At 28.8% G+C, this 144,179-nt stretch overlaps 4 protein-coding genes and 2 long non-coding RNA genes across 22 annotated transcripts; 1 reads left to right on the top strand and 5 right to left on the bottom strand.

Annotated features, from left to right (window-relative positions):
* Positions 1–1,582: 1,582 nt before the first annotated feature.
* LOC122850406 lies at positions 1,583–4,985 on the bottom strand. The gene is made up of 2 exons (XM_044149558.1): positions 4,061–4,985; positions 1,583–1,608 (listed from the first exon to the last, which is right to left on the bottom strand). The coding sequence occupies exons 1-2, from the start codon at positions 4,983–4,985 to the stop codon at positions 1,583–1,585; spliced, it is 951 nt and encodes a 316-aa protein (XP_044005493.1).
* Positions 4,986–14,710: 9,725 nt separating this feature from the next.
* Positions 14,711–29,401, bottom strand: LOC122849121 (translin). 2 transcript variants are annotated; one of them, XM_044147714.1, is made up of 6 exons: positions 29,154–29,401; positions 29,007–29,039; positions 16,052–16,151; positions 15,767–15,982; positions 15,594–15,673; positions 14,711–15,231 (listed from the first exon to the last, which is right to left on the bottom strand). In XM_044147714.1, the coding sequence occupies exons 1-6, from the start codon at positions 29,304–29,306 to the stop codon at positions 15,016–15,018; spliced, it is 798 nt and encodes a 265-aa protein (XP_044003649.1). In that variant the 5' UTR covers positions 29,307–29,401; the 3' UTR covers positions 14,711–15,015. The 2 variants fall into 2 exon arrangements, with proteins under 2 accessions (XP_044003649.1, XP_044003650.1); XM_044147715.1 differs by having other exon boundaries at positions 14,724–15,231; positions 29,007–29,262.
* Positions 29,402–39,112: 9,711 nt separating this feature from the next.
* Positions 39,113–42,867, bottom strand: LOC122849143. 7 transcript variants are annotated; one of them, XM_044147751.1, is made up of 4 exons: positions 40,787–42,289; positions 39,850–40,703; positions 39,614–39,776; positions 39,113–39,523 (listed from the first exon to the last, which is right to left on the bottom strand). In XM_044147751.1, exons 2-4 carry the CDS (start codon positions 40,036–40,038, stop codon positions 39,375–39,377), a joined length of 501 nt encoding a protein of 166 aa, XP_044003686.1. In that variant the 5' UTR covers positions 40,039–40,703; positions 40,787–42,289; the 3' UTR covers positions 39,113–39,374. The 7 variants fall into 7 exon arrangements, 4 of the variants coding, with proteins under 4 accessions (XP_044003686.1, XP_044003688.1, XP_044003690.1 ...); XM_044147753.1 differs by having other exon boundaries at positions 39,850–40,907; positions 41,121–42,289; XM_044147755.1 differs by having other exon boundaries at positions 39,191–39,523; positions 39,850–40,028; positions 40,283–42,289.
* A 22,972-nt stretch (positions 42,868–65,839) lies between these two features.
* On the top strand, positions 65,840–143,615 carry LOC122849085. 9 transcript variants are annotated; one of them, XM_044147659.1, is made up of 10 exons: positions 65,840–66,138; positions 67,352–67,492; positions 85,148–85,276; positions 85,423–85,743; positions 99,788–100,105; positions 100,196–102,087; positions 102,234–102,516; positions 102,654–102,977; positions 111,874–112,839; positions 141,849–143,613. In XM_044147659.1, the coding sequence occupies exons 3-10, from the start codon at positions 85,253–85,255 to the stop codon at positions 143,088–143,090; spliced, it is 5,370 nt and encodes a 1,789-aa protein (XP_044003594.1). In that variant the 5' UTR covers positions 65,840–66,138; positions 67,352–67,492; positions 85,148–85,252; the 3' UTR covers positions 143,091–143,613. The 9 variants fall into 9 exon arrangements, 8 of the variants coding, with proteins under 8 accessions (XP_044003594.1, XP_044003592.1, XP_044003597.1 ...); XR_006373501.1 differs by lacking the exons at positions 65,840–66,138; positions 67,352–67,492 and adding exons at positions 83,578–83,766; positions 128,502–128,684 and having other exon boundaries at positions 141,849–141,950; XM_044147657.1 differs by lacking the exons at positions 65,840–66,138; positions 67,352–67,492 and adding an exon at positions 83,525–83,607.
* On the bottom strand, positions 66,899–69,139 carry LOC122849164. 2 transcript variants are annotated; one of them, XR_006373515.1, is made up of 3 exons: positions 68,985–69,139; positions 67,157–67,207; positions 66,899–67,054 (listed from the first exon to the last, which is right to left on the bottom strand). It is a non-coding gene; the product is annotated as an uncharacterized LOC122849164 (long non-coding RNA). The 2 variants fall into 2 exon arrangements; XR_006373516.1 differs by lacking the exon at positions 68,985–69,139 and adding an exon at positions 67,307–67,345.
* LOC122849160 lies at positions 80,100–83,515 on the bottom strand. Its single transcript, XR_006373511.1, has 4 exons — positions 83,399–83,515; positions 81,713–83,325; positions 81,458–81,647; positions 80,100–81,381 (listed from the first exon to the last, which is right to left on the bottom strand). It is a non-coding gene; the product is annotated as an uncharacterized LOC122849160 (long non-coding RNA).
* Positions 143,616–144,179: the final 564 nt, after the last annotated feature.

The following is a 144,179-nucleotide window of genomic DNA, read 5'->3' as shown; positions in this document are numbered from 1 at the left end:
TATATTTATTATAAATAATAGTTATAATATATATATTATATATATATATATATATAAAAGTGCTGACGTTTTATTTTTTAAATTATTTTATAAACAAAAATGGAAATTTGATACTAAGTTGCGAGTTATATTGTTTATATTTCATAGAATTTGAAGTAGAAAGTGCTGACGTTTTATTTTTTTTTAAACTATTTTATAAACAAAATTAGAAATTTGATACTAAGTTGAGAGTTATATTGTTTATATTTCATAGAATTTGAAGTAGAAAGTGCTGACGTTTTATTTTTTTTTTAAACTATTGTTGGATATATTGCCCGTTAAGGGATTTATATCGAGTAAGGAGTTGAGGGTAGTTAATTTAAATAATTAACACAATGATATTTTTTGTTTTTTACTGTTTAATTTTAATTTTTATCATGTAAATTATTATTTAAATTTTATGTTATTATTTAATTTATGAATGAAATTAATTTAATTTTATTTTATTAAACTTGAAATTATTTAAGTTGATTTTTATAATAGCAAGTGACAAGAGAGAGCTCCGTAGTCTACGGGTTTGCAAATGCAACTGATTCTAGAAAAAAGGTCCAGGACGCTAACCAGCTTCTGGGCCTTAGTAATGAAAAATCTAGAAAATTCTAGAAGGCCAAACGACGCTTGTATAACCAAGCGTCGCTTGGACCCGACAAAACTTCCAACATGTTTTTACACATATTTGATGGTATTCCTCGAAAGACTGGGTGGTCTTCGAGGTCAGCGGCCTAATCCTCATTGTCCTCAAACTGCAACATTTTTCTAATGGCAAACGTTGTCAGTTTGAGGGATTAGTCGGCATCGACTCGTGCCGTCAGAGGATTAGACACGCTAGCTCAATGTGTTGTACGTTTTACCTTTTATTTTATTTTACATTTTCAAACTTATTTTTTCTAAAATAAATTTTATTTTTTTCCTTCTCTCTCTCTTCTCACTTACCTCTCTTTCCGACGGAACATACTCCCCCCGTTGAGAGAGTACACGATCAACTCAAATATTGCATTTAAAATTACTTATTCAATAGTTGATACATGATGATAAAAAATATTTTTATATTTGATAATTTGATATAATAATTATCAGTGTAAGTGCGATGTGCTTGTGCACCCATGGCATCGTCTTTTTGAGTGTACCCGATTCCGTAAAAGGCTCAGGGAAACCATGGTAAAACCTGGCCAGTACACTATCTTATATTCCTGATATATTAATTACAAACATATTATAATAAATTGAATTATGACAATCGATAGTTTAAAAAAATTGGAAATATAATCAAATTAAAATTTAGAAAATTGGTCATTTAGAAAAATTGAAAACATAATTATTCTAATTATTAATTAAACTTCAGCAAAATCGAAAATCTAATTGATTAAATTATTGACCTATGACGTTAGTTTAAATATCATGATTCTAGATTGAAATAATTACATAGTAATGATCAATTAAATTTAGCATATTATACAAAATATCCTAATTATTATTATTATTATTATCATTATATATATATATATATATATATATATTTTTTTTTTTTTTTTTTATTTTTAATTTAATATGTACTGGTTCCAATTCTTCCTGTAACAGATTACATAATAAAAAGACACAAATATTGATAATTATTGGTTCCGAACTGGTGTGACGTCATTGAATGGCAGCGGGCACAGCAATGTGACTGATCTGGTGTAGGTCCCATTGGCCGTCTTCACGACTGCGGTTCTGACTACTTGGTCAGCTCCGGGATATACCTCGATCACTCGTCCAAGTGGCCAACTAGTACACGGAGCATTTTTCTCCACCAGGAGGACCATTTCGCCAACCTTAATGTTAGCGGTGTCCTAAGCCCATTTATGACGTTTCTGTAACTCGTGTAAATATTCAATATGCCAACGAGCCCAGAAATGTTGTTTCATCTTGGTAATATGTTCCCAAAATGATAATCTATTAGTGGGTGTATCAGTGTAATCTTGTTCCGGCAAGTTTCGAATAGGTTCGCCGATTAGAATATGTGCAGGTGTAAGGACATTAAGGTCATTTGGATCAGAGGACATCTGTGTAAGAGGTCTTGAATTTAAAATACCTCCAACCTCAGTGGTGAAGGTGGTGAATACTTCATATGTGAAAAGTGATTCACCTACTACCCGTTTGAGATGATGTTTAAATAATTTTACTGTGGATTCCCACAGTCCCCCTTGATGAGGTGATAATGGTGGAATAAAATTCCATGATATTCTTGGTATATGTGACGCTGCAAAGTTATTTACCAGATGTTGATGCTCATCAGAATTTAGTAAATTATATAATTCTTTTAATTGATTTTTCGCACCGATAAAATTGGTACCGTTATCTGAATAAATTTTAACAGGGGTACCGCGTCTTGCAATGAATCGCCGCAACGCTCCTAAAAAACCTTCAGTTGTTAGGTCACTAACTACTTCTAAGTGTACTGCCTTTACGGACATACACACAAAGACGCATACATATATTTTTATTTTAGTTGTATTACGGAATTTTTTCTCTTTTATGAAAAATGGACCGCAATAGTCAATACCGACATTTTTAAATACATTTCGGGCATTGACTCGATCCTCAGGCAGGTCAGCCATTTTGAATTTTTCCGCTTCAGTTATAAAACGGAAGCAAGTCATGCACTTACGTATGACTTGGCGTACTTGATTTCTTCCATCAAGTACCCAAAATCGTTGACGCATGGCATTTAAGGTAGTTTGTATACCTGAGTGTAATTGTCTAAAATGAATGTCTTTTATAATTAAGTCAGTGAAATAATTTTTAGACGGTAATAAAATAGGATGTTTTTGATTATAGGAAATTTTAGCTCGTTTTAAACGCCCACCTACGCGTAGTAGGCCTTTCTCGTCGAGAAATGGACATAGATTATTAAATCGTGTATTTTTACTTTGAATTTGCGAGCTAAAAATTTTAATTTCCGTCTCAAAATATATACCTTGAATCCAGATTAAAAGCTCATGCTCAGCTTGAGCAATCTCTTGACTTGATAAAAATTTATTTCGAAGTATTTCAGATGATTTGTCATCTGTTTTAGAACAGCGTATTTTTAAGGCGAGGATAAACCTTCGTACATACGCATATGTTCTTAATAATTTTTGATAAGTCGAGCAATTTTTTATTAAGGTATTGATTATGGAAAAATGTTGCTCAGAAATAATTAAGCAAACATTTTTCTTGTATTCTAAATTAGTTTTATCGAGAATTTCAATGGGCTCAGGCCATTGGGCTTCAACTTCTTGAAGCCAAGAAGGACCAAAACTCCATTGTTTGTTGGCAACTAATGCTTGAGGCAGCTGACCTCGTGATAGAGCGTCAGCTGGATTGTCCTCAGATTTTACGTGTCGCCAACAAGCCCTTTCAGACAATTCTTGAATATTAGCTACTCGATTGGCAACGTAAACATTTAATAGGTTAGGCGGAGTTTTCAACCAGTGTAAAACAACAGTAGAGTCACACCAAAAAATTATTTTTGACGGTATAAAATTGAAAGAGCTTGAAGCTTCTTTATATAGTTGAGTCAATACTTGAGCTCCACAAAGCTCAAGGCGAGGTATGGTTATTTGTTTTATAGGAGCGACTCTAGATTTGGCGCATAACAATCTACAATGTATAGACTGGTCTGCTAAAGTCGTTCTTATAAAAAGGCATGCACCATAACCTATGTTACTGGCATCGCAAAAACCATGTACTTGAACGTCACAACCAATGTCGGTTAAAATATGACGATCAAAGGAAATGTTATTTAGATATTTTAATTCGTCAACAAAAATCTGCCAAGACGTATGTATATGAATGGGGACGGATTCATCCCAATCAACCTTAGCCTGCCATATTTCTTGCATAATCTTTTTTGCGTGCAAGACGACTGGCCCGACTAGTCCCAAGGGATCATATATTCTTGCAATTTCGGACAGAATATTTCTTTTAGTAATTTTTTCTGGCATTACAATAGATTTTACTGAGTATTTAATTACATCAAATTTTGCTTCCCATGAAATACCAAGAGTTTTTAAGGTACAATTTTTATCGAGTAAAAAATTAGAATTAACATTGACATTAGATAAATCTGCTATCAATTTTGGTTCATTAGAAGCCCATTGGCGAATATTGAATTGACCACGTTTTAATAATTTAACAATTTCATCACGAAGCTGACGCGTTTCTGATATATTACTTGCACCTGTTAAAAGATCATCAACATACAAGTCGTTTTTTAGAATATGCGCAGCACGTGGGAAATGATTTGCTTCATCATCAGCTAATTGATGAATAGTGCGGATAGCCAAAAATGGAGAAGAGGTTATGCCAAAAGTTACTGTATTTAATTCAAAAGTTCTAATTTGATCGCCCACACGCCAAAGTATTCTTTGGTATGCTCGATCGTCTTTATGTAATAGAATTTGACGATACATTTTTTCAATGTCAGCTGTGAGGACATATTTATGTGAACGAAATTTAAGTAATTGAGTGAAAATGGTATTTTGAATAGTAGGACCTGTCATTAAAATATCATTAAGTGATTTATTATTATTTGATTTAGCAGATGCATCAAAGACTACTCGAACCTTAGTAGTCGAGCTGGATTTTTTAATCACAGCATGATGCGGTAAATAATATCTATGATCAGAATCATCTGATACAAGTGACATATGACCGAGATCAAGATATTCTTGCATTACCTTATGATATTCTAATTTTAATTCTGAATTAGATATAAATTTATTTTCTAATGCGTGAAAGCGCCGATAGGCTGCTGCTCTAGAGTCACCCAGCGTACGATCGCCTTTAATAAATGGTAACCTAGCAATATATCGACCACTAGGGTCACGTTTAATATTATTAATAAAATGATTTTCGCATAGAATATCATGTTTTGCTTTTGGTTTTTCAAAACTGATTTCTTCTAACTTCCAAAAGTCGGTCATTTGTTTTTCGAGACGGGTTAAGTTACAAGATAAAGGAAAGGGTTGATCAGGCGTCATGGTGTTACCTGCCACGATCCAGCCAAGAAGAGTTTTTTGTATACAGACTTGAAAATGTTCGTCCGCTAATTTTACTTGCCCAACTGACATCAATGATAAAGTAGGCTTCGCTCCTATCAAAATATCAATCGGTTGTGGCATGTAAAACTTAAGGTCAGCGAGTTTGATGTTTTTCAGAATTTCTAAATTCTCGGCATAAAATAATTCCGGCGGTGTTAACCCAGTTATTTCCGGTATCGTATAAAATGTCAAAGTTTGAGAATAATTATTAGAATGAGCAAAAAATGTTAATTGTAAACTATTTTTTGTGAGAGTAGTGGTAGCATTGATACCATTAATAGGAATAGAACAATTTTTCATTATCAAATTAAGCTGTGACGCAAGTTTTTGAGTGATAAAATTAGCTGTTGAGCAAGTGTCTAAAAGAGTTCGACATTTTATAAAATTTCCTGACCTGTCTTTGACTCTCACTAAAGCGCTAGTCAGCAGAGGAACAGCTGGCCTTAGTGATCGACTCAACAGACAGGTGTCCTGCTCAACGGGAATTTCTAAATTTAGTCACTCCTTATTTTTATCTTTATTGTGAGGTCTAGTCTCTGTTCTTGATGAGACAGGCTCACGTTCATGCAGATAGATGCTGTGTTTTTTATTACAGACTCCGCAATTTTTAAAAAAACACTCTCCTCTATGGTATCGGAGACAAACTTCGCATAGATTGGCCTTTTTTACGATCTCGCGTCTTTCAGGGATGGACATCTTTTTAAATTTATCGCATTTATAAAAAAGATGCTGCTGGTCATTACAAACAACGCATATATATTTTTTTTTTTCCTATTTGACACTTTTAATGTGTAGTCGAATTGTAATCGTTTCTCCACGGAAATTCACAATTTCACCATCCTGATCGACAATGTTCAATTGCAATTGATGTATTGCTTGCACTGTGACTGGCAGATAAATGACATGAGATGGTACTTCAACAATCTGATATCCAGGAGGCACAACAGGGAAAAACTCATGTATTGTGTGAACTTTGTGCTGATTCATATATGCACCAGTTGTTATGTTACACTGAATTTGGAGTGTATTGACCTTTAATATGGCAACAGGCAAGTCAGATTTATGTAAAATATCAGCTTCGAGGATTCGTTTTGTAAAGCCCAATAATCTTCCAATCGAGTCTTCTAGTTCAAAATGAATACGTTTGTTACATTTAACCTCACTATGTAGTTCATTGTTATTTGGTTTAATACTAATAGTAACGTCATTCTGACATATTGCTTTTTGGATATAACTTTCAATATCCTCAATTTCATAACTTCCTGTTGGAATTGTAATCAGTTTACAACCTTCAATGTAGACTTTATTGTTACCAACGTCAATATTCGGTATAGAATTAAATGTTGTAAACTCGACAAGCCCAGCAACGTAATTTTTATTTGCTGACAACTCAATCGGTGGGAAGTATTGTGTTTCAAGAGTCGATGACCTGCCCGACAATATCAACGTAAATGAATCATCCATGACTAATGATTATTTTAGCATGTGTCATGATTATTTATAGTCTCTTGCCAGCCAGAAATTTGAGACATAAATGACCGCAAACAATTGTATTATAATTTTGATATTTTTCATAATTATATTTAATGCTACCGACACCGAGATAATTAATCAGTTCTTGTGGAGGCTTTAAATCACCAAAGCTATCGAAATAAATGACATCATTGAGCCGTTTTTTGTATGCAACCCAATGTGTATCAGCACCATCTTTATCATCAAGATTTACAATTGCTAATTCATTTTTACGAAGACCAGTTATTGGTAAACCATTTCTCATGAAAACTCCTCGGAAATAAGGAATTTTAAAAGCTTTGGCGTATTTGATGATATCAATATTTGTGAGAGCTCGATGTGGTAGCATTACAAGTTTTTTTTCTTATTTACATTTTTTGCTGGGTTTAAAAAGAGACCTAGTCCTTTTTTGTAAGGAGATAAAAATAATCCTTTGCCCAATACAATTGATTCCATTTTCTTATTATGACGTTGATTTTCTCGTAGTAATTTTTTTGCTGCATGTACAACATTTATTGTCTTTGAAATTGTTGCTGCACCACCCGTCATAGCACCAGATGCACTTAATCCAGCAAATAGTGGTATTAAAAATGGTAGTATACTACCATCACTGTTATTTTCTTTATTCAATGGAAGAGGTAAAATTCGTGGTAAACGAATTTTTTTTTTTTCCACCAACTTTTTTGACAGCAACACGTGCACTTTTCAGAACCGTCTTTATTGGATCAGTGATTCCAGGCTTTATAGATCGTTTTGATATATCTATAATCCTGTTGAGACTTGTTAAATACTTTTTATATTTTTGTTTTGGGATGATTTTATCTTTTTTATCATTCTTTTCAGTTGTTTTTTTTTCTTGATTTTATGATGAATTTTTTTATTCTTTTTGCTTCTATTTAAACCCATACCAAGTTTCGTTTTCAAATTCATTGCAGTTGTCACACCCCAAGCTACGGCTCTTTCACCAAGTGACGAATCTTTGGCAAATACACGTTGCCAAGCTTTATCGGCAAGTATTTTATCAGCTTTATGTCGTTCTTCGAGATTGTCAGGATTTTTTGAGTAGCTTATATCATGCTCACGACAATGTTCATCCAACGGATTAACACCGCGATCACCACGAGCTAATCTTTTATTGAGCTTTGTATCATCATATTTATGTGAAAGATAAAATTTATCCGGCTACTCAAGGTCTCTTGGAGTTATTATTTCAACAATCACCTAATGCATCTATTATTCGGAAAGTTGATCGAGAAATTTTTATTGAAATTATAAAATTAACAAATGCACATCATAAAAATTTCAAACCTGATGGTGCATTTCTGACAAACAGGACACAAAAATATAAAAATTATGTATCACTGTTTGTCAAGTCTTTGAGAAAACAAAAAGTAGAGAGCAAAGAAGGTTCAGCACTTGTATTACCAAAATACAAAACACTACAAAAAAATAAGAAAATAAATAATACATATTATATATATTGGGATGATCCTAATGAGCTTGTCAATCGTCTTCGATTACTTGTAGCTTTAGAAAAAGCTGGCAATAATAGTCACGCTAATGAAATTCTTTCAATTATTGAAGAATTAAAAAGCTGGTATTATTTGTTAATATATATGTTCATTAAGTCTTTAATGTACAGTCATTAAAAAGACATTGGAGTGGAATAATGTCTAGTGTTGATATATTCGGACGTCAATTATCAAATAAACGAAAATATTCTATCGGAGGAAAAAATGATGGCGATGCAATAAGAAGTTAAACCACGAATTTCCTGTTTTTATGATTTTAACTTCAAATATTTTTGTAGAAATGAATATCCCACATCATCCTGACATCATCCTAAACCATTCTGTAATAATATCAATACGTCGGTTTTTCATTTTACGAAAATATTCAAAGTTAAAGTCGAAAAAACGGGAAATTCGCGGTTTAACCCCCCTAGGACGTTGAATTATTTAGTAGATGATTTCTTGTATTTTTTCAATTCGGAATTAATCTTTATTATATTTTCATTTTTTTCATCGTCTTCGAATTTTATATTAGCCTCTGTTTATTATCTTTTGTTGATTAACTTTTCTCACTAATCCTTCAGTGATCATATATTTTTCGTTCAAGTTGAATATTTAATAATTTATCATATGTTAATAATTTTCCTTTTCGTTTTATACATTTTATTGATAACGGTACCTCAATAAATGCATGATCTTCATTCGCAGCTTCATCAAAAAAAAAAATTACATCTTATTTTGTCACTCTCATCACATATATCTATCGTAAATTTTTTACCAGTTCCTCGTTCGTTTTCTCATTCCTTTATTTCACTTTTATTTATAATTCGTGCTCGAATTGTATCACTGTATTGAATTTTTAATTTAATTTTTTATGTAAATTATATTCATATCTAATTTTTGACTTACCATATTGTGTTTAATTTTCAATCTGTTATTTTTTCAATTTTCTTATTCATCAATGTATTTTTTGTTGTGTTTTTATCACCCAGTTTTATTTTTTTTTCTTCATTTTTGGAATGTTCCCTTCTTGTTTTCTTTTACCTCTTTCGATTTCATTGGCTTATGATTTCAAAAATTTCGTTGTATCTGTTCTCAAATCGGTTAAAAATGATAGATATTTTTTTTTTTTTCTATTGATGATGTGATGTTGTTGCATTAATTTTGTTTTTTTTTTAAGTAATTAATTTTTGGTTATTATATGTTGTTTTTAATTTAACTGAAATGGATTCTGATTATTCTCCACATTATTATATCTTAAGTCAAATATATTGTATTATTTTCTTCTGTTGTCATTTCATTTTTATTTATTTTTTTTGTGATTTATTTTATAATATCTCTTAGATTTCCATTCGCATATTAAGAGGGGGTAACATAATTGAAATCATATTTTTTTTTATATATTTAGTGCTTTTTCTTTTATATTTTTTCATATTTATCATATTTTTCGTTATATTCAGTGATTTTTTCATGATATTTTGCTATATTTTTCGATATTTTCCTTTATGGTTACTGATGTTTCCCCGATATTTTCCCATTTCATCGTGTTTAGATTAATTAAGGGACTTTCGAGGGATCTGCTATGGTTAGAGGGGGGGGGGGAGAACTTAATTGATATGTTCCTATATTTATCGTAATTTTTCTTATATTAACTGATTTTTCTTTGATATTGTCATATTGTTTTCTACATTTTCCTTTATATTTACTGATATTTTTCCATATATATCGTATTTTTCTTTATATTCAGTGATTTTTCTTTTATATTTACTAATAATTTCCATATTTATCGTATTTTTCTTTATTTTCAGTGAGTTTTCCTTGATATTTACTGATATTTCCCTGATATTTTCTCATAATTATCGGACTTTTCTTTATATTTAGCGATTTTTTCTCCAAATTTAGTAATTTTTCCTTTATGTTTACTAATATTTTCCCATATTTATCGTTTTTTCTTTATATTCCCTGATTTTTCTTTGATATTTTCCTATTTTTGTCTATATTTTCCTTCATATTTACTGATATTTTCCCATATGTATCGTATTTTTCTTCATATTCCCTGATTTTTCCTACATATTTACTGGTATTTCCCATATTTATCCTATTTTTCTTTGTATTCAGTAAGTTTTCATTGATATTTACTAATATTTCCCTGATATTTTCTCATAATTATCGGATTTTTCTTTATATTCAACGCTTTTTCCTTTATATTTACTGATATTTTTCTATATTTATCAGTTTTTCTTTATATTCGGCGACTTTTTCTTCATATTCACTGATATTTTTCCATATGTATCGTATTTTTCTTTATATTCAGTAATTTTTCCTCCATATTCACTGAAATTTTCCCATAATTACCGGATTTTTCTTTATATTCAGCGATTTTTCTTTATATTCAGTAATTTTTCTTTTATATTTGCTGATACTTAACCTTTTTTTCCTTTATATTCACTTCATATTTTTCGTTGATATTTTTCTATTTTTTTTCTACATTTTCCTTTACATTTACTGATATTTTCCCATATGTATCGTATTTTTCTTCATATTCAGTGATTTTTCCTTCATATTTACTGATATTTTCCATATTTATCGTATTTTTCTTTATACTCAGTAAGTTTTTCTTGATATTTACTGATGTTTCCCTAATATTTTCCCATAATTATGAGAGTCTTCTTTATATTCACCCCTTTTTTTTATATTTACTGAAATTTTTTGTATTCATCGGTTTTTTCTTTATATTCAGCAATTTTTTCTGTATATTCAGTAATTTTTCCTCTATATTTGCTGATATTTTCCCAAATTTAACGTTTTTTTCTTCATATTTACTGATTTTTCTTCGATATGTCTCTATTTTTTTCTACATTTTTCTTTACATTTACTGATATTTTCTCATATGTATCGTATTTTTCTTTATATTCAGTGATTTTTTCTTCATATTTACTGATATTTCCCTAATATTTTTCGATAATTATGAGAGTTTTCTTTATATTTACATTTATTATTATTATTATTTATTATTATTATTCATTTTTCCATATTTATCGGTTCTTTCTTTATATTCAGTAATTTTTCCTTCATATTCACTGATATTTTCCCATTTTTATCGTTTTTTTCTTTATATTCAGTGATTTTTCTATATTTTCCTTCATATTAAATGATGTTCCCCATATTTATCGTATTTAGATTAAGGGACTTAGAAAATTTTCGGGGGGGGGGGGTCTACCATGGTTGGGAGGGGGGTCCAGATGAAAAGCGAAAACAATAGGAAATTAAAATTCCCTAAAAAGATAAAATATACAGAGCATTGTGTTTTTATATGAGAGCGTAATATGCGTTATCAGTATGTCAATAAAGAAAAAAAATTCAATTGACAATAATAAAAAAAATGATCATACAGTTGCTGAAGCAACTGTGCCTTCCTTGCGGGGGGAATTTTGATTTCTTCTTTAATATATATCGAAATTCGTGACTACAAATTTATTTCATTCCCTATCGTTACAATGATTATTGTTACAACTAAAATTTATTTAATTTTCATTCATTTTGCTTGTTCCTTCTAATGGGTCATCTCCATGTCCAGAATCGCTTTCTTCTAACCTTTCAAACTCTCCGTTTTTATTCATTTTGTTGTACTATGATTTTAGCCTGTCAATGTTAAATATTTATTACGAAATTGTCGAGTTCGATTGTATTTACTTTATTTACTTTTTTCTCTCGGTTGAATCAGGATTTAACGTTTTAGTTGTTGCTGAAGTCGTCGTTATATTTTTAATTTTTTTATATTCATTTATTTTCAACTCCTTTGATGCTATCACATCACCCTTTTTTCCCTAGAAATTTTCTGCCTCTTCATTCCATAAAGTTAGTCCAATCTAAAATATATTTTCTTTGGTAAAATTATTATCTTTGTTTAGTTTAATCAAACTTTTTTTCATTTAAATTTTATTTTACTTCATAATCACTGTCGTCTTCTAATGTTATTGTTCTTTATTTTAATAACCGTACTGACATTGCATATATAGCCGGCTTGTTTGGTGTAGTGGATAGCGCTCTTAACTCTCCACCCAAACGTCTCGAGTTCGATCCCGGACTACGGCAAACAAAAATTATTGTTAGATAGTACAGAGTCTATACAGTAATTTTCCATCGAAAAAGTTGTCATTTAAGGCAACTTAGGGCGATGTAAAATAAAGGCATGTTTTCGAGAATCTGTACAATCTTCTCGAAACTCCAATAATGATCATCTGGTTGTGGATTGACGTGGAAGTCTATGTGTCACTCCGCTACAGCCGTGAATCGTCATTTACATATGGCACTCTGTCACAATCGTAGATCGTCACGTGGTCATCAGCGACTGTCTACTACCACATGTTCATCTCATCAATATATACTCATCTCTTTACATATATAATAATACATATTATTAAGAAAAAACAAAAACTTGTAATTGTAAAACTTATATAATGTAGCCCATAAGTACGAAATGACAAGGGCGTAATACTTAACAAATAAATAAATAAATAAATAAATATAAATTCCACTTTATTTATTGCTATTATGATTGCGATGATATCTAAATAATGTCATTATTATTATTGAATAGTTTTCTTTTTTTTTTTTTTTCGCTAAAATTATTTTGCCTGCAAATGATTTAATTGGTAGATGTACAATTTCTTGTATTTTTTTAATCTCGAAATTAATTTTTGGTATATTTTCATTTTCCTCATCGTCATCGAATTTTATATTAGCTTCTACTGGTATCATTATTTCTTTATTATTCATTGATGGGTATTGTTCATTAATTTTTCTCACTAATCCTCCAATGATCGTATATATTTTGTTTAACTTGAATATTTAAGGTTGCTTACAAGGGACATAGTCGTACTAATATTTAGGCTTGGAGGACTCGTATACCACTACGTTTATTTTGTGGCCCCTCTTTAAAAATTTTGTTACGCTTTTGCCTTTAAAATCGTAGTGTGTGTGTAAACAGATAGGCACCAACACTATTCCAGCAAGCAAAATGGAAATCGTGAGACACTGTATTTTTTTATATACTACCACTTCTATAGTGCATCATTGTGTATGTCACGTTGGTGTATAACATCCCGCTCGGCAAGTGAAAAGTAAACAAGGAGAAGAGAGCAGTGTTGCCGGATCGCAATTCTCTCATGTCCTTTCGTTTGCAAGAAGCAAAAATTTCAAAATTTAACATTAAATATCTTTAAAAATCAACGTCAGAAAAAATTCAAATTTTTTTATCGTATTCGTTTTGTCGAGCACTACAATTTGATAGTAATTTAAAAATTTTTTAGTGAAAAAAACGAACTCGTTAAAAATAAAAATGTACGGTATATCAACTTATAGTCCTATCCTGGCGTATAAAAGTTGTCAACTTTGGCATTAATTATCTCAAAAAAACGACGTCAGAAAAAATTGAAAAAAATTGAGAGTATAGATATTTATTTCATTTGAAAAATGAGCAAAAAAAAAAAAAAAATTGAGTGACGATTTAATTATTTATAAGCAACCTTAATAATTTATCATGTTAATAATTTTTTTTTAAATCTTTTTGTTGAAAAATCTTGTTGTTAAATATGATTTTTCCATGATATTCTGCTATACTTTTCTTTTTTGTTTACTCATATTTCCCTAATATTTTCCTATAATTATCGTATTTTTCTTTATATTCAGTGATTTTTCTATATTTTCATTTATTCGTTTATATATTCTTTATTTTTCTATATTTTTCTTCATTTTCCATATTCATCTTGTTTAGATTAATTAAGGGACTTAGAAAATGTTCGGGGGGGGGGGGCATAATTGATATGTTCCCTTATTTATCGTTTTTTTCTTTATATTCAGTCACTTTTCTATATTTTCCTTTATATTTACCGATTTTTCTTTGATATTTTCCTATATTCTTCTTTATATTTACTGATATTTTCCCATATTTATCTTTTTTTTCTCTATATTCAGTCACTTTCCTATATTCTCTTTTATATTTACTGATATTTTCCCATATTTATCGTTTTTTTCTTCATATTCAGTCAGCTATTGAATCTGCAAAACAGATGATAAAAAAATTTCATGACGAAGAACTTTCTTATTATTGAATAATCGTTATTCTTGATCGAAATTTTTATGAAATATGATTTTTTTTTTTAATTTCCAGAATTTTTCCAGCAGTGTTTATTATCTACAAACATTACTCACATCAAATTATCAAATCAATAATGAGTAATGTAACCAAATAGGAGATAAGAATCCAAATATTGAGAATTTTATCGATGAATTAAAACATAAATGGTCTTCGCAAGTGAAATATGTATTGGCTTATTCAAAGAATGGGTGTCAAAATACTATTTGTATCGCACCACGTATCCAAATATACCACGATAATTTCACAAGGGTTGTAAGGCCTTGAGTTTGATACAGGGCTCCCAAAGGATGTGGAGGATAGGTTGTAAGTTGAAATAATAGGAATAACACGTTAAATAAATCCAAACACTGTGGCTTAAATTCTAATAATATATTCACTTTATTATTTCACTAAAAATATAATTAATTGTATTGTATATTGTTTATTGGGTTGACTCTAAAAAATTCTCTGAAAAGTAAAGATAGGAAGGTAGGGGGATATGACGTAATTTAGGGAGGTAAAATCGAATATATTAATCGAATATAATATTATTATTATTATTATTATTTTTATTTTTATTATGCAGTGCAAAGCAATTTCATTTATTTTGATGAATTTTTCATTCTGTTTTTATTCAAAGCTTGAAGAGTACAACGTTTAGTAATTGAATGAATCAACAATGATACAAAAAAAACACAAGTAAACAAATTCGAGCCAAACATTCATTTGACAACTGTTATTCTTGATGAAACTACTTCACAGGATTCACTAAGCCTCGAATACTCAAATCATAAACGACTTCTTCAATTTTTTTTACATCATACTTCAGTGCGTCAAATCGTTTTCTCAAATTGTCATTTTTCAAGTTTAACAGCCGGAATCCTGCATTCAGCTCATTCACAAAATGAGCAATTTCAATAGGTCTGGTGTAGTCTCCAGATGTAACGCTGTTAACTGCAAAGCGACTCTGTCATTTGAAACAGCAAAAGTGAAATCATAATTAAATTAAAGAAAACGAGATAAACGACAATCTATATGAATGAGGATTCAAACGGGTAAAGAATTTCTCAGAGTTAAAGTAAGACTGGATATAATAATAATCTCTAATCAAGCACGAATTTTCAAGTACGCCGCGTCACCGTTCTATGCTACCCTTGCTTGTGATTTAACAAAAATGTCTCGAAAATTTATCATTTTGAAGAAAAAATGGTTATTTATAACTACATAATAAGAATAACTATAAAGGTAGTTGCACTGAGCGCAGTCAGTATGTATGTATATCGTACATTGATCTTAGCCGTTATTAGAAGTCTTTATTTTACTACTTACTAATTCCGAAGATAATTGAAGCAACCCCATCAAAAAATCTTCCAAGTCTAAGTGGAATCCTTCTCCCCGTTGATTGTTTACTATAAGAAAAAAAAAAAGATTTACGTACTTATCTTATTATAAAACAATGAAATAATCGCATTCGATATTAGCAATCGAAAATTTTGAATTACTTCCTAAAATTTCAGCAACTGTTTCTTTTGTAACCAGAACGCCAATCTCCAAATAGACAGTCAGTGATGCCAAGAAGCATAATCGTTGCGTCACAAAACGCCAAATGTCGTTAAACCGGTAGTATTGCTCGTTTGGGACAAGTGATGATAGCTTAGCATAGTATTGTCTGATATCTCCAAAATATTCTCGGGCTTTCGAACAATAATCACTAACGACTGAGGTAATGAGTCAAAAAAACAGACTTTTCAAAAATTATATCAAAATGTTATATAAAAAATTCATACTTATATTTTGTTCGTTAGAATTTTCGTTGTGTATCTTTTGAAGAACTATGAGTATATCCCTCGCACTTTTTTCAATTTCTTTGACGATTTCCCGAATTCCCTGCAGAAAAAAAAAGGATTAATCATTTTTTATAATAATGAATTAATTGGAGAAAAGCTTATTGGGCAAAAGTATATATATACCATATCAGTCGGTAATACATATTATGAACGAATATAAACAAATAGCTCCAACAACAGCAGGGTCTTATGGGTCCTCGGGTTTTGCAATTATACCTGATTCGTACAGCTTCTACTACAACTAATTGCGAAACTTTACTTGTGGAATATGGTTCAAATATTTTCTTAACCGATTAAGAGGAGCATTGCATTCATTGCCAAATTAATAGGGGGCTGTGAGTGATAACCAAGCATGTACCATATATGAAAAATATATAGAAATCGACTGGTTAATATTTGTGGTGCTATCGTTGGCAATCATGTACACTGAGAGAAAAAGTTGCTAAAATATAGCAAAATTTTGCTTGAAAGTTTTAGGCTTTGATTTAAAAAAAAAATGTATTAATTTGAACAAAATATTTTTTAATTAAAGCAATTTATTTGCTTTAATTTGAGACAGTTTTCTTTTTATTTAAGAGAAAAGAGAATTAATTTAAGAGAAACTTTGCTAAAAAGGAAGCAAAAATATCCTTTAAATCAAGCGAATAAGCGGTCTAGTTAAAACAAAAGTTGCTAAAATTAAATGACATTTGATTTTATTTAATGGGTAAATCGTTTAATTTAAGGATAATATTGATTGAATTAATAGAAAATTGTTTTTATACAAATGATAAATGAATTAATTTAAAAAAATTATGAATCAATTCAAGACAAAAAGCGATCTAGTTAAGACACAAGTTGCTAAAATTGAGCGACATTTCATTTAATTTAATGGGTAAGTCGTTTAACTTGAGGAAATTATCAATTAATTTGGAAAAATTATGAATCAATTTAAAGCAGAAAAGCGTTCTAATCAAGACGAAAGTTGCTAAAATTGAGCGACATTTCTTTTAATTTAATGGTTAAGTCGTTTAATTTGAGGATAATATTGATTAAGTTAATAGAAAATTGTTTTTATACAAAAGAAAAATGGATTAATTCAAAAAAATTATGAATCAATTTAAAACAAAAAGCGATCTAGTTAAGACACAAGTTGCTAAAATTAAGCAACAATTGATTCAATTCAATGGGTAAGTCGTTTAACTTGAGGAAATTATCGATTAATTTAAAAAAATTCTGAATCAATTTAAAGCAGAAAAGCGATCTAATCAAGACGAAAGTTGCTAAAATTGAGCGACATTTCTTTTAATTTAATGGTTAAGCCGTTTAATTTGAGGATAATATTGATTAAGTTAATAGAAAATTGTTTTTATTTTTGATTAAAAGAAATGAAAATAAAAAAAAAAATTATTTTTTTATTTTTCCTTTTTTTTCAGGACTTATTTTATTTTACACTTGAAGATTTAATTGTTTTTTTTTTTTTTTTTTGTCCTAACCGAGCCTCGAACCTCTGCCTAATCTAAACCTATCTAAACCTATACTTTTAAAAGCCAGTGCGTTACCCCCTGAACCATCGCGCGTTAACGTATCAGAGACAAAATTATGAAGCCCTTGAATCAAAAGTTTCATCACATCCCGATAGGCTGGTTGGTTTTATTTTTTTTACATGTAAATTTTGTTTACATGTAAATTTTATGTTTAAATTTTTATTAATACATCTTTCTGTCACTTTATTTAACTAGCTTAAAGGAAAACAAAAAAAATACCTATCTCACTATAGGCACTTAGTTATTTTATTTTAGATGTCTTCTCGAAATAATTAGAAATAAATATTCAACTGATTTTGAGAAAGAAAAAATTTTTACAATATATGTATAAAATATTTTAAGAAGACATCTAAAATAAAATAACTAAGTGCCTATAGTGAGATAGGTATTTTTTTCGTTTTTCTTTAAGCTAGTTAAATAAGTAATAAATTTAAACAATTACATGAACAAAAAAAATAAAACCAACCAGCCTGATAATGAAACTTTCAGAAATTTCATGATCGTTCTGTTATATTCGAAAAGTAACTGGGTAAGGATTGAGCAGCCGGTTAACAAAAAAAAAAATATTTCAAGTAAATAACTCCTGAAAAAGGAAAAATAAAATATTTTTATTTTACTTTAAAACCAATTTAATCTATAACTTCCTTAAATAAATGACAACTTAAATTGTGATAATGAAAGCCAATTTCGCTTCTATTCGAATCGCTTTCTGATTCGAATTTTTCGAAATTAATCGATAATTTCCTCAAAATCCCGCAGGCTCAGGCTTAATCGCCCTTGGTTTTGGCAACATGATTTAGATAAACATTTTCAATTATTCATTGCCTCATTTGTAATACGACATTAAAAGCAATGCCAGCTTTCCAATATTTATCCTCAAATTAAACGACCGATTAATTAAAATGTTCATCAGTAACATTCAAATGATTCATATTTTCAATTTAACGGTAGTTAAACGACACCGTTCAAGCAATTTGTCATAACAGCAATTTTATTAAACCATTGTATAACCATTATCCGATTTACCTTAAAATCAGCAACTTTCACAACGGCCGCAACGCGCATTTAGGATATTTGCTTTGGCAAAGTTTCTCTTATTCTCTTTAAATAAAAAGAAAACTGTCTCAAATTAAAGCAAATAAATTGCTTTAATTAAAAAATATTATGCTCAATTTAATACATTTTTTTTTTAAATCAAAGCCTAAAACTTTCAAGCAAAATTTTTCTATATTTAAGCAACTTTTCTCTTAAATGCAGACATTTTTTTTCTCAGTGTATCATTGCCAATTATGTATCGGCCAACGTTTGGCCATTAAAAAGCTTGCGTCTCTAGCATCATGATTAATAGCCAAGCATCAGGAATTGATTGATAGGCCATAATAATATTTATAGGTTAAAATAATCAGACACTATAGATGTAATTTACCTATGTTTCTTTTAATGACAAAGCTACGTATAAACGACCATGCAAAATGCTCGTTATTGCTCAATACTTTTACGACATCTCAAATATTCCAGGAAAACGATCAGGGCTACACGTGTACTAGTTCATATTACAATCACACCATAGGCACATACAATCTCATCCCGAAATTCAACATGAATAAAATATAAAATAATCTTTTATTTCGTTTCACTATTACTCTTTTGAATAAACTAAAATTATTAAATAAATAATATCACACTTCTGACTACATATGAGGAAATCGATAGAGGTTCATAATCATTTAAACTAGTTTGTGCCACCAACATTAGAATTTTTACTTAAAAAATAACGTGGAACAAATATATTTACTCCGGAACGTTCGTATACAGGTGCATCGCATAATAAATGAATAGTTTTCATCAACTATTCTTGAGCTAGAAAATCCAATGGTGGTTATACAAATTCGGGCAAATAATTCTGAACCTTGAGCAATTAAAAATTCACCCGATTTGAAAAAAACCAGAAACTTAAAAAAAATACCAAGTAAATTCTGATATCTGTGTAATGCTCCATTTAGTGTTTGCCAGTTGTAAAATAAAAGTGAAACGGGTCGCACACGTAACCGGAATACTGCAATGCCCCTCAATTATGCGGCGATCATATAGCAATACGGTTTTCATATACAGGCGAGATAAGAAGTCCGTCTTTTTGTATTTCTAGTCTTCTTGGTGCCAGCTCTAGACAATAAGTGAGATATGGGGTCCGTTCGTAAAATTAGTTGTTCGTCCGGAACGACAACATAGCAGACTTCAGAAAACTTTAGATATTTTTTTGTGTTAGACATGATTATTTTTATTAAAAAAAAATTGAAACTAAAAAAATGACAAGCAGTGAAAAGCCGTGACAAATATTTGTTGAAATACAACTAAGTCATGTTAAGTGATGTACTTAAACATGTATTAAAAACTATTAATTATTATTATTTCTATATTCTTTGGTTGTTATCTAGACCTTCCGAGCAAACGAATAATTTTACAAATAGATCTCTGTTCTCGAAAGACAATTCGTGGAAGTAAATCAAGTCTCATGATTAGAAAATAGCCCGCCGTTCTGAACCCCTGAAGCCCCACTTTATTATTTATTGTGACGCATCGTAATTTTTTTTTAAAACGATCCTATTGGCACGCTACGCGCGCCTGTATCAATGATTTCTAAAATGTTTATTGTTTATTATTGTTATAAACAAATTCATCAGTAGAAATCCATAAAAAAATATATTTTACTTCTTTATAATGTCCTTTATTGAATCGATTTTTTAGAAATAAGTTGCAACAAATATTTATTGTAAAAAAAAATTTTGTGAGCCATCTAGACTCGCGGGTTTATCATGTGTAAACATCTTCGGCGTGTTTCTACGAAAAATTCCTACGAATGCGCAAAGTGGTTAAAAATGGAGTTGAAATATGAAAAAAACGGCTATCTATCGGTTATATGTCGTATAGTTATTGAATTAACGAATTATTCTCAAATTTAATAATGGCAATCAATAGAAATCGTCGGGGAGAAGAAAATGTTTTTAAAAAAATTGCGATATCTCGAATAGTTTTCGAGTTATAAGATTTTTTAAAATTTCGATATATCGATTTTTTTTTTTATTAATTTAATAATGGAAGTCGATTAAACTCATCAAGGAGAAAAAAAAATCGAATACAATTTTTTGATCGCGCGAATAGTTTTCGAATTATCGATATCTTTCTAATGTTAATGATAATTTTTTTCATAATTGATAATATAATGGAGCTAAGTAAAGAAATAAAGCTAAGTAAAAAATATAGCTGAGTAAAAAATATAGCTAAGTGAAAAAAATAGGTAAGTAAAAAATATAGCTAAGTTAAAAATATAGCTGGTAAAATTATGTAGATATTGTGTGTTTGGCTATAAATATATAGCTAAGTAAAAAAAATAGCTAAGTAAAAGATATAGCTGATAAAATTATGTAGGTATTGTGTGTTTGGCTATAAATATAGCTAAGTAAAAAAAATAGCTAAGTAAAACATATAGCTAAGTGAAAAATATAGCTAAGTAAAAATATTGCTAAGTTAAAAATATAGCTAAGTAAAAAATATATAGCTAAGTAAAAAATATAGCTAATTAAAAAATATAGCTAAGTAAAATTATGTAGATATTGTGTGTTTGGCTATAAATATAGCTAAGTAAAAAATATAGCTAAGTAAAAAACCTAGCGACCAAGTAAAAAAAAACTTGGATATATTCATTCTTTTCGAAAAAAAAATATATATTCGTGCTTAACAATACGCGACAATCAATAATTAGCAGTTTTTTTGAAAAAAAAACAAAAATTTCGACTTTTTTTTGTTTAGAAAAAAAAATTGTATACATTTTAAAAAAAATATCGATAATTTGATAACTATTCGATATAAAAATTTTTATTGGGCTTTTTTTTTAGCTTATTAAATTAGCTATTGATATTAAAAAAAAAAACTTAATATATCGAAAAATATAAGTTATTATAACTCGAAAACTATTCGCGATATCGAATTTTTTTATGTTGACTTTTTTTTTTACTTGACGAGATTCATTGATGGCCATTATTAAATTTGAGAATTAATCGTTATTTCAATAACTATACGATATATAACCGATAAATAGCCGTTTTTTCCATATTTCAACTCCATTTTTAACCACTGCGCATTCGTATGAATTTTTTCCGTATTTTTCCCGTAATCGTGAGAAAATTTTCTATAAAAACCGAATAAAAAAACATGTTGTCTCGGTTATGATAATATCTTCTGAAATTCTTCTGTACAATTACAATAATAATTTTCTCTTTTAAACTAACACATCAGTCATCAATGTCTATTTCTCTTTTTTTAAAACATAAAATTAGTCAATATTATAAATAAATTATTATTGTATAATAATTCAATATTATGTTTTGAATTTAGGAAATATTATTTTATATAAACAATAATAATAGGTATATTAATCTTGTAAATGAAAAATACTTGCATATGCATGTATATATATTAGGGTGGTCCTTAAAAAGGCTATGGTGGAATTTGATCACTCTTACCCCCTCATTTAGTTAGAAATATATAAAAAAAAATTCTCTCAAATTTTCAGAATTTTTAGTCAACATTAACCCGTGCCGCAAAAGCTTTTTCTATTTTCGATTTCGGGATTTTTAGCAAGATAACGATATTCATAGAGACAAGATTTTATGAGTAATATTAGAACGTCATTGCAAGCAAAAAATATTGGTCGCAGCAGAACTTCGATATCTCAAATACTTTTCGAGGTATCGAAGAAACATGATATTGAATTTTTCTTTTCGTCATTTTTTTAGTAGATAAATAGATTAGTAAAAAAAAAAAATTTTGAAATCGATTTTATTAGTATTTTTTACGAGGAATATTGTGGTTCAAACAGAAATATCGTACCTTCAACAGATTTCGAGATACTGAGCTTTAAAGGTAAAATATATCGAAATATATTACTAACTTTTCATTGATTTGATATTTTTAAATAATTATAAATTCAAAAAAAATCAATATTAATAATGATTCTAGTAAGATTTTTTACGGAGAAAAACAATAGTGATGATAAAAAATCAATATCTCTATCCATTTTCGAGACATCGATTATTGAAAATTAAAAATATCGATATATTTATAAGATGACGAGTTGTAACTAGAAAAAACTAGATTCCATAGTTATATTCCAACTTGAATAAAAGGATATAACTTTCGGTTTTAATGAAATAATGTAAAAGCCAACTGGCAAGAGTTTATGATGGTGAAGCTGCCCCTTCCACATTTCTTTTCATAAGAGCCCACCAGAGTGAGTGAGTGAGAGCTATGCTTCCCCACCATAAATTCTTGCCAGTCGGCTTTTAGCTGATGAAAAGATGCAGCTAAAGAAGCAATTATGCCGGTAAAATAACGTAGATATTGTCCCTGGTAGAAATAATCTCTCCAGATTTTCCCCGGATTTCTCATGATTTCTCCGGACTTACTTCGGATTTTCTACGTAATTGAGACTTTCGGAGATATTTATCGAGTAATCTCCAGACTATTTCTATAATATCTCCGCATTTTTTCCGGAATTTTCGCTTTGAAAACAAACACAAAAAATCGGAAGAATCAATAAAGAAACTAGAAATAAGAGTTTACCTACGAAAAAGGAAAAAGAAATTTTGTCTGAAAAATTCCGGAGAAAATCAGGAAAAACTCTGGAATAATATCTCCGGAAGTCTCAATTGCGTAGAAAATCCGGAAAGAGTATTTTTACCAGGGGTGTGTTTGGCTATAATTAGGACTAAGTAAAAGATCTAGCGGCTAAGTGAAAAATCTAGGTGAGGAAAAGATGTAGCTAAAGAAAAGAACGTAGCGGGTAAAATAATGTAGATATTGTATGTTTAGCTATAATTAAGGCTAAATAAAAGATATAGCAAAGGTCAAGATATAGCTGAGAAAAGATCTAGCGGCTATAGGCAAAACATTTTTCTTTATCCAAGTTGGAATATGACTATGGAATCTAGTTTTTTCTAGTTACAACTCGTCATCTTATGAATATATCGATATTTTTTTAATTTTCAATAATCGATGTCTCGAAAATGGATAGAGATATTGAATTTTTATCATCACTATTGTTTTTCTCCGTAAAAAATCTTACTAGAATCATTATTAATATTGATTTTTTTTGAATTTATAATTATTTAAAAATATCAAATCAATGAAAAGTTAGTAATATATTTCGATATATTTTACCTTTAAAGCTCAGTATCTCGAAATCTGTTGAAGGTACGATATTTCTGTTTGAACCACAATATTCCTCGTAAAAAATACTAATAAAATCGATTTCAAATTTTTTTTTTTTTTACTAAACTATTTATCTACTAAAAAAATGACGAAAAGAAAAATTCAATATCATGTTTCTTCGATACCTCGAAAAGTATTCGAGATATCGAAGTTCTGTTGCGACCAATATTTTTTGCTTGCAACGACGTTCTAATATTACTCATAAAATCTTGTCTCTATGAATATCGTAATCTTGCTAAAAATCCCGAAATCGAAAATAGAAAAAGCTTTTGCGGCACGGGTTAATGTTGACTAAAAATTCTGAAAATTTGAGAGAATTTTTTTTTATATATTTCTAACCAAATGAGGGGGTGAGAGTGATCAAATTCCACCATAGCCTTTTTAAGGACCACCCTAATATATATGTACAATATGAACTTTACTTCGCCTAACAAATGCAAGTATAACTAATAAATACAAATAAAATATTTGTATATTAATATATACAACGGCGCATATATATTTATAATATAATAATAAATAAATTAAATATATAAATACGCGCATTTAAATTCATCTATACTACAGACCGCCTGATGGTAATGGTTACCGACCGATTACCATGGCGCTGCAAGGCGCAATGTAGACTGACAGAAAATGGATTCCTGCCCAGATCCGTTACCGGATCTGACGTCTAAACTCTATGTTTTTCCCTTTTAGTCCAACCCAACCCGCGCCTAAAGATGTTTACACATCAAAAATTGTTTAAACTTTTAAGAAATTTTAACTTTATAATTTTCCACTGGTCTTTTTATTGTCAATATTTTTTTTACAATAAATATATGTTACACAGTATTTTATTTATAAAAAATCCGATGAATAACGGACATTACGAAGAAACAAAATACATTTTCTTTTTGAAATTCTACTGATGCATTTTTTTATAACAATAATAAACAATCGGTAACATATACGGACTTGTGATCGACCATTTCGTTAGCAACAAAAAAACAAACTATGTTTCGCTCACTCTTTTCTTTTTTTTTTTTTTTGTTGCTAACGAAATAAATAAAAAAATAATAGAAAAAGACAATGACCAATCAAATGTTCAGAAGATCGATGACAATTGTCTTTTTTATATAAGGATCGTAATTGTTTGTATGTGGTCATATTTTCACGGGAAAGACGGCTGTATGAATCAGTGATGGGTTTATAAGCTACCCTTTAAGTTACAGTAATTTACACAGCTTGGTTTCTTACATGAAGTATCTTACATAAAGTTCACTGCATCATCTTACAGCAACTATGAAACTTTGATTTTACAGTTAGTAATTTGACATTTTTTTATTTATATTGGCGAATGACTGAGGAATTATTGTAGGAATTATTACACAATTTTTCTAGTTTCATTAATTTCTTGGACACGCGCCAAAATAATTTAACATACTTTTGGCAAATATAGTCAAGGAATTAATGAAGAATAATTATTAAATTATTTGGTTTTATCCTTCGCCATTCGCCAATAATTTTTTAATTTATTATGGCAGATGTAGCTAAAAAAAGGATAAAATTGAATAAATTAAAGTAAGTAATCTTAATTAGTTTTTCAGCTATATTTTCCATAATAAATTAGAGAGCTATTGTCAAATTGCTAAGGAAAGGATGTAGTCATGTAAATTGATGTGCAGTCTAAATTAACTCCTCAACCATTTGCCACAATTATTTTAATTTTATATGGCAAATATTGCTAAGGAATTGATGAAAATGACTAATTTATTTGGCTACATCCTTTCTTTAGATACATTCACTAATAGCTTCTTAATTTATTATGACCAATGTAGCTGAAGGAAGAATGCAGCCGAATAAATTGATTTGTAGTCTTAATTCATTCCCAGCTATTTGCCACACTTATTTAAATTTATTATGGCAAATATAGCTAAGGATCAATGAATTTAGATTACTTTTCAATTTATTTGACTACATCTTTTCTTTAGCTATTTGCCAATATTATTTGAATTTATTTCAGCAAATAACTAAGGAAAAATTGAAGATAACCACACGATTCATTTAGTTCTATCCATTTCTCAATTATATTATCTGAAATAAATTCAAATACCATGTCAACACAGCTCACTTTTCATTGACGGTCGGTAAAAGGAAGACTCTCAAAATGGCGTCGTATGTAAATTACAAAAACTACAGTAACTTACAAGTAATGTATTAAACTCAAAAATCGACCAAAGACCCATCACACTGTGAACATGACATATCGTAGTTTTAATTTTTGTTGATAAATAAAAAAGTTATGAAATAATTAGAGACTTTTCTTATTGCGCTATTCTTAAGTCAAATCGTTCTGAAAAATTTTATAGTTATTCAAAAGAAATAATAAAACGTACATAATAAAAAATGTTCCAAATGTTTTGACCATATTAGATTTAGGTATTTCATGTCAATCCTAGTAAAAATGGTTTTTCCGATTTTGAAAAATTGGAGTAATTCAGTGATATTATTAATATCACTGATATTATTATAAATCGATAATATTATTGTTATTATTACTAATATTATATTGATATTATTATCATCGATGATATTTTTGAAATTATTATTTTATTTATACTATGGTTATATATGAATAATATTATGATTAACAATAATATCAATATAATATTAGTAATAATATCGATGGCATCAATTATATTGTCGCATCAAAGAATGAAGTGCCAAAAACGTCAATTTTAAAGGAAAAAGGGCGTAAGTGCAAATTTATAAATTTTCGGGTTTTTCATCTAATTTTAATACTTAAAAAAAAGGGAAAATGGGCGTACCTTTGATAAAAGATAAAGGGCGTATGTCCAAGGATTTACGCCTTTTTTCCCGTTATCAAAATAATTTTTGATAAAAGATGAAAGGCATATTTTCAATTTTATTTGAAATTTATTTAATGGCAGGATTTTTTAAATTATTGATTGTTTACTGATAATTATACATAATTTATTATCAATACGAAAAACATAAAAATAATTACAAATCTTCATCTTTTATTAAAAATGATTTTGAGAATGGAAAAAAGGCGTAAGTCCCTGAACATACGCACTTTTTTTTTTTCTTTAAGCCTTAAAATTAGATGCAAAGCCCGAAAATTTATAAATTCGCACTCACGCCCTTTTCCTTTTAGAAAAAAAAAATTCCTAAAAATGGCACTTACGCCCTTCTTCCATTAATGTGACGATATAAATAATAAAATTTATAATAATAATATTCGAAATATAAATACTAATAATTATTATTAACTAATAATATTTATATTCGAATATTATTGTCAGGATTAATATTATTATTATTATTAGTATTATTATTATTATTATTAATATTCAGCGTGTCATGAAACTACTCTGAAAGAAGTTTCACTTCCCCCGCGCGTACTCGCAACACGCTAATTTTTTTCTCACCACGACTTTGCGCCCTGAATGCGGTTTAAAGCTACGGTCTCCAAGGAGCGTCCGCGTCGGCTGTCCGACTGTCGCGTTCAGGGACGCTCGTCCCGAGAATACAAGGTTCATGTTATTGGTCTCCAAGGTGCGTTCGCACTCGGAGCGCCGCAGTCGACAGTCGTGTCTGAACGCTCGACTGACCAAAGTCGGGTCAGGCTTCTGTAGACGCCGAGCAGTCACGCACATACATATATAAGTTCTTTAACTGTATGTGTCTAGCTAGTGAAGTGTTAGTGCAGTACAGTATTTCTGTCTTCTACCATGAGTATACGAATGTTTTTATGTTTTCCATAGTTTTTTTTTCAATTTAATTTACAAAATAGTCTAACTAGTGTATATAAGGACAGAAAAATCGATGAAATTTTTTATCATCAACAGGTTTTCTTTTCTTTTTGATTTTTCTGTCATTTTCTTTTACAATATTCTCAAGTAACTTTATCAGCTATAATCGAAATTAATTTTCCTCTATTATCTATGATATTTATATTTTTATGTAAAAAAAAAGTATAATCATTAGACAGCTACTCGACTGTTGAGAAGTTTTGAACGCGCCTGAGAGACCACTCGGGTATGAGCGTTGCTAAGTGAGCTGCGTGAACCTAGCACCCCACATTATCGTCGAAACTTCTAGTAAAGTTTATTTTGAAGGTCTTAATTTGTAGTAATTTGTAGTGTAAATGGTTTAATTTGTAGTTCAAAAATTAAAGGTGGAGAAAGGGTTAAAAGGTACTTTCTTCAAAAATTGTCTTAGAGCGATGAAATTAGGGCCAATACGTTCGTTGGAATTTGTAGTAATTTGTAGTGAAAAAGGTTTAATTTGTAGTTCAAAAATGAAGGGTGGAAAAAGAGTTAAAATGTACTTTCGTAGAAAATTAAAGAAAAATAGAAATAAATAGGTCTAATAGCTTTCTTAGAATTTGTAGTAATTTGTAGTAAACAAATTTTAATTTGAAGATGGAAAATGACAAAAAAAAAAAAATTTTTTTTTTGGAGCAATAATCATATTAAAATTGCATAACTTTTTTGTTTATAATAAAAAAAAAAAAAATTACAAGTATAATAAGAAAAAAGCAACTCGTAAAGAATATAAAAAAATTTTTACTAAACCAGTTTCCCAAAAAAAAAGCGTCAAAAAAGTGAAAAAAATTTATTTTTTTTTACTCCAAAATATTAAAATCTTAATAACTTTTTTATTTATAGACGAAAATTATAACTAAAATATCTGATAGATACAGAAAAATCCTAGCTAATTTGAGTGAAGAAATTAGAATTTGTAGTTGAACCGTTTTGCCGGGAAAATTAATTCTCACATATAATACCTTAATAAAATATTGCGTAACTTTTTTGTTTATAGACCAAAATGATAACTAAAATAACAGATAGATACAGAAAAATCCTAGCTAATTTGTAGTGACTTTTTGTCTACGATGTTATCCTGTTTGCGGAAGTCGAACTTGATTCAATGCTCTTCATCACACTCTGACAGGACTGTTCTTAAATACTAATATAGTAATGGTTTTTTCGCTCTTGAAAACAGAACAAGTCATGCTTTGCATGTGCTACGAATGATGTCTCCGTATTTCTATCATAATAACTATATGAAAATAAATACACATAATAACTTACATCACGCAATTCCTGTTCACGGTTTAAGTGATCCTGAAAGGAAATAAATATATCTGATATGACAGCCATTGCTTCTGTTTATTCAAGTTCCAACCACTAAAATAAAATGACAAGTGGGTAATTAGGTATAAACTTACATATACCCACTTTATATAATAAAACTAGAAGGTAAACTCTTGCGTCAGAAGTGTTTCTGAGAAAAAGACGCAACTGGTAAATTCTTGTTCTTGTCAGTACAGTCACGTCTAGAAAGAGTGACCACTCAAATATAATATAACTGCACCCGTATTCACAGGGCATTACAATTTAGGGCTTTTTTCATCCACCGGTGGCGCTTGTGGAGCTTTTATATTAAGGCCATGGAGTTTATACACCTCCATGATTAAGGCATGTGGCCACTAGCATAGTTTTTCGACCAAGTTCTATGCCATAGTGATAGCACTTGTGTCACTATATCTCACTAAAAATTTACTAGAAAATGGCCACCGAGGACTATGTTGAAAAAATGCTGCACGCAGCATTTTCAGCATAGAACCGCTAACTTCACACTAGTTTTTTTTGATCCAGCCAACATTAAAAAAATATAACAACAATGGTTAGAGTTGTTAATAAATTTGTTTGTTTATATTTACACATGTATAGTACATATATATAATGATTGACTGTCAAAATATCAAATTGTCAACAAATAAGAAAGGTTATATTTTTATTTGTTTTTTATGTGTTTGTAAGCAAGTTGGCACAGCTGAAACAATTTCAAGAAACGATTAAAACGCCGCCTTATAGCCGTTATATGTGAACTTTTCCTTCCATAGTGCTATGGCATAGAACTTGGTCGAAAAACTATGCTAATGGCCACAAGCCTTTAGAGTGAGTATGAGCAGAGTGACGCCAGTGATGGGTAATTCGACGATTTTCGGGGTATCATACAATCATACGTATGATACGTATCATACGTATCATACTACATAAAAAGTATGATAATTGAAAGTGCCCTCTTTTTTTATAAAATGAACTAAATGATTTATTAAACTCTCACTCACACCACTGTACAAAGGTGTCAAACTTTTTTTTTTATTACACGATAAATAATAAATAAATTCATCAACGTGTATAAAAAATTTTATTAGAATTAAAACATTATACGAGAAAATAATTTAACACTTAATATTATGACTTCTTCGAAGAATTGGCTCATGAGTTCGCCTGCACCCGTATTCAGAGGATGTTCTCATTAGGGCGTTTTTTTTCCGATGGTGGCGCTTGTGAAGCTTTTCCATGTAAAATCTATATAAAAAGTTCACAAGCGCCGCCATCGGAAAAAAAAAGCCCTAATGAGAACATCCTCTGAATACGGCACCCGTATTCACAGGGCATTACAATTTAGGGCTTTTTTCATCCACCGGTGACGCTCGTGGAGCTTTTATATGTAAAATCTACATAAAAAAAAATTTATAAGCGCCATCAGTGGCAAAAAAAAGCTCTAAATTGTATAAAATTTGCCCTGTGAATACGGGTGCGGGTGCTGGAATATATTCAAGTATGCTAATATGGTGAAAGAGGTCAACTTGGCAAATAGGTCTCCCAGATTCATATAATACGTTTCTCATGAAGAACAACAGGGAAAATATATTTGTGATATTGAGTGATGGTAAATTATGTGTGTGATTATAATCTCATAATTACTGTATTTATTATTTTTTTTTTGCAAGCTAATGAAACTGTCTTTTTTTCATGACCCTGGTAAAAATAATTTGGCGGATTATGTCATAATATGGCATAATATGACATAATCTGACATAATATGACAAAATATGCCATATTCCGACAAAATTCATTTGCCAGAAAATGGCATATTATGGCATCCAAAAATCATGTGAGAATATGGCATATTCTGACATATTCCGACAAAATTAATTTGCCAGAAAATGGCATATTATGGCATCCAAAAATCATGTGAGAATATGTCAGAATATGTCATAATATGGCATATTCTGACATATTCCGACAAAATTAATTTGCCAGAAAATGGCATATTCTGGCATCCAAAAATCATGTAAGAATATGCCATATTCTGACATATTCCGACAAAATTCATTTGCCAGAAAATGGCATATTATGGCATCCAAAAATCATGTGAGAATATGGCATATTCTGACATATTCCGACAAAATTAATTTGCCAGAAAATGGCATATTATGGCATCCAAAAATCATGTGAGAATATGTCAGAATATGTCATAATATGGCATATTCTGACATATTCCGACAAAATTAATTTGCCAGAAAATGGCATATTCTGGCATCCAAAAATCATGTAAGAATATGCCATATTCTGACATATTCCGACAAAATTCATTTGCCAGAAAATGGCATATTATGGCATCCAAAAATCATGTGAGAATATGTCAGAGTATGTCATAATATGGCATATTCTAACATATTCCGACAAAATTCATATGCCAGAAAATGTCATATTCTGGCATCCAAAAATCATATAAGAATATGTCAGAATATGTCAGAATATGGCATATTCTGACATCTAAAAAGTTTGTAATGGCAAAATCATTTTGATAATAGTTTTTTTAGTAAATAATATTTTATTCTCGGTCACGTCGTTGTTTTAATTATGTGACTTTGTTATTAAATTATTACGCAAGAAATTTTTTGAGTGATACCGGCTTTTTACATTTCTTCTTGTACATTGCTTTTTGAAGTTTCTCGCATGTGGTCATCTCACAACTAGTTCTTATATATACGCTAACGATATGGATCCATCATATTCATATCCAAAAAATATGACGATATAATAATACAAAAATTTAAATAATCAATGTTTCCCGTAATTGTTTGAAAGAAGTAAAAATGAATAATACGTAAATAGTTATGTTTAATGAATATCAGAAATTCGCCAGGTGCCATAAAATGCCATAAAAAGTTGCGGCGGATTATGCCATATTATGACATAATGTGCCATAAATTGCTATAAAAAGTTGGCGGATTATGTCATAATATGCCATAGAATGCCATAAAAAGATGGTAAATTATGTCATATTATGACATAAAATGCCATAAATTGACGTTAAAAAATGGCGCATTATGTCATAATATGACATAATATGGCATAATCCTCAAAAAAAAATCTTGTAAGAGTTTGTCGGAATTTGTCGGAAGTCCAAATAACCTTAGAAATTCCGGCATTTTCCGACAAATTCTGAAAAGTAATAATGACAGAAGATGTCAGATTATGCCATAATTTTCCTGTCATTTTATGGCATATTATGACATAATCCGCCATATTATTTTCACCAGGGGATGTTCTTTAGAAGTTGTCAAAACCCTCCTTGCCCACATATCATGTCTATTATCTCATTTTTTTATTGTAATTTTTGAGATTATTCAAATAAAAGACACACATTCATTTTTCGTTAGTTGATTTATTAATGAATATTAATAAATTCTTGAAATTACATACTATGTTGGATGTTGACATATTGTTTTTGGGCGTCAAATATGTGTATAATGGCGGATAGGCAAAAAATGGCGTCAGTAAAATAGTTTTAAAAGTAAAATGTAGAGGCGCTCTTAACGTATGATACATAGAGTGGGTATAAGCAGAGTGAAGCCACCGAGGTCCCATTAGTCCGACATTTTGTGCTCGCCGTATGGAGCGAGTATAAGAGGTTTTCGTCACTTCCGAGCTCACCGTATGGAGTGGGTAGAAGAGGGTTCCGTCACTTCCGAGATAAAAATCATCTATGGCTTCACTCTGCTTATACCCACTCTAATGATACATGGCGTATGATAATGGAGATGTATCATACTGTATGATACAGTGAATTATACAGCACCCGTATTCAGCAGTCCAATTCACAGAGCATTACAATTTAGGGCTTTTTTCCTGCACTGACGGCGCTTGTGAGCTTTTGTATGTGAAATCTATATAAAAAAAATTTAACAAGCGCCATCGGTGGCAAAAAGAAGCCCTAAATTGTATAAAATTTGCCCTGAGAATACGGGTGCAGAGGATGTTCTCATTAGGGCGTTTTTTTTCCGATGGTGGCGTTTGTGAAGCTTTTCTATGTGAAATCTATATAAAAAAAATTTTGTCAAGCGCCATCAGCGGAAAAAAAAAGCCCTAATGAGAACAATTTTGCCCCGTGAATACGGGTGCTGCTGTGATACACCGGTATCATACCTACCCAACATTGAGTGACGGGCTCCATATACTAGATTGGCAAGATTATGAAAAATAAAAAACTGAAATATAGAATCGTTCGGGAACGATTTGGGAACGTTTGGGAAATGATCCTCATAATTTGGGAATGCATAGTTTGACTAATAATTAATAATTAAAGAATGGGTTAAAATTCACTAGATGTATGCGCACAAGCTTATTGCCTATAAAGCATGATTTACTATAAAATTAGATTTACTGTAAAATCTATATAAAAAAAATTTTATAAGTGCCATCAGTGGCAAAAAAAAGCCCTAAATTGTATAAAATTTGCCCTGTGAATACGGGTGCAGTATCAAATAATAAAAGAGAGTTCCCTCAAAGCAATTTTATCACCAAAAACACCAATTCATTGTTTCGTACGCAATCTTTGCATAGCAAATTGACATTTTGGCAAACTTGCATTGTGGATACTCTCATTAAAGACTAAAGAAATGTCATGACACCATAAGGCCAAAAAAACTATGATATTTTTTTATGTAGTATTATTTTCGTTTAATTAAATTTTAATTAGTAAATGACTTAAAATTGAAAACTCGACAAGCAGGATATGCTACAACTCATACGATAATGCGTTGTATGATACATGAATTGATCTTAATTGAAAACAAATTAAGGATTAAAACTGATGTGCTAATTGTAATTTTTATTCAGTATTTTTTCCGTCTCATTTATCCCAGATATTTCTAGAAAATTAATTATCATCAATTCAGTTATTTAAAATCTTACACTTCTTATCAATAACTTCGAATTTTCTGTTGTATTATTGTTAACTAGCCAATCATTCTAATGATTTCTTTTAAAACAATGTGTCGTCTTTAATAGAGTAATAAATAAAATATGAATGTTAATTTATATTTTAGATAAATTTATTTCATTAATTTTCATTGTTACACATGTCAACTATCGAATAACTAGCCAACTGTATTTCAAACTCTTTTATTTTACGTTTAGCATTTACTCCAAAGAAAAATTATTGCTTCTCCATTTTTATCTGGTTGATCCGTGAAGATTGAAGACAAGAGTGGATTATAGAGTAACGACAAAGAAAGATGGCAGTGCGTGATGCCAGTCTAAATCATGCTTTATGCGCAATAGGCTCTTCCGCATACCTATTGTGAATTTTAACCCATTCTTAAATTATTAGTTAAACTATGCATTCCAAAATTATAAGAATCATTTCCCAAACGTTTTCAAACGATTCTATATCTCAGTTTTTTATTTTTTATAATCCTGCTAACCAAAATTTACTATAGGTATGCGCAAGAGCCTATTGCGCATGAAGCATGATTTAGACTGGCATCACGCACCGCCATCTTTCTTTGCCGTTACTCTATAATCCACTCTTGTCTTTAATCTTCACGAATCAACCAGATAAAAATGGAGAAGCAATAATTTTTCTTTGGAGTAAATGCTAAACGTCAAATAAAAGAGTTTGAAATACAGTTGGCTAGTTATTTGATATTCGACATGTGTAACAATCAACATGCATATTTTATTTATTACTCTATTAAAAACGACACATTGTTTTTAAAAAAATCATTAGAATAATTGGCTAGTTAACAATAATACAACAGAAAATTCGAAGCTATTGATAAGAAGTGTAAGATTATAAATTACTGAATTGATAATAATTAATTTTCTACAAATATGTGGGATAAATGAGACGGAAAGAATACTAAATAAAAATTACAATTAGCACATCAGTTTAAATCCTTAATTTGTTTTCAATTGAGATCAATTTATGTATCATACAACGCATTGTTGTATGAGTTGTAGCATATACTGCTTGTCGAGTTTTCAATTTCAAGTCATTTACTATTAATTTTTAATTAAACAAAAATAATACTACATACATAAAAAAATATCATAGTTTTTTTGGCCTTAGGGTATCATGACATTTCTTTAGTCTTTAATGTATCAACATATCTATCTTATCATATAGAGCATCATGACGAAAGCAGCGCGTGATCGCACGCTGACATGCACGCTTGCATGCCTGCTCGCCGCGCCAGCAAGCAGAGAAAGCAAGCAGGAAGTAATAGAACTGATATTCTTGCGTACAATAAAGTCGTATACATGAAGACTAGTCTTCATGGTCGTATATCATATATTTTTTATCATACATAAGGTGCTTTCTTTTGTGTATTTATATTTTTTCACTTCAATGCGCATGATCATGCACATGCGCGTATTATACAAACATGAGAAAAGAACAGTGGCGTCGAACAAATAATTCTTGAAAAATAAAAATTGAAACATGGCTGATCCAGCCCCTCATGTCCTACGCTGTTGCAAACTGACTTTTTGCTAACTGCGCATTCAACTGCGCCTGCGTAAAAATAAACAGGAAAAAAAATAAACACCATGGAGGTATTCACCTCCATGATAAACACCCAAAAGAAAGCGCCTATACGCCCTTATTATAATAAATTAAGTTTATCTGCCGGCACCCGTATTCAGAGGATGTTCTCATTAGGGCGTTTTTTTTCTGATGGTGGCGCTTGTGAAGCTTTTCTATGTAAAATCTATATAAAAAGTTCACAAGCGCCGCCATCGGAAAAAAAAGCCCTAATGAGAACATCCTCTGAATACGGGTGCGGGAAGGGACATGCACGTCTCTGCTTGCTTGCTTGCATAGAAATGAGCAGGAATGAACCGAGCCGAAAAATAATTATAATATTTTTAGAAAAGAACTCCGTCAGCTGTCAGTCTGTCACATTTACATACTAAATATTAATTCTTACAAAATATGAATGATACACACCTACGTCTTATGCATAATCTGCATATACATAATTTGCAGTAAGAGGAATAAATAATGCATTTATTAGCATACTCGGTAGATATTACACTTATTTTTTATTAAAGCAAACACACAACCTTTTGTTTTAGATTTTCTTTTCAGAACTGTCCTTATTGATTGTACTAACATTAATATTAAAACGCTGTTATTTATTTATTGTTACAAATGTAGCTCGTTAAAATCACAGTGCACCATGATGGTGAAGTACTTCAAGTGCCAAAATAACACGCATGATTTTTTTAAAGTCTTTTATTTCTGATGCGATCACCATAGTCTGTATTATCAATCAAGACACTTCTAAAGCTAATATGAATGAAAAATACACATTAGGTCACGCTGGTACCGTTGTAGTTAGAGTTGTGCCAATGATGTACAAAAAACTGATTCAACGAATATACTTGACAAAAATTTTAATATTTTATGAATATCAAGATTATGATAAACAACAAATCTTTGAAAAATTGAAAATTTATTTATGACAATTTAAGCCTATCCTTAATGATTTTACAATTGAGTCAGTAAAAATGAAATTTCAAAGAGTTTCGAGTTTTAAAAATATACCTATTTAGATTTTAAAAATCAATAGAAACGTCACCATCTGAAATAGTTTTTTATTTTAACAACTAAGTAATTTACAATTAGTATTTCAACAAAACTTGGAACTTTTTTCAGTGTCAACAAATGAAAAAATAAAACTTTAATTACTAATGAACATATGTTGAACATGATTCTGTGTCAGTGAGGTCTTTAAAAAAAAAAAAAAACAAAACAATAAAAACATAACTGTCATGAAAAAAGAATGTTACAAGAGTTTTAATTGTTGTCATAGAATTGAAATAAAAAAAATTTTGTTAAATAATAATTGAAGCACTCTATTTATCCGCATGGTCATACATTGTTGTTTGTTTACTTAAATCATATGTTTATTGTCTTGCTCAGAATTTTACGTTAATCAGACATTTGATTTACTTCATTATTTATTATAAATAATCATTGCAGTAATTTTAATGACAATGTTATAGATTTATTGTGTTGAATACTGTCGAATATTTGTGTTTGTTGGTTATATGTATGACAGCTGACGGAGTTCTTCTCTAGAAATATTTGAGGAATATTATAATTATTTTTCTGCTCGGTTCATTCCTGCTCGTTCCTATGCAAGCAGGCAAGCAGGAACCAGTGTTGGGTAGGTATGATACCGGTGTATCATACAGCAGTATCATACACTGTATCATACAGTATCATACATCTTCATTATCATACGCCATGTATCATACATTAAAAGCGCCTCTACATTTCACTTTTTAAACTATTTTACTGACGCCATTTTGCCTAATCCGCCATTGTACACATATTTTGCGCCCAAAAGCAATATGTCAACATAATATAGGTGTGTTCGTTCACTATTCACATCGAGCGTACGCACGGAGCGTATGCAAGGAAGCGCTAGAGTCGTGCGGTCATTTAAAGAAACTTTAGTAACTAAAATTTACTATTTATTTATTGTTATTTGTTTTTTCTAGCTCTTTCGTTCTCGTTATTCATCAATAATTGGTAATTTGTTCTTGCGTCTTAGAAAAAATTATTAAATTAACAAAATAAACACAATGACTGAAAATAACGAATGCGTCGGTAAATTTTAGTTGCTAAAGATTCATTAAATGACCGCACGACTCTAGCGCTTCCTTGCTTAACGCTCCGTGCGTACGCTCGGTGTGAAAAGTGAACGAACACAGCAGTCCAATTCACAGGGCAAATTTTTTACAATTTAGGGCTTTTTTTGCCGGTGATGGCGCTTGTAAAATTTTTTTTATATAGATTTCACATACAAAAGCTCTACAAGCGCCGCCAGTGGAGGAAAAAAGCCCTAAATTGTAATGCCCTGTGAATTGGACTGCAGCTTATGTAATTTTATGAATTTATTAATATTTATTGGACACAATCAACGACTAATGATTGTGTATATTTTATTTAAATAATCTCAAAAATTATTATGAGAAAAATGAGATAATAGGCCATCACATGATATGTGGGGCAGGAGGGTTTTGACAGGTTCTAAGGAACATCATGGAATGCCAGGAAAAAGTTTCATTAGCTTGCAAAAAAAAAAAATAAATACCTACAGTAATTACGAGATTATAATCACACAGATAATTTAACATTACTCAATATCACAAATATATTTTCCCTGTCGTTTTTTATGAGGAACGTATTATATTGATCTAGGAAACCTATTTGCCAAGTTGACATCTTTTTCCATATTGGCATACTTTAATATATTCAAGACGAACTCATTAGCCGATTTTTTAAAGTAGTCATAATATTAACTGTTGAATTATTTTCTCATAAAATTTTTTATACACGTTGATGAATTTAATTATTATTTAGCGTTGTCGAATAAAAAAAAACAGTTTGACAGCTGTGTACAGTGGTGTGTACATAGTGGTGTGAGTGATTTTAATCATTTACTTCATTTTATAAAAAAAAGAGGGCACTTTCAACTATCATACACTTCATGTAGTATCATACGTATGATTGTATGATACCCCGAAAATCGTCGAATTACCCAACACTGGCAGGAACACTGCGTCGTCTAAAAGTACGACAAAAAGATGACGCAAAAGCGCCATCGACGTCTTTTTGGCCCGTCAAAAAGATGACTTATTGGTGTCATGGAGGTGAATAAAAAGCTTGACTAATGTCGCACTTTTTTGGACGTTTTGAAGTTCTCTTTTTGTCCACACAAAAAGTACGCCTTTTTGTACATAACAAAAATCTTTTAAACGTCATCTAAATGACATCTTTTTGTAGTAAAAAAAGACAACTATCAACTGAATTTAAGGTGTATAAAAAGATATCTTTCAGTCATCTTTAAGTACTGCTTTTTTTGGTCCGAAATGGGTCTGCTTTTTGAAATCAATGAAAATAGAAAATAAACTATTAAACAAAAATAGGAATAAATTCAGTATATTTATTGTTTCGACTTCATGATCCATTTTTTTACACATTGTTCACAGTTAATATACTGAATTTATGCCTATTTTTGTTTAAATACTTAATTTTATAATTGAACAATTTTATTCGAGAAAACTAGATTTTTATCTTTTAACAAGTCAAATTTTTTTTTTAAAGTTGCTTACATTAAATAATATTCTTAATAATATGGCTTTGCTTTTTTTCCTTATGTATTAACCTTTTAATTTAGTAATAAATTTATTTTTTAAGAAGTACTTTTTTCTCTTATCGCTCATTTTTAATTTTTCACTTTGGATTATTCACAACCAAAAAATTGACTTAGAATCCTTGACTTAGTAGTTTGACTTGTTTTAATCACGAACTAAATTGGTGGGATTGTTCTTGTTTTCAAGTCGTTTTTTTGCTGCGGAAACACGTTGACTTGACCGACGTATCCAATCCTTCATATGCTCTTGAACGTTATTTTCGCTTGCTTGTGGTTTATTCAACATAATACCACCTGTTAAAACAAAAATCCGATAAATATTAATTAATTGACTCATTTATTTATTTATTTATTTATTTATTTATAAAATGTGCTATAGATTACTTATTATAAGCTCTCCAATTTTAAGCTTTGAAATAGCCACTGTATCTTTTTTGAGACCTGCCCATGTTACCTCTGCACCAACATTATCAGTCATAACAGTGATCATAGCATGTGCAACGGATTTCTGAAGACTTTTACCTCCTAAATTAGCAATTTTAGTATCCTGAAACAATAAAAATGGACAGCATTGAAAATTTTTCAAATAGATAACTCAATAGTAAAAAAAAATAGCTTACAAATTGTTTTTGACGATCATTCGAGTCAAGTAAACTTTCGTTTAGTATTTGTAAATCTCGAACTGTTTGACACTGCTGGAACTCAAACTTGGCATGACTTTCTACATCAAGATTATTTCGATTATCTCTCAGTATTAATAATATTTCATTGAGTTTGATCCTAATCATTCGACGACAACCTTTGAACATAAAAATACCCAGTTATTAGTTTTACTAAAATATAAAGAGAAAAACCGAAAAAATTATGTTAAATTTTAAAGTATTACGAGTGCAGCAATTTGGCCCATGATTTTCATTATTACTTGGATTTTGTTCATATTGATTCAACGGTTGTAAATTAATAAATATAAGTGAAAATAATAGTATTAATCATAAACGAGATTTAGGTTAGGTTGTGATCCAAAATTAAAATAAATATTTATATATACTTAACTTGAATTTTTATGTTTGTCCTGAGCTCAGATAGAACTACTGTTGTTTTTTCTTTTAATAGATAATGTTTTTATAATTGATAAACGACAATTCGGATAATAATCTATGATAGAAAAAAACTATTGCACAGACGCACATCTGAATGAATATATGATCGGATCCGTAGCTTTGTTTATAAAACAGTCTATTTTTTACAGTACTTTTTGACTGTACAAAAAGATGACTTTAAGACATGTCTACATGAACAACATAATGTCGACGTTTTATGGACCAATGAGCGTGGGCCAATAATAGCTGACTTTTGGACATCTTTTCGATCGGTTCAAATAGTTGTGCTTTAAAATATGGTTAAAAGTAGTACTTAAAGTTGACGCATTATAGTCGCCACAAGGGTTGTCCTAAACAGGACATCTTTCTGCCATCTATTTGCAATTGAGCAACATATATTTAAGACCGTAATTAATATCAAATATAATTAGCTTTGAAAAATTATTAATATTTTTACCTCACAGATAAACGATTGCTCGATGAGTTTTGTAATATCTAGACCAGCATTTTGTACCTATTTGATACCTGGTGCTATTTTTACATCCTGGTACAGCACAATAACCCGTTTTACTAAATACCTGTTGCGTAGATTAAAAATAAATCAATTAGTTTCCACTTAATACTAAACTTATTAATAAATAACAAATATTGACATACAAACATTTTTGTAATATAAAAAAAAACTCAATTTCATTTGTTTAATTAAATCTAAATAATAACAACAAATTCAATTTTACTACACGTCTTATACTTTGATTAAACTATATTTATAAAATTAATCATATACTTACTATAATCTATCACTTTTTATTAATGAAAATCAGTTTGTTTATACTGCTGTTGTACTTTTCTTTTCTCTGTGTCACTTTGTTTATTATAACAAATATTAATAATATTCATAACGAGACCGCCAGACGCCATGTTTAGTACAGAGGGCACTAAATGTTTCCGTATAATATACGTCAGTTCTGGGCAGCTTTTCGCCTTTGGCACCACTCTGCTTAAGGCATGTGGCCACTAGCATAGTTTTCCAACCAAGTTCTATGCCATAGCACTATAGAAGAAAAAGTTCACATATAACGGCTATAGGGCGGCGTTTTAATCGTTTCTTGAAATTGTTTCAGCTGTACCAACTTGCTTACAAACACATAAAAAATAAATAAAAATATAACCTTTCTTATTTGTTGACAATTTGATATTTTGACAGTCCATCATTACATATATGTACTATACATGTGTAAATATAAACAAACAAATTTATTAACAATGCTAACCATTGTTGTTGTATTTTTTCAATGTTGGCTATATCAAAAAAAAACTAGTGTGAAATTAGCGGTTCTATGCTGAAAATGCTGCTGAAAATGCTGCTGGTTGTGTCGAACTTGTAAACATGGCCGTCCTAATTCCCATAAAACTAGTAATATGACCCCAGCCATCGTGGTTTTTCTAGTAATTTTACGTGGTGCGCATGCTTAGATCACTCAGAATTACGTCAGCCATGTTTACAAGCAAAAGTTAGCTTGTCGTGCGTTTGAGCTCTAAGACATTAATTTAATATAATTCAAATACTTTTCATAGATTTTCAAAAAAATCACACTTGTCACGCTCTATTCTTGTCTCTTGTATATGAAACTACTATAATAAAGTCACGAGGTTGTGACTGCGCATACATTTATGTAGAACGACTACTAAATTTCAGTAGATCTGCAATGGTGTGAAAGTCTTTAAATTTTATTTGGGAAGAACCGGGCGGGCATTTTTAATTTTATTTAGGTATAATTTATATTTCTTCGAAGATTTAGAAGTCCTTGTGTTACCTTTTACGACTGGATCAGTATAAGCAGGCAGAGAAATGAATAGCGATTTAGGCATATCATTTTAGAAAAAATATCTACAAGTAATGATTTGAAAAAACTAATATTATAAGTAAAATATTCGTTTCTAAAATTTATTATATAAGCTTATTCTAAAAACTATTTCAAAGTCACTTTTCATCAATATTTTTTAGTACAGAAGGTAAAAAGTATGAACGAACTTGTGAGTGAAGTTTTGCGATTTCAGGATCATCTTTTTCCAGAGTTCTAATAAACTGCGCAAACTGTACTGTTCCTTCTCTACCTTCTGAAAATCCGTATTTTTTGATGACATTCATCTGTATCGTTGTTACGATTGGAAAGACGTACTGCATCATTCTTAGCATTTCGTTACCAGAATTCTCTTTAGCCTCAACTAACTTCTTGGCGTTTTCTGGGGCAGCAAAGGCATCTAAAATATCACCTAAGGCAGCTGAATCAATATTTAATATAAATAAGTGTTGTCAATTTACAATAGTTGTTTCTTCTTTCAATTTACCTTTAGCTGCTACTAAAGTAAAATTAGATATAGATGACATACTGTAATTAGTTGAACAATGCGATTTGTCGTAGTATTAACTTTCTAATAAATAAATTCATCGACAATTCAACCAAGAAGACTAGAGTCCTAGAGACCAGGAGAGTCAACTATGAACATTGGGAATGGGAGAAAAAACGTCGTGAAATAAGGCTTGTACATTTGACCACAGAGCGGCGCTTTCGGTATCTCGCGAATAGAGTGGATATAAGCAGTGATAAGCAGCACCCGCAGTCCAATTCACAAGACATTTCAATTTAGGGCTTTTTTCTTCCACTGGCGGCGCCTATGAAGCTTTTGTATATGAAATCTATATAAAAAAAATTTAAAAATGCCATCAGTGGCAAAAAGAACCTCTAAATCGTATAAAATTTTCCCTGTGAATTCAGGTGCAGAGTGAAGCCATACATGATTTTTACCTCGGAAGTGAAGGAACTTTCTTATCTCACTTCATACGGCGAGCACAAAATGTCGGACTAATAGGACCTCGGTGGATTCACTCTGCTTATACCAACCCACAAACTATGAAAAAAATAGTAACTAAGGAAAGGAAGTTGTCACATGTTAATTTATACGAAATTAATTTTGCCAGAGAAATTATTATGCAGGCAACATCCTTTCCTTAGCTAATACTTTTTCCATAGCTGTTTATTTATTTATATTGATATAAGAGCTATAGGAAAAATGGTAGCTAAGGAATGGAAGTTGGCACATGTTAATTTATACGAAATCAATTTTGCCAAAGAAATTAACATGCAGGCAACATCCTTTCCTTAGCTGATATTTTTTTCCATATCTGTTTATTTATTTAAATTAATAAGAAGCTATGGGAAAAATGGTAGCTAAGGAAAGGAAGTTGTCACATGTTAATTTATACGAAATCAATTTTGCCAAAGAAATTAACATGCAGGCAACATCCTTTCCTTAGCTTATATTTTTCCCATAGCTTTCTATTTATTTAAATAAATAAATGGTCATAGGAAAAATGGTAGCTAAGGATAGGAAGTTGCTACATGTTAATTTATACGAAATTAATTTTGCCAAAGAAATTAACAGCTGCATGTTTATTTCTTTGGCAAAATTAATTTTGTATAAATTAACATGTGGCAACTTCCTTTCTTTAGCTACCACTTTTCCTATAACCATTTATTAATTGAAATTAATAAAAAGCTATGGGAAAAATATAAGCTAAGGAAATGATGTTGCCTGCATGTTTATTTTTTTGGCGAAATTAATTTCGTATAAATTAACATGTGACAACTTCCTTTCCTTAGCTACCATTTTTCCTATGACCATCTATTTATTTCAATAAATAAAAAGCTATGGGAAAAATATTAGCTAAGGGAAGGATGTTGCCACTTGTTGATTTATAAAGAATCAATTTAGCTAAAAAAATTAACAGGTAGGCAACATTTTTTTCTTAGCAATTTGTCAATATTTTTTCTCTATTCAATTTTAAAATTTTAAGTTCTAAAATTTTATGACAAGTGTGTGATTTAAATTAATAAAAAGCTATAGTAAAAATGATAGCTAAGGAAAGGAAGTTGCTACATGTTAATTTATACAAAACTAATTTTGCCAGAGAAATTAACATGCAGGCAACATCCTTTCCTTAGCTAATATTTTTCCCATAGCTTTTTATTTATTTAAATTAATAAATGGTCATAGGAAAAATGGTTGAATTAAAAAAAATTGAAAAAAAAAAAAAAAGCATAAAAACGTCTCGGCCCACTCTAGTTTTTAATCGAACACACGTGGATTGAGTACCTTATTTTATGAAAAAAATTTCATGTATTTAAATTGGGGCTTTTTTTATGAAAGAAGAGAATTAACATTAAAACACTCTACTTTACCGGCTAAAATACGTCACATAATTTTCGAAAAAATTCAGGCTGCATAAGAAGCCAAAAACAACATATAAAAAAATTTTCAACTCAATCCGAGAGGGTCAGGCAGATGAACAGCTGAATTGACTCAGAATGCCCCATCGAATTTTTTTTTTTTTTTATTACATACTGTTTAAATTTTTTAATCTTTGGTTTGTTTTAGAATTACAGCCAGCACTTTTATATGTATAACCATTAGACAGAACGTGACCAGTAGAAATTCGAATATCTCGAGCAGTGGGATTAGCATTGTTTCCACCACGTTGTCGAAATTTTGAAAATAGATGTTCAACATTATCTTGATTTATTAAACCAGTGGCAAGTTCAAAATCAGCGAATTGTTTTTTTAAAACATAAAAAAAATTTAAAATTGCACTGACAGTCATTGGTAAACCATCTAAAAAATCTGGATGACTTCCAGGTGGAACTTTCCATTTTGATGTCCAATGTAAAAAATCTATGAGATAATTTTCTACTTGTGGATTTCGTCCAGAAAAAATGGGCTTCATATTAAGACGCTTTTCTTCTTTATTACTCAAAAGGTTGGCTTTACCTTCAAAAAAACAATACTTTTTCATAAACAAATATTTAATAATGAAAAACCTAAAAAATAATTCATAAAAATGATTTCTATGAGATTTCTAGATTTTTATAAATTTTAAAATACGATATTAAGCAATGGATCTATTATTATTATTTATAAAATTATTAAATCATAGACTAATTTAATTATTTGGTCAATATATATTTATAAAGAACTCCAAAAATTTTTATTACAGAAAATATCGATGGTTGAATAAATAAATAGTTAGAAGGCTTGAACTTTAATTACGAATGATCCAGGCAAGTTCTGTTTTAAATGGGCATTTTAAAAAATTTTACCTGATTTTGACGAAATAATTATTTTAAAGGTATTTCGACCTCCCGATTTCAATAAGAATATTTAAAAAATTCTATCCCTCGGGAAAAGATTAGAAAAAATTAATTAAAAATAAAATTATTGATTCTGCGATACCTGTTAGAATAAGATAAAAATGTTCCAAATAAAAGTTGTAGAGAATAATATTTTAGGGGGGGTTAGTCTTACAAGTTTTTTTGAAGTGAAACTTCTTTAGAATGGGTAGTTAGAAAAAAAAACAAAAGATGGGTGCAACGAAAGTAACGCAATGAACATAGTCAATCATAGTTAATTTATTAATTTAATTATATATTTATCTTTTATTTTTTTCTATTTACTGTTTTTTTCCTTGACTACACTATATTGAATTATTTTATTGAACATCAGACAAATACAAAGGTAAGCAATACTTCTTTTTTAATGTAAATTATTTTAATTAAAACATTATAGATTCAGTCACAATTAATGAAAAATAAATTAAAACCATCAAAAAAAAATTAATCAATAAGTTAGTGATGATAAGAAAACGATGTACATAAGCAGAAGAATATACTGGACAATTTCCATCACCAATATCCTTAGCAATACCAGAAAAACTCAATGCTTTACATTAAAAATATCGTGCAGCATTGGAAAAATACATGAGCTGGTTATTGTCTATCAGATCCATATTGATTGCCAAGATTACGTAAATTGATTGAAAAACTTATGAGTTCATTCCGTGATCTAAGTTAACCACTTCTTGAGCTACAAGAAGTTATATCAACAATACCAATATCAGTTTATGAAAGACAGTGTTAACAAAATAAAGATGAGCTGAATATCACGTAGTATTAGACGTGTTACATTTGCTGCATTACAAAAACGTCAATTTCGAAAATTCTTTACATTCCCAGGGAAAAATCGTTAGATCAAATCAGATCAAATTAGATCTCATTTGATCTGAGCCAGATCTAATTTTATCTAATTTGATCTGGCTCGGATCTTGATTTGATCTGATCAGATCTGGGTACAGATCAAATCTTATCTGACCAGATCTGACTAGATCAAACTTGATCTGGACCCAGATCAAATCGTATCTGACCAGATCAAACTTGATCTGCGCTTAGATCAAATCTTATCTGACCAGATCAAACTTGATCTAACCAGATCTGTTAACAAAATTTATGATACTCTTCATCAACAACAATGACAACAATAACAACAGCAAAACTATGATTTGTATGATCTTTTCGAGTCTGATGTCGAAATTATTTATGATTCATTTCATCATCATCAACAACAACAACAAAAACAATAACAATTCAATATCAGAATAAATCAAAATTATTCGTTTTTAGCGGTTATTTTTTATTTAATATTATATTTCCAAGTTATGTTGATGAAAAAAAAAGGTTCTGTTCAATTGAAAGAAAAAAAACTGTTCTATTACTATAAACATGTTCCATTAATATAAATTTATTATTCATATTTTATTTATAATGTTTTAATTAATCTCTTTTTCCAGATATTTTTTGAGATTCATAATTAACAATGAATTCATTTATAAATGAACAAATGAGTTGACTCAAAAGAAAACCGATAAAGACCGCTATTTTAAAGTATAATAACGCTTCAATCACTCTTTGTTATAATTACTGTAGAAGTTTCACTTCCCTGTGCGTACAATAACACACATACATTTTTTTTTAACTATCCGTTTTCGCGTAATTAATTTTTAAAGTTTTATATTTTTTGATTAACGCGTTTCTCCTCACGAGTCCCCGTACTCAAAACTCTCCTGCGTGACCGCGATAGATATATAAAAAAAAAAGATAGTTTTATTTTGACACGACGTTACCTGACGCTACTCGACGGTACCCGACTAGACGCACACACAGATGTTGTATTTACACGCACCGTAATAGTATTAGTGGCATAAACTTTTAAATTCGATTTCAATCAATTCTCTCAATTCTTGCGTGGTTGGCTCGGAATAACAACAAAAGCAATTGTTAATTAAAAAAAATTTCTATTTTCTCGCGGCCCGTAATTATTTTTGGGGGAAAAGGGGTGGTTTATTCGTGAAAATGCCCTACAACAAAATTAATGTACTACAATTGAAGAAAATTTTCCCGTTTTTATTTTTTTTTCCGTCGATTATTAAAAAAGTTATTCGTGATTTCTCTGGCAAAAAAAATTTTTTTTTACTCTTTTCACGACGCGTAATCATTTTTTGGGGAAAAGGGGTGGTTTTTTCGTGAAAATATCAAAATTAATGTACTACAATTAAAGAAAATTTTTCCGTTTTTATTTTATTTTTCGGTCAATTATTTAAAGAGTTATTCGATATTTCTCCGACAAAAATATTTTTTTTTCTATTCTTTTCGCGACGCGTAATTATTTTTGAGTTCATGCAAATATTAATTATTTATTAGGCAAGACACAAAAATTTTTTTAGTTTATAATAATCTACATATTGTCTACTATAGACTACAATTTTTTTTTCGCGAAATAACCACCCCTTTTCCCCCAAAAATAATTACGCGTCGCGAGAAAAGTAAAAAAAAAAAATTTTTTGTCGGAGAAATCACGAATAACTTTCTCAATAATCGACGGAAAAAAAAAATAAAAACGGGAAAATTTACTTTAATTATAGTATATTGATTTCGTTGCAGGGCATTTTCACGAAAAAACCACCCCTTATCCCGCAAAAATAATTACGCGTCGCGAGAAGAGTAAAAAAAAAAAATTAGAGCACAAGGTAAGCTTAATTTTCAAATTTCATCATGGGATATCGATGGGTTCATTATAAAAAACTTCTTTTTCCATGTTAAAATTACTAAAATCAGGCAAGATCATATCCCAAACAACAGGTTTTTTTTTTGTTTCTTATAGTAAATTTCCTCACGATAACGGGAAAAATACGGAAAAAATTCCCAATTGGAAATTAAGCTAATCTCGTGCTCTACTATTTACAGTAAAAAAATCAGAATTTAAAAAAATGGTGAAATCGTAGTTTACTCCTGTGAAGGAGGTGTTTTTTGATTCTAGCTCGGCGGTTAATGATGGTAAAAATAAAAAAAAAAATCAGAGGTACATCTGAGTCGATGACTAACTTAAAAAAAATATTTGTTTTCGAATCTGGGAGGGTGAGGGGAAAAACCCTGTGAGTTACATGGAATGCCCTATATATATATATCAAATATATAAATGATTTGAATTTTTTTTTATTGAAAAAATACAAAATGTCTGTATAAAAACAATTTTTTAATTAAATTTATCAATTTTACAATTTTCAAATTTTTTTATAATGAAAAACAATTACTTGTAATGAAAAAAATTTTTTATAACACGTGTCAGTACTGTATAATAGAACTAAATTAGAATATGATTTAATATAGAAATTTCATTAGTATCAATATTTTTTTTAATGAATTAATTATATATGATTAAATTTTTATGGATATTTCAAGAATAAATGTTGAAATATATATACAAAAATAATATTAAAAATTAATAATGAACAATAAATTTTGCTTCAAAGAAAAAGGATATAAAAATAGGGAATTGAAAACCTCCATATTATTTATCAACGACCTGAATTTATTATCAAAAGGTAGAATTCCGGAATAGAATAAACGCTTTGGAAAATTAGCAATTTTTTAATTGTTATTTTAAAAATAATATAAAATTAAATTGCACTACTCCGGCGGGGGAACTTCGTTATTTTTTCTAAGTTTCTGGTTTTTTTCAAAAAAAGAATTGACGCATAGAAGGACGTCGGAGTTAATTTGATGAAACTTAGAAAAAGTAAGAAGCCCTGTGGTCTAGTGGTCAAGGCGTTTGCCCGGAAAGCAAAAGACCCGGGTTCGATTCCCGGCGGGGGAACTTCGTTATTTTTTCTAAGTTTCTGGTTTTTTTCATGGTGCATGTGTTATTCGACACATGTTTAAAAGCCACTTATGTTCATTAAAAATTTCGATGACGATAAAATAGAAACATTTGTTTATCATAATAACACAAGGTAAAATTTAAAAACCTCAATTTTTTTTTATTATTTGAAAAAAAAGAGTACTGATGGAAAGTAATAAAAAGAAAAGAAAAGAAAAAAAAAAAAATACCCATTTCTGGTGTACTGCACTATTTTTTCTAACTTATTTATAAACATTTTTTTTTATTGCGATATGCAGCTTTTTCCCTTTTTTTCTACTGAAAAGTCATTTTTAGAAATACTTTTTTATTTTCCAATTAATATCTCTTGGTTTTGTTTTTTCTCTTAAAAAAAAAGACTCCTTTTTTTTTTATTTTTTTTTTTTTTTTGTGAAGATATTAAAAATTTATTGGTTGTTTTTTTTTGATGAGCAAGTTGGAAATATACAACCATTTATTTTGTCATTAATAAATATGAAATAAAATAATAATAAATTTTAAATTCGAGTTTAAAATAGAAATTGTAAATTAGATTTTAAAATAGAAATTTTAGAAACAAAAGAAAAAGATTCATTTTCAACATAGTCATGGAAAATTGCATGTAGTATTTTGAAAAGTTGGAAAAATCCAAATAATTAATCAAATTCGAATATAACAATAATAAAGAAAATAATGAGGAAAAAAAAATACTAAACAACTCAATAAAAAAAAATCATGTGAAAATTAAAAAAAAAAATTGTCTGTAAAATCACCATCAATGTTGTTAAAAATCTAGGAATTTCAATTAAATTTCAAATTGAATACTGGAGATTATACTTTACAAGATGATAATCGTTTGAAAAATAATAATCTTAATTGTTGTTGTAACAAGATAAATAATCAAGGTATAGCTTTGAAAATATAATTTGTGTTTATTGTGATGAACATCAGGACTATAGTGCATCATGTACCATGTGTTCCATAATTAAGCCATCTGGCTATGACATGAAAATTACGAAAATAAAGCAAAACGAAAATGCTGAAATAAAGAGTGCGATCATTCAACATTACCAGATAATCGCTATTGTTTTTGTCATGAAAAATCAAAACCTTATGAATCAGATAGATTGCCATATCAAAAATTAAATTTATTGACATGAAATGGTTGATAAAAGCAAGCGAACTAATATTGTTAAAAGTTATGAGTTATTAAATTCTTATATTATTATATTATTATTGGAGGTGGTGCAGCTGGATGTGTTGTTGCAAGGTTGGAAAATTATTGATAATTATTATCCAAATATTTTTGTCAATCATAGTGTAATGTCCTGCGGTAAGCGCAGAACTTTTTTTTATTTCATATAAATTGTATTTTATAAAATTATATATTCAGGGTCCATTTGGATACCCCTAGCTCCATCTTATGAATCATAAGGGTAACATTTAAGGGAGCAAACGCATCCCCGAACACCCCCGAATATTCCCGACCTACCCTACGGTCAGCTTGTGCTACTGACCCAATATATCGGGCAGTTCACTGGGATCTCTGATCCTGTGACTACCAGCTCTAACTGCTTTAACTGCTTTAATAAGTGTTTTACAAAGTCTTAGAATAATTTTAAGAGTCACCAGCCGAAAACTGTAAGTTATATTTATCCAATATTTCATTGATTTATTTTGCTTCAATATTTTTAATTATCTTTACGTAATATTTGGTTACGCAAATTATTAATTTAAACTCATTAAAATCATACTGGATATAACTGGTAATAAATTTAGACTGCATAGTCTAAGTTGTCTTGTTCTTTTAAATTAAATTCAAGTGCATACTTTTTGTGTTAAATTATTTAATCAAGAAATATTGAATAAAGTAAATTATAGTTGGCCGATTTAAGCAAGAATTCGCTTGTTAAAAATATTTAATTATTTTAAATATAACAATCAACGACCTCGTGGTCATGAATTTGGTCTTAACTACGACCTGTAAAGTGTAGTAAAGCGTTTTATGTAATTATAAACCAGACAAATGTAAAAGTGAACTTCGTTATAATTTTTATTGTAAATTCAGTGTTACACAAGTGCGTCAATTATCTCAAGGTCCACATCGGTCCAAATCTAAATATGTTATACTCGACATCAATACTATTGGTAAACTTGTGGTATTTTCATAATAAATTTACCGTTTTATTTAACATTATATGTTTTGTGTTTGACTCAAGTTCTTATAAATTATTTGTGTTTAATTTGTGTACTATTCTCGCGTACTTTTCAGGTTCCTTTTTACTCCTCCCTACATTACGTAATTATTATCCCCTACCTTTCTAATGTTCCTTCACTGGGCAGGATAAACAGGGTTAATTAAAATACATGTCTAGTTGGATTATTTTACAGGGCAATATTGATTGTCTAATAAGTAATCCGGTTACGATATTTCAATAGAATGATAATATTGGACAATCGAAAAATAAATTTAACAAGGAAAAATATTGGGATGTTGATAAAGTTATCACGAGAGAGGTGTTGGCTTTTAGAATTACGAAAATCACGTATCGACGTGAACATAAATCAATTATTGAAATCAACTAATTATTTAACAAATTCATCTTCATAATATAATATGAAATTTTAAAATTTCATATTGTCTTTTTTTATTTCAATTGATAACTTTTTCATTTATTATTTATCTTCTTAGTATAAATTTAAAAAATGAACACAGGTAGATTTGTTGTGTCATTAACTATAATCAGCAATTAACTGTACACAAGAAATCTCTGGCAGTTTGTTTTTAACACTTGTTAGATGCCCATATTGTCAACACATTGATAAATCTTTTCAACGTTTTCATTGATCACCGAGATATAAAAAGAAAATCTCGATCATCTTGAAGAGTAAAATTGTAAAAAAAATAAAAACCTTATTTTTTTTTTTTATTGATTAAAAAAAAAGACTACTGGTAGAAAGCAATAAAAAAAAAAGAAAAAAAAATACCGATTTCTATTGGGATGTTGATAAGAATTAAAGAAGAATTGAATAATTATCGAAAAAATCCAAGAGGTAAGTATAAAGTCATGATATATTCAATAAAGTTATTTAATAATTTATTTTTTATAATTTTTATATGGAAATAATTTCCATTAAAGGAAGTTTGAATAACACATGATTTTTTATTATTATTTTCTTCAATTTTTAACATTTACAGGTGATTTTTTTTGTTATTATTAAAAAAAAAACACTTATAATAAATATATGATATACTTATGTAAATAAATTTATTAATTTAAATCAACACTTACCACAATTCTGAATCCACTTTTTTTTTCTTTCAATTAATTTTTCTGATTCACTCCCGAGGAAATTGAACAGAAATACACCAGAAAAACAATTATTTTTACAATTTACATAACTGCATCGACGATCTGTTGGTACAGCTAATGACATGACGAAAATACTTGATGTTACGTACCACGTTGAAAAATTAAAATTAAACTATGAAATAACAAAAAAAAAGAAAGAATATGTAAAACCAAAATTAAATAGGCAAATAATCATAGAATAATTAAAATAAATCAACTTGGTATTTCACGTTAATATTAAAATTATAATTAATATTAAATTTAATAATTAATTTAGATATTGTCCAAACAAAAGTTGTCGCAAGAGTGAAGCTCCTTCAATTATAAAATGATAATTCTCATAAAAATTAAATTGAAAAGTAGGTATGATTAAAAGTGGCAACATCTTGACCAATTATATTTAACCTGTCCCACGATAGTCAGCATTTAATATTTTACTTAGAGAATTATTTGTAACGTCTACGGATGTAAAATATCGAGAAGCTAAGGTGACTTTGAACTACGGTTTGCAAAAATAAAAAAAAATAAAAAATATAATATTGTGAGAAAAAAGGTAAAATGTTGATTTTGCTAAAATAAATAAAAATAATTTAAAAAATAAAAAAGAAAAAATTTAATTGCTTACTCGGTATTTTATATGCCCTTGAATTCACTGAATATTTAATTTATTCATTTATTTATTTATTTTTAATATTGATACCGTATATATATTGACGTAACACTTGATGTTATTAATTCGCTGGTAAAAACTATAATAACTTGGAGACATAAATAATAAGAGTTCTTTGTGGTCATGATGTGTTTTTGTTTTCTTAATCTCAATGTAAACAGTTCGACAAGCTTTCAGAAAAAAACGAATGAGATGAAATATACAAAATGAACAAGCGAGAGGTGATATATGAAAATAGATCTATTAAAAAGAAACAAACACGTATATTGCTAAACACGTGTATTTTTTTTTTGTTTTTAAAATCATACAATCAGAAATTTTTTTAAATAAACCACTTCATTAGTTTTTTATATAAAATAATCAATATGGATTGAATTGTTTCTTTTAACAAATATAGCTATATATTGATAATTTTTTATTAATTTATCATGTAATAATTATTTTTTTTTAATCATAATTATTTTTAATATACAGTTATATTAATAATATATTTCTAATTATAGTGCATATTCTAAATTTAAAGTCTTTTAAAAAAGATGAATATTTGGAATTGAAAAATAAATGCTCGAAATTTTTTGTTCATAAAATATTTCAATTTTATATTTTATTTTTATTATCATTTTGATTACAAAATTACAAAATAGATAAATTGTTAATTATATCAAATGACAAATAATAATTTTTTTAAAATACGAAAATAAAATGTCAAATAAATATTTTTTAATTTTTTAAAAGGCATTAAAAAGCTTCCAATAAGTAATATATCATTCCAATTATATGTGTGCTCATACATCCCTACTCTATTTCCCCTCCATTGAAATAAAATTATTTTTTACGGAGGCTAGGAGCCATAGGCTCAGCCCGAGTATTGTATTTTATAACGAAAAAAAAAAAACGTTCATAACTTACGAACTAACTGAAGGAAAATCATCGTCGTAGGCTTAAATGATGCGTCTTCGAAAACTCTATCGCCCGCATATTAGGTTTTTTCCTCTATCTTCAATAGTTTTTGAACGAAAAAAAAAAAAATATAAAATAAAAAAAAAAATAATCACATATTTCATTTTTTTTCTCAGAAACTATTCAAAGCCGAAAAAAAAGCCAAATATCCCATAATGAAGCTTCGTGAGGCCTTTCATTTGAGCCTAGTTTGATGTCTCTATCTTCATTATCCCGAATGTTATAACGGTTTTAAACAAATTTAAAAAAATTAGAAATCGAATAACTTGACCGAAAATAAGAATAAAGACTTCGTATTAGGCTCATTTTTTGCGTCTCAAAAAACTCTATCGCCCGCATTATCGGTTTTTTCCTCTATCTTCAATAGTTTTTGAACGAAAAAAAAAAAACTATAAAATAAAAAAAAAAATAATCACATATTTAATTTTTTTTCTCAGAAACTATTCAAAGCCGAAAAAAAAGCCAAATATCCCATAATGAAGCTTCGTGAGGCCTTTCATTTGAGCCAAGTTTGATGTCTCTATCTTCATTATCCCGAAAGTTATAACGGTTTTAAACAAATTTAAAAAAATTAGAAATCGAATAACTTGACCAAAAATAAGAATAAAGACTTCGTATTAGGCTCATTTTTTGCGTCTCAAAAAACTCTATCGCCCGCATTGTCGGTTTTTTCCTCTATCTTCAATAGTTTTTGAACGAAAAAAAAAAAACTATAAAAAAAATAATCACATATTTAATTTTGTTTCTTAGAAACTATTCAAAGCCGAAAAAAAAGCCAAATATCCCATAATGAAGCTTCGTGAGGCCTTTCATTTGAGCCTAGTTTGATGTCTCTATCTTCATTATCCCAAATGTTATAACGGTTTTAAACAAATTTAAAAAAATTAGAAATCGAATAACTTGACCAAAAATAAGAATAAAGACTTCTTATTAGGCTCATTTTTTGCGTCTCAAAAAACTCTATCGCCCGCATTGTCGGTTTTTTCCTCTATCAAGAGACTCGGTAGAGTCTCGCCTCAATTTTTAAAAAGCGAGACTCTTTACCGGGTATAAGTATTTTAAGTCAGTGGTCCGTGACGTCGTCGTTTTTAATTTATCAAATGGCGTTCTAATTATTTGTTAAAAAAAAAAAATAAAAATAGTTTCATTATGTATATCGATGCCTCTTTTTCCAATAAGCCTACTCTCGATTTTTTCCAACAAATAATAAAAAAGATATAAGAGTCTGTAAAAGCCAGGTATTAAATCTTACTAAAAAATAAATTTTCAAGCTGAAATGTCTAATTTCTTCGGATACGTTGCGCATACCCCGCGCCTATCCCTACTCCTGAATTTTTTTTATATATGTGTGTATGCAGCCGCATGTGTTAGTTATTTATCATTGATGGTATAGCAGAATTTGTTTCTTTTTCCTTTTATTCAAAGCGTACATATATAGTATACATGGTATACATACACGTTTAAATTTTTATATTCCAGAAAATTAGTATTCGATTATTATTTATTATTTATTTATTATGGTACTCACGGTCAATTTAAAGTAGACGAATTACAAATATAATTTATTATTAATTTAAACAAAATAAGTGAAATAAAAACAAAACATAAATTTACAATTAATGTCGCCAAAAAGCCTCAATTTTTAAATACCTGTCTATTTATCATACCTTTAATAATCAAAAGACGTAAAATATCCAAAAGAATGTCAAAATTTTGAAGTATAAAGTTGAATAATTTGCTGGATAAAAAAAAATTTTTTTTTAAATTAGGCGCTATTTCGATACATGATATAATAATAATAAAATAAATGATAAAAACTGCAGCGCCTAATTTTTTTTTTATCCAGCAAATTATTCAACTTTATACTTCAAAATTTTGACATTCTTTTGGATATTTTACGTCTTTTGATTATTAAAGGTATGATAAATAGACAGGTATTTAAAAATTGAGGCTTTTTGGCGACATTAATTGTAAATTTATGTTTTGTTTTTATCTTCAATAGTTTTTGAACGAAAAAAAAAAAACTATAAAAAAAAAAAAAAAATAATCACATATTTAATTTTTTTTCTCGGAAACTATTCAAAGCCGAAAAAAAAGCCAAATAGGGCTTCGTGAGGCCTCTCATTTGGGCTTAGTTTGATGTCTCTATCTTCATTATCCCGAAAGTTATAACGGTTTTAAACAAATTTGAAAAAATTAGAAATCGAATAACTTGACCAAAAATGAAAATAAAGACTTCGTATTAGGCTCATTTTTTGCGTCTCAAAAAACTCTATCGCCCGCATTGTCGGTTTTTTCCTCTATCTTCAATAGTTTTTGAACGAAAAAAAAAAAAATATAAAATAAAAAAAAAAATAATCACATATTTAATTTTTTTTTCTCAGAAACTATTCAAAGCCGAAAAAAAAGCCAAATATCCCATAATGAAGCTTCGTGAGGCCTTCCATTTGAGCCTAGTTTGATGTCTCTATCTTCATTATCCCGAAAGTTATAACGGTTTTAAACAAATTTGAAAAAATTAGAAATCGAATAACTTGACCAAAATGAGTTTCAGAGACTTCTCGTATTAGGCTTATTTTTGCGCGTCTCAAAAACTCCTAATACCGTTCAAGCGTTGTTGGTTTTTTTCCTGTATCTTCAATAGTTTTGAACAAAAATAATTGCATATTTAATTTTTTTTCTCAGAAACTATTCAAGGCCGAAAAAAAAGCCAAATATCCCATAATGAAGCTTCGTGAGGCCTTTCATTTAAGCCTAGTATGATGTATCTATCTTCATTATCCTGAAAGTTATAACGGATTTTAACAAATTAAAAAAAATTAGATATTAAATAACTTGACCAAAAATTAGAGTAAAGAAGATATGAGCCTAAGACTTCGTATTAGGCTCATATTTTCGTCCCAAAAAACTCTATCGCCTGCATTGTGGGTTTTTCCTTACATCTCCAATAGTTTTTGAAGAAAAAAAAAAAAACTTTAAAATAAATGAAAAAAATCAAATATTTGATTTCTTTTCTCAAAAACCATTTCAGGCCGGAAAATAACCCGCATTTCCTACAACAGAGCTTTTTAAGAACTTTCAATTGAGCCTAATACAATGTTTCTATCGTCAGTATCCTGAGAGTTATAATATTTTTAATCAATTTTTCAACAATTCAGAAAAATTAGCCAATGAATAACTCAACGTAAAATTAAAATAGAGAATTCGATTTCACGACAAAAAAAATTTTCAAAAAAAAAATTGACAAAAAAATCACGACAAAACAAATTTTGACAAAAAAAATCACGATGAAAAAAATCACGATAAAAAAAATCATGATAAAAAAAATCACAACAAAAAGTAAAAAAAAAAAATTTAGACAAAAAATATCTAGTGACTGAGTCAAAGATTTGAATCGTTGACTAAAATTGATAGTAATTGTTTGGCTACAATTACAGCTGAGTTAAAAATCTAGCTAAGAAAAATAATGCAGACATTGATTGTTTGGCTACAATCACAGCTTAGTAGAAAATCTAGCTTTATAAAAATATAGCTAAGTGCAAAATCTAGCTAAGTAAAATGATGTAGATATTGATTGTTTGGCTATTATTAAGGTCAAGTAAAAAATCTACTAGCTGAGTAAAAAATCTAACGGCTACACATATGAGAAAAATAATTTATATGAAATATTAAATTTATTATTTAGAAAAAAAAATATTCATCATGACGTAATTTTTTTTAAAAATTTTTTCTGTCATGATTTTTCTTGTCGTGGTTTTTTTCGAGTTTTTTTTGGAAATTTTTTTTTGACATGTAACCAAGAATTCGTAACAGGATCTTATTTTGCGTCGCAAAAAACTCTATCGCCCGCATAATCGGTTTTTTTTGCTATCTCCAATATTTTTTGAGAAAAAAAAACAATAAACATGAAAATTTTCTTTTGAATAATGTTAATAATCAACCGTAAAATTTTGTAAAAAACCATAATTTCATTATATCTGAGGAATTAAGACACCCATGGCCCTAGCCGGAGTATTGAAAATTTTTAATTTTCAACGGGTAACGCGGGCCACACGCCCCAACAAACGTTACCAGATCTTTTTTTTTTTATAGATCTACATTATCATTTTCCTGTGACTTTATCTTTCACGTTTGGCTACGTAGTACCTATTTATAAAGTTAGCCCGAGATGGCGCAAAAACTAGTGAATTATAAAACTATCGGCGTGGGACCTCTCAGTCTTCTCTCTGGTGCAATTGTACAAACGCACACAGAAAACACCAAAGTTTGCGTACTTGCAATCGTACGATTGCACGTACGCACGCAAGAAAAAACTATAAATCGGCGCGCGCATGCATTATTTGTCATATTATTTATTATTATTATGTTCCGCCAATAAATAATAATGAACATTGCTCCAAACCTACTCCAATATTGATATGGATTTAAATTTTTATGAATAAAAATATTGATTTCTTAATTTAAAAAATCTCATTAAATTTTTCAATTAATGCTGTAGCTAAAATCTGCTTTATTTATAATCGTACAATATTAATTATGGAAACAGATGATGGTGGTGCTGGTATAATTGGAGTCGGCGAGGTCGATCATGATGTGGTTGTATACAAGAATAAACTATAGCTGAATATTATTACAGGAACGGATTAAATTAATGAATTCAATCTAGTATTCACTGAGAAAATTTTTTGACGAAAAAAAGAAGAATATTTCTCGATAATAGAAATAAACTTCTTGGCAAGAAAATTTTTGAAAAAAGAAATAATTTTTTTTTATATAAATTATAATTGTTTTGTAAGGAGAAAGAAAAAAGTCTTGAAATAATCGAAATTTTATTATTTCATACAGATGGCGTTTTGTGTCAAACGATAGATCATTTTCGTCAAGGAAAAAACTTCTAAAAAGTATCCCCACCACGCCTTGACACTAACACTACTACGTTCCCTATAATAGACTACATTCTTGTTTCGAACGGCAGGGGGTATTTTTTAAGGAATAAACTTCTAAAGTTATGCCACAATATGTTTGACTCGAATAGTAAATGTTTGATAGAAAATTTTTATCGTTTTTTTTTAAATGAAGTACCATTTGTTTTAATTAATAAATTATTTAATTCAAATGATAATAAGCAAATGTAGGAAGTAGTACTTGGCTTTCAAATAAAAAATTTGACATTTCTTACAAACAATTTAAAGTTACAAACAATTAAATTATTGTTTAATACAAATCAATTTTAGTTTAATTTAAATAATTAAAAGTTTAATAAATTTGGAAATAATTAAAAAAAAAATTATTGAAAAATTTCATTTTTATTAATTTTTTTTTCTGTCATTTATATTTATTCATCATTAATTTTTGTTTGTCGAGAAGGGTCTAATTATTTATTTATAGTTTTTTTCATTTATTTATTCCTAAAAATCTACCTAAATACTAAACTAAACCTAAATTGCCGTAACCGGGATTCGAAACCTAGACCCTCGAGTAGGGAAGCGGACGTCTTAACCGCTGCGCCACGTCATCGCATGTTGAATGTAAAATTTTATTTCTTGTACTTCATGAACCTGGATATTAGAAGAAAATGTTAATGGTTATGTTTTATTTTTTTTTTTAATCATCGTATATCAATTATTTAAATATCAAAGAAAAAAAAAAATTTATTGTTTTATTATAATAAATATAATGCATGTAAAAAAACTTCCTTAGACATAAAAAAAAATTTTATTTCTTTTAACGAATAAATAAATAAAATAAAGTATATATAAAAACAATACTTAATGTTGTTAGAAAATATAGTTATTAAGACAATTAGAATTAAATAAAACTGTAATTTTATATTTAAATTAATACTCTCAGTTATGATGAAAAATAAAATAATTTAGTTAAAAAAAAAAAAACAATTTTTTTTTATGTCTAAGGAAGTTTTTTTACATGCATTATATTTATTATAATAAAACAATAAATTTTTTTTTTTCTTTGATATTTAAATAATTGAATTACGATGATTAAAAAAAAAAATAAAACATAACCATTAACATTTTCTTCTAATATCCAGGTTCATGAAGTACAAGAAATAAAATTTTACATTCAACATGCGATGACGTGGCGCAGCGGTTAAGACGTCCGCTTCCCTACTCGAGGGTCTAGGTTTCGAATCCCGGTTACGGCAATTTAGGTTTAGTTTAGTATTTAGGTAGATTTTTAGGAATAAATAAATGAAAAAAACTATAAATAAATAATTAGACCCTTCTCGACAAACAAAAATTAATGATGAATAAATATAAATGACAGAAAAAAAAATTAATAAAAAATGAAATTTCTTTTTCAATTATTTCCAAATTTATTAAACTTTTAATTATTTAAATTAAACTAAAATTGATTTGTATTAAACAATAATTTAATTGTTTGTAACTTTAAATTGTTTGTAAGAAATGTCAAATTTTTTATTTGAAAGCCAAGTACTACTTCCTACATTTGCTTATTATCATTTGAATTAAATAATTTATTAATTAAAACAAATGGTACTTCATTTAAAAAAAAACGATAAAAATTTTCTATCAAACATTTACTATTCGAGTCAAACATATTGTGGCATAACTTTAGAAGTTTATTCCTTAAAAAATACCCCCTGCCGTTCGAAACAAGAATGTAGTCTATTATAGGGAACGTAGTAGTGTTAGTGTCAAGGCGTGGTGGGGATACTTTTTAGAAGTTTTTTCCTTGACGAAAATGATCTATCGTTTGACACAAAACGCCATCTGTATGAAATAATAAAATTTCGATTATTTCAAGACTTTTTTCTTTCTTCTTACAAAACAATTATAATTTATATAAAAAAAAATTATTTCTTTTTTCAAAAATTTTCTTGCCAAGAAGTTTATTTCTAAATGTCAGAAGTTTTTTTTCTCAGTGTTCTTAACAGAGGAATAATTGTGTTGAAAATATTAGAAATTATTATAATTATCATCATTGTATACTGGTGTCCACCTCAGACAAGTAGCTGAAAGATAATGTAATTGTATAGTGCAATTTTATAATGTAATTGTAAATAAAAATAAATTTTTTATTATCAACTTTTAACAAAATTATCTAAAAATACAACTCTTATTATGAATTGTTTTTTTTTACTTTTATAAAAATAAAAAAGTGACGTTTTATGTTACTTATAATTTATAAGTACAATATCTTCACCATCTTCTTCTTAATATGAAAGACCAGTTGCATTTAGATTACATTTAGAAGATCACTAAATTTTAGAAGGCTGTTAACTTCCTTGAAGATAATGTCAATTTGTATTTGTATTTGTCGTGGCCGACAAATAGCTTTCATCGTTCTTTACTGAAAATGACAAATGATAAAATAATTTATAATAAATAATGAATAAATGATAGTTTAAAACAATAGTATTTGAAGAAATATTGACTTACGGTGTCTCTCATTCTTAAATAGTTTTGTGTTGAACTGTCTTCCTAAAAAAGTTCAGATGTTGAAATGATATAAGATTATGCATGGACACAGCTGTTGACAACGTCTCAAAAATATCCCAAGCACATACATTTATTATGATAATTTCCGTCAATCGTGAATTATTAGGTATAAATATTGTATATTATCCAAATTGTTGTCACCGTCTTATCAATTTAAACAAAATAATTCGATAAACAATTATCACTGAATATGATATACCATATACAGACCATTAGTTTTGATTTGTTTATTAATAATAATAACAATATTGAATATAATATGGCAAATAAAGCATGCGCACGCCAATTTTTATTTGTTTTTGCGTGCGTACGTGCAATCGTATGATTGCACGTAAGCACTCAATGTCCCTACCCGGCTTCCGTATTATACTTGCTCTACTCGCGAACCAAAATTGTTTACATTTGTTGTTGATATTTTAATACCGTTTTGTACTGTTTTACATATATCAATTTGATATCAAAATAAGCCATAGCTATTTAATTAATTGATTATGGCAAATTTTGCTAAGAAAAGGATGTCACCAAATAAATAAATTGACAGTCTAAATTAATTCCTCAATTATTTGCCACCAATATTTTAATTTATCATATAAAATATTGCCGAGAAATTACCTTAACGGTATGGCCTTTATGAACCGTTATTAAACAGTCGTCTCGAGGCTGGAATGTGCGCAAAAAAACCAAAAACAAACCTTTTTTAAACCTAAAAATAACCAAATCAGAACTAACCGTTAGTTGACCGTTGATAAACTTTGTTCAAACCACTGAAATATATTAAAACTGGAAGCTGAACTACAAACCTCAAACTAACCTGATTCCAACTTACGTGAACGATTGGGTCATATCGTTGGGGAAACCTCAAAGTAACCGAAATCCAACCAACGTGGAACGGTTAAATAACGGTTACAGGAAACTGGTTTTCGGTTTACATAACCTTGGAATAACCATTATATAACGTGGTTAGAGACAGTTGTTTTTGCGCACATTGCAACCACCAGGTAACGGTTACCCAACCACGAAGAAACCTTATAAAAACTTAACCCCAAAATAACCTGATTCCAACTCACGAAACGGGTTGGGTCATACAAATAGAGTAATTTAAACTCTTAATTTATTTATTCGGTTACATCCTTCCCTTAGCTATTCTTGCCATAATTAATTGGTTGAATAGCTATTGGCAAATTTTGCTAAGAAAAGGATGTAACCAAATAAATAAATTGAGAGTTTAGATTAATGGCTTGGCAATATTTTCTATAATAAATAAAAATATTGGTGGCGAATAATTGAGGAATGAATTTAGACTGTTAAAGTCAACAGTAATTTATTTGGTATATGTACAGTTGAGCTTGCCAATGTTAATTTCGGGGTTAAGACCAACACATATAAACATGAGAGCCCCTTCCTTTGCGTTCGGTTTTTTCAAGTCTCATGGACGCCTTATGTTTGCATGTGTTTGTATGTGTTTGTCTTAAGGAGGTTATGCACGAATTCATTGCGGGTGTTGCAGGGTGGTTCTGACGTCACAGACAAAACTGAAATCTGGCTACACTGTAAAAAAATAAAGTGAAAGCCTGCGATCCGCATACAATATATGGGACTGCGAGTGTGTGTGTGTCACATCTAATTTTTGCAAAGTTTGAAATTAATTACTCATTCATCGACCGATCAACATATGAAATTTTTTCGCGCAATTAATAAAACTTGGTTTCTAGTATATGTGTGATTTTTGTCAAAACTTTTTCATCATTTTTTCTATCCGAAGGGGGCTACAGCATCAAATGTTTTTGAGGAAGGGTAGGGAAAGGCTTATCTCCTTGCCTAAAAAGTAACATTCGCTCAGTTGACTTTGGTATATATATTATTCTCTTGTACAATGTAGTAAGGATCAGTGTTGGGTGGTTTTTCGATGAAAATGGTTCGCTCTTTGAAAACATATATATTTACTCAAAGTCATTAAATCAACCTAAATATCAATATCTTGAAAAACTCCTGGAAACAAGTGATGAGCAAGTTGTACCAGTTGATGAGGCGAAGCCAAATTCCATATTTATTATTGATGACGTTGCAATGAAAAAACAAAATAATATTAGAGTATATTTTTGTCAAGGAAGGCATAAAAATGTTGACATTTTTTATATAAACCAGTCATACGCTCGTATACCAAAACATTTGGTTCGAGATAATGTAAATTTCTTCATTTTATTCAAACAAGATGAGATTAACTTGCGGCATATATATAATGATCATGTGAACACAGACATGACATTCGAAAAATTCAAAACCATGTGTTTGAAATGCTAGAAAGATAATTATGGGTTTGTTATTGATAAAGATAGTAAAATAAATGCTGGACGATACAGAAAAAATTTTGATACATTTATTACCATTGATACATAAAACAAATAATGTATTATACTTATGAGGGCAAAATAGCGAGCAGAACAGTTCACAACACCAAGAGTGCAAGATGCCTCTGACTAAAGAAAACCTTATTGAAGAATCTAATATTTTAAGTGAATTAGAAAAAGTTCGAAAAATAATACAACAAAAACATCCCTGGTAGAAATCTCGACTCATAAATGTCTATAAAATAACTATTTTTACTAGATTCAAACTCAAGTTTAGATAGTTTGTATATTCAAAGTTAGACATTTACAAGCTTCACAGAAATGGGCAATCAGCTAGTATATAGCTAGTTTTGCTAGACACTGAAAAAAAAAATAATAGTAACAATAATATGCTTTTTTTTCTTTTTTTTTTTTACAACTGTCTGTACTGGGATCGAACCTGCCTACCTAGCTACCTACCTAAACTTAATTTTTAAAAGCGAGTGTATTACCCCTAAGCCATCGCGCGTTAACGTGAAGGATAGTAAATTTTCATAGTTATCAAAAAATACTTTCAATTCATACAAAAAACGTTATTTTTATATATAAATTTAATAAATAAATAAATTGAATAAACTAAATGAATATAAAAATTAAAAAAAAAACATTATTTTTTTTTTTTTTTCTAATTATTAGACGAAAAATGATCTTGTGACTGTATTTCGTAGACAATAAAATTAATAAATTATCAAAATTGCTTAAAATGTCTAATTGTACACTCTTTTAGTTGTGCATAAATTAAGAATGCTTTTAATTAATGATATTTTAATTTTATCGTCAACAAAATACAGTCAGGATATCATCTTTCGTTTAATACTTAGTTAAAAAAAAAAAAAAATTATTAATGAATTTTGTTTTTATTTTTTATATAGATTTGTATTTTGAGATTCATTTAATTTATTTATAAAATTATGTTTTTTTTTGAGTGTATTGATGAAAGTCTTTCTTAATAAGGACTAAAATTTTCTAACCTCCATGGATGTTAAGTTGTATAAAAAAAAATTAAATTAAAAATCTTGCAATAACAGAAAATAATAATAATTTTTTCATTGTTAATCCAGAAAGTTTATTATTTTTATTTTTAATTGTTAATTATATAATTTTTTTTGGCAACAAAAATCTCGAAGATTAAATTAGGTATTTAATAGCTAATAAATTTCTATTTTCTAGTATACAGTTTATAGCTAATAATAATAGCTAGTTACTAGATTCAATCTAACAAAACTAGACGGATTTCTACCAGGGATAATCAAGATACTTTAGAGCAGTCATCGATTAGTTATTTTAAGCTATTGCTGACACCACTCAAACAGATTAGTGATAAAGTTGTAAATGTTTCAAATTCAAAAAACATTGAGTCATCAAAAGTTTTTAATTTTGATGAGGAAAATGAAGATAACAAAATTGATGAAATCAGCAAAATTTTCGATGATATTTAAACAAATGTGGAAGAAGAAGAAAATAGTTGTAGCGATATGCTATGCTCCTGCGCATATCCCCACCACGTTGGTTGTCATGTGACATCCAGTGAAATGCCTTCTTGTATATATATATATATGCATGAATATAGAAAACTCTCTCTTGAGAGTCCACTCTCTCCCCTTCGAGTCCGGCTACCAAGCTAAACGGTGCGACTGAACTATCTTGTATAAGTGTATTGGTGATGTGGCTATGCCACCTCACAACCAGTAATATATATACATTGTATCTTGTTAAATTATCATATCAAATAGTCTAATTGTCAAATAAATTGTTTTGTTTTTTAATATCAAATACAAAATTTCGTGTCCTTATTTTAAAAATTGTTATTTAAAATTAAATTAAATGTAAAAAAGTAAAGTGAGGGAAACCATACTTTACAATTGGCTCTCAACTAGAGGCTCAGCCACGAGGTGAGAAAAAGAGAAAAATATAAATAGTCAATGATCGTATAAAATACATTATCAAGAGAAAAAAAAATGTAGCGTGTAGAAACGAGTATACCTAATATTGTAAATAAAATATATGTATACATGTATTGGTATCTCCGTGACGCCAGTATAATCTTTATATTTAACAAGTAATGTATGTGTGAGTGAGAATGCGTGTCTGCGTGTGTCGTAGAGATGACGTAGAAAAAATATAAATTAAACTTCTTGTCCGGCCACCAAGCTAAACAGTGCGTCCGAAAATATTTATTAAATTTGTATTGGTGACGTGACTTTGCCACCTCACAAAATAATAATATATATATTGTTGTCTTGTATTTAAATAATTTACATCATATTGATATATTTCGTTTTTATAAATAAATTGTTATTAAATAATATTAAAATTAAAATTGTGTATAAATCTTTCAAATAATTTAAACGTAAAATTGTAAATAAATTGTAAATATTCAGTTGTGAACACAATACAAATTGGCTCTCAACAGAAAGGCTCAACCAGGAGTGAGAAAATAAAAATACTTGATATATAAATTGATATAAATTGATAATTGTATTAATTAATTAATAATAAAAAAAAAAACAATGACTGAAAAATTATAAATTTAATATCAAATATTTATTCAATTTTGCATGATTCATTCGAGTATTGTACAATCATTATGCCAATTATTATTACTATTATCATCATTATTAACAGAAATTATTTCTTCTATAAATACAACATCATCATCATCCTTTTTTTAACAATTTGCAATCTCCATTTGACTGTTATATATATTGTCGAATTCTATGGCAGCTCTCTCCAGTTTTTCTTGTTGTTCTCTGATGATGTTTCTCTCTTGCTCCAATGCTTCTTCTTCCCCTTCTGATGGTCTGAGAGCTATATTGTTAGATAAACAAATAAGTAAATATTATTATTATTATTATTATTTTTTTAATGGGATTTATTTATTATTTATATGAACAGTTTAAATATACTTACAAAAATTAATAATTGGCATTCTTCCAAATGAATCAAAAATTTCATAGTATCCTGAAAACATAAGAATTAACATTATTAAATCGAGTAATTAATATGAAGAAAATAATTATGTGTGTGTGTATATATATATATATATATATATTTACATACGTCTGTTTCCATTATTTATTTATTCTTTTTATTTCTTTTTTCTAGCGACTAATTGGCTCAATATTTTTTATCAAAACACTAGAAGCATTAAAAGTAAGACCAATGATATTAGGATCATTAGCATATCATCTGGATTTGATATTATGTGCCTTACTAAAACTTGGCTACAATGTGGAAATTTGTCTGGTGAGTACTTTGATATGGACACTTTCGCTGTACTGCGTGCTGACAGGAATAATAAATATAAACCCACAGGGGGAGGATGTCTCATAGCTTTGAGGCACTACTTACACCCTATTATGCTTGATACTACATGGGCCTCAGACCATATTTTTGCTGATATATCTGTGGCTAAACTTAACTACGCAGGCCTTCAAGTTATTATAGTATGCCTGTATGTTCCACCTAATATTTCTACTGAAAAAACTTGTGCATTTTTCTCTCAATTGCGTTGGTTTTTGACGCAGTATAACTGTGCAATAATTATGATTGGCGACTTCAACCTCAGCAATTTTAATCAGGTTTTAGATGGTCAGGTTAAATGCACTAGGACTGAGTCTCATGTCCTGCTTGCAGAGGGACTCAACCTTACTCAGTTTAATACTTTGTCTAGGCTTGATCTTGTTTTTGCCTCACTGCCTTGTACTGTCTTACAATCCACAGACCCAGTTGTTGTTATTGAGCAATGTCATCCCCCCTTGGACATTAAAATACCAATCCTAAACAATAGGGCTAATTACTCGACGTCTATCTCTAATTCGAACTCTATATATCCTAACCTAAAACTTAACTACAAATCTCTAGATTTTGTTCTCGTGCTGGATTGCCTGATATCGTGGGATGATATACTCGGTGAAGATGACGTCAACATTGCTGTCGATAAATTTTATGCACTGATTGGCGACGTACTGGGTAAGTGTGGTAGACACTCGAATCCTTCTTACTTAAAAAACTCCTCATCCTGCTCAAGGCCAAATAACTTACCTCGCTGGCTTACATTTCATACTATTAAATCAATTAAATATGAACGTAACATACAAAAAAGGATTCACAAATTAAAAATGCTAGTTTCACGTACAGTAAATTACACTGATAAAATACTCTACCAAAATCAACTGTCTAATCTTAATAACAAGTTTAATTCAATCAAGAAAATAATTAATTGTGACTCTAGATCAGATTACACCAACTTTGTTAATAGAGCGGAAAAAGATCTTACAGGAAACCCCTCATCCTTATGGAATTTTGTTAATACAATCAGGAATGAGGAATGCATCCCTGACTCATTTATAATAAATGATACTCAGTCGTCCGACATTAGCGAAATTTCGAATGCTTTTGCAAAATTCTTTGCTAGCACGTATGAATCCCTGACGTCTGGCGATATGAATTACCTGAATAAGAATATTAGTTCAAACTCTGGACTGATTAACTGTCTTGGTGACGTTGATTATTGTTCCACTGCTGAGGTTGAAGCTGCACTTAATAATATACCATGTAAGTACTCGTCAGGCATCGATCACGTTCCATGTTGTCTTATTAAATTTTGCAAACAGGAATTTATTGTACCTCTTACACATATATTTAATCTCTCACTAAAATCAGGTATTTACCCAACTATTTGGAAGAGGGCCAAGGTTGTCCCGGTTTATAAAAATGGTCCTAAAAATATACTGACCAATTATAGACCTATCTCGGTCTTATCTGGATTCTCTAAGGTATTTGAAATTTGCCTATATAATAGAGTGTACTACAACTTCAAGAATGTGGTCTGTGATGAGCAGCATGGGTTTCTGCCTGGTCGCTCTACTACTACTAACTTGTTGACGCTAAATAACTTTATATATAACGCCTTAATAAATAAAAATCAAGTAGATGTCATCTATACAGATTTTAGCAATGCCTTTGACAAAATCAGTATTGTCATACTACTAAAAAAGCTTATCTCACTTGGTCTATCTAATAGACTAATCAACCTGCTCAAATCTTACTTATTAAATAGAGAATCATTCGTCTGTTACCTAGGACATTACTCGTCTGGATACGTTCCTACGTCTGGTGTTCCTCAGCTCTCCAACCTTGGGCCTCTTCTATTTTTTATCTACATTAATGATATTGCTGAGTGTACAAATGGCAGGATTTTACTATATGCTGATGATGCAAAGTTATACAATTGCATTAAAAACTGGAATGATTCAAATGAATTGCAGGACACTTTGGACAATTTTAATGCTTGGTGCTTAGCAAATAAGTTGTACCTTAACCCACAAAAATGCAAAGTAGTTTCATTTGGTCGTGGCTCTCGCGTACTTGAATTTAACTATATGATTGATGACCTAACTATTGAACGTGTACAATTGGTCACAGACCTTGGCGTCATATATGATGCGTCGATATCGTTCAACAAACATATTGACCATATTAATAGAAGAGCAACCCGCATGCTGGGATTTATACTTAGAACCTCTCGACTCTTCACATATCCAGATACACTTTCTTCCCTCTTCAGGCCATATGTCCTACCTATTATGGAGTATTGCTCACCGGTTTTACCTTATCTCACTAATAAACATAAACTTAAATTAGATAAAATTCATAAAAATTATCTAAAACATTTAATTTATAAAAAGTCAGGTATATTCCCACCCAGAGGTAGTAATTATCTAGAACTATGCAATACTCTTGAGGTTGATCCATTGGCTTGTCGTAGGTTATATATCTTAGCAATCCTTTGCATCAAGATCCTCCATGGTAGGACTTATTGCCCTGAAATACTTAATTCTCTTCCTATCCTTATCCCTAGAAGCTCAAATTCTCGTTCCTTTAATGCATTCTACCTCCCTCCTATTAACTCAAACCTTGCCATGTGCTCTCCTATCTTTAATCTAATAAATAGTGTCAATATTTTGGTTGAATCTCATAATAATATTGATATATTTAATCCTCCTCCCACCCTTTCCATTCGTGCACTTAGTAATCTCACAAAATAATCTTAACATTAGTTTATTTATTATTTAATATTACTTTAATTATAAATCCATATACTAAGTCATAATATATTGTTGCTAATACTTGTATAATACATATCATGTCTATAATATACTACTGTAATTTTATTGTTATCCTAATTTTATCGACCTCTAACGTCAGCTTCTTTGAAGCTGCCAGGTCTTATTGAAATAAAATGAAATATTAAAGTTTGTCCTGGCCCCTTAAAAAAAAAAAAACAAAATTTTTAAATCAATTAATTATTAAAATAGAATTTAAGTTTCAATAATAATTTTACAATAAACAATTAATTTTATTGTTATTTTTCAATTTTATAAATTTTCTTTTCACAGTCATATTGAAGTTTGTCTTGTCTTCTTAAAAACGAAAAAAAAAAAAAAAGAAATCGCAATCAATTATTAAAATAGATATTCGATTTTTAAATAATAACTTTACAATAAACAATTAATTTTTTTGTTGTTTTTCGAGTGAAAATTTTATTTTTACAGTATTATTGAAGTTGGTTTTGTACCCTTTAAAAAAAATTAAAAAAAAAAGAAAATCAATCAATTATTAAAATAGAAACTTAATTTTTAATAATAATTTTACAAAAAACAATTTCTTTTATTGTTGTTTTTTTAAGTGATAATTCTTTTCATTCAATAAGATAACAGCACGTTTCAAGCCCTTTAAAACAAAAAAAAAATCATTGAAATCGGTCAACTATTGAAGCGAGTATCCAATTGTTAGTATTAAATTAACAATAAAAAATTGCTTTTGTTATTATTCTTCGGCCGCGGATGCTTCGAAAACGAAAATCGGCTCAGAGTTTGATTTGAAAGAAAAAAGGAAAGATATATATTTAAAGAAGACAGATATAGTAGGAACCGAATGAACGAGCGTGGCCGAGTGAAAAAGTTTCCTGCATTATTTCAACTATGTTCCAAACGAGTACTTTCCGAACTAAATTCAGTGTCAGAAACTAGTGTTTCTCGAGTACGGATAGTAAAAAATACTTTTTCTTTTTTTAAACAATCTAATGTTTTTATCTATATAATTAATGATTTATTCCCTAGCGAAAATGGCGACACCGATCCGACACCAATCCGACAGTCGGTTTGTGCACTGATCTCATACAAAACCGACACAAAACCGACACACGACTATAAGAATTTCTGAGTCACAAAAATAAATAATAAGAAGCATTTAAAAAATAAAATATTATGTCTAAAAATTTCTAAATAATATTCTTATAATTTAAGACACATTAGAATTTTTTTTAAATAATTTTTTTATTGAAAAAACTCAATTCATGTTTATGTATTAAAAGTGAGGTTAGCTGTCAGAATCATCTATACACGACTGTGAGATTTTACAATTCTCACACAATTCCGACACAATTCCGACACACGACTGTGAGAATTGTAAATCCGACACAATTCCGACACAAATCCGACAGACGTACGACAGTATAATTTTATTTTGTTATTTTTCAATAGATAAAATCATTTTATTGATAAAAATTTTTGTTCAATAATGAAGTTATAATAATTTAATAATTATAGACAAATTAGATTTTTTTAAAATTGATTATTTTATTAGAAAATTATTATTTTTTGGTTTTTTTATGAGGTTGAGGAAGGCTTTTATCAAATACTTTTTTTTGAAAATAATACATTTAATCAGTTTCCCATGTGTTTCCCACTCGAATTTTTTATATAATATGACTAAAGTTATTAAAATATTATAACTTCAATATTGAATAAAAATTTTTATTAATAAAATGCTTTTTTTTATTGAAAAATACAAAATAAAATTATACTGTCGTACGTCTGTCGGATTTGTGTCGGAATTGTGTCGGATTTACAATTCTCACAGTCGTGTGTCGGAATTGTGTGAGAATTGTAAAATCTCACAGTCGTGTATATGATGATTCTGACAGTTAACCTCACTTTTAATACATAAACAGAATTGAGTTTTTTCAATAAAAAAATTATTTAAAAAAAATTCTAATGTGTCTTAAATTATAAGAATATTATTTAGAAATTTTTAGACATAATATTTTATTTTTTAAATGCTTCTTATTATTTATTTTTGTGACTCAGAAATTCTTATAGTCGTGTGTCGGTTTTGTGTCGGTTTTGTATGAGATCAGTGCACAAACCGACTGTCGGCATTTTCGCTAGGGTTTGTCCAAAAATATTACACTATAAATATTTGACATCACAAGGACTTGAACACAGTATCTTCTAGTTGAAACTCCAGAGTCTTACTTATTTAACCACAGCAGTAACAATTAAAGGTGACGAAAGTTTGTTCTACTTAACTATTCATTATAATCATGGCAATCCAAGAAATAACCGACACTCAGCCGATATATAAATTTTATTTGTTTCATATACCCCGGAATGTAAAAAAATAAGTACACTGAGAGAAATTTTAACTAAAAATTAAAATCATGGTTGAATAGAAATTACTATAGTACTTTGTTTTCTTATTCGGACTGGCCGCGAAAGATGGAATTCTACAATAAAATTATGTAAAATGTGTAAAATGTCCAAAAATTGCTAGGTTACTTCAAGCCTCTCTACATCGTTATCTATTGCAGATAGACATTGGCTTGAGTAAAGTTTATTATTGAAAATTCAATTCTAAACAGTTTATAAAGAGTTACTTTTTCCGTTTAATCTCTTAGATAATGAGTTATGAGTTAATTAAAATAAAGTACATACATGTTTAGTAAAAACAATAAAAATTATTATATGTTTGAATAAAAAATACTGCACAATTTATTTATTTATTTTTTATTTATTTATTTAAGATTACGCCCTTGACATTTCATCTTTTGGGCTACATTATACAAGTTATTACAATTATAAGTTACTTAATAATAAGTATATAATTATATATGTAAAGAACAATTTTTGACGAGATAAACATGTGGTAGTAGACAGCCGTTGATGACTTTTTTTTATGACGATCTACAGTTGTGGCAGAGTGTCATATAAAATGACGATCCACAGTTGTAGCAGAGTGACACACTGACTTCCACGTTGATCCACGACCAGATGATCAACGACGTTGAGACTTCATTTGTCGTCAATGATGACCAATGACGACCAATGATGATCAATGACGACTCAACCTCCGCCGACCGTCAATTCGGAAATTCTAAAAATCAATTAGCTCCTACAACATCTGACTTGTTGAGACATCATTTGACTTCATTTGTTAATAAATATTCTTATGTATATAATAAAAATTATTATGTACACATATAAATATTAGCATAGACTTAAATATTTTTTAACTATATAGCTTTGTAAAAATTCTAGTTGTGGGGCGAAATAACACAAAGATGGCTGAACGATTGAACAAATGATTGAACTGTTTTGTCATTTAAAGCCATTCTACAGCCTTATCTGTTGAAGCTAGGTAAGGGGTTAAGCAAGGTTTATTATTGGTTATTTATTTCTAAACAATTTATCAAGAATAACTTTTTTCTATTTAACAATTAGTTTTCGAGTTTTGAGCGTGTAAACAGAAAAGAAAAAATGTTGCCGGGAATTGATTGCTATTCTCCTTGAATCAAACTGCCGAACTTGGCACAAAAAATGTCCAACTTTTAAAAAAAATTTAAAATAAAATTTAGTAAATTCTAAAACCGGTAGTGGGTAAATTCTCAGCCTGCTGAAATTTACTTGTGAGTGTCGTGAATTTAGTCATTTTTTTAAACTGAAATTACAATAAAATTATGTAAATTTTATGGCCTAGTATTGTATATAGTCAATGGCCAGATTTTTTACATAACTTTATTGTAAAAACTATCTATCAATCCTTAAGAAAACAAAGCAGTCATGTCATGGCGTCGCATTCTGCGTGCGCATCCAAATTTGAACTTGGCGCTTCATTTTTCAAACTTAGCGCCTCATTTTTGAATTTACTGGAATCTGATTGGGGTATCAGAAGGTCACGTGCATGTCGTATAAATTGATATAGGTGGCGCTAATTGCATATACATATGTATGTGTGTGTTGACATATGTGATTATAACAACATTTTATATCTGTCAAAAAATATTAATGCCCATAACTTTCAAATGATTTACCAATATTTAATCGAATTGTTATAAATAAAAGAGTAGTTAATGTGTTATAAATAAAAAAATAATGAAAAAACTACATCCAAACACAAAAAAAAAAAGATAGATTCATTTTTAAATAGGGCACGCAAACCTGTAAGAATGAAATCAAGATTTGTACATAATTAACAATAACAAAGTATTGTTAATTAAAATTTTGGAGTAATCAGATTTTTTCATTCAATCATTATTGAAGTACGAAACCTGCATTCATTAGTTTAAATAAGCTCACGATATTCTCTTCAAGAAGAAAAAAAAAAATTATTCAACAATATTTGTAAATAAATGTTAACAATATTGTTCGAGGTGACATGCAATCGTTAATTAACAATTTTTTATATCATTTTCCACTGAAGTACGATTTCTGCTATTATCAGCCAACGTTTTTTTCTCCAAAGATAAAGAAGGAATTATTTAAAAGGATTATTCTATTATTTTGAGTGTCATGTAATTTTTTATTAACAATTCTATGGTGCCTCAAAAAATAAATGTTATTAAATGATTTGTTTTACGCTTAAAGGAAAAGTCATGGGTTAATTTGTATTAATAAGAACAGAATTTGTCCTTCAATGGAAAAGAATAGAAAAAAATTGTTCCTTGGATAATAAATAATGATAGATAATTTTTTTCTTTATTCTCGAAAAAAAAGTCATGAGCTTATTTGAATCAATGAAAGCAGGATTCGTACTTTAATAATATTTAAAAAAAATAGTTTACTCGACGATAGATGAAAAAAAAATTGTTGGTCGACAATTATTTATTAACAGTTGCATAGTGCCGTCAATAAAAAATATTTTTAAAATTTTAAATAATTTTTTATTATTTTTGTTGAGAAAGACGTGAGCTAAAAAATTTTAATTTACAATCTATGTTATTGTTATTGAGGTGTAACTTTTTGTTTTATTGATACAAGTTGTAACTTTTTCCTGGTGGAAATATTACTCCTGCATTACTCTGACATGAGATTGATGCCGGAGTAATTTCGTCGGCATGAAATTAGTACTGGCAAAATTATTTCGGCATGAGATCAATAAAGGAGATAAAAATCCAGCATTGATCTCATGCCAGAGTAATTTCTCAAAAAATGGACCAAAAACGGAGTAATGCCGGAGAAATATTTCCACCAGAATTGCTTTTTTCTTTGAAATAGATAGGAAATAAATAGAAAAAGGATTCATCATTTAAAGCACCATGCCTCTGTATATTGTGTAAACATTTTTTGGAGTAACTTTTTTTTTTTTTTTTTTGTCGTTATTCTTCAGATGAATAATTCCGATGTTAATAGCACAAATTAATACAAAATAATTCTGATCATTTAGCAACTTTTTTATGATTCTGAGTCAATTTGAAAAAAAATTAACCTGTCCTCTACCTTTCAATAACAAGTAAATAAAATAATTGTTGACATTATTAAAAATTAGTACAAATTAAATAATTATTTGATAGCCTTAAGGCTCTTAATGGATTTCGTATCCGTGGGCTGGTCTCAAGCATTCTATTAGGCATCGTCAAATATTATTTATAAATTAATTTTTTCTCCAATTAAAAATTTCATTGTTTTTTTTTTGTTAATAACACCACATGATGACGTGTCATTAGAATTTAGCATATAGCATAGAAACAACTGAGGCGGCCGCTTGCGGCCGGCGAGAGGCGGTAGTATATGAATAATTCTTATAAATGACGGGAGGAACGCAGTTTTTACTATTTATTTTGTAATTTTTTTTTTTACGTTTGTAATTCTTAGTTAAAATTTCTCTCAGCGTAGCTGTTATATGTATATTATTGAACAAAAAAACTTCCAATATTAAATACATAACAATGGCTCTTTATATATTTCGAAAGAATTAAAAATAATTAGTTTTAGTTACCCAAAGAACAATCGACGAATGTCAAGTCATACGTTGGCCAATCTTTGATGTGCCAACTCTTGCCTTAATTGTATATTCCCAGACTTGGCCACCCAATAATTTACCAAGACTTGGCCAATGAATCGCTTGATAAGAGCTGGCCACCTCTTCTTTAACCAATGGTCAGCCAAGTATTGGCATACGAGCCGTGGTAAACAAGTAACCAGCCAAGAGTCAGCCAAGCCTTAGCCCATGGATGGCACACGATTGGCTGCCAAGCATTATATTTCATCTCTGATCAGCTTTATAATCACTGCCTAATCGGATAAAATTATATATTGCTTTATATAGGTATATATAGTTATATACAATTATATGTTTCCACGAAGTTGACCAGAATATAATTAATAAATATCTATATATGACGTTATATAACTATGTATAATAAGATATGATTGTATGTCATCATGGACAACGTTTGATAAGCTTTAAGAGCTGCTAGATATAACCAAACGTAATTATATATTATTTTATATATTAATATATATATATATTTGTATAACTTCGAGTTTGAGGACATGACATGTGGACATGAAGCTCAGTATATTTAAATTTGTATAAACATTCTTAATGTAAATATACAACTTTTTTTTAATTTTGCCAGTAACTTCTTTTAATACGCCGAAAATTTGTCTAACTCTGCAGGACTTTATTTATACAAATCGGACTTTGAGGACATTCATATATACACATATCAGTTTTTGGACGGATGTTTGAGTTTAGGGACAAATATTATTAATAACAGAGTTTCAGGATTCGTAAGACATTTGTATGTTCTGAGGTATCTATAAATTTAGGGTCATCATTCACTCTGAAGAGAGTATAAGGACATGACACCCCTCAGCACGATAAAAGACTTGGAAGACTTTAACGTGAGAAATACTGAGGGATGACACCGGAGAACTTTATCCGACATTGATCTCGTGTCCAATGTATTTCTCCGACATAAATCTCAACCTGACAGAGCTAATAGTTATTCTGTTCCTTTTTATTCATCACTTGATGACAGTCAAGTATTGCATCAATTAATTCCGTTTGGTCAACTGAAATTTCTTCATTTTTTTGAATCTCATTTTTTGTCGATTCTGGTGATACTGATGTGATTTGTTATTATTTTATCATCAACAGTATTGGTATTATTTAGAATATCTTTATTGAGCCTTTTCATAATAAAATTATCATGAGTTATGCTTGATGTGCTGCCATATATTTAACAACACATTCTGGTGCTATAAAAAAATTTTAAACACACCATATTGAATAAATATTTTATAATAATATAAATTCATTACTATAATTGCAATTTACTTACTAGTATCAAATTATTTTTATTTATTTTTTTCATAACGAAACGTTGACGTGATATTTTTTTTTTAACCAAATAAACAGCTCCATATGCGCCATTACTAAAAATTCTTGATACTTTATAATCATTTTCACCAGGTACACGCTGTTGATGTTGTTGTTGTCTTTGCGACGATTATGACTAATGTGAATTTTGATTATTTCCACGTTATGTAGCTGATGATATCACTTCGGTATTACTACCACTTGAACTTGTTAAATCTTTGAATTTATTAATGTTTTCTTAAAGATCAGATGTTGGGTCACGTTTTAATGACAATTTACTTATAATGAATGGCGGAACATCTGCTTTTATACCATAGCTATCCCTTAAAACTTGTCTTGGCTTGTTCGATCAAATAATAAAATTCTTTTGGATCAAATTCTAAATATTCCAAAAGTCTGCCTGGTCTTGATATTATTAATAATAATTTTTTAATAAGACCAATATCACAAGCAGCAGCTTTAAGTGATAAATTCACTGACAAATACCAATGTCTGAATTAACTGCATCTACAGAAAAATATTAATAGATCTTACAAGAATTTATACTGCCAGTTGTGAGAAAAAAACAATTTTTTTTTGTTTTTGTAAATGACTGTAAATTGAACATTTTTTTTTTTTTAATCCCATTTTTACTCAATTCTGCTGATACTAATGTGCTATCATTTGTTATTATTTTATTCTTCGTTATTATTATATCATATTGGTATTATTTTCAATATCTTTATTGAGCCATTCCATAATAAAATCATCATGATTTTTTGTATCAACTGTTGTTTTTGTCATTGTCGTTGTTGTTACGATTGGACTTTAACTTATTGAATGACTTGATGAATTTTCTTGCAATTTATTTAATGATGATGCAAAGCTACCTTTTTCTTGATCATTATCATTTTCTTTCTGTCTTTTACTATCAAATTTGAATTCCTTCGGACTTGATGATTTAGTGTTTTCAAAATAACACAAATATTTTTTTATTTAAGATTAATTTTCAGACAAATATTTTCATTATGATCAGTATTTTCACATAAATAAAATGTTGAAATTGGTAATTTAACAACTTCAGGCTTAGCAACCACATAATTTGTCGATAATTTTTGTTTTTGTTTTTTTTTTTTAATTTTTAGTTCATTTGATTTTTTTTTCCTCATACCAGAGGTTGCCGTCCTTTATCCCGAATCAAATTCCGCGAATGGCTTCTTTCCTGAATGACCTCCGTCCTGAATGACCTTTTTCCTGAATACATTTTGCCCGAGTATTTTTTTCCCGAATGAATTTTTTTCAAGTGTATTATTTTATTTATATTTATTTATTTATTAGATTACAATATTATGTGCAATAGCTTTTAAAAATTCTAACTCGTCGAACGATCCATAACTAGCCACAAGAGACATTATTCTCTTCTAGAAATCTATCCATTTTCTTTTCGGCATAGCCCGGACTTTTCTTCCTAGACTCAGCTCTGCTATCATTATTTCTGCGTCAGCTTGTTCTTTTTGAAATTCACCAAGTGCGGAATACAGGTCAGGATGGTGTTTCCCAACAACAAGCTGAAAGCGATTTTTAATTTTTGAAACGAAATTTATCACCTGTGAGTGTTTTCTGATATCGATCAGAAAGAGTACCCAAGTCAGCAAGACTTTCTGGATTTGGTGGCAAATTTTTTCTTAAAAAAATAATAAATGAATATTGTATTTAAAAAAGATAATTAAAAGAAATTACCTCCGGATTTTTCGCATTGATTTTTTCAAATTATCGCGCTCAGGTAGCTGGCCAAGGACGCCCTCAGACAGTCCAGCTAGCTCTGCACGTAATATTTGAGATGGGGGTTACTGGGGATGGTCCTAAGCCTTCCGTTTTGAAGAAATTTTTAAAATCTTAGCTTCAACCTGTTCTTGGTTGGGAACATGAGCATGATCGTCTAATGTTGGTTCACGTATAAAGTAATGTTCATTTTCTCCAGCATTGAATGCAGTAACCGCTCTTGCTTTGCATTCTTTATGACGTAACCTTCGACACTCCCAATAAATTTTACCTTTAACTGGTAATTTAGACCGCAAATAAATGAAACCATTATGAACTAATTTTGTTTCCCCCAGAATTTTGATATCATCCATTATTTGAAAATATTAAAAAGAAATAAAAATTTGAATAAAATTTACTTCAAAATTTGACATTCAAAAACGAAGATAATGAATCAAATAAAATAAAACAAATGACGGTAAATAATGAAATTAGTATTAGCACTTTCTTTTTTTTTCATAAATTTTATTTTAGTATTAGTTCTTTCTTTTTTTAAATAGTTTTTTTTTTTTTTTTCTAAATCGGGCACAATAATATTCGGATAAATTTATTATATGATATATATGAATTTATTTTTCAGCAAATTAAATAACTGTTGGTGCTCATAAATCATTCACTTAATCTTCATTATGTTCAAGTTTATTATTAAATAATAATTTTTTAGTAGCTGAATTATTATTATCATGTTCATTAAAATTTAATGGTCTTGTTTGTGATATTTCTCTTGATTGTGGTCAATATGATGAAAAACAACGAAATAATTGTGAATCATGAGATTTAATCATAATATCTTTAGCTTATGGTTGTACTGGCCAATCTGCTTCATCTAGCCCCTCAATATTATCATTAACAGTATGTGCAGTTAATTCCTAAGGTGTACTACCAAGAAATAGTACACAACCAATTAACAATTTATACAAAACAATTCCCATTGACCACCAACTACCTGGTTTACTATAACCTTGACGTAATTTTTGGTGCAATACATTCTGGTGTACTAAATACTTGTTCATCAGAAATTTCTGTTGTATCACGATCAATATATCTTTCATATGATTTTGTTGCCAATGACATTTGACCCATTTTACTTGAACCAAAATCAGTTGATTTAATATGGCTAATATTAATAAATTATCAATACATTGATACGACAAATGAATTATCAGTAAAACTCATAATATCACGTTCAGAAAATATTTGATCAACTTGATTTCTCGAAATTAAATTATTTCTAATTATTTTTTTCATAAGAAAACATTGACGTGACATTTTTTCTTTAACCAAATAAACAGCTCCAAATTTTTAACAACGTCATTTGAATGGTTTGATATTGTTGCTATTGATATTCGGCACCGAATAATGATATTTCATCATCATTATCATGGTTATTTAAATTATCTTTTACACTTTATCATCAAATTTTACACTCAATTTTAAATCATCAGTGTCTGTATAAATTTAAAGTTTCGTTTTGTAATTTTTTTGTTGACATTGTCACATAAGAAATCTGTTAGACAATATGAATGATTTGATGGTGAAATTATGAGAAATTTGATGCTGGTAAAATCAGCTCACGTCTTGGTACTAAATTAAATGTCGCTCTTTTTGGTGGTCTGTCTAATGAAATTGTTGTTTTAATAAATGGTGATGTTGGTTTAAATAATTTATTTCTTTATCAAGATATTGTTTTGTCATTTTTTTCTGACACATATCAACAATTTCTTTAATGCATTAAACCTGTATCTGGCCCTGGTATACGTTTCTCAATTCCACTTATTTTACTATTAATACTTGATTCAATTAATTTAACATCATCATTCATTTTTTCCTGATGGTAATACTGGAAGACATCGACTAGTATACTCTGCTTTTAATGCTGATGTACCCTGAATAAAAAATAACAAAGTTAATATAATTTTATTAAACAAAAAAACTAATTAAAAATAAATTTCATTTACATACATTATTTTTTTCTTCTTCGAATTTTTAACGTACTTTTTCATGCACAATTTCTAACTCGGATTTTTTTTTCATATATTTCCGTTAATCTAGTGCATTCATTGACTCTTTTTTCAACCGTTATTTTAGCAACTTTAAGTTTCATACGATCTAATTCTGCTTTTTCTTTGTGTACTTCTGCTTATTATTTTACCTTAAATAAAAATTATTAAATTTAGTATAAATTAATTGTAAATTAATAAAGATAAAAATATATACCTTGCTATGTCTAAGAGTTTGAAGTCTTTTTATAGCAGCATTTGTTTCTCTTTCCAACAAAACTCTAAGTGTTTCTAATTGATTTGTCTGTGATTTTTTTATAACTTTTTTAACAAGAGTAAATACAGTGTCATTATATTTTTCTTGTAATTCACGTTCTTTCATTTCTTGTTCTTTACAAATTGCTACATATCTTTCACTCTAACTACGAGTTAATCTTTTTATTGTACCATCAGCACCTTCGCGATTATCACCATTAGGACACTCGCAAGTTTTCGGCAATTTTTTCTTTACTCCTTCTGTTCTAATTTTTTGTGTGAATTGTGTTATTAACGATGATTAATTTTTTTTATTTTTAAGCTCTTTTTTAATTTTATCTTTTTGTTTTTTTATATCTTTATCTGTTACTTATTGAAACTTACTATATTCATTAACAAGAAATTCACGTTTTTGTCTAGTACCATGAATTTATTTTATTAAATGTGCGAAAGCATTTATTTTTTGTTTTTTTTTAAGGACCTCTTACTTCTTCATTTTCAATTTTTACATCTAATGGCTTTGTCAGCTCAAGTAGAATTCCACGTGCCCATGCTGGATGTGCTGCCATATATATTCAACAACACTTTCTGGTGCTATCACATGAATTTTAATTATAGTTGAGTTGTTGAGCATAATTGTAGCAGTTATACGCAAAATGCTGGTGATAATAAGCAAGAGCTAACAATCATTTTCATAATGGATAAGACGGTATTTCAAGCAAGGAGGAAAGAAAAATGATTGAACATGAAAAAGTGGCACGAACATAATGTCTGAAGTGGTGCAAGGCTGATAAATACATTGGTGTGACTAACCTTCTGTTATGCTTTCAGTGTACTAAATAATTTCAAACGCGAGTATAACAGGTTGTCATAATATTACACATGAACAAATACAAATACCTCCAATTCAAAATCCGGTTCGTTCATGGCACAAGTTTCGGTCACTTATTCAATTGTGCTTTCATATTTTTATGTTATTCCAGACGTGACATTCCATAGGTCTATTGAGACCTGATATTTAAGATAAAAAATGGTTTGAAAGTGGATCAACCTCGTCTTGAAAGTGGCCTACTAAAAGGAACTTTCATCGTCGTCATACACTTTTACAGAGCCAACCACCTTCGATACATATTACTTAACTCAATTTTGACACCGGAAACATGGAAGAAGAGTAGTGCGAATATTTGTATGACCTTGCTTTAAACCTTCTAAAAGCTGGTAGAAAAATTCTACGATAATCTTGAATCTAAATTCATACAACTTTGTAAAAAAAAAACTATACTGATAGTTAATAATCACATAACAAAGAACTCAATGTACGTTGAATCATTCCTTTATTTTTATAAATCAGGCATTAAATTTGTTTTCATCATATAATTTGAATGATACTTATCATTTGTACAGTTTTTTTATATTATTCTATTATTTTCGTTATCAAACAACATTAATTGTTCGTTTTTCGATCGATAGAGCCATTTGTGGTTTATTCTTATTATATCACTTCATACGACTTATACTCAATTTAGATTTTAATTACCATAGTGCAGTCTTCATTTATATATCCGTAATTGATAACTGAAAAAAAATTAATTAATTATTTATATATACATTATTGAGCGTACCGTAGTCATAATTGTTTATATTTTACCATTGTGTTGTGCTAGCACAGCAACTTTTGTAAAATAGTTTTCTCCGTGCATCATTCGAAGTAACTGATTTCGGATGTCGGTAGAACTCTTGACAAAAAAGACAATCTAAAATTTCCTGGTGGGGCGTTCTATATAGGTATTCAACTCAATTGGAGTTATTCCAAAGTGTCCGAGAGTTCCAGGCTGTTCGGAACAGATAACTATATAGGTGTGTGTTATTATTATATCTGCAGATTAAACAGACCATTTTATGTAGTCATCAACGGTGATAGGTGAAGTTAAGTGCAAGGCAAACCAAAAAAAAACTAAGAATAATTCGAGGATTTGGATTTATTTAGGATTTTAGCTCAAAATTATTGCCAATATAGTAAGTTAGTTGTTTTATTTTTGCAGTTATAGATATTATTATGTGTAATTTGAAGAAGGTTTTTTCTGTGATTTCAATGTGAAAAAAAGAAAAGGAACAATAATTGAAGATCAATATGTAAGAATTTTTTGCTTTTGTGCGAAATTCTATTGCTGATCTACTTTTACCTTTTGTATCTTTTGTTTCCCATCAGATCATTTGAGCCTGTATGAAATTTCGGGAGTTTAGAGCTAGCCTTTTTTCTAATTTTTAAGTGTGACAAAATTTTAATATACAAGAAGCATGTTCCCTTTTCAATGTTTTTTGTCATCAAAACATGAAAAATTCTAAACTCCTTAGTGGCTTTTAATCTGCATTATCTACATTAGAATTATATACGTAATATGTTAATTTAAAAGACAAAATGTTTCATACAACCGTACTCCACATTGCTTATTTGCTCCGAACGTCGTAGTGATTATCATGACAGGTTCCTGTAGGAACTTAAAAATTATCCTGATTAATTTTCAAAAAACACTATACTTAAATACTGAAGTAATAAATGAATGGAAAAATTAAATCGGGTTAAAAACACTTGGAAAGAAAGAGAAAGATAAATTGAAGGATAGGTGACCTCATTCCAATACGTGTCGTACCAAGTCGTATACGACCAATGTTAATTATTTTTTTTTTGTGATAGTGATAATTTTCTGTCTATTACTATATGAACTACAAAGAGAAAGTAAGTTTCTTCGTTCACATAGATACGTTTAGAATACTTCGAAGGCACGCAACTTAAAATACTGATGCATCAATGAATGAATAAAAATACCACGTGGAGAAACTGCTTGAACTTGACTAGCAATTTTTTGTGAGAGCTGTCGTGAATCGTGATCAACTAATCATGCAAAAATATCAGTAATGCTAGCTATATACGAATTGTAATAGACTCAGAAAACGGTTGATTACTCGGCTTTAAATATAAATAGAAAAACTAATTATACAACGATGTCGGATAAGTATGTTTTGTTGAGGTTGTTAGTAGTTAAATGTAATTTCCATAAGGTTGAATTCTTAACATTTTTTCTTGATAACTGCTCTTAGGGTTTAAATGATTATAATCTATTTAGAATATTCTTCTTTCACTTCGAAATCTGATTATTCCATAGTTTACTGACTTGGTTTCACTCCAAATACGTTGCTACATTAAGATACGCAATCTGCACGGTTATGTTCTATAAACTGTTGTGAATAATGTTTAGTGATACACGGTTATAAGATGTGGTGGGAGCAACAACAAATTTATATTCAATAAATAACTACTTAATGACCACATATTTACTAATTATAGGTTATTTTGTTTTTTTTTTTTTATAATAGTAAGCTTTTGTATCTGTTCTAGAATTAAAACTACATACTTTCTACGTACGTCAATGTCAATGATATTGATAATTCTATAGTCAACAATAAGATTTCTTCAGATAGTTCATCGCACGACTCCAATACAATGGCTACTTTCCATGCAATTCAGGTGAGACAAGTTATATCATTCTGTTTTGTTTTTGCTTTTTCGAAAAATTTTGACATTCAGCTATAACCATCATTATTGATAAAAATAACTGTTCAGATACCATTTTAAATTGAGATTGATTATCTGCTCTTCTTGCTACTTGTTAGATTACCAGACAAAATCTACCAGTGATTCTTTTCGTTTGGCTGAGTTTGGCAGTGAGACTGGACTTTACAACAGGTAATCGATGGTCAAGGCAGGTATCGAAAAGCGAATGGATACCTATGACTCATTCACGGTCACAGTTTTCTGAAACTCCATCGAATCAAGTACCACTAGTTTCGTTAGTTGAATCATTACGTTTATCCCCTGAGTCAAAACAACAATATCTCCAGGAACAAGCGCAACTGCATAGAAGCCGAAACGGTATTCAAAAGCTTCTTGCCATCCAGCAGCAGCAGCACAGAAATCAACAAGAAGTCTATCAGGTAATAGAAAATTGACTACATAGACGGAAAAAGACAAACATTAAGTTTTACTGGAAAAAAAAGTGAATTTTTTATATGCTTCATAGTACGGGTGAACATTTTGAGCTAAAATAGTAAAATCTATCTTGTGGACAGAAAATTTAACAATGTCTCTGATTTTTTATGAAACATACATTCAGATAAAAAAGTTCCGTAGATTAGCCAGTTTTCTCAGGTAATTTTTTTTTTTTTCACTTAAAGCAAAAAGTTTCCGAAAATTGAGAAATAATATTCGATTTTGAGAAATTTTTTTTTTTTTTCAATTTGAAACGGATTACGATTTTTTAAGAGAAATACGCAATTAATTTAAGAGAACATGTGATGAATTCCAATCTAAATTTTCTTCCAATTTGAGAAAAATATTGCTTCAAATCAAAGCGAGAAATTCAAAGTTACGAAGAAATTTGCTATAATGAAATGACATTTTACTGAATTCAAAAAAATATTGATTTTTCTTGAATAAAAAATTTATCAATTTGAATAACCCAATAATCAATTCAAGTCAATAAACAGAAAATTCGACAAAGAATTTGCTAGGAAACGTACACTTGAGCATCTTTCGTTTTATTTATTAATTTTTATCTTATATATAAACTAGAAATTTTTTTTGTGGAATTCAGGATTTCTAAAAAAAATAAAGACTTGACAGACCTTGGTACGCTCGGGCATTCTAACTGTTGATAGTGGGTATGATTTTATCGCATTCATAGATTACGATAGTGGAAATGTCAATTGAGTTTTTAGAATTTCTAAGTTTCAGCTTGAATTTATAAAAAAGTTAATAACAATTAAAATTTCGGTGCACAAATTGGAAGAAAAAATACATATGATATTATTGAATGAATTATTTTATAATTTTTTTCTTCTGATTAACAATCATAATAATGATATAATTTAATGAATAAATTTTTTTAAAAGTGGAAAAATGTTCAGCGGACCCCTAAACTCACTTATAATTCAGGAAAACCTGATTGAATACTAACCCGGACGGGACCATGATAACTTAACTAAACCTGAATAGAGTAACCTGATTCAATCCAAGATGTACCTTAACAAATCCTGAATAGGGTTGCCTGACCCAATCTTGACCAGAGACATAACCGGATATAATAGGCAAAGAATTTATTTCTGTTTTTCAAATTCACCTGACCACACACAGAAAAAAAATTGCTACAGATTTTGTGATTTAATAATAAAAAAAAAAATTATTTTGCTTTATTTATTTTACTCTATTAATAGAATTAGTCACACAACTCAAATAGTTTTTATCTCAGCTTAAGTGTACAAACAATTAAAAATGAAAATTATAAATTTTTTGAATGAACATGATATTAAGTCAAAATTCTTTAGAATAGGTAGTTATAAAATAAAAAAAAATTTTGTGAGCTATCTAGACTCGCGGGTTTATTATGTGTAAACATCTTCGGCGTGTTGTTGTAATTGAACAAAATAATAATAAGTACACATTTAAACAAATTTTTTTTTATTCATTTATAAAAATATTGTTTGTTTTTATTTTATTTTTTTTCTATTTTCATACAATTATTGTTGTTCAGTAATTTTCAATAATCAATGATTCTAAAATTTCGATATATCGATTTTTTTTTCCCAATTTTATAATGACGATTGATAAAACTCATCAAGTAGAAAAAAAAGTTCAAATAAAATTTTTTAATATATTCCGAATATTTTTCGTGTTATCGATATTTTTATGGTATTGGTGGTTATTTGTTTCGTAATTGTTAATATAATAGAGCTAGGGAAAAGATGTAGCTAAGTAAAATATTTTGACTGGAAAAATATGTAGGTATTGTTTAGTTGGCTATAATTGAGACTAAGTAGAAAATATAGCTAAGGAAAAATTCAGCTAAGGAAAAGATGTAGCTGAGAGAAAAATTAAGCTGGTAAAATTATGTAGATATTGTGTGTTTGGCTATAATTAAGACTAAGTAGAAGATCAAGCGGCTGAGTAAAAAATGAAGCTAAGTAAAAAATCTAGCTGAGGAAAAAATCTAGCTAAGGAAAAGATGTAGCTGAAGGGAAAATTAAGCTGATAAAAATATATTTGGTTATAACTGAGACTCAGTAAAAAGTCTGGCGGCTATGTAGAAAATCTAGTGGCTCAGTTAAAATCCTAGCGGTTTAAAAAAAAAAAAAAAAAAATTTAATATATTGAAATTTTTATTTTAACTTTCTTTTTTTACTCAAAGAGTTTTATCGACTGCCATTATTATATTTGCAAAAAAAATATATATATTGAAATTTATAAATTATTATCTAAATTTTTATCGAAGCATTTTTTTCTCCTTGACGAGCTTTTTTATTTGATATTAATAAATTTTAGAATTAATCGTTATTTTAATAACTATAAGATATATAACCGGAAAATATCCGTTTTTTCCATACTTCAACTCCATTTTTATTGCTTAAGCATAACCAATAAATACAAATAAAATACTTGTATATTAACATATACAACGGCATATATATATATATATATATAATAATAATAATAAATAAATAAATATATGAATACTTCCGATCGCATTTAAATTCATCTGTACTATAGAACGCCTGGTGGTAACGGTTACCGACCGATTACCATGGCACTGCAAGGGGCAATGTAGACTGACAGAAAATGGATTCCTGTCCAGATCCATTACCGGATCTGACGTCTAAATTCTATGTTTTTTTCCTTTTACTCCATACCCAATCCGCGCCTAAAGATGTTTACACATCAAAAAAAGGAGGATGCAATGATTCTGACGCTATGAATAAAGCAAAGGCTATCAAAGGATGTGGGATAATAGGTTGTAAATTGAAATAAAAAGAATAACACTCTAAATAAATCCAAACACTTTGGCTTAAATTCTCATAATATATTCACTTTATTATTTCACTAAATATAATTAATTGGTTTGTTTATTGTATATTGAGTTGATTCAAAGTGCACTGTAAAAAAATAAGAGTATCGATCGATACTATAGTAACTAATTATTTTTTTACAGTGCACGTCCTCGAAGACGTTTTCGGAAATATCATTGAACATATTATTTTTTATAATTTTTTTTACTATGTGAACTTCAAATTTTACTATAGTAACATAGTAAAAACTAATCTGCTGAGGTCAAACCCGTTTTCATTATATAGTTTTAGTAGACTTTACTTGTTCAATAGATAGTCTTCACTATACCAATGTTACGAACAACCATAGACGTAATACTTTTCACTATATATGTTGTGTGTTAAAATTAACCATGACCGTGGCGGTACATTTGGAGAAATGAACCGTACTATGGAAACCTTTAAAACGTACTATGCAACTCTTAGTTGTTACTATATACCAAATGGTGAAATTTATTAGGTCTGTAGTTGGTTTTACTATGTTAGCATGAAAGAAGGGAATAAATATATATAGACATTTTCGATTCCATTACTGTTTTATACCTGAATAGCTATTTCGGTAAACCATCCAGAGTTCAACTGCAAAACCCCGGGTTCGAATCCCGAGTTAGGACAAAAAATAGTCAAGTTGGGAAACATGTATAAACGTAATAATAATTATTATAAATCATTCAACATTATTTTTTTAAATAAACAAATAATTCTGATTTTTTTAATCGAAAATACAAATAGAATATAATGCAATGTACTATTGAACATCGTAAACCTCAACATGCAACATAGTAGATTTAACGAACTCTAGACTTGACTATGCAACATAGTACTTCTTAAGGAGGTTATGCACGAAGTCATTGCGGGTGTTGCGGGGCGCTTCTGACGTCACAGACAAAACTGAAATCTGGCTACATTGTAAAAAAATAAAGTGAAAAGCGCGTGCGCACCGTATACAATATATGGGACTGCGAGTGTGTGTGTGTGTGTGTGTGTGTTTGAACATGCCATACGTTGCCACATCTAATTTTTGCATAGTTTATAATTAATTACTCATTAATTGACCGATCAACATATGAAACTTTTTCGCGCAATTAATAAAACTCGGTTTCTAGTATATATGTGATTATTTTCAAGACTGTTTCATCATTTTTTCTATCCGAAAAAAATGGTTGAAACCTCCATAAGAGCCAATGTTAAATAATATTTTCAATAATTAACTACAAAAAATTCAACAGATCAACATAAGAAAATAATTATACCGTCGTATTCAGAATAAAAAGATCTAACTGTGTACAAAATTTCAGAGCATTCTCATTATATTTCAAAATAAAAAAGTGTTAGCTGCATAACCTTCTTAACAAGATACATCGTATCTTTTCCAATTGAAACATTGTGAACTATACGAGGATAAAGGAATTTTACTATGTGCTTAGTACATGTTATTCCTTTTTCGAAAACGTCCCCAAGTACCAGATAAAATAGTAAAAATAATTATTTTCTTATAGTGAAACTCATTATTTTTTTTTTTACAGTGTGTTGTCAAAGACAGACACTATTATTTTTATTGTATAAACATAAAGTAATTCCGTTGTACGCGAATCTATATCAATTAGAGATGTAACGTAAACGAGTGTTCAAGAGCAACTGATTTTTCAGTTTGTTGAAAATTGTTAAGTCCAAAAAATGGGTGTGTACTTAGTTAAAAATTAGTTTTAATTGTTCAAAAATAAGTTGAAGAGAGGGTAGAAACTATGTGTAAGTGGAGGGAATTTCAGACATAAAATTCGGCCTTGTGTGGTCCATAGGGTAGGATAAAAATACGATGTGTAAACAGAAAATATAGATTCTACGACCGCAAAGTCTAAGACGTTTTTTTCATGAATTTATTTTAAGTTAAATAGTTATAAATTTACTTTTTATTATCAATTTTACGATCATTCTCTGTATCAAAAAGACGTTAGTGCAGTTGTTTGAAAGATGTGAGATTTTCTATAATTTTTGACAAATAATATGTTGTAACATGACATTTTCACTCACGTAAAAATGCACGTACCTGCTCGGGCTAGTACCGAATGTCACCCTTTCTCCATGTAACATAATTAAAATATCATTATTGGGGGTTGATTTTCTACGCTAAAATCAACAAAAGGCTCAATTAAAAGTACACGACCAGGATTTATTATTTTACAAAATCAAGAAAAACAATTAAAATACGAATAACCCCAATGAAATGAATGATTAAAAAGCCTACGAGGACACCCAAGAATCGCTCAGTGTGCTGGTTATGGTAGATAGGGCCGAGTAAAAACTCAGAATCTACTGTAAATTTAACACTAATATCTAACCTGAAATTGACTACAATAATCTAAATAATAGACAGAACTCAGGATATTTTATATAATAAAATAATAAACTTGTTATTTATTCAATTATCTCTTAAATACTACTACAACTTATATATTAATTTTCGAATTGTAATATCTCGTGAGTCTCCAGCCGAAAGGTGGAAAATACTCATGAGATTCACGTAAAATGGTGAATTCATCCAAATGTCAATCTCTCAGGCCAACCTCAGCTAAAAGCTGGTGGATTGACTTGACGAGACCAACACTGGAATTGAACTCGAGAACGACCTAAATTGACTCTCACTAAGGTTCTCGGCTTTGCAACTGAACAACCAAGGTGACAAGTCCATCCTCAGGCCGACCAGCGCTGACTCTAAGAGTAACTCTACCTCTCAGGCTTTCTAACGCTGTCTCCTGAGCTGAGCTGAGCTCTCTATATAGTCGCTCTTCCCACTCCCTCGGCTCATTCTTTCTCCTCTCTTTTGCAAGAGTGGGAACAGCAAGCCGAGTGAGGAGAAAATTATTATTACAATATAAATGTGGGGAAAAGAAATAGAATCTAAGGTTGACGTGACACATCACGTTACAATGTTTATAAATATGTTATCATATTACGAAAAAAAGAAACTAGTTTATATAGTTTTTTTTGTTACGTGGTTTTTACTTAAAAAGTCTATGCATTCGTTGACCATGTGTGGGAATATTCAAGATTGTTGAAAAAATGATCGTCATTTGAAGTATTTTAGAAAAAATTTTGGTAACGAATTCGTTCCCGGTTGAAAATTGAAATTTTTCAAAACTTCGGCAAAAACCTTTGTGGTCCCTACAGCTCTGAGACCAAATATTTATTAGATTTATTAAATTTCATATTAATAACACTTTATTTATGGAAAAACATTCAATTTATACTTTTTTTTTGTTTTTTTTTTTTATTTAAAAACGCCAAAATTATAAAAAATTTTAATAAAAAAGAGAAATTAAGTATTAAAATAGTGGCAGAAAAAAAAATAGTTGATAGTTTTTTTTTTATTCTTTAAACAACAAAATTTAAAGTGTCAACCCTTAATATTTTTTTTTTTTAAATTATGTATCAACATAAATACCGATTTAACCCATCGAGCGAGCAAGGTAAAGAAGGTTTGCAGCATAAACGCGAGTCGTTCTAAAAAATATGAAAAACCGAATTGACGATAATTGTTTAGGCATTGAATAACTTTTGAACAAATCAACGTAGAAAAATTTTATAAAGCTAAAAAAATTCTTTATTAAATTTCTGAGAGCCACACTATTTACAAACAAACTGTTAAAATCAATCCTTCATGGTTATTTTTTCATTATAAGATAGTGCATAGTACTTATTGTTATAAACAATTGTTAATAGCTCATTAATTTGAGCTCGAAGCGATTTTTATCAAGAGAGTGTGGCTCTCGGTATTCAAAAAACTAACAATTTGAGACTAAATTGAAGTTTTTAAGTTCAATTTTTCAAGAGTTATACGAAATCTAAAAAATCGTTGAATTAATTTTTTCGTTAATTAACAAATTTCTAACAATCGTAAAAAAATTGTTATTTCTCAATTGAATAGATTTTTTAATTTCAAGTATTCTGGCAATAAATCCCATCCATGATTTGTTTTTAGTTTTCTTAGTAGTTCGTCTTGAAAATTTATCAACAATCTTCTTTTGTTAATAATAGATTAATAAAAAATTACGCAAACTTCTATCATATCCTTGGTTATAGTAATTTTTCTAAGGTTTAATTTGGTGCTAGTACGAACTTTCTATCTACTTTACTTTTGGAGATATGATTATTTTTTCATTTGGTCGTACAAAAAACAATACTAGTAGGCTTCCGCCTACGTAAAATATAAAATTAAATTCTTAGTCACATGTTATTCTGAATTTTATCGTCTCACGAAGTAGCCGAAAAGATCAGATTAATATTCAAATTAAATATGTTGGTCTGGGACCGACAGACAGATGCGTTTTGATCCGGAACAACAATTATTGACTTGGTACATCTTAAAGCTGTATTTGATGTTATGGTTGTTATCTTCGGTTGAGTAATAGAGTTTTTTATTTATTTCGAGATACAAGTCGGGATCTTTTAATGAGATCAAAGAGGATTTAATATCTGTAGAAATAATTTTTCACGATCGGTTTCAGAATCTAGGATCGATGATACAACTGGTTGATTATCATCTGTTGATTTTAATTATTCAAATCTCATTATTGACCCTTAAATCTATCTTAAGGTTCTATTTTGATATATGAAAATTATCGCTAATTAACGTGATGATTACAATTTCATATATAAATTTTGTTAAGAAAGTTAATCTGTTATTGATACAATATCATCAGTTGTTTTTTTTTAAAAAAATTTCACTGTTCAATTTATTCATCAATACAATTCATTCGTGAACAACATATTTGAAAATACTCCCCAAAACTAATTTACGGATTCTTTATTTTTTTTTCTTCTGATCATTTTACCATGTATTTCCTGTACTTTCGAAGAATTTTGACATTTAATATACAGTGTCTCACTTCAATCTGCAAATGAATTTTTCCCAATAAATATGTCTTAAATTACACTTCTTCTCCATAAAATTTTTTGATAAAGCAAATTTTTACGACAAAAGTGTTGATGTGAACTATTTTTTAGTAAAAAAACCGATGATGCCTTAAAAAAAAACTATGTTTTTACTTCAAGCTCCATAATTTTGAAGTTTTTTTATTTTTTTTCTTTTTTATTGTATGTCCCCTCGGAATTCTACAATTTTTACTGAAATCATTTTTTAATTTAAGGCATGTTTTTCGAGTAAAATCCACTGTCAGATTAATAGGGGACACTCTCTATACAGACTGTCCCATTTTAATCAATCAATGGAATTTTCTCGAAAAATATGGCTTTAATTGAAAAATGTTTCAAGTAAAAGTTGTAGGGTTTGGAAAGGGGCATAGAAAAATAAAAAAAAAAAAAATTCAAAGAATTCAAAATGGCGGAATTTCTGGTATGAACATAGTTTTTTTTAATGGATACTATATTTTTTTTTGTGCCGAAACGTTTTTTACATCAAAATTAACACTTTTTATTTAAAAAATTTTTCGATAAAATCACTTTTTTTTCGGTCCGATTTTATCTGTTGATGGATTTTTCTCAACAAATATTGCTTTAATTTAAAAATGATATTTAGAAAAGTTGTAGCGTTTAAAAAGACACAAACGGAAAAAAAAAAAAAAAAAATGTTCATACCGAAAACTCTGCCATTTTAGACTTAAAATTTTTTTTTTTTTTCCGTGTTTGTCGTTCTGAGCGCTATTGATAATCAAATAAAAATAAATTTATTATTTAATAATGTTGAAATCTCGTGTATAATAATATAAAAAATAGAAGACAACTAAAAAAGAGCACTGTTTTCCAATATATTAATACAACGAGAAACCATTCAATCGTTCTTTTTGATAAATTGCTAAAGAAGTTTCACGGCTAACACACACTTTTTCTTTGCAAAATTTTAATTTTATTATTATTTTTTTTTCTTTTGTACAAACAACTGTTCCTTTAACTGAGATTGAACGCAGCTACCTGTAAACCTATCTAAATCCTAAAACTTGAAAAAATGCGCGTTTATATGAAAGAGGAAAAATTTTTGTCCTTAATCCTTATTGAGAAAGACCTTCAATACATACAAAAGAATAGATATTTTTATAAATGAATTGAATACATCGAAATTGAAATCTCTATAAAAAAGAAATAGCAAATCCGAAAAGAATGTTCAGATCCGAACGGATGAGGCAGCCTGGTCAGGAATTGATCAGGATATTACGCTTTTTAGTAGTGTTTGGATCCGAATCTGATCAGAAAATCTGACCCGATCATGAGGTTAAAATAAGGAAACCTATTTAGAACCAGATCAGAAATCTTTCAATTTAAAACAGTATTTTTTTTCATCAAGTTTACTATGTTACAAATTTATTTTTATTAAATCATACTATTATTATTATTATTATTATTATTATTATTATTATTATTATTATTATTATTATTATTATTATTATTATTATTATTATTATTATTATTATTATTATTATCATTATTAACACTTTATATAATGATGAACTATGATTGTGTGAAAAAAAAGGTATCAATTAACAATTTAATAATTTAGTATATTCTTTTTTTTAATTTGCCTAGAAACACCTTTATCGTTAAAATTAGAAGTTTTAAGAACTCATTGTCCATTTTTACTGACGTAGTTTATGAATATGAAAAAATTTTACCAATCATCGATAGTTGGAAAGGCCGAGCGTACTAAAGCCCGTTGGTTGTAATCAGAAAATCAAGGAATCATGCCCTGCTCGCAGCAATAATTTAAGTCGTTTAGTTAATCAGTTTTTCCTCAATTCATTCATTTGACCAATTTATCCTGATAGTATTCTAGACAAGATTGGATAAGGCTACTCTGTTCATGATCTACTAAGGTTTACCTGATTATATCCTGAACAAGAAATTTTAACAAAAAATTCAAGTTCTCAAAAATATTTTATCCTCATATGATTCTGGTCAGGATTAAATCAGGCAACTCTATTTGGGATGTAGTAGGGTTCCCTGATCCATTTTTCGAACTGGGAACCTTAACAAATAATTTAACTTCTTCCGGATAAGTTATCGTGATAGAATTCTGGTTAGGATTAGATCAGGTAAATCTATTTAGGGTCTCGTGAAGTTCTTTGATTTATTTCTGAACAGAAAACCTCAGTAAAAAGTATATCTTTCTTTAAATAATTTATCTTGATAGGATACTAGTCAGGATTGGATCGGGCAACCCTATTCAGAGTGTGGTAAGGTTCCCTGATCCATTTTTGATCAGGAAACCTTAATGAAGAATTTTAAATTTTTTAATTAATTTATCCTGATAGGTTGCTGGTCAGTATTGGATCAGGCAATCTTTTTCAGGAAGTAGTCCGGTTTACTGATCTAGTTCGGATCAGGGTTCAATCAGGATTCCTGAAAAAGGGCAACCTGATCAGTTTTGGATCAGAATCAGTTGTCGCATAGGGAAACCTGAACGTTTTTCCACTCGGAGAGTTACAACTTCTCGTGGCGTTTCTTTGAAGTCATATCTGTCTGTCCAGAGAAATTTATTTTTTTCACAGCAGTATAGATAAAGCATATTTCGTATCATTCCTTCGACAAAACAATAAATCAAATACGATTCATATAATTAGAAACAAGAAAATATATCAACGTTTAAACATAGATTATACGTGAATGTTATAGACAAAATTTGAACTCATTTAAATTATATTTAAATTGAAAAAATGATAAAACAGTTGCTGAAGCAACTGTGCCTGCCCTGCGGGGGGAATTTTAATTTCTTTATTGAAATTCGTGATTACAAATTTATTTTATTCTCTATTGTTACAATGATTACTGTTACAACTGAAAATTATTTATCATTTTGTTTGTTCCTTCCATATTTTCTTTAGTAAATTTAGTATCTTTACTTGGTTTATTAAATTTTTTTTATTCAAATTTTATTTTACTTCATAATCGTCTGCTAATGTTATTGTTCTTTTTTTTAATGACCGTCCTGTCATTGCATATATAAATTCTACTTCATTTATTGCTATTATGACTGCGGTGATATCTATATAATAACATTATCAGCATTGAAATTTTTTTTTTTTTTTTTTGCTAAAATAATTTTACCTGCACATGAATTATTTGGTAGATGATTTCTTGTATTTTTTCAATTCGGAATTAATCTTTATTATATTTTCATTTTTCTCATCGTCTTCGAATTCTATATTAGCCTCTGTTTATTATCTTTTGTTGATTAACTTTTCTCACTAATCCTTCAGTGATCATATATTTTTTGTTCAACTTGAATATTTAATAATTTATCATATGTTAATAATTTTCCTTTTCGTTTTATACATTTTATTGATAACGGTACCTCAATAAATCCATGATCTTCATTTGCAGCTTCTCCAAAAAAAAAATACATCTTATTTTGTCACTCTCATCACATATATCTATCGTAAATTTTTTACCAGTTCCTCGTTCGTTTTCCCATTCCTTTATTTCACTTTTATTTATAATTCGTGCTCGAATTGTATCACTGTATTGACTAATATTGAATTACATTTCTAATTTTTACATATTATATTTAATTTCTATTTTGACTTATAGTAATATTTTCTGTTGTTTTTTCAATTTTCTTCCTTCGATTTTATTTGTTTTATCATTTCAGTTTTGTTTTGGATTAGAAAAATTTCTTTGATTGGCATGTTTTCAAAATTTTGTTTTGATTGGTTGATTTTGATTATATGATGTAACTGAAATGGATTTTTATTATTCTCCACATTATTGGATCTTAAGTCACATATATTGTATCATTTTCTTCTGTTTTTTTTCAAACTTGTCATTTCATTTTTATTTTTTTTTTTGTGATTTATTTGATAATATCTCTTAGATTTCCATTTGCATATTAAGAGGGGGTAACATAATTGAAATCATATTTTTTTTTATATATTTAGTGGTTTTTCTTTTATATTTTTCCATATTTATCATATTTTTCGTTATATTCAGTGATTTTTTCATGATATTTTGCTATATTTTTCGATATTTTCCTTTATGTTTACTGATGTTTCCCCGATATTTTCCCATTTCATCGTGTTTAGATTAATTAAGGGACTTTCGAGGGATCTACTATGGTTAGAGGGGGGGGGGGAGAGAACTTAATTGATATGTTCCTATATTTATCGTAATTTTTCTTATATTTACTGATTTTTCTTTGATATTGTCATATTGTTTTCTACATTTTCCTTTATATTTACTGATATTTATCCATATATATCGTATTTTTCTTTATATTCAGTGAGTTTTCTTTGATATTTACTGATATTTCCCTGATATTTTCTCATAATTATCGGACTTTTCTTTATATTCAGCGATTTTTTCTTCATATTTAGTAATTTTTCCTTTATGTTTACTGATATTTTTCCATATTTATCGTTTTTTCTTTATATTCCCTGATTTTTCTTTGATATTTTCCTATTTTTGTCTACATTTTCCTTCATATTTACTGATATTTTCCCATATGTATCGTATTTTTCTTTATATTCCGTGATTTTTCCTACATATTTACTGGTGTTCCTCATATTTATCCTATTTTTCTTTGTATTCAGTAAGTTTTCATTGATATTTACTAATATTTCCCTGATATTTTCTCATAATTATCGGATTTTTTTCATATTCAGCGCTTTTTTCTTTATATTTACTGATAATTTTCTATATTTATCGGTTTTTCTTTATATTCAGCGACTTTTTCTTCATATTTACTGATATTTTTCCATATATATCGTATTTTTCTTTATATTCAGTAATTTTTCCTCCAAATTCACTGAAATTTTCCCATAATTATCAGATTTATCTTTATATTCAACGATTTTTCTTTGTATTCAGTAATTTTTCCTCCATATTCACTGAATTTTTCCCATAATTATCGGATTTTTATTTATATTCAGCGATTTTTCTCTATATTCAGTAATTTTTCTTTTATATTTGCTGATATTTTTCTATATTTATCGTTTTTTTCTTCATATTCACTTCATATTTTTCTTTGATATTTTCCTATTTTTTTCTACGTTTTCCTTTACATTTACTGATATTTTCCCATATGTATCGTATTTTTCTTCATATTCAGTGATTTTTCCTTCATATTTACTGATATTTTCCATATTTATCGTATTTTTCTTTATACTTAGTAAGTTTTCCTTGATATTTACTGATATTTCCCTGATATTTTCCCATAATTATGAGAGTTTTCTTTATATTTACCCCTTTTTTTTATATTTACTGAAATTTTTCGTATTTATCGGTTTTTTCTTCATATTCAGCAATTTTTTCTGTATATTCAGTAATTTTTCCTCTATATTTGCTGATATTTTCCCATATTTGACGTTTTTTTCTTCATATTTACTGATTTTTCTTTGATATTTTTCTATTTTTTTCTACATTTTTCTTTACATTTACTGATATTTTCTCATATGTATCGTATTTTTCTTCATATTCAGTGATTTTTTCTTCATATTTACTGATATTTCCCTAATATTTTTCCCTAATATGAGAATTTTTTTTATATTTAGTGCTTTTTTCTTTATATTTACTGATATTTCTCCATATTTATCGGTTTTTTCTTTATATTCAGTAATTTTTCCTTCATATTCACTGATATTTTCCCATATTTATCGTTTTTTTCTTTATATTCAGTGATTTTTCTATATTTTTCTTCATATTTAATGATGTTTTCCATATTTATCGTATTTAGATTAAGGGACTTAGAAAATTTTCGGGGGGGGGGGGGGTCTAGATGAAAAGCGAAAACAATAGGAAATTAAAATTCCCTAAAAAAATAAATGATACTAATGGTCTTTTTATTCATATTTCTTACAGACATAAAATAATTTATAAATTAATATTTTTATTTTTTTATTTTATTGATATACATTTTTACTTATATAATTTATTTTAAACGAATCATTGAAAATCAATGTTGTTAATATGATTTTTTCTCAATACCTGGAATTTTTATCCGTTTGCGAGACGATATTTGGCCAATCCGTCCCGTCTCGTGCCAAGCTCACTCAGAACCACAATCAAAAAAGTATCTGGCACAAAGTTTTAAGAAATAGTGCCAATAGTATATTGGTTTTGAAGAATTGATCGATTTTTTCTTTTTATTTTCAACCAGGGTCACACTTACTCACCAAATGTTGTTTCGAGTTCTAACAAGATGGCTTTGAACCAGAACACAGTTAATACTTACCATGGTATACCAAATGTTTCTCCTGATGTTTCGATTCCTCCTAGAATAATGAGTGATGCATTACCAGTCTATTCACCCTATGAACTTACCAAAACGGGACTTCCATCAGAACCCGAAACATATGACATAACAAAATCAAAAAGTTCAACAATCAGTGCAGGAATTCAAGAGATCAGTTATTTTCCTGAAACCATTCCGAGTGGGCTGAATGGAGTTGGCAAAAATCAAAATACCCAAGATGAGGTAAGATATTTCGAATTCAAAAAATTTTACGCAATCATGTGCAGTGTTATATATGTATGCTAACAGTTGAGGCAATATTATTCTAAACAGATACAAGTCGTGTACGTGCCAGCAGAAACACTTGTGAAAAGAGACAAATTGAAGAAGGATAAAAATCAGAACCAAAAACAAATTGATTTCTCCCAATCAAAATGGTTCGAGCATCACTCTACATATCCACAAAGCCACTTACCAGAAAATATTGTACTTAGTTCTGCTGATCAGTATATTCCCGTCACTCATCGATTGGTAGAGTTTCCTCGTGTTTATGACGGACATGATTATTTTTTAGAAAATTCTCGTCAAAAAGAATTAGAACATTCGAATAAGTTACACTCAGAAATGCAGAAAAAAGCAGAATTCCAAATGTCAGCAAGACATCATGAACGAGAAAGATTTCCTCTAAGAGAATCTGAGCATAGACAGAACGAACAAGCTAAAGATGCGATTGAACGAGATATTGAACAGTTGCAACAGCTACATGGAAAATATCATGAACTTAAAGATGCTGGACAGACGAAAGAAAGCGTAGTCGGAAATAGACAACTCAATACTGACCAAGTAACTGCTCTTGAACGACAGAAAAATGAAGAAAAACTGACAGTAAAGAAGGAGAACGATCGTATGAAAAAAATTAATAATCAAGGTGGGTTTACTGCTGATACATCAGCAGATGAGCTTTATTCAAATGATCAAAAAAAGTATTCTACGAGGACGGAAAATCTTTCCAACATACTGAAATCCCCTAATAATAAATCCCAAACTAAGCTCGATCATCATTACAATTATCAGTACGAATCGACCAATAAAAATTTTCGACCAAACCAAGATGCCCAAACCAATCAACCAACTCCAAATCAACCACCACTAGCTATATTCTTAAGAAAAGATGACCAAACCGATATCATACAAAAAGAGACTATAGACGATGTTCTTAAAGCCCTCAAGAATGCCATAACAATTGCAGTTCTTGATCAAGTTTCTATTGATGCTCCAAAAGTCTTTGTTGGACCATCAAACTTAGAACTATTACAAAGATATGCTAAATTTGAGCTCCCTTATTTGTCATCTTTAGATACAAGTCTTGTTGAAAAAAGAATCAATAAACTACCGTTCTTCGTAGCTCCTCTTAGTTTTATTCCTCCTGAAGGACACTCAAAAATTCCATTTCCAGCACCTCATATTGGCTCTGTTATAATTAACTATAGTGATTTTATTCCGTCATCAATGGATAATTTTGAATATTCGCTTGACTTCAATTCAAGACCAGCTGCTGAATTTAACTCATTCATAAGTAGCTCTGGACAACAATTATCAATCACGCCAAACTACTGGATTACAACCACTCCAACTTATACTGAATTTATGCAAGAGTATATTACTCCACAATACCAGCAGAGTACAAGCTCATCATCAGTTCCAAATAGCTTTTCTAAACTCAGACAACAACCATATGAACATCAGCCTATGAACAACTTTTCGAACAAAGAGTCTCTTGTTATGTCTCCTTTTCAGGATAACACAACAAGTTCAGTCCAATCACGGATAGAATATTCCAAATCAAAGCTACCTGTCTCGGAAATATTGAGTCCTTATCAACATCAAAATATCGATTCGTATAATAATTATGAACGAGATTCAGAAGTTACAACTTCGGCTTATCGTAACCATTTAGAAACAGAGTTTTTACAGAATAACCAACATGTTTATAGCGATAATAACTCATCTAACTTTCACGACAAGTACCCTAACACTAGCTCCAGCAAGCATACCCATTACTTATTCGCTGATTTAATTAGGCCAGTATATATCTCAAATACGAATGGTACTGAGGAAAAACAAAACATTAATCCGATGGGCAGTATGACTACAACTTCAAATCCCATTATAACGACTACACTACAACCTCCAGTAACTACTCCTCAAATCCGGAGCCGAAAAAGGTACACTAAAATAATATTAACAACAGTTATTCAGAGAAACATGATAATGTTTTCATAATTCGTGTTTTTTGATACTGGAAATACTTTTACTAACACCTAAAAAATATTCATTTAGTAAGATTCATATATTTTTATTTCTTTTTTAGAAATAAGAGTACTGTTCAACCTATTATTACTCCTATCATCAATACAACAACTCGTTCAAGGATTGCTAAAGATCAGACTGATTCATCACGTGAGCCTTTCAATTACTCTCGCTCGAGATCAACGAGCATCACCGAAGAATATAGTAAAGACTCAAGTGAACCAAAACTATCTGAAGGGTTGGAAACTGCTAAGCAATCATCTATTACGAATCAATTCCGTCGCCCAGATACAACAAAAAGACATAAACTCAAACCCCTTAATAACACTGCTTACGTGGCCACGGTAAATGTTTTTTTTTATTAATACTTTATTAACATAAATTTTAATATTTATTAACATAAGTTTTAATATTTATTAAGAATTATTTGTTTGCATGTAAGTCAAATTTCTTGTGTTTTTTTTTTTTTTACGAATCAAAGAATAAAGAACTTGATCATCCTGCTGATAATAAAAAACATTCAACCGATTCTCAAGACCCAGTACCTTCTGTTGGAAAAAATCAAAATTATCTAAGGATATCAAACATATCGTCAGATTCACGTATTCAGCAGTCGAATTTCCACATGGCTAAGACACATAGTAGAGATCCGTATCAAAAAGAAATTATCCACCCAGTGTCTTATGGAGCTGTTGATCAAACTTCATCAACTTTGCAATTAAAAATAAATCATAATCCTCAAATCAATTATAGACATAATGAAACTCTGGAAAATTCTTCACTCTTTATGGCAGAGCCCACGAAGGTAAAGAGAACCAACATACTGGACATTCACTGTGAAAACAAATTTTTACATAAAGTAACTATTTTTGTCGGACAAAATGTCGTTGAAACTTCATTTAGAGTAAGGAAGAATTGAAAAGAAATCCTGTGATAGCTTGAATTCTTAATATAAGAAGATTTAAGTTGACGTAAACTTATATGGTTTGGTCAACAAATTTCCTTCATAGAAAAGAGTATATAAAGTTTTACTAAAATTTCATTTTTGAAGTGAAACTTCTTTTCGCAGGGTAGTGAAAAAAAAATCAGTGTGTCGGCCATTTAACGCTCGGAGCAAGCGAACGCTCGGACCCAGCAAGCATTTGCCCATATAACTAATAAGAGTGAGTGAGTGAGTGGCTACGAGCGAGAAAAGAGATATGCTTTGAATGAATGTGTGTGTGCGTTGCCAATAGTGTAGCTGATCGGTTCGCAGCGCTTATGGAAATAATGAATCAAAAAATTATAAATAAATACATTCACTCAATTGAAAATTGTTATTAGTATATTTATAATATCGATATTATTATTATAATTATTATTTTATTATTATTATTAATAATAATATTATTGATATCTATAACGATAGTATAAATAAAAATAACAACAATAATTTTAATAATATCATCGATATTAATAATATCAATATAATATTAGTAATAATTTCAATGGTATGAATCATATTAATAATAATAATAATATCGATATAATATTGATAATGATAAGATCAATACTGACATTAATATTCAAGTATAAATATTAATAATTATTAGTATTCATATTTCAAATATTATTATTATAAATGCTATTATTAATATAATTAATATCATTTATATTATGACTATAGTCATTCCTAATTCCTAATTCCTATTCCTAATTTATAATGTTATCAAAATTATTATTGACATTTTTATTCTGTATAATATTATTGAAATAATTGTTATTATTAATATTATTAATATATATTAATTCATGGTATGCATAATAATAACAATAATAATTTCAATAATATATCATCGATAATAATAAAATCATTGATATTAATATTATTCATATCGATATATAATATTAATAATAATAATAAAAATAACAATAGTACTCTTAATAATATTCAAATATAAATATTAGTAATTATTAGTACTTCTATTTCAAATATTATTATATATATTGTTATTAATATCAATAATATTGTTAATAATTGATAATATTATTGAAATTATTGTTGTTATTATTATCATTTATATATATTCATAGTATAAATAATAATAATAATAACAATAATTATATGAATAATAATAATATTGATAATAATTTTAATAATATAAATGGTATTAATAATAATAATAATATCAATAACGATATAATATTGATAATATTATCAATATTTATAGTTTGGATATTATCGCAATATGATCGATATTATTATTATTATAAATATCATATTGAAATATCATCATTTATACTATAATAGGGTTCTTCGATTCTTAGAAAAAGAATCGATCTTCAAAAATCGAATTCGTAAGAATCGGGTAGCCGATATATCGCCTCAAAAAGTACTCGATTCATAAAGAATCGATTAAAAAATCGTGTTTTTATAATTATTTTTTTATTAATTTTTTTAATCATACATTATTTTTTATGTATACACAATATTAATAGAAAAAAAAACGAATGAAATTGAATGAAAAATATGATGTTAAAAAAGAGAATATTATAAATAATAATAATAAATAATTAAATATTATTATTATTCATTAAATATTAAATATTAAATAATATTCATATTTATAATAATATTTATTATTTAATATTAATATTTATTATTTATATAAGAACTGTCAGAAGCCAATCCCCAATCATCAAGTGTCAACGAACTTTGGTGTTTCTTTCTAATTTTTTTTCTTTTTTTATTTTATATTAAAAAAGAGTTTAAAATAAATACAAATGATGGCCTAGGTTTATAAAACCTAGAACAATGCGCTTTGTAAGGGCGAAAAACAAGACCGATTCTTTTGGCGATATTCGGTGAAAAAGAATCGTGAATCGATTAATCGGCTCTGAAAAGAATCAGATACTTGTACTGGATATGAATCGATCCAGTACTCGAGTACTTAAAGAATTGCCGAGAATCGAAGACCCCTACACTATAAACATTATCAATATTATTAATACCATCAATAATATCATCATTTATTAATTGATTGTCAATATTATTAAATATTGATAATATTTAAGTCTTTAAGAAATATTATTAAAGTCGTTACGAATATCTTGACAAACTGCAAAAGAAGTTAGACTTCCCTCGCGCGTACTGCTAACACACACAAATTTTTTATTTTTATTACGGAGGTTAAAAGCCGCGGTCTTGAATTTGTCAACCAAAAACAAAAAAAAGTCTAACTTTCGAACCACTGAACTTAGAGGGTTCCTTTATAGATCAAAAGAAGTGCCTCTGAAAACTCTTTAAAAACCGTCATGAACTTTTTGTCTATGAATGATAGTTTTTCAATGAAAAATAAAAATATATATTTTTGGAAAATGTTTAAAAACAACTTTCTCAGAAAGTATGCATTAAAGAACAAGAATTTTTTAGAAAGCACTAGACATTTTGAAGGACCTTCTTTTAAGCCTAATATAAAGTTTCTTTGTTAATAATAACTCGAAATATCGTGGTCCGAAAAAACGAAAAAATGACGCCGGTAATAACTCGTGATAAAATTGTAATAGCCACTTCGTTTAAGGCTCGGAACCTACGTCTCCGAAAACATCATCGCCTGCATTTTTTTACGCCTAATTAGTGGTCTTCGATTCTTGAAAAAAGTATCGGAATCGGAGTATCGATACTTTTTTTTTTAAGAATCGGAAAATCGATGCATCGGCCAAAAATAGTGCTCGAGTACTTTTTTTTTTTTTTTTTTCGAATGAATTATCATCTGATTATAATATTTTTATTTTTTTAAACTATATATTCATGAGAAAATTCAGAAAATTTAAAAAAAAAAAAAAATGATTTTATTTATTTATATAATTATTTATTGATTTGTTTATTGAATTAAAAAAAATTCCATTTCACGGTAGGTCATACGTTACTCGGTAGGTAAAGAAATCATCACTTTAGTGAAAAATGGTAAAAACACTATTTTTTTTTTCTAATATAATAGAACCATAGTTTGCAAACAAATAAAAATAGAAAAAAAAATCCAAAATAAAAAAAATTAACCAAGTGATTTCATATTTTTTCTTGGCTCAGTACACCCGATTTTTTTTTCCGATTCTTGAAAAAAAGTATCGAGAATCGATACATCGGCCCAAAAAAAGTATCGAGTAAAAGTACTCGATACTTTCCGATTTAAAATCGACTTGTCGATACATCGGCAAAAATCGAAGACCACTACGCCTAATACGAAGTCTTAACGTTGATAATATCTCTAAATATGGCAGTCCGAAAAAACGCTAAAAATGGTGCCGAAAATAACTTGAGATACAATCTTGATTCCAACTTTCTTTTTTAAAAAATGATAGATTTCATGAAAAAACAAAAATCAGAATTTTTGAAATATTTTTGTCATTTTTTTTTTCAAAAATAGAAAAAAATTGACTATTAGAATTAAAATGTATCCCCTGAGGGGTGCTAGAATTTTAAATACCACATAATTGAGCCTAATTTGAAGTCATTCCGTTGATTCTAACTTTGGAATTGACGGAAATATTAATTAGTTGAAAAAAAAACATTGATATCATAAAAATGAGGGCTGCGCTTTTTCATGTGCCGGCAAATGGCCTTCAAGCAAAATGTACATTCACAAAATGTACAATTGTAAAATGAACACGAAGCAAAATGTACATTTGGTACATTAATATTAAAAACACGCAAAATAAATTACATACAATATTAATTTTTTTTCAACTTAAAACTAAATTTTAAACATTTTTGATATTAAATAATAATTAAATACAATAATCAATTGGCTAATCAATCAATTAATTGAATAGTAACAAGCTATTATTAGAAGAAAAAAATTAATATTTCCGTCAATTCCAAAGTTCTTTATGTATCAGAATTGAATTTTGATTTCTATATTCTTTTTACTTCTTAATTATTTAAACATTTATACACAAGTTTACTTTTCAATATTTTTTAAACAACAATTTATTTTATAAGATAGAATATTAATATCATGCAGGTTATTTAAATACAAGACAAAAAATATATAGATTATTATTTTGTGAGGTGGCAAAGCCGCGTCACCAATTCAATTTTAATAAGTAGTTTCGTACGCACCGTTTAGCTTGGTTGCTGGACTCGAAGTGTAGTTCTTTCTTTCATCCATCATGGTTACTCTCTCCGCTCTCTCTTACTAAAACATACATAGATATCCTAATATCTAAATTCACTCGTACCAGTGTCACGGACACTCACACCAGTATAGATATGAACTTTGAACTTATATTTATGATGTATACGTTTCCAACATATTATTAGTTTGTTTAGAAAAAAAAAATCGTTTGTATCAAACAAAAAATTAATTCTTTAATAACGCTTTTTTGTTTGTAACAAATTATAATTTATTTAATTCATTACTTTTATTGTTTATATTGAGTCATCTGTCATTCAAAACACACATTACATCGTTTTCAATAAATGACGATTTTCTTTTTACAAACAGCCACCGTTTAAATGAAAACACCACGTGGCATAACATTAGAAGGTTATTTCTTAAAGAATACCCCCTAACGTTTGATACAAGAATGTAGTCTATTACAGGGAACGTAGTAGTGTTAGTGCCAACACGTGGTGGGGATACTTTTTACATGGTTTTTTCTTGATGCAAGCCATCTATCGTTCGACACAAAACGCCATCTGTATGAAATAATTAAATTTCGTTTAAATCAAGACTTTTTTCTTTCTCTTTACAGAGCAATTATAATTTATAAATAAAAATTATTTCTTTCTTTAAAATGTTTTTGCCAAGAAGTTCATTTTAATTATCGAGAAAAATTCTTCTTTTTTCCATCAAAAAATTTTCTCAGTATAATTCGAACGAAAAAAAAATAAAAAATAATTGAATTTGAGAAAAAATAAAAAAAATTTATCTCGTTAAGATCGAAATTCCTAAATAATTTTATCGTCGATGAACTATCAAAAATCACTCAACAGATAAAATTAAACACGGCCCTAGCCGGAGTATTGAAAATTTCTAATTTTCAACGGTAACACGGGCCACACGTCTACAAACGTTATCAGATCTTTTTTGTTAGTGTATTTTTACCTAGAAATAAGTAAACAATGTTTTTGTAAGACATTAAGGTACATTTTAAGCTCCAAAACCGAGAATATCTTGAACTTTACACAGTACACGAACAGAAGTTTATAACAAAAGTCGTTGTGCTCGCACAGTATGAAGGTGGCCAAACTGACTTTTCATAAAAATTGTCAAATTCAAAGAGAAACATGAATCTACAATTGCATACAACTATCTATAGTAAGATCTGATTATATTTTGTCATATATAATGATATTCAAGCATGAAATCTGTCAATATGTAATTTCATCTAATCATAAATTAGTATTGAACATAACCCAGGTAGGAGTAAACGATTGTGCCAGGCCTGGCACAAGCTTGTGCACAAGGCTCACATGCTTTTGTCTAGCTTGTGCTACAAGCTTGTGCCAAGGTTGTTAAGTGATTGGAAATGTGCCTATGTTACAAGCTTGATGACAAGCCTCGTGCCAAGGCTCGTGTCCCAGCCTCGTGTCAAGACTCGTATTCCAGCCTTGTGCCAAGGCTTGTGCCTCGGGCTTGACTCAAGCTTCCAAAAACAATTTGAAAAAAAATATAAATAAATTATTATGGTTAATCTATTATTATTGTTAATTTAATAATTCCGACATTGTTATTTTTTAATTCAGACAATTCTATTAAACGATAATAATTAAACGAAAAACTAGGGACGCGACGCGGGATCGATCCGGGGCCTCTCACGTGGAAGTCCAATGCACTATCATATCGACCATCGGGGTATTGATAAAAGTGGTCGTCAAAATTTTTTATATAAATAAATTCTATTGAGACTAAACACACAGTCCTCGCGAATGCCTCACACAATAGTCAAAGCCTGATAATTTTTATTTAAAATTTATATTAAATTTATATATCTAATTACTATAATTTTTTTTTTTTGAGTTAAATATATGCATTTTGTTATGTATTGAGATTGTGTACAAGCCGACTGTACTCCCCAGGTTTTTCATGATTTTCCGGGGCTATAATAGAAATCGGGTACAGTTTGATCGCATTACAAAAGTCGATATCCATGACTGTCGTAAAAATGAGTTGTAAGGAGTTGACGGTTGGAAATACGGAAAGCCAAAAATATAAAAAAGTGAGACTGTGAGTCTTCATACTAACTCAAATCAGTAATGCAAACTCACAAACACAAAAATTTTTGTGTTCAATCTTGCAATGAAGAAAAAACGAATAATAATAATAATAATAATAATAATAATAATAATAATAATAATAATAATAATAATAATAATAATAATAATAATAATAATAATAATAATAATAATAATAATAAAAAAAAAAATAATAATAATAATAATAATAATAATACAGTAATAATAATAATAATAATAATAATAATAATAATAATAATAATAATAATAATAATAATAATAATAATAATAATAATAATAATAATAATAATAATAATAATAATAATAATAATAATAATAATAATAATAATAATAATAATAATAATAATAATAATAATAATAATAATAATAATAATAATAATAATAATAATAATAATAATAATAATAATACACAATAATAATAATAATAATAATAATAATAATAATAATAATAATAATAATAATAATAATAAATAATAATAATAATAATATACAACAATAATAATAATAATAATAATAATAATAATAATAATAATATTAATAATAATAATAAATACAATAATAATAATAATAAGAATAATAATAATAATAATAATAATAATAATAATAATAATAATAATAATAATAATAATAATAATAATGATAATAATAATAATAATAATAATAATAATAATAATAATAATAATAATAATGATAATAATAATGATAATAATAATAATAATAATAATAATAATAATAATAATAATAATAATAATAATAATAATAATAATAATAATAATAATAATAATAATAATAATAATAATAATAATAATAATAATAATAATAATAATAATAATAATAATAATAATAATAATAATAATAATAATAATAATAATAATAATAACAATAATAATAATAATAATAATAATAATAATAATAATAATAATAATAATAATAATAATAATAATAATAATAATAATAATAATAATAATAATAATAATAATAATAATAATAATAATAATAATAATAATTATTATTATTATTATTATTAATCTATTATCAAAAATTATTTTGATAACGGAAAAAAGGCGTAAATCTTTGGACATACATCCATTGATAAATTAAAAATGGGACACTCTGTATAACCATAGTATGAATAAAATGACAATGATTCCAAAAATATCATCGATAATAATAATATCATCATAATATTAGTAATGATAACAATGTTATTATCACAACTGAATAAAGATCCGCTGCATGGAGGTTCGGTTACAGCAACCGAACTCGCGTACTGGTAACTGAGTTAAGCTATATCAACCATACTGTTCAGCTGTGAGAGCTGAACAACCGTATCATCATATTTTTAATTTAGGTTATGTTTTTGACACATACTTTATTAACAAAAAAAATATATTAACTTCTACTTTTCCATCAAATCATCTTGTTATTTTTCTAGTTTCTATTTTAGTAAAACATTTTTCTCAAAATTATTTATGAACAATTATTATTAATAATTAATATTTTATTTCAAAAATACAAGCAAAAATGCGGCTAACGTTATATGCGCATGCGTGTATAGCTAAGGGCACGATACTTCAGCTGAGATCACTCTAAGTCTGGTTGTGGTAGCTGAACTCGATCACTTGAATTAAGTTCAGCTCTCACAGCTGAACAAATAGTTGCAGTCACTGAACGTATAGTGACTGCAACCATACTCCTGTGACTGAACTTCGTTCAGTGGCATTCGCCAGACATTTTTTTCCGTGTATTATAGATATTATTCATATCAATACTATTGTGAATAACTGATAATATTGTCGAAATTATTGTTGTTATAATTATCATCATTCATATATATTTATAGTATAAATAATAAAATCAATAATTTTATAAATAATAATATTTATAATAATAATAATGTTAATTGCGATATAATATTGATAATATTTTGAATATGATCTATACTCAGTGAGGTATACTGTTTAATAATATTTAAATAAAAAAAAAAGTTTCAAGTCGCATACGCATACACACAAACCAGCTGACGCTCTGAATTTGTACGTTATCATACGCTATAGTTGTATGCTTGCCATCTTTCCTACTCTCTCTATGTAATTCTCATCTCTTTAACCACTTGTGACCGAGTGTGTGACCGAGCATGTGATGGAGCGTGCGTCGGAGCACCTGATGGTCAGCGTAACGCTAGCGGGGCTTCAAATTTTGTCGCTACCCTCCGTAAAGAAGTTTCACTTCAAAAATCATCATGTTCAAAACATTTTTTTTCTCACATTATATAATTTTTAAATACATTGAACGGCTTCAGTTTTCTAGACGAAAAGTTCTAGCATACGTAAACGTTTTCTTTAATTACGACAAAAAATTTTTAAAGTGTTGATAAAACTGATAAACTGCGCTCGTAATTTAAACGTTAGTTTTTTTCTTAAATAATCGATCGATAACCTTTATTTCAATTTTTTTTCAGACAAGTTCTGAAGGAATAATATCAACTAGCGAAATAGCAACAACAATAAAAACAATGACCCCAGCAACTATTTCAACTCGACACCGTGTTCATACTCGTTTAAGCTCTCAAACACGAAAACAATCTCCGATTCAAGAACAGTCTAATAAATTGCAGAGAAAGTACGTAATATTTAATGGAATAAATCAAGAAACGAGTGATATTTTACCATCTTCAAACGGCTATCAGCTAGATTCTGGCCAATCCAGAAATGGGACTTATCCTCATCAACAGAAAGAAGTGCAGAGTGGAGGTGACAACTATGTAAGAATTAAATCGTCAAGTCGATCTAAAAATCAAAAATTAGTAGTGCAAACGCCTAGATCAAGAGTAGAACTTATGATAGAACCTCAAACTCCTGCACCATTTACAACGAAAGAAGAGTTTCAGGAAGCTAACTTTGGAGATGATTCTGCTTATCTACCTATTTCCAATCATTCAGAAAGTCAGGCGGGTAGTAAACTAAAAACACTTGCTTCACAAATTCAATTAAAAAATATCACACGAACAAATATTACTGCTGAAGATTCTAGTTCTATTCGAGCTCCCACCTTAAATTATCGTCGAAAGTATCCTGTACGTAACCAGTCTCTTCATATGATTAAATCATCAGCTGATTCAATGACAACCACGCTACCTAGTATTGATTACACTATTCAATTTCGAGTTGAAAATAATGAATCAAAAAATAAAACTCGCATTAAGTCACGTCGTCTCAGTGCTCGAAGACGCTCAACTTCAACCGTAAGTCCAAATTTAACAACAATAGATGATACGAATAACAGAAAAATAAGCTTGCTAAGAGATGAAAATTACCCCGAAAGTCTTTTGGCTCGTACCAAAAGTTCTATTGATCGCCAGTCTGTCGACAGCCATCAGGAAAACCACAAAACCATGCATGAATCAAAGAACTATACTGCTGAAAATGTAAGTACAGTTGATTAAAGCTGCCTGCACAATTGTTTCATACCCAATGTATAACATATAATTAAGAATGAACTTGTATTTGTATCATCGTCAATAAAACAACATTATTCTGTTGAAACATGCACTATTCGTTTCTTAAATTCTTACTTTTTGGACGTGTTTTTTCGCACTATCCAGAGCCTTTATCACAACAGTTTTTATAAAAGTTTTGTATGTATTGAAAAGTTTTCAATTATTTAGTTGCAGTTATTTTTGATTGGGTATAACAGTGCTTATTATCTCAAGTTAATATACACACATGCTTATACCCTGAGATGACAATATAATGCTGCCTTAAAGTAGGACATCTTCTCAGTACTACAAAAACTGCCTTTGAAGCTATCTTATATGTGCGCAACTGTCTACTTTTGTACTTGACTTTTTTGTATGTTCAAAAAAAAAAAAAATAATAATAATTTCGAATACTTGACTCTCCTTTTTGTACAAAAATTTATTTTTGTTCTTCGTTTGATATCATATCTTTTTGTAAAGTCTTTTGATCGTTTACAATTAAAAATAACAACATATCATACGTCCTGATCATCAAAATAAACAAGGTGTTCAAAGCTTGTCTATTTTAGACTACCCCATACAAAAAATATTTTTTATCTTCTGTAAACAGCAAATGCAAATTTTTGCAAAAAATCATTAATCAATATGGATGAAATGGATAATAAATTATTAAAAAAAAACATATCAATTACAAGATGCTGAGTTCACAGCTTTTTTTTTATTTTAAATATGAACTTATATTAACTCTTGGATCATATACCAACAAGACCATGATCATGTTCTTTACCATAATTGGACGTGCTACGGAACTTGGTCGTGACCAATTACCCAAAGAAATAATAAACCTTCCTCTTGTAATGCTGGTATCCCTGGTAGAAATATTTCTACGAATTTTTCACGAATTTTCTACAGGCTGTCTGCGAATTTTAACGAATTTCTACGAAATTGACCCATGCGGAGAAAAAATTTTAAAAAATCTTCGGAAGGTTTCCCCAGGTTCTTAATTATTTGTCTGAGCTTCGAGAAATATTTTAAGGTTTTTTGCCGAATAATTCATAGTCGAAAAAAGACCTAGTAACGTTTGTTGGGGCGTGTGGCCTGCGTTACCCGTTGAAAATTAAAAATTTTCAATACTCCGGCTAGGGCCATGATTATTTCAAATTATTGCTGAAATATAATTTAATGGTTTATCACCAATAACATTACTCGAATCAAGGCTTTTTTTGGAGCCTTATGAACATTTTATTTCAACTCTATGATAACATTTTTTGGTCCGTTTTTTTGATTTTTTTTTCGGCGAGTCATAACTTTTGTTATAATCAAGATAGGGTGTTCGTATTAAGCTCAAATTATGCGCCTTAAAAAAAATCTAGTGACGGCATCAGGGGTTTTTTCTCTCTCAATAACGGTTTTCGAGAAAAAAAATTAAATATCGGATTTTTTTTTTCAATTTTATAGTTTTTTTTTTTGTTTCCCAAAAAACTATTATAAATGGAAAGGAATTTTGCAAAGCGGGCGATAGAGTTTTTCGAGACACATAAATTGAGCCTAATATGAAGTCTCTACTATGATTTTGCGTCGAGTTATTTTTTGCGCCGTTTTTATAACTTGTAAAATTTTCACATAAAAACGTATGTACTATTTTAAGTTACATAAATAATAATTTAAGAATAATGAAATATAAAACAAAAAAGATTTACGAACAAAAAACCTCTGGTGATAAATACTCTCTGATGGATAGTTAAGACACCACAAATTTTTAAGTAAGAAAAAAAATTTTTTCAAAATTTACATTTTAGTTTTTTGATTAAAAACTATTCTCAATAGAGCAAAAAACCTATTGGGCGGGCGATAGAGTTTTTCAATGCGCTTCTTTTGAGCCTAGTACGAAGTCTCTCGGTTACTTAGTTCGTAAGTTATGAGCGATTTTTTTTTTTCGCCGATGAATTCAAGACTGCGGCTGAGCCTATGGCTCCTAGCCTCCGTAATACTTCTACGAATTTCAACGAACTTTTTACAAATTTCTGAGAATAGTTCTTCTAAAGTTCGCAAGCAATCGAAGAAGCTTCTTTGAAGAACTAAATGAATTCCGAAAAATGTTCAAAGAAAATCTATAAATTATTTCTACTAACAGTCCAACTTCTCTAAAGCTCAAAAAAACTCGGAGAAACATTCAGAGAAAATTTTGGAACTATGTTAACACATGGTTGACTTTTAGAGAAGTTCCCGAGCAATCGAAGAAGTTTCTCCGAAGGCCAAAAAACTCGAAGAAAAATTGAGAAATAACTCCGAAACTATTTTCTCAAATGGGTCAATGTTGTAAAAATTCGTAGAGATTCGTAGGAATGTTTCCACCAGGGATACCCAACTGTTGCATTTCATCATCAGACATTGTACTATATGGTACTTTCATATGTATATCCCATAGTGGATTTTTATTACAACTATTTTATTCATCATAATTATAATTTTTATCAATCATTTTTCTTATTTTGCATTTTCATGAATAACCATATATAGATTAAGTTAATAATCAATATTTATTATCGTAATGAACAGAAATATCATTTGATTAATTTATGCACAATCATTAAATCATTTTAGTGACACCGTTGCCTGATCAAAGTATTAAAGTCATATTACAGCTTTTCATCAAGTTAAATGTATTTTATTATATTTGATGGAAAAAAAAAATTAGCAGTCACACGTTGCAACTAAACTTTACACACTAACTTTTTCTATTTGTTATTTTATTTATATAAATAATTACATTTTATACAGTAATAAATATGGTGACGTTTTCGATAAACATAGTAACCAAACTAACTTTTTTTTATTTAAATATTAATTTATTTATATATATTATTTGTATTCATAAATACATAATACTTTCTTGATATTTATAAGAAAGAAAATAATAAAATATTAGTTATAAACAAATGCTAAAAATTAGTGACCAATCAAATCACGAATAAAGAGCGGTCAAGTGTTTTTTTTATAATAGGAAAAAAAATTATTAACAATATCATTATTATCATTTGATAAATCCAATAATTGACTTGTTGAATTATCAACTTCATACTGTACATATCTGTTGAAAATTAATTATTAAAATTCAGTACCACTATCAGATACAAATGTTGTAATTTAATATGATTTCTTTTTTTTTTTTTAAAAAAACCGATTATTTTGTGTAAAAGCTCCTGTTTTTATAAAAAACGTAATGAATGAATGAATAAATAATTTAAAGTTTATTTTCATACAATTCATTTTTTGTTTAATTAATATTTATAAAAATTATTTATTTATTCAAATATATAAATTTTTAAAATTTCAATTAGTATATTTTATGAGGTTAAAAAAAAAATCAAGAAAATGTGAGTTGTACTGCACGTAGCCATTTTAGCATTATTTAAAAGAAAAAAAAATAATGAAAAAATAGACGCACATATAAAAATAAATTATTGACGAAGTATAAATAGCAAAAGTCATTTTGAAAAAGAAAATTTCAGAAACCTAAATGTCCACTTTAAATTTGTAAAAAGGGCACGGTATAGTAGTTAACTCTCATCATCACACATATTCTCATCAACACACATGCATTTCTTTCTCATACTTGACTCGAGGCACTACCGTGCCTCTTGATTTGTATTTGGTAATTGTTGTTGTGATTCAATTTGTTGTTGTTTATCACCTTTAATCTGATAAAATTCAAGATTAATACAATGTGCAAATTTAGCTAGACCCTCTAAACATTATAGATAAAACTTGACTATTTGGTGCTTGTTTTAACATTCTAAAATATATTGTAAATACAATACTTGTTATTTCAGTTAATATTTTTTGGTTTTCAACTTTATTCCAATAGCTTTTTTTCAACAGCTTTTAATTTTTTACTTTTGTCTTTTTTCACGTTTACTCAATGCAAGTATACGTTGTTTATGGCTCATTATTTTTTTTTGTTTCATTTCATCATCACGTTCTTTATGAAGATCAATATCTTTCATTCTCAATGACAATTCTCAATTTAACAAGTTCAGTATGAACCAACCCGAGGAACGAAATTTATATATATCTTTATATACCTTTATATATTCACATATAACTTTATAAAATTTTATAAAATTTTATATAATTTTATATAATTATATAAAAATTTGAAGAATTTTTAAACTCTCTATATATAATTATATACAACTTTATAAGGTTATATACAGCTATATATAATTTTATAAAGTTATATATAAATGTGTACAAAGTTGTGAACGATTTGTGTATAAGTATATATAATTATATAAAGCTATATATTTCTATATGTAGCTGTATAAAGTTTCATATAGTTTTATAAAAGTATATAAACTTGTATATGAATATACGAAGATATTTTTACCCAAGGAACGATCGTTATAAAGGTATATAAAGTTATATATAGTTATATACAATTGTATGAAGATATATACAATTGTATATGACTATATATAACTTTATATACCTTTATAAGGTTATATATAGCTATATATAGCAGTATAAATAAGTTTTATACATGTACAGTTTTATATAATTATATTAACCTTTATAGAACATAATATTTATAAATTAGTGAACCAAAGTTACAAATAATAATATAGAGCGAGTTCATATATTCGCTGGCTTCTTTAATTGGAATAATGTGTTCTATTCGGATTCCAACAGCATCATGAACGAAAAATGATAGGTTACTATCGAAAAAAAGGTCAATAAGTATAATAAGTATGTAAGCAAAGAAGGTATAATAAGGTAAATAGAGTTTACACGGAAAAAAAATTTCATCAAATTTTACTATGCTGCCACATTACCAAAGAACTATCTTTTGACTATTAAAAAATTTACTATCATTTTAACGAAAAAAAACAATTGTAGTCTTGAAAAATTAAAATGTACCATAGCAATTTTCTTACGTTTTTTTTTGCTATTTCCCGATGAAAAAATTACAACGCATAAAGAAATTTTTACAGAAACCAAATTTAAAATAATCCAGCCTAAAAATTACATTGCAGCATAGCAAAAAATATTTTTTTTTTTTTTGCTTTGTATATTTATAAAATTTACTCTGCTGTTGTGGACAAAATTAAAATGATCCTCTGAAAATTTACAATGTCGCATAGTAAATTTAATAACTTAATAACATATTTAAAATTACAATGGGGCATAGCAAATTGATGACGGACTCAGAAATGTCAACTGCCCCCACTTTTTAGTCGACTGCGCAGGCGTGACTTTTGCTTGTTGATGTAAAGCAAATAAATTTTTGTATTCACATGCGTTATCGTGGCGCATTGGGTACTGCGTCGGGTTGGTAACCGAAAGGTATGGGGTTCAAGTCCTGAGCGTGGACAGTTTTTTATGTCTAAATTTTGCGTTTGACCATTTTAAAATACAGTTACATATACATTTATACAATTTTATATACCTTTATACACTTGTATAAAATTTTATAAAAGTAATAGTTATTGATCTTTATATAAAACTTTATACAATTGTATGAAGTTTTATATAGTTATATAAACTTTTATACAACCTGTTATATATAGCTTTATAAATAAAGTGGCAATATAAAACCATATATAACTTTATACAACTTTATAAAATTTTATATAATTATATAAAGTTATATATAAATTTCGTTCCTCGGGAAGTGACCACGTAATTTAATATATTGATTTAATTTACGAACAATAACAAGTTATAATTCACCACGTTTATTATCTTTAAATATATTTTTTATACAATTAAATACTTTTTTACGAACTGATGGACGTTTATTGTCCAAAAATGGTACCAAAAAATTAGCTAAATTTGTTGAATAATTGAAATAAAATATGGATGTGCTACTAAAAGATCACTCATACATGTTAATGCTATTTCAGATAGAGTTATTTCTGGTAATGTCAATACTCTTCTGTCACCTTTTTTTTTTTCTCAGCTTATGACATGTTACCCAATTTAATCGACGTATTCTATTTTGTATAATTAAATCTTTTTCTTAATCATTTGTTAATTGTGGACTCATGTAGATAGATTTATTTGATAAATTTGATATACTTTTAGTACTTGTGTTACTTGTCCAGATGGTAATGTAATATTTAAAATGAAATATCTGCATTAAACGAAATTAAATTAAAAAATATATTTCACCAATAATAATGTAAAATTTAATAAATTAAAACATACTCTTGCAACAGAAGCTTGAAATAAAAATAAAGTTAATGTTGTATCATTTAAATCAACTACCAACATGACTGACTTCCAATGTATTTGGTGTTTCAAATGGTTTTTTCCAAAAATTACTCAAATAGTATATATTTTCCAAATGATTAATGGTATTTACAAAATTAATTTATGATCCAGTAATTGCAAAAAGATTTTTATCTTTAGGTACATCAACTGGTAAAATCATCTTGAATACAATTAAGCTCTTTATGTAATTCTTGATTAAGTCCAAAGTATTCTCTAAACCATGCTCAAGTGTTTCTTTTAATCCTGGAACAGCAGCTGAAAATACTTTTCCCAACAAGTATCTCTCTTTTTGCTCAACATTACCACCAAGATTTGATGCAACTTGTCGTGCTGCAATTCGAAAATTTTTTTCTAATGTACGTATTTTTTTTTTTTTTTGGTACAACAAAATCAATAGCTTTTGTAACTAATTTTTCCTGAATTAACAAAACATTAAATAACTGTTATTATTTTATTAGTATTTTAAGAAGATTATTCAATTTAATTTATTACCATCCAATTGATTATTACCAGTTGATTGAAATAATTGTGGTGTTTGAATTTGTCCAGTATGTCTAGTATTATTATCATTTGTTATACAAAGATCAAGACCACCCAATAAATCAGGTAAATCATTACTACTTGATGTATTTATAAAATATTATTATTGTGAATATTGTTGATGTATTTAAATTCTAATTCTAATAATTAATATATGGGGCATTCCATGTCAACTCACAGGGTTTTTTCCCTCACCCTCTCAGATTTGGAAATGAATATTTTTTTTGGAATAGTCATCGACTCAGATGTACCTCTGATTTTTTTTTTATTTTTACCATCATTAACCGTCGAGCCAGAATCAAAAAACACCTCCTTCCCAAGAGTAAACTACGATTTCGCCATTTTTTTTAATTCTGATTTTTTTACTGTAAGTATTAAAGCACAAGAATAGCTTAATTTCCAAATTTCATCATGGGATAACGATGGGTTCATTATACAAAATTTTTTTTTCCATGACGAAATTACTAAAATCAGGCAAGATTATATGCCCAAACAACAGGTTTTTTTCTTGTTTCTTATAGGAAATTTCCTCACGATTATAGAAAAAATACGAAAAAATTCCCAGGCATGCGCAAAGTGGTTAAAAATCAAGTTCAATTATCGAAAAAAAGGCTATTTATCGGTTATTTATCGTACAGCTATTAAAATAACGATTAAATTCAAAATTTAATAATAGTCATCGATAAAACTTGTCGAGGAAAAAAAAATGTCATAATATTAATTTGACATCTCGAATGAATATTGATTGTTTAGCTATAATTACAGCTATAGTAAAACATCTAACGGCCAAGTAAATCGTATACATGTTTTGAAAAAATATCGATAATTCAAAAACTATTCGAGATATCGAAATTGTTTTAGGACATTTTTTTCTCTTTGACGAGTTTTATCGATCGCCATTATTGATTTTCAGAATTAATCGTTATTTTCATAGCTGTACGATATATAACCGATAAATAGCCGTTTTTTCGATAATTCAACTTGATTTTTAACCACTTTGCGCGTGAGTGGGAATTTTTTTCGTATTTTTCCCGTAATCGTGAGGAAATTTCCTATAAGAAACAAAAAAAAAAACCCGTTGTTTGGGCATATGATCTTGCCTGATTTTAGTAACTTTGTCATGGAAAAAAAAATTTTGTATAATGAACCCATCGTTATCCCATGATGAAATTTGGAAATTAAGCTATTCTTGTGCTTTAATACTTACAGTAAAAAAATCAGAATTAAAAAAAATGGCGAAATCGTAGTTTACTCTTGGGAAGGAGATGTTTTTTGATTCTGGCTCGGCGGTTAATGATGGTAAAAATATAAAAAAAATCAGAGGTACATCTGAGTTGATGACTCACCCAAAAAAAATATTCGTTTTCAAATCTGAGAGGGTGAGGGAAAAAACCCTGTGAGTTGACATGGAATGCCCCGTATATATATATATATATATATATATATATATATATTTCTTAATTATCAACAATATTTATTTATTAATTATTTATATTTGTAATTGTTGTTATTTTTTTTTTTTTAACGTTTGACGTGAGAGAGTCAACGTATTCTGGAGGTTATGTATGATTAGAAATAATAACAAATTCTGCAGTGCAGCCAATATAGCAACACAAAATTAAAGTTTGGTAAAGTTTTATACCAACTGAACGAACAAAATGTAGTCGATTTGAGAAAAACGAAAAGACCGTAAATATCAATTATGCTTTGAATATATATGATCGCAACGGAAAAATCTGATTTTTTTTTTTAAAAAAAGCTCGACATCGAATTATGGGATCATTACCTTACCTCAGCATCCTCATTCAACTCTTTCATATTTTAATTAAATTTCTAAAAAATTCGCGACGGAAGGGGACAAAATATTCGATGTATAATAAGGCACGGTAGTAGTAGTTAATCTCATCTCACACATATTCTCATCAACACACATACATTTCTTTCTCAGACTTGACTCGAAGCACTACCGTGCCTCTTGATTTACTCTAGATTTTTTGGCTGATAACGAACTCAGGCCCAAGCACCCCATGGTTCCTCCCGTGGCGACTTATTGCAGATTATGGCCATTATGATCATCCGAATTTTTATTTTTTTTTTGACTCATTTCGTATAGTTTTGCCAAAATCGAAATAAGGGACTTAGTTTTCTTTCGTAAATTTTTTTTTTTTTTCCAAGTTTTTTGAAGTAAAAAATCTAGCTAAGAGAAATAATGTAGATATTGATCGTTTGGCTATAATTAAAGCTAAGTAAAAAATTTAGCTAAGTGAAAAATCTAGCTAAGTAAAATAATGTAGATATTGGTTGTGTGGCTACAATTACAGCTAAGTAAAAAATATAGCTAAGTAAAATAATGTAGATATTGATTGTGTCGCTAAAATTACAGCTAAGTAAAAAATCTAGCTAGGTTAAAAATTTTGCTAACTAAAATAATGCAGATATTGATTGTCTGGCTAAAATGACAGCTAAGTAAAAAATCTAACTAAGTAAAATAATGTAGATATTGATTGTGTGGCTAAAATTACAGCTAAGTAAAAAATCTAGCTAAGTAAAATAATGTAGATATTGATTGATTGGCTAGAATTACAGCTAAGTAAAAAATCTAGCTAAGTAAAAATTTTGCTGGTAAAATAATGTAGATATCTAATTTTTTTTTTTGTAAAATTTAATTTTTTTTTCTAAGTCCATCATTTTCACTTGGCAAAACTAGACGAAATTAGGCAATAAATAAAAATGACAACGGATGGTCATGGAAGCCAGAATGAACGATAAGTCACGTTCCGCACCCCTGGAGCGCTTGGGCCTGAGTTCGGACGTTGCCGATTTTTTAACAAAGTCACACTTACAAGTAGCTATTTCAGGTTGCAGGTAAGGATTGGTGTTCAGTCCGAAAATAATCAATCTAAACAAAAAAAGAAACACAGTTTTTTTTACAAAAAGGAGCGTCAAGTATTCGAAATCCCCACTAATTATGTGATTATAGTAATTTTATTTTATATTGATATTTATTAATTTTTTAGATACAAAAAGATATAATACCAAAATAAGTCAAGAAGGAAATATTTAACGCATATAATTAAGTCTTAATCTTTGACAAAATTTTATACTTGACCCTGCCCGGTTCTTCCCAAATAAAATTTGAAGCCTACACACGTCTCGACAACAGAGTTAATGGTATTTTCCAATTATCCATTATTATATATATATACCCTTCACATTTTATCTAGGCTTAGGACTGGCAGCGTACAATCTTGTTACCTTGCCGGCGTGTTTAAAAAAATATATATATACATTTATATATATACCTCTATACATATATATATATACTTATTTCGTCAATCAACAATTCAATAATGAATGCGAATGACACAATATTACACGAGCGCTGAATATATATTTTACAGTGTAAAAGGTGGTGTCCACTATGCAATTTTCCCAGATATCACCAAAAAATCCAAATGAATTCAGTTACAATGCTAATAAGCTAAGGGTTTAAACTCACGATAAGCCTAGTTTCGCTTGTAAAGCGCACTGAGCACGCGCAACAAGTTGGGTTGTGTCGAACTTGTAAACATGGCCGTCCTAATTCCCATAAAACTAGTAATATGACCCCAGCCATCGTGGTTTTTCTAGTAATTTTACGTGATGCGCATGCTTAGATCACTCAGAATTACGTCAGCCATGTTTACAAGCAAAAGTTAGCTTGTCGTGCGTTTGAGCTCTAAGACATTAATTTAATATAATTCAAATACTTCTCATAGATTTTCAAAAAAATCACACTTGTCACGCTCTATTCTTGTCTCTTGTATATGAAACTACTATAATAAAGTCGCGAGGTTGTGACTGCGCATACATTTATGTAGAACGACTACTAAATTTCAGTAGATCTGCGTTGGTGTAAAAGTCTTTAAATTTTATTTGGGAAGAACCGGGCGGGGTCAAGTATAAAATTTTGTCAAAGATTCAGACTTAATCATATGCGTTGAATATTTCCTTCTTGACTTATTTTGGTAATATATCTTTTTGTATCTAAAAAATTAATAAATATCAATATAAAATAAAATTACTATAATCACATAATTAGTGGGGATTTCGAATACTTGACGCTCCTTTTTGTAAAAAAAACTGTGTTTCTTTTTTTGTTTAGATATCACATCTTTTTGTAAAGTCCTTCAATCATTCGATAGAAAAAACTATATTATTAAGAAGTATATAAAATTACTTGGTACCATCCGTATTAATTTTTGTTCGTTCTAAAAAAAAAAATATGTAAGCATTTTTTGCATTACTTCACCAGTTTTTGCTAGCAACGAACAAATTATCAATTTTTATCCGGCTAGTATTTTTGCGGAAATAACTGACAAAATAACTAACTTTAAACGTAGAACCCAATCAGCGCCAAATTGGCAAATTTAAGAAGCTCGAGGTACAGGACATATTTTGTCCCATTTCCAATGTACGGAGTTGACTCTTCTTCTTTCTAGTCTTCTTGGTAGAACCACAAATGTGAATTTTAGAAGTGGGTATTCCTTTGATTAAGCAATTATCATTTTTACTTGACCATTTAAATTTATTGATGTAGAGTAGACTTAAAACAATGATATCATTAATTTTGAGGACTTCAATCTTTTTTAGAATTTTCGTTGATCTAAAACAATCGACCCATGTACCAACCCCTTCGTGCCACAATGATAGTGATTGATCGATAAGTTTCTTGTAAAGTGGATGTGTTATTTTTATTTGGTATTAAAAGATTTATTATAAATTCGTCTGACAAAGAAACATTTGCATATGAACACGATTCACATTTTTCTAAATACTTTTGTTCGTAGCTACAATTGTAGATTGCTAATGAAAAATGAATAACACCATAGAGCTGTGAAGTTGTAGAGACCGAGCGGAGACTCGATTCGTCAGTGAGCGAGAAAACTTACCGATGAGGGCACTCATTCATGAAGCATAAAGCATTGCAGCAAAAACTTGCGTGTGAACACACAGCTCTAAAATTGAATACACTTGACAACAATAGAAAAATATATAAAATATCGATAATTGATAAAACAATAATAAAAAAATATTAATAAGCCAAAAATAACAAAATATAAAATACACTTTATTGAACATGGAAATATTTTAAAAACAGTTTTTTTTCGAAAATTAAGGGTTTTCTACAATCAAATAACGAATACTTGACATGATTTTATGATTGCTAAAATTTCCGCTTGTAAACATGGCGGCTATAAAAATCACCAAAAAGTAACTAAATTTACTAAATTCATCGCGAATCCGTGATTTTAGAACAAGCTTGGTGGTGTCAAGCTTGTTCTGCAGTCACGGAGAGACACCACGGATTTGCAGTCAATTCAGTAAATAGTAGTTAATTCAGTGATAATTTAGTGAATTTAATTACTTTTTGGTTATTTTTATAGCCGCCATGTTTATAAGCGGAAGTTTTAGCTTGTCGTAAGTTCGCACCCTTACTTTGATTATTATTGTCAGGATCTTTAACACCTGTAACATCCATCATAGATGGACATACAGTGGTTTTAAATTTTTTAAAGTTGCAGTTGCAGATGTATTGTCTGTTGGTGTTGGAATTACCAAAACTCTGCTTTTCGTATCTTTTATTATAAAGGTGCAGCCTTTTTAGTTTCAACTCTACCCTTCCAATCCATGAAATCTGTATAAATAATATATTTTACAATGAATAAATATAATTTATATTAGAAAATATCACACTAATTATTATTAATGAAATGAATAAATGAACAAATAACATTGTAATCACTATCATCATTAAGAAAAGCGAATTCTTCCATCTTCACTGGATAATGATGCTTGTTTCAAATGTGTTTTCTCAGTTTTAAATAAGTATACTCATATATATTCACAAATTCATCACAACCTACGAATGGACAATTTATAGTTTGATAATCTGAGACTTGATGAAAATGTGAATAGTGATAATACAAGTTTGTTTTATTTGCATATTTTTCATCACAGTATACACAAGTTTCGTTCTCAGTTATTGTCTTAACCAGCTCAATTTTATGAATTCAACTTGTATAAGCATGAAGACTTCTTTTTCCACTAAAAATTTTATTGCACTGGTTACATTTAATTTCACTCTTTTCTTCTATTGTTTTTCATTTGTAAATGTAAATGAATTGTCACCAAAATATCACACAATTGCACACAATACAAATTTATAAAATTTACTTAATTACTATATGCGTCAATCTTTATTGATATTATTTATTTATTGTATTATTATAATATTAATTACCTTGACAATTAATATCCAAATTCAAATCAAATAAATATATAATTATGAATATTTTTTATATAATAACATAATAATATATATATATTCCCAAAAGCACAATAAATACGAAAAGATATATAAACAAAAGGTTACGTTCATCAGGAAACATGTGTATGTTGTATATATTAGCATAATTAGCATGACAGGATTTGCAGGTATGTGAAGTTAGCACAATCAAACCGGACTATATCAGGAGTTACGTGCGAATTATATGCGTTTTTTGTGCGGAATCCGCAATTTTTGTGCGTTTTTTTTTGTTTTTTATAGTCTGGTTTGATTGTGCTATAAATGTATGTGCTAACTTTACAGACCTGGGATTCGCGCCTATATCCCAACAACATATGGCGCACGCACCATCGATGCGATATTAAATACTATACTGACATATATAAAGGATTTTTTACACCATCTAAAAATGTTAGTTTTTTCGCTCTATAGACAGATGCTTTTAGCAGCTGATTTTGATATTGAAAAATAAATCCTTTCGTAAATAATTTCGTAAATAAAAATATTTTATATTTCTATTTACATATCCTGTAAAAAAAAAAAACTCATTAAACTTGACGGAAAGAAAAATAAACAATAACAACATGAGACTTGGGAACATAGGTTGAAGTATCATTATTTGATTCGCGCCATCGATGCGATATTGAATACTATACTGACATATATAAAGGTTTTTTCACATCATCTAAATATGTTAGCTTCCTTGCTCTATAGACCGATGCTTCTGGCAGCTGATTTAGATAATCGAAAATAAATCCTTTCGTAAATAAAAATATTTTATATTTTTGTTTACACATGATGTAAAAAAAAAACTCATTAAACTTAATGGAAAAAAAAATAAACAATAACATGTGACTTGGGAACATAGCTTAAAGTATCATTATTTAATTTGCGCCATCGATGCGATATTGGTTACTGTGGTGAACATAAAGGTTTCCCACACCATCTACTACTACCTTGCACAATTTCATTTTTATAATGTCGTCAAATTGCTCTGGACTTGGAAACCATATTGCTCAATTTTATTTTATAAGGTTGTCGAATTGCTCTGGACTTAGAAGCCATAATGCTTTGATTTAATTTTGGTTTTTAATGTTTGTCAGAGTGCCCTGAGTTTTTGAGATAATATCAATAAAAACGCAATTCCTGAAATTGATTTTGAAGTTTAAAAAAAAGTATACATCTAAAAATTCTGTTTTTTTTTAAAAAAAAAAGTGTGATATTTAATAAAATGATCAGAAGACATAATATATTTATCTGATCAATCATATTTTAAAATAATTTCCCGAGGAATTGAAGGGTTAAGGTTAGCTCTATGCCGATAATATATAGGCACGGTAGTTAATCTCGTTTCTCCCACTTTTTTTTTTTTTCTCATACTTGACGCGAGGCACTACCGTGCCTCTTAATATTAAAATTGTATTATTTACTATATAGTATAATATATTATTACCTTGACAGTTGTTATCCAATTTACACCAAATAAATATATAATTATCTAATATTTTTCACATCAATCGAATAATATATTCCAAAAGGTACAAGAAACAAGTGCACGATAAAGACAAAAGGATGTATAAACAAAAGGTTACGTTTATCAGTAAGCATGTGTATGTTGTATATTAGCACACATTAGCACTCCTGATGAGTAGAATTCGCGCCTATATCCCAACGGCATATGGCGCGCGCACCATCGCTGCGATATTGAATACTGTAGCACCAACGATGCGATATTGAATACTGTATATGATATAAATAAAGGTTCTTTCACACCATTCTACTATTATTGCTCAATTTTTATTTTAAAAGGTTGTGAATTGCTCTGGACTTGGCAGCCATAATGCTTTGATCTGATTTTGGTTTTATAATGTTTGTCAGAGTGCGATAAGGTTTTATAAGAATTTCAAGAAAAGCGCAATTTCTGAAAATGATTTTGAAGTTTAAAAGAATAGTATACTTCTAAAAAATCTGTTTTTTTTTAATAAAAAAGTGTGATATTGATTTAATAAAATGATCAGAAGACATAATATATTTATCTGATCAATCATATTTTAAAATAATTTCCCGAGGAATTGAAGGGTTAAGGTTAGCTTTGTGTCGATAATATATAGGCACGGTAGTTAAATCTCTTTTTTCCCACTTTTTTTTTTTTCTCATACTTGACGCGAGGCACTACCGTGCCTCTTGATATGTTATTACAGTTTTTATTTTTATGTTCAATGAACAATATGTAGTAAGGTTGTTGAAATATATACTCGAAGTGGTTAAATTGCTGAAGTCAGACAATTGATGGAGTCTTGATGCAGTGACTGTTTTGTTTGAATACATTTTGCCCTCTGTCCTAATTATACTGTCTTTATCAAGACCAAATAAAAGAAGGAGGAGAAGAATGGTCTCATGTAATAGTATGGATATTTGTGAGTGTTGATTGGAAGTAAACAAGAGTATCTGTCATTTTATTTTTCAGATTTTCCATTGCCTCGGAAACGCGGACTGCGCTCCGTTCCTACAGAACAATCGGGAATACTATATATGGCTCAGTCCACGTGTTATTTAAATTCAAAAAATAGATTCATGGCGGATGTTTACCAAGTCAACACTGACATTCAGGCGAGAAGATGTTGGTACCGAGGCTACTCAAAAACTAGTGGTATTAATTGGCAGTCTCAGTCAATTATTCCTACTTGCTTATAGACCACTAATTATTGTCAAAGGCGTGAGATCTATCAAATCTCGTTACAATATATATAAATACTATAATTAACAATTGCATAACTTCTGTGTTTGTCGACCGGAATTAAAACTATGATGTTAGATAGATGGAGGAAGATGCAAGTAAATTCGTAGAGAAAAAATCAGAATTGAGGGTCCGGATGCAATAACGACCTGCACGCTCGAAAAACGGTAGAAGTATTGTCCAATGGCTCGGACAATTCTTAATTTTCAAAGTCGTCAAAAAAAAAAAAAAAAAATATAGGCATGTAGAGGACGTTAAAAAAAAATTATTTTACTTTTATAGTTTTTTTTTTTTTTTAATTATTTTAATTGTAAAAAATAAATTAAAAAAACTAATCCATCTCCAATTTTATTTTTTTTTTAATAATAATATGAATATATCTTTTTTGTTTATCTATAGAAAACCTTGAAATTTTACCTACACATATATTTATTGACATAGAATATTGTAAGAAAGAAAAATTTTATAAATATGATATATTGAAAAAAACCAGAAACTTAGAAAAAATAACGAAGTTCCCCCGCCGGGAATCGAACCCGGGTCTCTTGCTTTCCGGGCAAACGCCTTGACCACTAGACCACAGTGCTTCTTATTTTTTCTAAGTTTCATCAAGTTAACTCCGACGTCCTTCTATGCGTCAATTCATTTTTTGAAAAAAACCAGAAACTTAGAAAAAATAACGAAGTTCCCCCGCCGGGAATCGAACCCGGGTCTTTTGCTTTCCGGGCAAACGCCTTGACCACTAGACCACAGGGCTTCTTATTTTTTCTAAGTTTCATCAAGTTAACTCCGACGTCCTTCTATGCGTCAATTCGTTTTTTGAAATTTTAGAAATGAATTTTAAACATATAAATAAACATTTTTTACGCTGGAAGTTATTAAAATTCAAAAAATTTTTCGCTAAACGGTAGAGTCAAACTTGGGAAGTCTTAATTTTCTATTGATACAAATCAAATAAATAATATAAATAAATAATATCATTATTTATAAAATTTTTCTTTCTTACAATATTCTATGTCAATAAATATATGTCCTTAAATAAAAAAAGCATTGGTGTCATGGCATCGCATTTTGCGTGCGCATCCAAATTTGAACTTGGCGCTTCATTTTTCAAACTTAGCGCCTCATTTTTGAATTTACTGGAATCTGATTGGGGTATTAGAAGGTCACGTGCACGTCGTATAAATTGATATAGGTGGCGCTAATTGCATATACATTCGTATGTATGTGTGTGTTGACATTTGTGATTATAACAACATTTTATATCTGTCAAAAAATATTAATGCCTATAACCTTCAAACGATTTACCAATATTTAATTAAATTGTTATAAATAAAAGAATAGTTAATGTGTTATAAATAAAAAACGAAAAATTGAAAAAAAAGAACTACATTCAAACACAAAAAAAAAAAAGATAGATTCATTTTTAAATAGGGCACGCAGACTTGTAAAAATGATCAATCAAGATTTGTACATTTTAATTAACAATAACAAAGTATTGTTAATTAAAATTTTGGAGTAAACAGATTTTTTTATCTAATCATTATTGAAGTACGAAACCTGCATTCATTGGTTTAAATAAACTCACGACATTCTCTTCAAGAAAAAAAAAAATTAATTCAACAGTATTTATAAATAAATGTTAACAATTGTTCGAGGTGACATGTAATCGTTAATTAACAATTTTTCATATTATTTTCCACTGAAGTACGAATTCTGCTATTATCAGCCAACGTTTTTCTCTCCAAAGATAAAAAAAGAATTATTTAAAAGGATTATTCTATTATTTTGAGCGTGTCATGTAATTGTTTATTAACAATTCCATGGTGTGTTAAAAAAAAAATGTTATTGAATGATTTGTTTTTACCCTCGAAGGAAAAGTCATAGGTTAATTTATATTGATAATAACAGAATTTGTCCTTTAATGGAAAATAATAGAAAAAAATTGTTTGACGAAAATTGATTATTAACAATTGCATGACACCTCGGATAATAAATAATGATAGATAATTTTTTTCTTTATTCTCGAAAAAAAAGTCATGAGCTTATTTGAATCAATGAAAGCAGGATTCGTACTTTAATAATATTAAAAAAAAAATAGTTTACTCGAGAATTTAAATTTACAATACTTTGTTGAATAATCAGAACATTTTGTACTAATTTGTACAAACATTGGATTTTTACCTCAAGAACAACGACAAAATTAAAATATTTGCTCTAAAATGTTCATATTCGCAAACGCATCGGGTCTTTTTGATTGAATTCTTATCTAATTTAAAGAAAAAAGCAGAAGCTAATTTGCACTCATAAAATCGGAATTTGTACATCAATAATAATAACAAAATATTGTGAATTAAAATTTGGAGTAAGCTATTTCTTCTTACAATAAATAGCAGATGATGGTAGACGATAGATGAAAAAAAAATTGTTGAACGACAATTATTTATTAACAGTTGCATAGTGCCGTCAATAAAAAATATTTTTAAAATTTTAAATAATTTTTTATTATTTTTGATGAGAAAGACGTGAGCTAAAAAATTCTAATTTACAATTTATGTTATTGTTATTGAGGTGTAACTTTTTATTTTATTGATACAAGTTGTAGCTTTTCCCTGGTGGAAATATTACTCCGGCATTATACTCCTGCATTACTCCGACATGAGATTGATGCCGGAGTAATTTCGTCGGCATGAAATTAGTACCAGCAAAATTATTTCGGCATGAGATCAATGAAAGAGATAAAAATCCAGCATTGATCTCATGCCAGAGTAATTTCTCAAGAAATGGACCAAAAACGGAGTAATGCCGGGGAAATATTTCCACCAGAATTGCTCTTTTCTTTGAAATAGATAGGAAATAAATGGAAAAAGGATTCATCATTTAAAGCACCATGCCTCTGTATATTGTGTAAACATTTTTTGGAGTAAAATAACTTTTTTTTTTTTTTTTATTTTGTCGTTATTCTTCAGGTGAATAATTCCGATGTTAATAGCACAAATTAATACAAAATAATTTAGCAACTTTTTCATGATTCCGAGTCAATTCGAAAAAAAATTAACCTGTCCTCCACCTTTCAATAACGTGTAAATAAAATAATTGTTGACATTAAAATTACATTTAAAAATAAGTACAAATCAGTACAAATCAAAAGGCTTTTAATGGAATTCGTATCCGCGGGCTGGTCTCAGGCATTCTATTAGGCATCCTGAAATATTATTTATAAATTAATTTTTCCTCCAATTAAAAATTTCATTGTTTTTTTTTTTTTTTTTTTTGTTATAACACCACATGATGACGTGTCATTGGAATTTAGCATATATATAACATATAGCATATAGCATAGAAACAACTGAGGCGGCCGCTTGCGGCCGGCGAGGGCGCTAGTGTAGGTAAAATTTCAAGGTTTTCTATAGATAAACAAAAAAAATATATTCATATTATTATTTAAAAAAAAATAAAATTGGAGATGGATTAGTTTTTTTAATTTATTTTTTACAATTAAAATAATTAAAAAAAAAAAAAAACTATAAAAGTAAAATAATTTTTTTTTAACGTCCTCTACATGCCTATATTTTTTTTTTTTTTTTTTGACGACTTTAAAAATTAAGAATTGTCCGAGCCATTGGACAATACTTCTACCGTTTTTCGAGCGTGCAGGTCGTTATTGCATCCGGACCCTCAATTTGTAGTTAAACCTTTTTCCCGAAAAAATTAATTTTCTTACAAAATACTTTATTTTTTGAACTACAAATGAAACCCTTTTCACTACAAATTACTACAAATTACAATGCATCTAATAAGATTACTTACGATTTTTTTGGACAACCGGCGATTCCAGGTTCACGACGGTAAATGTTTAACATGACACACTTTCACCAAAAGACGACGGCCAATGTGCACATTTACCATTTTCATTGGTGAATGTGCGTAATTTTTCCAACAATTGGTGACGTACGCACATTCGCCCGGGGATGTACGAAATATTAACATATATAAAGTTCAAGTTAACCAAAAATGGGTGCTTATGAACGTGCTACATTTGAGCACGAGTGAACTATCACTGCAATGATCACGAGTTATATAGCTTATTATATACAACAGGAAAATATCTATATATAAATATATGAGGAACGAAAAGAAACATAATAATGATTTTGATGAAAGAGATGTAATTTTTTTATTCAAAATAACTATGTTTATGCTCATAGAATCATACTCGAATAGTCTGTACATCATTTCTATGTTTCTTGATATTACGGAATCAAGATTTAACATTAAATTGAAAATGAATTCAAAATCAAATTCAGGATGGAATACAAAATTGAATAACTGATCAAAAATGAATTAATTCGATAAAGACTGTTGAAAGAAAAATATTTCTTCCCAGGTAGAAATTAGACTCGGGGATCGAGGCTTCACGCGTGAATCGACGTCGGGAGCGAGCTCTATTCGATGTCGGAATGTAACACTATTCGACGTCGAAACGAGACTAAAACGAGGCTAAAAAAAAAAAGTCAGAAAAAACCTAAAAAAATGTTATTATTTAATTGTTTTATATAGTTTTATTGTAAATAATAGTAAAACTAATAATTATTATTGATAAAACAACATAATTAATGAATTTTAAGGTGTTTTTCTATTCAGTCTCGGCGTAACCGCTTTTTAGTCTCGATTCGACGTCGAAACGAGACCGAAACGAGGCTAAAAAAAAAAAAATCGAAAAACAAAAAAATTGTTATTATTTAATTGTTTTATATAGTTTTATTGTAAATAATAATAAAACTAATAATTATTATTGATAAAACAACATAATTAATCATTTTTAAGGTGTTTTTCTATTCAGTCTCGGCGTAACCGCTTTTTAGTCTCGATTCGACGTCGAAACGGGACAAAAACGAGGCTAAAAAAGAAAAGTTGAAAAAAAACTTAAAAATGTTATTATTTAATTGTTTTATATAATTTTATTGTGAATAATAGTGAAACTAATAATTATTATTGATAAAACAACATAATTAATAAATTTTACGGTATTTTTCTATTCAGTCTCGGTGTAACCGGTTTTTAGTCTTGATTCGAAGTGGAAACGAGACAAAAACGAGGCAAAAAAAAAAAAAGTTGAAATATACTTAAAAAAGATATTATTCGATTGTTTTATATAGTTTTATTGTAAATTATAAAAAAATAAATAATTATTATTTATAAAACAACATAATTAATGAATTTTACGGTATTTTTCTATTCAGTCTCGGCGTAACCGGTTTTTAGTCTCTATTCGACGTCGAAACGAGGCTAAAACAAGGTTAAAGGTGAAGCCACAAACATGTGCCAATTTATACTACGCATCTTATGATCGCTTTTTTTTGAAAGTAAATTACATGTAATATAATTATGTGAAAAAAAAAAAAAAACTCCAAGGAAAAGCAGTAGCTAAGGTAAAGATGTAGCTAGGAAATTAATGTAGCCAAAAAAATTATGCGGTAGGCAACATTTATTTTTTAGCTACACCTTTTTTCCAGCTCCTGTTTTTTTTTTTTAGACAACTTCATTTTGTGAAGTAAATTACATGTAATGTATTTATGTAAAAAAAAATAATGTCCAAGAAAAAGATGTAACTAAGGAAAAGATGTGACTAAGGAAAAGATGTAGCTAAGGAATTAAGGCTGCCGAAGAATTATAATTTAAGGAAATGATGTTGCTTAAAATAGAATTCTTTGGCAACCTCAATTCCTTAGATACATCTTTTCCTTAGCTACTGCTTTTCCTTGGACATTTTTATTTATTTTTTGAATAAAATACATGTAAATGTATTTTTTAAAAATACAAATGTCCAAGGAAAAGCAGTAGCTAAGGAAAAGATGTAGCTAAGAAATTGAGGTTGCCAAAGAAATATGTTTTAAGGAGATAATGTTGCTAAAAATATAATTCTTTGGCAACCTCAATTCCTTAGCTACATCTTTTCCTTAGCTACTGCTTTTCCTTGGACATTTTTATTTCTTTTATAAATAAAATACATGAAAATTTATTTTTTAAAAATACAAATGTCCAAGGAAAAGCAGTAGCTAAGGAAAAGATGTAGCTAAGGAATTGAGGTTGCCAAAGAAATATGTTTTAAGGAGATAATGTTGCTAAAAATATAATTCTTTGGCAACCTTAATTCCTTAGCTACTGCTTTTCCTTGGACATTTTTGTTAATTTTTTATATAAAATACATAAAAATTAATTTTCTAAAAATACAAATGTCCAAGGAAAAGCAGTAGCTAAGGAAAAGATGTAGCTAAAGAATTGAGGTTGCCAAAGAATTATGTTTTAAGGAAATAATGTTCCTAAAAATATGATTTTTAGGCAACCTCAATTCCTTAGCTACATCTTTTCCTTAGCTACTGCTTTTCCTTAGCTACATCTTTTTCTTAGCTACATCTTTTCCTTAGCTACTGCTTTTCCTTGGACATTATTTTTTCTTACATAAATATATTTCATGTAATTTACTTTAAAAAATAAAATTGTCTAAAAAAATTTGTTAAAAAAATAAACTTCAAATTCAGAAGCTTGCGTTTTTTCAAAGTCCAAATTAATCTAACAACTTTACAAAAATTAAGATTTAAGTTTTCAAAGTCCAGATCAATATTGACAACATTATAAAATTAAATTGAGCGAGGTAATAGTAAATAGTGTGAAAAAACATTTGTTTACATTAGTATTCAATATAGCATCCATGGTGCGCGTGTTATATGTTATTCGGTTATTAATGATGCTTTAAGCTATGTTTCCACTTGCAAGTATTTTCATATTGTTTAAAAAAAAAAAAATGAGATATTTAAAAAGAAAATTCAATTCATGTTTTATCATTATAGAATGAACAGTTAATTAATTCGTCAACGTTTAAAAAAAAATCTATTATAATTACAACTTTACAAAAAGATGTGATATGTTTTACCTAAATTTTAAAGAATATTATATTTAATAACTTTGAGAATTCAAAAATAATCTAACAATAATTCTTTCATTAATACCCTCAACAAAAAAAAAAAAAAAATAATGTTCTTTTCACAAAAAAAGTGTCAAGTATTTAAGATCGTCGCTAACTGTGAGTATATTAATTAAAATATGTTACCAGAAAGTCAAGAAGGAAATATATATTTGAGCCATGTAATTAATTTTGAACTGTTGACAGAATTTTATACTTGACCGCACCTGATGTAAAATATATGTTTTTAATATTGAATTTTTATACAGGAAAAACCAGATGGGGACAAGTATAAAATTTTGTCAACAGTAAAAGGTCAATTACATGCGTCAAAAAAATATTTCCTTCTTGACTTTCTGGTATCATATTAAGGTGTTACTCGAGTAAAGTCAAAATAGTTAGAGACCAATGTAATTGATAAAAAACGATTCTATGCAAAGAAATATATCTATTCATAACTTTTTTTTTGTCCTAGGTAACTTTGTTCGTTTTTAATAAACTATTAAAGTTGCTATTTTTTTCGAGGTTAAACACAGTGAGATAGGGAGATTTTACTTTTTTTTGGGTTCAACTTAAACTTTCATATAAAACTAAAAGTTGGAGAATTCTCAAAAACTATCAGTCTGTAGAGGAAAAAAAGACGAATTTTTTAGTTAAATAATGATTTTCTGACCTAAAATATTTTGTTCATAGAATAGAAAAATAGATTTTTGTCTTTGTCTAAATACATGAGTGGAAGTGAGAAAAAATATTTTTTTCTTTTTTCTATCTTTTTCGCACTCGTAGAAAATATTAAGTTTTCATACGCCATCCGTCAGAGGTCTTGAGTTTACTCGAGTAACACGTTAATTAATATACTTAAAATTAGTGATAATTCCGAATACTTGACACTTTTTTTGTGAAGAAAACTTTGTTTTTTTTTTTTTCGTTAAGATATCACATCTTATTTTAAAGTCTTTTGATCATATGAGATTCAAAAAATCCAGCCTCTAAATCACTGGTTTGTAACTTTTACACATGCTGATTTGCTTCGAGTTTCGACTCACACTTAACAAAATGTTGTTACCAACGTAACAAGGGAAATCTGGATTTTTTTTATATAACAAAGGAAAAAGGCATAAGATGACTACATTTCGTAATAGTGGTGTCATTTCATCTTTTCCTTGAATGTCCCTTGATAAATTTTCTTTTACAAAATTTTACAAAATTTTTTTCGTTTATAATAATCGACTCTAAATAAATTAGGCTTTTTGAGTATTTCGTCACGGAAGAAAAAAATTTTGTAGTCATAGAAATTATTTTTATCAGTGCTGTAGTTCCGACGCAATCGGAGATTTATTTATACTGGAAGTAACATTTATTGAGAAATTAAATTCTTCATTTCGAATACGAGTTTATAGATGGCCATATTGTAAAATTTTTCAAGTAGTTTGAGAGCAAAGGGGTTCTCATTGAGCAGTTTTAAATTGTTTCTAAAGATATAATGTTTTCATGAAGGCGTGCATGAAAGTATTTTGATTTATAAGCATGAATTAAAAGCTTAGTCTGCTCTTAAAACTAGTTGAAAAATTTCATCATTTGCCATCTATGAACGCTCATGCTAAGTGAAAAATCCATGGAGATTGTATAAAGCTTCACTTGGGTCGACGTCGATGGATGTTCGATTCCTGTCGTACAATGAATGTCGGCCGTTCAAATTCGACTGACGTTTTTACTTGGGATATGGAATTATTTTCATAGTATATCATGAAATAAAAAATCTATATAACTTGTATATACAGAGATGATTTTTCCTTCATAATTGAGTGAAAAAAACTTTAATAACTCCGGGAGTATCCAGAAAGTGTGGAATGTATGCATGAATGCATTTCTTTGATTTTTTACATTAAAAGGAAATTAAATGAATAGAACTCTCAAAACACGAACAAACAGAAATAAAGAGTCAAAATTTACTTTTACGGGAGTCTCATCCAAGCTTCAAAGGATTATCATAAAAAATATAATAGATATCAATTTTGGAAATGAAAAAAAAATCAATTTCATATTTATATCAGTATTATACGTGACTAGTGGTTTATTAACTGTGGCGTGCTCATGGGCATTGGGCACCGAGAAGTGGTCCGAAAATCTCCTAGACTCAGGTGCCTATGAACTAGCCACATTCAAGTACGAGTGAAAGAACTGCAATATAACAGCGTGTTACGTAGTTAACCATATGCAACCAAAAATGACGAATGAGGAGAAACATGATAATGCTCTTAATGAAAGAAATGTAATATTTTTATTAGAAAAAAAGAAATGTTTATGGTCATAAAATCATACTATAATAGTTTTTATATCATTTATATGTTTCTCGATATTCTAATTCAGAATTAAATTCAAAATTAAATGAAAAATTGAAGAAATAGGTAATATAAAAAGAATATTTTTTTTCGTGATCATAAAAATCTAGATAGTTTGAAAATCATTTTCATATTTTTCGATATTACAAAATTGAAATTAAAATTAATAATAATAATTCAATAAAAATTAATCGAACAGAAAAAATTGAATAGAAAATTTCTGTTCATTTACTTCTAATAAATGCTCTTACTCTACTAAAACGCTCAAATTACTTCTATAAATAATCCTCTTCGACTATAAATATTCAACAATAACTAGTAACAACCCATTTTCAGAAATATTCGAAGGCACCTAAATTTTATTATTAACGTTAAAAAAATATATAAATATCAATTTTTTTAATAGTCCATTTACAAAAATATTCATAAAAACTACTGATTTTTTTAATATGAAAAGAATAAAAAAATACGAAGATTGTCAAGTTTCTCACAAATTGAATAAATATAATAATATTTGTTCCGGGTCGAACCACAGATGTCTGCCGGTCCCAGACTGACGAGATTTTAATTCTTTTTATTTTTAAATAAAACTACAACAAAATTTAGTATTTTTTAATTTTACCCAGTTTTTTATAGCTATTTCGTGAAACGACAAAATTTAGAATAACATGTGACTAACAATTTGATTTTATATTTTTTCTAAAATACTATAAATGACATTACTTTAATTTATGTACTCTTTTTAATAGTTCTTTTTGAATACTTCGAATATTCCTACTCATGGTCAACTTATGCATAGATTTTTTAGTAAAAATCATGTAACACATAAAACCATAAACTCAAGTTTCTCTTTGGTAATATTATAACATATTTTTTAAAACACTATTTGTCAAGAATTAGAGAAAATCTCACATCTGTCAAACAACTGCACTAACGTATTTTCGATGATCGTAAAATCGACAATAAAAAAGTAAATTCATAAAAGTTATACACCCTTTTTCCAGTCACTATGAACGAATTGGTATACAAATAAACAATAAAATACCCTGGTAGAAATTCGACGTCAGGCCCGACGTCGATTCGACGGAGCATTTCTACCAGGGTAGAAGAAAAATTATTCAATAAAACTGAATTTATTATAATTTAATTTATTTTACACAATGTTTTAGATCAAGTATAATCAATTAGTGTGCACGAAAAAACATTCACTAGATCTACTTGATTATCATGAAAACAATAAAAATTCGACTGTTAGACGTCAACTTCTAGGAAAACAGTACCCCAACTGATTTTTTTTCAGATATTTTTTTTAACATAATTCACGTTTTATTAAGATGAATCTTTAATTTAGAAAAACAAAAATTAAACAAAGAAATATCGATAATAAGAACTTTTTTTCGGGAGTATAGAAAAACACAACTAAAAAATATTGTTGCTTTACCCAACAAACAACCCTCACACGGCTCTTTTTTTATCACCACTCTGCTCCATCGAAAACGCCTTATGTCTGTTACATAGATAAAGAGTAATTGAAGACGTTAACTGAAACATTATTCAACTAATCATTGGATGATAAAATTATTATTGAAAGCCAGTTAATATATTTCAACAAAGTAAAAAATTTGCATAACAACATGAAATGAAAAATGATGATATAACTCATCAATGATTATGTTTGTTAGGATATAACCCGAGTAGAAATTCAGGTCAGGTTCGGATCAAGCCCTGATCAGGCTTGCCTGATTTCAAATCCAATCTGGATCCAGATACTGGATCCGAACCTGATCAGGATGTAACGCTTTTTCGTAAGGTTTGGATCCAGAATGGATCAGGATACCTGATCAGGCTGTAGTAAAGATACATGATCCATAATGGATCCAGATACTGGATCCGAACCTGATCAAGATGTAACGCTTTTTCGTAAGGTTCGGATCCAGAATGGATCAGGATACCTGATCAGGCTGTGGTAAAGATACATGATCCATATTGGATCCAGATTCCGGATCAAAACTGGATCAGGATATGATTTATTCAAAAAAAAAAAAAAAATTAATAATTTCAAATTTATTTTTTTTTTTAATTTGAAATCTAACGCTTAACAGAATACAGATAAACTTTATGATTACAAACTGACCTAATTGATAATTTACCTAACTAATTATTGCTACGACCGAGGTTCGAACCCTTCGACACGGGATTACAACGCTAGTACTTGACACGCTCGGCCATTGAGGCATTCGATAATTCGGACTAACTTTTTGTCCTCATAGGTTCTACAAATTGCCTGGTCAGGATAGCATCAGGCCATCTCTATTTTATCCTTAATAGGGATAGCCTGATCAATTCTGGAACAAGACTGGATCAAGAGAAAATTATTTGAAAAAAAAATAAATTCAATAATTTTTTCTTGATCAAGATTTGATCCAGAACGGATCAGGCTACTCTATTAAGGATAACATACAGATAGCCTGATGCTATTCTGATCAGGCAATTTGTAAAATTCAAAGACGCAAATTTGATACTTGTTTCTTCATCCATTTTGGATCAAGCTAGCCTTACTCTATCCTTAATAGAGTAGCCTGATCCATTCTGGATCAAATCTTGATCAAGAAAAAATTATTTGAAAAAAAAATAAATTCAATAATTTTTTCTTGATCAAGATTTGATCCAGAATGGATCAAGCTACTCTATTAAGGATAAAATACAGATAGCCTGATGCTATCCTGATTAGGCAATTTGTAAAATTCAAAGACGCAAATTTGATACTTGTTTCTTCATCCATTTTGGATCCAGCTAGCCTTACTCTATCCTTAATAGAGTAGCCTGATCCATTCTGGATCAAGACTGGATCAAGAAAAAATTATTTGAAAAAAAAATAAATGCAATAATTTTTTCTTGATCAAGATTTGATCCAGAATGGATCAGGCTACTCTATTAAGGATAAAATACAGATAGCCTGATGCTATCCTGATCAGGCAATTTGTAAAATTCAAAGACGCAAATTTGATACTTGTTTCTTCATCCATTTTGGATCCAGCTAGCCTTACTCTATCCTTAATAGAGTAGCCTGATCCATTCTGGATCAAATCTTGATCAAGAAAAAATTATTTGAAAAAAAAATAAATTCAATAATTTTTTCTTGATCAAGATTTGATCCAGAATGGATCAGGCTACTGTATTGAGGATAAAATACAGATAGCCTGATGCTATCCTGATCAGGCCATTCCTACTCTATTTTTAATAGGGGTAGCCTGATCCAGTCCGGATCAGGACTTGATCAAGATGAAATTATTTAAAAATTGAATAAATTTAATACTTTTATCTTGATCAAGTCCTGATCCGGACTGGATCAGGCTATTCCTATTGAGGAAAAGATGTAGGTGCCTGATCCAGGCTTGATCAGGATGTGATAGAGTTACTTGAATAGGGATAGCCTTACGATATCCTGATCAGGCCTGGATCAGTGTTCAGGCTATCCTGAACAAGTTTCTACTCGTAATCTGTTTATCATTTTTATCGTAAAAATAAAAAAAAAAACTAAATCAAGTTTTTATTAGAATTTTATACAGCACCGTCAGAGAAAAAAGAAAAATACAAGACCACACATGCAGGCGGTAAATTTTATTATGAAAGACGACTTTTTTTCATGTATTTTTATTATTATTATTATTATTATTATTATTATTATTATTATTATTATTATTATTATTATTATTATTATTATTATTATTATTATTATTATTATTATTATTATTATTATTATTATTCCAGATAGAAGTAGCTCGAAGGCAAAAAGTAAGGATTCCTGTCGAGCCTCTTACATCTAATGAGTTTATAACCACTGAATCTAAATATATGAATTTAGAAAAAGAGATGTCAGCAGTTACAACTGATCACGATCATATAGAACATAATTTACGAACAACGACTTACCTACCAGAAATCTTCAAGGCCAATACATTAAGAACGATAGATTCAATGACAATCATGAATACAGCATTTAATGATAGAATAACTAATCACTATTCTGAAATCCTAGAGGACGGTGGAAAAACTGAAGAGAACACTAAAAAAAAAAGACAAGAAGGTACCGCAATTACGGAAGACAATGGTGACATCCTACTTACAACAGAAAGTTCTTCTATCAAAATATATACAACGATGGATAATAGTCGAACGATTTCTCCAACAACGACAACCCAAGAAACCACAAAAAAATCATGGAACACGGTCAAAAGTTACGAAAAACAGTTTGTTACGAGAAATCCTTTACAATATTCGGAAAAGCAGCTGGGCGTAACCGACGACTTAGAAACTGATAGAAATGATACGATCAGTATGGACATTGACGGGGATCATTTAGATAAACCTAAGGAAAGGTATGCAAAAAATCACAAAAGTGAGTGGAGTGAGATTCACTTCCCTAGTCACAGAAAGGTTTATGGATACGGTGGATCAAAATTATTGATCGAAACAACACAACCTCCCAACACAGTAAGTGAGTCTATCGATGATAATGGTATTGAAACTTTATCGGGCTATGTGCAAGCAATGTTCAACGCAATGAAAAAGACTGATGAAGAAAAGCATAACCTTGATAATATACCTCGCTTTCCAAAACAGAAAAAAAGTATAAAAGAAAACTCCATTATAAGCTTTAAGGAAAATTCGGTCGACAAAAATATAAGTATAAGTACAGATATTCGGAATAATAATCAAAACTTTCAAAATAACTCAGAAGATTCACTTATTTTTATTGAACCTAATCTAAATAAAAATTTAATGATGTTAACATCCTCCACAAATGGAGAAAGCCTTTCAACCATGACAACTATTCCAAACATGTCAACGATACCGTTTTTAAATCCAGTCTCAAGTACTTCAGGGGAAAATGTTACTCAGTCGAAATTGAATGAAATCCTGACAACGTCAACGCCAACTAAAGTCTCACATATGACTGAAATGTGCTATAAGGGTCGTTGCATTATTACAAAACCACGAAATCATGCTTGAATGTATTTATTATCATGAGAAAATGCTATTTATATACTTTAGAATTTAATAAAAGAAGAGCCGTCACCAAATATATGATTCAGTTATTCTCAACTTACTATCCTTTCAAAGAATACATCATACATCTTATACGTCAAGCAATTTCTGTGAATGAACGATTCATCAGTTTCCATAGATTTATCAAACACTGAGAGAAATTTTAACTAAAAATTAAAACCCATGTTGAATAGAAATTACTATACTGCTTTGTAATTTTTTTTTTATTTCTGGGACTGGCCGCGAGAGATGATATTCTACAATAAAATTATGTAAAATGTCACACAATGTCAAAAAATTGGTATGTTACTTCAAGTCTCTGTACATCGTTATCTATTGCAGATAGACATGGGGTTAAGTGGAGTTAATTATTGAGAATTCAATTCTAAACAATTTATAAAGAATTACTTTTTTCGATCAATCTTCTAGATAATGACTTATGAGTTAATTAAAATAAAGTACATACATGTTTTGTGGAAACGATAAAAAATATTATAAGTTCGAATAAAAAATACTGAACAATTTAATAAATATTCTAATATATATAATAAAATTTATCATGTACACATATAAAAGTTAGCATAGACTTAAATATTTTTTACTATATCGCTTTGTAAAAATTCTGGTTGTGGGGCGAAATAATACAAAGATGGCCGACTGATTGAACAAATGATTGAATTGTCATGTAATTTCAAGCATTTCTACAGCCTTATCTGTTGAAGCTAGGTATGGGGGTAAGCGAGGTTTATTGTTGGTAATTTATTTCTAAACAATTTATCAAGAATGAATTTTTTCTATTTATCAATTAGTTTTCGAGTTTTGAGCGTGTAAACAGAAAAGAAAAAATGTTGCCGGGAATTGATTGCCGTTCTCCGTGAATCTAGCACAAACTGCCGAACTTAGCACAAAAAATGTCCAACTTTCAAATAAAATTTATAATAAAATATAGTAAATTCTAAAACCGATAGTGGATAAATTCCCAGTCTGCTAGAATTTACTTGAGAGTATCGTGAATTTAGTCATTTTTTTTAAAGAAAAATTACAATAAAATTA

Source organism: Aphidius gifuensis, linkage group LG2 (genome assembly GCF_014905175.1).
Source record: "Aphidius gifuensis isolate YNYX2018 linkage group LG2, ASM1490517v1, whole genome shotgun sequence".
NCBI lineage: Eukaryota > Metazoa > Arthropoda > Insecta > Hymenoptera > Braconidae > Aphidius > Aphidius gifuensis.
Note: the sequence above shows the minus strand (reverse complement) of the source record. Positions and strands in the feature narration are given on the sequence as shown.

Coding starts and splice junctions, on each gene's coding strand:
- LOC122850406 (XM_044149558.1), bottom strand. CDS start 4,985: ATGACCGACTTTTGGAAGTTAGAAGAAATCAGTTTTGAAAAACCAAAA. Junction 1,609..4,060: donor TTGTACCTTAAAAACTCTTG/GTATTTCATGGG, acceptor AATCTGTTACAG/GAAGAATTGGAACCAGTACA.
- LOC122849121 (XM_044147714.1), bottom strand. CDS start 29,306: ATGCCCTGTGAATACGGGTGCAGTTATATTATATTTGAGTGGTCACTC. Junction 15,983..16,051: donor TTCTAACGAACAAAATATAA/GTATGAATTTTT, acceptor TCATTACCTCAG/TCGTTAGTGATTATTGTTCG. Junction 15,674..15,766: donor AGTTGCTGAAATTTTAGGAA/GTAATTCAAAAT, acceptor TTTTTCTTATAG/TAAACAATCAACGGGGAGAA.
- LOC122849143 (XM_044147751.1), bottom strand. CDS start 40,038: ATGTTCAAAGGTTGTCGTCGAATGATTAGGATCAAACTCAATGAAATA. Junction 39,777..39,849: donor ATGATCGTCAAAAACAATTT/GTAAGCTATTTT, acceptor TTATTGTTTCAG/GATACTAAAATTGCTAATTT. Junction 39,524..39,613: donor AATTGGAGAGCTTATAATAA/GTAATCTATAGC, acceptor TTGTTTTAACAG/GTGGTATTATGTTGAATAAA.
- LOC122849085 (XM_044147659.1), top strand. CDS start 85,253: ATGGCTACTTTCCATGCAATTCAG. Junction 85,744..99,787: donor ATCAACAAGAAGTCTATCAG/GTAATAGAAAAT, acceptor ATTTTCAACCAG/GGTCACACTTACTCACCAAA. Junction 112,840..141,848: donor AGAACTATACTGCTGAAAAT/GTAAGTACAGTT, acceptor TTATTATTCCAG/ATAGAAGTAGCTCGAAGGCA.